A 105,513-nucleotide genomic window follows, 5' to 3' on the forward strand; every position below is an offset into this window, starting at 1 on the left:
ATTCTCTTTAGCCATCTCATGGAATTTATTATGGAGATTTGTTTGAACATCTGAATAGTTGTCTTAACTCCTTTATGCCATCTGGAGGCTTATCTTCTTCCCAGGCCATAGGAAGGTAGGCCATAGCTGCTTGTTTCTAGGTGTGGATCATAATTTTTTGTTGGTGTCTCGGCATCTGGCTTACTAGAGTATTTATTCTGGGTACAGTTTTCCTTTTTAGTGTAGGCCTTCCTGCTGTTTCTCTCTTGCTGATTGTGTAGTAGGAGCCAATATTTTAGTTGGTCCTTGTAAGCTGTGGGCTCAAGATGCCCTCATAGCACCAGGGAGCAATGAAGCTTCTTCCATCTTTCTCCTTTGCCAGGGGTAGGGACAGAGTCACAGCTGTGTGAAAAAATTCAAGTTGTGCAGGCCTAGACTGTAGTTGCCCAGAGAGACTAATGAAGCTTCATAACCCTTTCTCTCCTGTCTAGGGTCGGGATGTAGCTGCAGGTGTGAGCAGCAATCTGCAGTGCGGGTCCAAGATGACTGCAGTTGACCCGGTAGACTTCCGATTTTCAGTCTGTGCCAGCCAAAGTTACCTGCAGTTACCTGGATAGGCTGATGCAGGGCCTGCCAGCCTCCACCCTGCCAGAGGCAGAGATGAAGAATAGGCTAGGGCTGCAGGCTGATCTGGGTGAAAGAAACCAGTTCCTGCCATCATTTGATTTTTGGTTAGCCTGGCTTCCCCTCAGGTTGGGGGTAGAACCAAAATGGTGGCCACCGGCCTCTTTCCTTCTTGGGCTGATTCACACCCCAACTGTTCCTGGGGTTATATCTTAGCCAGCTGAGTCTACCAATCAGTAGCCAAAATTGGCAGCCAACCGTCTCCTCCTCCCCTGTTTTTGGGAAATGGAGCTTCCAATTCCAGCCACAGAATAGCTCCTGAGGCAGCTCGTGCTGCCAGGGTAGGAAGATAACCAGCCTGCACAACTTGGCTGGCAATTTCCCAGAGAGGCTAGTGCAGGTCCCTGCAGGTTCCTCCCTGCTGGAAGTTGCAAAGGGGCTTAGGCTAGAGCTGCAATCTGACCTGGATGGGAAGAAGCCAGTCCCACCAGCACTGTGATTTTCAGTTGCCTCCGCTTCCCCTCTTGCCAGGCATGGAATTAAGATGGCAGCTACCAGCCTCTTTCTGACTTGGACAGGCTCAAATTTTAGCTGTTCTCAGGATTATACTTTAGCCCGCTGCATTTACTCATCAGTAGCTGAAATTGGTGCCCAGACATCTCTTCCTCCCCCGTTTTTGGGAAGTGGAGCTTTCAATTCCTGCCATGGAATAGCTCCCGAGGTGGCTTGTGCCTCCAGTGGAGGCTGGACACTTGCCTCCAGGGTGTGGAGTGCTCGTCTTAAGAGTCTTCTCGGCAGATGAGCAGTCCCCTCCTTCCATTCCTTCAAGGATGTGGCAGGATGCTCTTCTGGCCTCCTAGAGCTTCCAAACAAGTGCTTCAGCCAGCTCCAGATAGCTCTGGGTGTGAACTAACTGCCCTGTAGTGGGAGTTGTCTCTAGGAGCTCCTTACTCCACTGCCATCTTGCTGGTTCTCCCTTCCTCCCCTGTTTTTTTGTGGGAAATGGAGCTTCCAATTCCAGCCATGGAATTGTTCCCGAGGCAGCTTGTGTGCCATGGGCACTGACCTCCACAGTGTGGGGGGCTTTACTCACAAATCCTCTGTGCAGATGGTCAGTCTTCTCCTTCCACACTCTCAAGGATGTTGCAGGATACTGCTCTGGTCTCCTGGGTCCTCCAAACAGATGTTTTAGGTAGCTCTGGGTGATCACCAACTGCCCTATATCACGAGCTGACTCCAGGAGCTCCTTACTCTGCCACTATCTTGGCTTCTCCCCTGGCCTATTGATTTTTATAAGGATATGAAGACCAGTCCATGGGGAAAGAATGGTTTCTTTCAACAAATGGTGCTGAGAAAACTGGATATCCACAAGTAATAGAAAAAGTTGGACTCCTACCTCACATCATGTAAAAGAATTAACAAGTGAACCAAAACTTAAATAGAACAGCTAAATCTATAAAACTATAAAACCCTTAGAAGAAAACATAAGAGAATGTCTTCAAGACCTTGGGTCTGGCAATAATTTCTTGGATATGACATCAAAAGTACAGCCAACAACAAAAAATACATACATAAATTGACATCATCAGAATGGAAAACTTTTGTGCATTAAAGGACACTATTCAAGCAAATGAAAAGGCCATCTTCACAATGGGAGAAAAAATATATAAATCTATATATCTGATAACAGTCTAGTATTCAGAATATATAAAGGAATCTTACAACTCAACACCAAAAACACAATCAACTTAACTGAAAAATAGGCAAAGGATGTCAATAGACATTTTTCCAAGGAAGATACACAAATGTTTAAAAACCACATGAAAAGATGCTCAACAGCATTAGCCATTAGTGAAATGCAAATGAAAGCCACATGAGATACCACTTCACACACACTAGGATGGCTAGAATTTTAACAACAGAAAATAATCCTGGGTGGGGATATGAAAATTAGAACCCTTATACAATGCTGGTGGGAATATAAAATGATGCAGCCATTGTGGAAAACATTTTGCAGTTCCTCAATAATTTGAATATAGTATTACTATGTGACCCAGCAAGTCCACTCCTAGGTATATACCCCGAAAGAACTGAAAACAGGTGCACAAAAAGACACCTATACATGAAAGTTCATCGCAGCATTATTTACAATAGCCAAAAGGTGAAAACAATCCAAATGCCCACCAACTGATATATGAATGAACAAAATGTGGTAAATCCATACAGTGGAATATTATTCAGCCATAAAAGGGAATGCAGTACTGATACATGCTACAACAAGGATGAACCTTTGAAAACCTTATGCTAAGCAAAAGAACCCAGAAACAACAGGCTATATATTGTATGGTTTTGTTTTTATGAAATATTCAGAATAGGCAAATCCATAGAGAGAAAGCAGGTTAGTGGTTTTCAGGAGCTGTGGGGCAGGGGAACTGAGCAGTGCTGCTTAATGAGTATGGGGTTTCCTTTCAGGCCAATGAAAATGGCATGGGAATAAACAGTGGTGATGGTTGCACAGCACTGTGAATGCTCTAAATGCCCAATTTGTACTTTTAATTGGTTAAAATGGTTAATTTTATGATATGTGAATGTTACCACAATAATGAAAAGACTAGCTGATGGCTAGAACATGGGATGAGAGGGAAAGAGAGAAATCAAGACTCCCTCCCATTTACCTTTGGGGGTTATTGACTGACGGGCCTTAAGAATTCACTGTGCTCATCCTCAACCACATCCTTTCTCTTGTTGTCACATCCCTGCCTCAGGACCTTTGCACCTGTTCTTCCTCCAAGTTCTAGCCTGGTTGTCTCATCTTGCACCACTCATGACTCTGTTTTGCTCTCACCTCTTCAAATATTCTTCCATAAGCCTATCATGTGGATGATTCCATATGTGGAGACTTGGGTGGGTCTAACGTTACCTCCATAGAGAACCCACCCCATAGTTACTCGCTATCATGCCACCCAGCTCAGGGAGTCCAGAGCATTCATCACAATCAGATATTTGACTGTTTGGATCACTTGTTTATTGCTTGTCTCCCCTGGCTAAAACGTAAGCTCTGTGAGCAAAATAACCTCATACAGGTCCACACCACATCCCCCATGCCAGGCAAATCGTGGGCACTCAATAGAGATTTGGTGAGTAAATGAATGAGTAAATGAATGTATGAAATACACCTGGAAGATGACAGAACAAACTCCAGCTTTGTTTATATGAAGATCAAGAAGAACAAAGTACAGCTTAGCAGCCACTATCTCTCTATGTGAGGAGACAAGATTTTAATTTTTTGCCTCAAGTATACATGTGAAAATTCATTACGGTGAGGTCAAGTCATCCATCTCCCTGCTTCCAATCAGGACGGTCCAACAAAGGGAACTACTAGTCTTCCTCTTAGAACTCCTGGGGCCTTCCACCTTCATCCCTGAGCCCCAGGGATGAACCTCGGGACCCACAAGTCCTGTGAGCACGAGTCAGCTATTACCAGGTCTCATGAGCCTGTGAAGTCGCACGCACAGCGCTCACCCACTTGCTGTTCTTCCCTTCACCTGCTCATACAGCATCTCCATCCCGCCCTGTGAAAACCTCTCTGCCCCAGTACCTGGAAGTCCCTGACAAGGTGCGCACAACGCTACCTGTGGGCTACAGTCACCGAGCCTGCCCTGTGGACATTTCTCCTGCTTGGTCCCCCTGGGGATCGCAGTGATATCCGAGTCCACAGGTCACTAGCAGAAGCCCCACCACACCACTACCAATGGATTTCGTACTGGCTGGCATGAGGTCTCTGGATGCTCCCCAAATTTCCACTCCTGTGTTGTATTCAGAGGTGGCTCAGCTCCAGCTGCTGAGCCTGGATTTAGGAAACGTATTCAGGAGGACCTTGTTCCTCTTTGACAGGTACTAAATTGCCTAGTATCCCTTGCAGCTAAAAGTGACCGTGTAACTCAGTCTGTTAAGGTGAGGGTGAATAAGACTTACAAGGAAATCTATTAGGAGGCATTTGGGAGTGCCTTGGCCTTCCAGATTCAAGAAACAGATGCAGCTGACAGAACACACCCTTCTTCCTGCAATGATATTTAATGTAATGCCTGGATTTATGGCAGCCATCTTGAGGCTATGAGGCATAAAGCCATAAATCAAGGCGATGCCAGGAAAAGAGGAAAAGCCTGGGTCTCTGACAGCCTCTGTTAGCCAATGAATCAGTGCCTGGGAGAGTCTTGTGGCCCAAAATACTTTCAGGGGCCCATGAAAATATTTTAGTTTCCTTAAGAAAATCATAAGAAAAAACAAACTTTTAGTTAGAAGAAAATGTCTTAAGATGTAATATTAAAGTAGATTATTATATATTCATCTATGCCAAAACAGCCACAAATATAATTTGTCACATTATTTATGCAAGAAGTATTCACTGAAGGCACTAGGGCCATATTCTTGTTAGATGGTGACAACAAACCCTTATTTTTTAGATAGGTTTCTGCTATTTGCAGCCAATACATTCCTACCTGATGCAGTAAGAAGAGCTTCCTCCCCAGCTCTGGGACATTCTGTTAGCAGGGGCCAGCAGCAAGTCTGTTTGGGACAGAGAGGCATTAAGATTTCATCAACTTGGGAAACGGACTTTGGCCCAGTGGTTAGGGCGTCCGTCTACCATATGGGAGGTCCGCGGTTCAAGCCCCGGGCCTCCTTGACCCGTGTGGAGCTGGCCATGCGCAGTGCTGATGCGCGCAAGGAGTGCCGTGCCACGCAAGGGTGTCCCCCGCGTGGGGGAGCCCCACGCGCAAGGAGTACGCCCGTGAGGAAAGCCGCCCAGCGTGAAAAGAAAGAGCAGCCTGCCCAGGAATGGCGCCGCCCACACTTCCCGTGCCGCTGACGACAACAGAAGCGGACAAAGAAACAAGACGCAGCAAATAGACACCAAGAACAGACAACCAGGGGAGGGGGGGGAATTAAATAAATAAATAAATCTTTAAAAAAAAAAAAAAAAAAAAGATTTCATCAACTTGTGGCTATCACAGCTTTATAACCCACTGGGACACAAACCCAATCCAAAGAACCTGCCAGGGAGCAGCCTCTAACCATGTCCTCTTTTCCACCCCTTTCAGACCCTCACACCCAACCTCCTCCATCCTCCCAAGGCATGTCCATGGAAGCAACTGGATCATGGTGTGTAGTGTGGGGATGAGGAGTCTTTATATTAGCAGTGCCTGAGCCACAGAGCAGCCAATAAAGTGCTTTAGTGAAGGACCATTCTCTCTAAACCTTAATCTGCTAAAAATTTTAACCTGGTCTCAACCTTGGGTGTTATATCTTAAGGGGATAACTGAGGTGTTCTCCAAGAACAAAAATGTTCATGTTAGCAAAAACTCCAAACGAACGAAATATCCAGCAATAGAAGACAGTATAAATTAGAGAGCATCCATACTTATGAAATCCTTTCGTAGATATGAAAAAAATGACCTAGATTTCTATTCACATAGAGAGATGTTCGTTTTTTAAGTGAGTAAACACTGGTGAAAAATTTTTCTTTATTTATGTGGATGGAAACAGATGAGAATGTTACATTGAACAAATGTATCACAAAGATGTTTTCATCTGCAAGGAAAGACAAATCTCTTACTCAACTGACTTTTCAATGAACAAGTATATTTCCCCCAATCACAAGAAATCCAGCGGTGGGGAAGCTCTTGCCTCTGGCTCCCCTTCTCTGTGGTACGCTAGGCTCTATCCTCCTTCCTGCGTTGGCCATGGCCTCAGGCTGTCCTCCCTCCTGGTGAGATACTGGTGCACATCCCGATGTCCCAACCCCCAGAAGAAGAAAAGATGCTGTCTTCACTACCAGCTTCTGTCTCTAGGAGTGAGCAAACCTTTCCCAGAAGGCCCCACAGACTTTTGCTCCAGTCTCATTGGCCAGAACTGGGTCACATGCTCAAGCCTAAACCAATCCTGGCAAGGGAAAAGCACTGCCATGATTGGCTTAGATCAATCAGGGTCCACCTCTAGGGATGGGGAAGGGGCGCCTTCCCCAAGGCATATGGCCAAGGCAAGGAGAAGGGATACCTGGACAACTTAAGGCTTTTATTAGAAAGAGAGGGCTGGGATTGGGAGTTGGGATGCAATGCACTGCATCTGCCACACAGGGCACACCACACAATGCTGACAGGGCATCTCAATATAGCAAGAGTTTTAAGAGTACCTCAGGGTGAATCCAGCCTCTCTTACTTGCTAGCTATATGTCCTTGGCTTAGCTTTTAACTTCTCTGGGTCCTCTAAGAGGCAGATAAGAGGAGAAACCGACCTCGTGAAGTTGTTAGGTGGATGAAATGAGACAATATGTGGGGAGTTCTTAATACAATATCACACACATTGTTAAACACACAGTAAATTTTTGCCAGGAGCATCGTCATTATTATACTAATGAGTTGTGAGGTTATGAGTTGTGCCAGTTATCAACGCAATGCCTCTCAGCTCCAAATCCAGTCTTCAACACTTGCTCCTTGATAATAGCCTAAACTTGTTTTATTGTGGTAAAGTATCTATAACATGAAATTTGCCACTTTAAACATTTATGTGTACAATTCAGTGGCATCAATTCACAATGTTGTGCAACCATCACCATATCCATTTCCAAATCATCTTCATCACTGAAATAAAAACTCCAAACTCATTAAGCAATAACTCTGCACCAGTTTCCCTCTTCTCCCTGGAAACTTCTAATCCATTTTTTGCCTCCTATGACTTTGCCCTATATATATATATACATACATACATACACACATTCATAGAATCATACAGTTTTCTATAGTGGTCTTTTTAAAACATTTCTTTTAGGCTGCTGGTGATTTTCAGCTTTCCCGGTAGAGGGCGCTGAAGAGACACCGCAGGAGGAAACTGCTTCTCTTACTGGTTCCAGCTGCTGCACAGTTTGACAACCTGAGGGTGAGATGATGGTATTCTCAGACCTCAGGGAAGGATTTGGAGCCCAGGAAAGTTTTACTGCTCTGGTTCCAGGAAAGGTTCCAACACTTTCCTCGCTGCTAGGTGATGGTGTTCCCAGTAAGCTGTGGCCCGACTGCCACTGGAGGGAGCCGGGCTCCCAAGAGGAGGAAGCCCCGGTCCCATCCAAGCCCTGTCCCCATCTTCCCGCTACTATTGACTCAACTCCTTCATCTTGGGGAAATGCTCCAGGGTTTCAGGGAAGGAACACTGCAGGTCAACTTCTTAGTCTTGGTGCTTGGCAGGCAAAGGAAAAACACGGGTTTCAAGAAATGTTTCTCTAAAGTGAAGTCTCGATACTCTATATTCAAAGTAACCCAGTCAACTCAGGGTACACTCAAGGTAGAGAACCACCGGATCCACTGCTTGGGCCCTGGGGTCAGAATTCTGCTTGCTGTATGGACTTGGGCAAAGAGCTTCCTTTCTCTGGGCTTGGCTTTCCTCATCTATGATACAGGAATCACAGGGTAGTGATGGAGTGGAGGGAGGGGTCCATAAGGTCCTGCAAGGAAAGCCTTTAGCGTAGTGCTTGGCACACAGTAGGTCCTCAATATGTGGCTGTTGTTATTTTGCTGCCAAGGAACCATTTCCCAATCTCTGGGCTCCTGGGAGAGTTATCACACACCCACTGGAGATAGTGGGGTGGAGGGATTGTGGTTGAGGGTCCCCTCCTCTAGCGAATGCACAGGTGTATGTCCCAAGCCAGACCGATGAGATGCTCCCTCCCTGGAACTGGAATCTTAAACAGAAGGAGCTAGGTGCGAATTTTTTTTTTTATCAGAGTGGTGGCGTCCTTACCACATTGGCTTTGCTGGGTGACTCTTCATACTGGATTCCCTTCCTGACTTCTGGAACTGCCTTGGTTTCATTCCATTTCCCAGTTTTTCCACCTGCCACGGATTCTGGAAATGCTCATTCTCCTTTCAGTGTTTTCCCTTTTGTCTAACTTCATCAAAGTCAGCTTCTGTGGCTTGTAGCCGGAGACCCCTGACACTGACAAGGGGAAGCAGGGGACCCTGGATCCACCACTACAGGAAGGGGGCATGCTCTGAGCTGTCCCCCAGGCCTTCTGAAGGGTGGACTGAAGACTGGGGAGCTCTGGAAGGCACGATTCAAATCCCTACAGTGGCCGTCAAGGCCCTATGGCTCTTTGGCTCACCTCCTCTCTGTCCACCTCCCCCACATAACCATTGCTCACGCCACTCTGGTTCCCCCACTAGCCTGCTTGCCATTTGTCACACTCGTGAGCACACGCCCACCTCAGGGCCTTTGCACTTGCTGTTTCTGTGGCCTGGGCTGCTCTTCCCCCAGAGATCCCCATGGCTCACTCCTTTTCCTCTTTGCTTAAATGCCACCTCCTCAATGGGGCCTCCTTCCACCATCCTATTTCAAAAGACAAACCCACCCTTCCAGGCCCTCCATGTTTCCCTTGCCTGGTGTTTTCCCCAGAATCCCAACATACCGTATCATTTGGCCATTCATTTTGTTGTCTACCTCTTAAAGTCCATGGAGGCAGGGCTTTTTGTCTGTCTTGCTCATCTCGCTATCTCCAGCAGTGCCTGGCACCTAGTTGGGCTCAATAAGATCTGTTGACCTGAGCTGCATTCTGGGCAGGACTTGGGGGTGAGGGATAGGCCTATTAATCGAACAAGTCTGGGTTCCATATAGTCCCAAGCCTGCCCTGGCTGACTGGTGGCCCTTGTTGAGGGGGTCCTACTTCCCCCAAGTAATGACCTACATGTAGGGGAGAGAGTCTCTTAACACCCGGCCTCTCTCGGCTGGACAGGCAGGATATCTTGGAAGATTCTCACTAACAATAATAATGAAGAGTAAAAGCTGCAGCAGCTACCGTTTAGGATTGCAGCTTTTTTTTTTTTTTCGCCCTGAATCTGTGTTAAGCGCTTTGCATTCAACATTTCATTTAAGTTGCGGACCATCCGCCTGAGGGAAACATACCTATTTCAAAGAGGAGAAAACCGAAGCAGGGAGAGGGTGGGTAGGACCCCCACCTTCGACTACCGCTTCCTTGGGTTCAACAAACGACGCAAGCCCTGCGCGGGGCGGAGGGTCGGCGACCCCGCGGGGGGCTCGGGCGCGGGGGCGGGCGCGGGGGCGGGCTCGGGCGCGGGGGCGGGCTCGGGCGCGGGCGCGGGGGCGGCGGGCGGGGAGGCTCCCGGGGCCGCGCCGCCGCGCGGGGGAGGGGGGGCGGCCCCGCGGGCCTGACGTCGGCGCCCTGGGCCGTCCTCGCGCTCGCCCCGCCCCCGCGGCCGCAGCCCCAGCGCCAGCCCCGAGCCGCCGCCGCCGCCGGGACCGGGACGCTGCGCGCGCCGCCATGGCCTCGGGCCCCGCGGGTAAGGGGCGCGCGGCGCGCGGCGCGGGGCGGGGGAGGGCAGCCCGGGCCGACCCCCCCGGCTGACCCGCCGCGCTCCCGTCTCGCCCCACAGAGCTGGAGACCCGGCAGAGGCTGCTGCGCACCGTCAAGAAGGAGGTGGGTGCCTGCGCGGGCGCGGAGGGCGAGCCCCCGGGGGGAGCGGACGGCCGAGGCCACGCGGGGGAAGGAGGCCCCCGGGAGGGGTGGCCCCCGGCGAAGGGGGGGGGGGCGGCCGCCCCGGCGCGGGGCTCACCTGGGGCGGCGTGCTCACCTGCCGCCGGGCTGCGGGCGGGGGAGTGCGGGGTGAGGGCCTCGGGGCGGGGGCCCCTCTGCGTGTTTGGATGCCGAGAGCGGGTGCAGCGTGAGGGGCCTCTAGGCGTGGGGAAAGCTGGGGGTGTCTGGGTGGGACCCCTCCACGAGGCGGGTGGTCTCAGTGGGGCGGGGGTCTTCAAAATGACAAGCCCCTGGGGGCTGCCACTGAATGGGGCGGGGTGTACAGAGGCGGGGGCTGGATGAGGCGCCTTCAGGAAAAGCGAGAGGTTTGCTTTGGAAAAATAAATCCTTCCTCCCCCAACCCTCAAATTCTCAGTCCCTGAAGCCATGTCGGAAGCCAGGGGACTCCCCCCCCCCGAGTGTCCCCAGGCGTCGCGCTGCTCCCTTGTGGGCATGTGCCCGCTCTCCCCTGACAGGGAGGGTCCACTCCGGGCAGGCCCATGGGAATCAGACCCGATTCACCTGCCCCTCTGCGCTCCACTCTACCTGGGGAAGAATCTGTAGTGGTGGGGGCCTGGGAAACGTTTAGGTGCCTGGAGGTGTGTGTGTGTTTGTATGCACATGCACACACCTGTGTGGATGGGGACACGTGGCTGTGAATGTGTGTACCTGAGAGCCTCTGTCTGCCTGTCGGGGCTAAGGATTTTGCTGTGACTGTGTGTGTGAATGTCTGTGTGTGCGTGTCTGTGTGTGTGCCTCTATGTAGATCTGTGTATTTGTGAGTTTGAGTCTGTGTGTGTTTATCTATGTGATGTATGAGTCTGGCTGTGAAGGAGTGAGGCTGGGACCAGTAGCACATGAGTGTGTGTGTGTTTACGTGTGTGTCGCCCTCCTGGGTCATCTCACCCCCTCAGGCTGAGACCCTGTAGCTGCCTCAGCAGCAGCGTCTCTGGACCTTGTATGTCCTCAGACTGAGGACTTGGAGAGTCGCATGGTCCCTGTGCCTGACTGTCACACATGTGTGTATGTGCGTGTATGTGTGTGCATGTGTGCACTGGGAGTGTGTGCGTGTGTGTGTGCACACGTTGGGGTGTTGGTACGACGGGGCAGCGCTGAGCACTAAGGAGCCCCTGCCTTACGCAGTGGCAGTCAACCGCTCTCATTCCTCACCACTTCCAAAGGTAGCTGTGGGGCGGGAACCTGTTGCTGTTCCTGTGTCTCTGTGGGTGAGGAATCCCATTATGTTCAAAGAATCAGCCCTCTGAATAAGGAGACCTGCAGGACACATTGGATCCCTCAGAAAGGCCCAGAAGTTCTCACCCCAGACCCTTGTAGACACCCCAGTGGGGATCTAAAGGAAGTTCTGTCCAGAACGTCTTCCCACCAAAACCTACCCACCCACAACGTTCTGATGACTGTTTTGGGGAGTGTGGGGGGTGGTGTAGATTCCCCAAAGCCTTCAGGTTAAGAACCTGCTGTCTCTCTGTTCTCCTCCATCCAGACCTGGATGTACTATGTGCTCCCTACATCTTTTCACCCAGGGTGCCTTTGTTTTGAAGGAAATGATTGGCTCATTTGGGGAGGCACCTGCAGGGAGAAGGCAGCTCCACCAGGCATCCGAGCAAGGCGGTGCTTCTCCTTTTGCCCTCACCCTGGCCAGAGTCCTGGTCCCAGCCCTGGCCCCAACACCCTCAGTGCCCTGACCAAGTCCCTTCTCCTCTCTAGGACTCGGTTTCCCACCTGTAGACAGAAGCGTAGGTTCCCATGTCCTTTAGTTAGACTGATTTGAGTTACTGAGCAGGCTGCGGAGGACACGATGCTTCTGGGCCAGGGGCTGACCTTGTCCTCTCCCTTGGGCAGCCAGGCTTGGGGTGTGGACAGAGCTTTCTGCCTGGCTTAGGGCTGAGGCCGGTTCCTGGCTAGAGGGACCTGTTGGCTTCCCGCTTGGTGCCCAAGAAGGCAGGGACAGAACCTTGCAAGGTTGGTCAAGAGGCCGTGAGCCCCAGTTTAACCCCAGACCACCAATCAGAAGCAGGACTCAGTTACAAGTTGGGGCTGTTTCTGAATTCTGCATTTCTGGGAGGCAAATCATTTTAGTCATCAGAGCTTCCATTTACTGGGAGGTGTTATGTGCCATGCCCTGTGCCCCACAGGGTACTGTGAGGTGGGGGGTTACAGGCATGGGCACTGAGACCGGAGAGGGGAAGCATCTTGCCCAGAGCACAGCCAGGAAGGGGCATAGCTGGGACTTACCCATCCCCCAGGTCTGCCTGACACCACAGCCGAGCTCTTACCACCTGCACCCCAGCCCCCCCAGCGCAAAATGCCCAGTGGGGTATCCACGTCTGTTCAGTGCCTTGTTAATGCTCGCCGCAACCTCAGATGTGTGCATGGTATAATTCCCACTGAACAGATGAGAAACCTGCAGTCCGAGTGAAGGGGTGCTTCAGTGCTTCAGGCCAGCAGAGGGGAACAGGTCTCTGCCTGAGGCCCCGCCCGGCATGGGTGCCCCTGAGAGTGCGGCGACTAGCCCCACTCAGCTCCCAGAAGCTGGCCTCCCCTCTCCTACCCGTCCTTTGCCCACCTCTTTTGGGGGGGCATCTCCCACGGTGTCAGAGCGCTGGTTTCTGGTGAATGGTGAAGGGCAGCTCTTGGCATAAACCTGTGGGAGACGGGTCTTCCTCCCCCCTGCCCTCGGGGTGCAGTGAAGGAGCTGCTTCCCTGTCTGGCCCAGAGGCACCTCCCTCCCTCCTTTCTGGAAGGGGAGCCTCAACCATCAGCAGACAATCAGCATCTCCAGAGTAGCCAGGCAGCTCTGCAAGCTTCAGTCCAAATCACTGCAGCCACAGAGGGGGACAGCAGAGGCTGTGGAGCTGGAGCCCGTGTCCAGGGCTGACGCGGGGAGCGAGTGTGACCCAACACCATGGAGGCAGGGTCGGAAAGGGACTTGGGGCTCAGGCAGAGCTGGGTTCAAATCACGATGCATTTATTTGCTGAGGGTCATCTGGGGGCGTGACCCTGGGATGGGCCGTGTGGATACAGCGATGAACAGGGCAGGCCCTGGTCCTGTCCTCCTGGGGTCAGCATTCCAGTGGGGAAGACAGACCCAAATGGCTGCTCCAAGGTGGAAAAGTGTAATTACAGACTGCGCAGAGAGGGCTGAGGGGCAGGCTGTGGGCTGCGGAAGGCTTCCCCGAGGAAGTGATGTTTAAGATGTCTGAAGGATGAAAAGACCTTTTAGGTGAAAATATGGGGTGGGGGGAGAGGGAGGGAAAACTATTCCTGGCAGAGGGAACTGAATATGCAAGGGCTTTGTGGCTAGAGGGAGCACCCTCAATTTGAGGGTTTGAAGGACAATGGAAGGGAATGGGGTGGAGAGAGAACGGAGGGCCAGTGTACCTGATGCAGAAGAGGTGGAGCATGTGATCTTATCCTGGAAGCAGGGGGAAGGGAGCTGGGAGGACATATGGAAAGAAGTAGGTGGAACTCGTTAATTGCATGATCTCAGACTTGTGTCTTTACCTTTACAAGGGTCTGGGTTTCAGTGTATTCATAATGGGGATGAAAATTATTCGCCTGGCAAGATAATACATGTGATCACACCCATCCCATTAGCATGAGCTTCTCTAGAGCCTGTTTCGTACCTTATTTTTTCTGTCTCCCCTGGGCCACCAAGGGAACGCTGGAGACAGGGTGTCCTCAGCATGATTTCCTCCAATTAAATCAAGCCAGCTGCATGCTGGCTTCATCCTTGCTCTTTTGGCCCTCCCCTCCCTTTTTGTCCTGCCCCCCCTTAATTTTGTTTTGGTTCTGCCAGCCAGCAGGGACTGGCTTCCCGTTGCCATGACGACTGCCATTAAAGCACCCGGCCACGTGATGCGAGTTGATAACGGAAGCAAAGTGACTAACTGCCTTGTTTTCCTGCCTCAGGGCTGAGCCTGGGAGGCCTCTTAATTGGGAGCAGGCAGGGGCTTGTGGGCTGAAAAGGAGAGACCCCCTGGGAAAGGACAGGGAGAGGAGGTGGAGCCGGGAGAGGAAGCTGCAGAGGAAGCTGCAGTTCGCTCTTTGAACTGTAGCTGGTGAAAAGGTGTAATTGTGATGCAGTGGTCTCAGCTGCTAAGCTGGGTGATTGGGGGTGGGAGTGGGGGGCGCAGAGCCTCCCAGCCTCTGGGATGGGGAAGGGAGATGACTAATGTTTGAAGCGATGGGGGAAGGTGAGGGGATGCTTTTGTCCACCCCCCTCCCCGCAGGTAGGGTTGTCAGATCACATACAGGTTGTCCAGTTAACTTGTATTTCAGGTACACAACAAATCGTTTTTTAGTATAAGTATGTATTGCTAAATCTGGCCAACTTACCTACAGGGGACATTTGGCAATAACTGGAGATGGTTTTGGTTGTCACAGCTTGAGAGGGTGGAGGGGTTGCTCCTGGCCTCCAGTCGGTGGAGGTTGGGAATTGCTGCACAGGAGGGTCCCCACAGCAGAGAATTCTCAGGCCCCGAACGTCGGCGCTGGTAGAGCAATCCCCGCTCTAATCTGTACTGAAGACCCTGCCCCACCCTGCCCCTTCAGTCTTCTAGGCAAGGCTGTTGGCAACCCTGTGTTCTTGATCCATTTATCCTCCCTTCTCTCTTTTTCCCCCCTTTATTAGAGAAATTGTGGGTTTGCAGAACAATTATGCATAAAATACAGGATTTCCATATCCCACCCTGTTAGTAATGCCAGGCTGTGGAACATTTGTTACGACTGAGGAAAGCACAGTTTTATAATTTGTGCTACTAACCATAGGCCGTGGTTTAACTTGGGGTTCACTGTGTGGTGTAGTTCCAAGGCTTCCCTTCTCTTGAATTATTTTGCATGGGTCTCTGGGGTTAAAATGGACATTGTTGGGCGGTGGAAGGAAGCCCGGGCTCCTTTGCCATGTTGTTTAAGACAGCCTTCCCCTCCATTTCTTGTCTGCAAAATGGGCTTGGGCAGAAGGAAGAGATTGGTCTGTGTAATAATAATAGTCATTCCTACCGTTTATGGCAGGTTTACTCCATGCGGGACACTGTTCCCATACATGACCTCCTTCATCTGCCCTAAGAGGTAGAATTATCATCACCTTCACTTGGTAGATGAGGCACAGAGAAGTTCAGCAATTTACTTTAAGGCCACACAGCAGTAAGTGGAGATGCCAAGATTCAGACCCCACTCTGCCAGCACCTGAAGAGCGTGCTTGTGACCCTGGTTAGCAGAGGGCGGTGGTGTGGAGCTCTGAGCTTTAGCCGAATCCCTGGAGACACAGCGAGGGGTCTGGTACGTGGTGGGAAGAAGCTGAGGCAGGACAGAGCCATTCATCCCAGCTTGTGCAGGGCTGCGCAGGCCAGGCAGCAGCGTTGGACATGTTCCACCAGATAGCATGGAGCTATAGAAGATCTTTGAGCTGGGTGGGGGGGTCTTGCCTGAACTGTTCTGCAGGAAGGACCCTTCTCTGCCATCTCTTAGAAAGAGGCTAACTTCTCTCTTCCCTCCTTTCCTCCCTTCCTCTCTCCTTCCTTCCCTACTTCCTCCAACTAGTATTTATTGGGCATCTACTGTGTGCCAGGTTCTGTTCTAGGAGTACAGGTTGAAAAGTGAGCAAAGCAACATCCCTGCTCACATGCTTTCACGGAGTAAACGGTCCGGTGAGGGGACAGATACTTAAACAGTAACTTTATGTTAGAGGGGACAAGTGCTACGAGGGATGTAAATCTAGAAAGAAGCTACAGAGGTTTGAGAAGGAATATCTCACCAGAGAGGTGGTCTAGAGGTGCCTCTCTGATGAGGGGACTTTGAGTCCTTGAAGGAAGGGAGGAAGGCATCTGGGGGAAGGGTGTTGCCGGCAGAGGGAACAGCATATCCAAAAGCCTTGAGTCAGGAACCAGAAATAGCACAGAGGCCAGTCAAGCTGGAGCAGAGTGAACAGGGAGAGAGGAGGAGATGAGGTCAGAGAAAGAGCAGGAGGCCTATCAGGCAGGTGCTTGTGGCCCCGGGAGCATTTGTCTTGTACTCCAAGTAAGATGGGAGCCGTGGGAGATTTTGAGCAGGGAAGGAGTGTGAACTCATCTCTGTTGCAATAGGACTGCTCAGGCTGCAGGTGGGTAGTAAATTGTAGGGGGCAAGAAGGGAGAAGTAAGGACATAGGTCATCAAGCGGGAGAGGAAACTTCTCTTACTCATTGCAGGCTTTTGCTTCTTGGGCTGGAAATCACAACCCCCTGTGCTGAGGAGGGGTTCCGACTATGCTTGCCGACTGAGTGAGTGTAGGAATGCCACGCGGGCTATTTCCGGCTCTGTGACGCCCGCAGGATAGACTTAAATCGGTTTGCATGTGTCGTGTTTGTGGGCTCCAGATGGCAGAAATCCTCATGAATAACGCAGCCACATCCGCACGGTGTGTTTCAGTGCTTCTTGCAGGTCTCTGGCAACATGGCTTCTGGGAGCTTTATTTTATTATTTTATATTTTAAGAAGTTATAGTTTTATAGAAAAATCATGCATGTAATTCAGAGCTTCCATATACCCATCCTCATATCCGGAGTTTTCCCTATTATGAACAGTTTGCTCTAGTGTGGTACCATATTGTTCGAATTGACAAACCATTTTTAGTATAATTTTACTATTAATTCATGGTCCATAGTTTACATTAGGGTTTACTGTTCGTGATATGCAGTCTTTTGACCTTTAAATTTTTTTTTCTGGTTCCATATATACAATCTAAAATTTCCCCTTTTAACTATATTCAAATATATGATTCAGTCGTGTGCTACATCACCGCCATCCGTTGGCCGAAATGTTTCTACCGCCCCAAACAGAAACTGTACCAATGAAGCATTAACTCCACCCCACCCTGGCCCTGGCCACCTGTGTTCCATGATTTACTTACTCTAATTATTTCATGACAGTAAGACATTTGTCCTTTTGTATCTGGGTTGTTTCACTCAATAATGTCTTCAAGTTTCATCCATGTTGCAGTAAGTCTCAAAACCTCATTCCCTCTTACAGCTGAATATGGTTACCCCTTCCACATCACGGGGTTGAGCGGTGCTCCGCTATCTTGAACATCCATGTAAAATTTTTTGGTCTCCCCTTCATACCAGAGGAAAACTCTGAATTTTGTCTTTTTTTAGCTTTTGTAGCTTTCTCAGTGACACTCATGGCATTGGCAATAGTGAACTCCTTCCACCCTTTCCCTGCGTTGCCATCGTCAGGGTTTCCTTCGGTGGTCTCTACGAGCCTCTGCATTGAGTAGTGTGCGTAGTGTGCAGTATAAGTGTCCATATCACCCCTGACCAAGAGGCCGAGTGAGAGACATTGTGTTGGGTGGCATGTAGACGACTTCAGCTCCTTCAACGTGGAATTCAGTGGGGTTCCGGGTGGCTGGGCCTTGTCCAGAAGCAATTAAGACCTTGAAGCTGGGGTTCTTCACCAGAAGTCCACGGACCCCCAAAGAGTTCGTGGAAAGATTTCAGGGGGTCCAGGAGCTGAAATTGAAAACATCAACTTATTATCTTTATTTTTTCTGGCCTCCAGTGCTGAGTGTCATAAAACTGTCTGCCACTACATTCTGAGAAGAGGTCCATGGTTTTCACCTGATTGGCAAAAGGGTTCGTGGAACAAAAAATGGTTAAGAACCTCTACCTTAATGTATCCTTGCTGGCAAGGTATTTTCTAACCTCTAGCACGAAAGACTGATGGAGCCAGTCAAGGAAAATTGCTTTGGTTGCCATGCTTTCTTACTGAACATCTAGAAAATAGGAAGGAGAAGGCTGGTACTTGTCCTTTCCTTTTGAAACTTGAGGGTTAGCAGCTTTCTCTCTCTATATATATATCAGGACTGCTTTTTTAAAAAATAATTAACTTTTTTATTTTTAAAGAACCTTAGATTACATAAATGTTACCTAAAAAATGTAAGGGATTCCCATATGCCCACTCCCTCCCCCCCCACATCTCCCCACTTTAACAACATCCTTGTTGTAGTACATTTACTGTAGTGCAGTACATTTGTTAAAGTTAATAAACCTATATTGAAGCATTGCTGCTAACCATGGACTACAGTTTACATTATAGTTTACACTTTGTCCCACACAATTTTGTAAATTATGACAAAATATACAATGGCCTGTAGCCATCACTGCAGTGTCATGCAGGACAAATCCAATGTCCTAAAAATGCCCCCATATTACACATATTCTTCCTTCTCCCATCCCTCAGAATTTCTGGTGGCCATTACCTTTACATTAATGATAAGAGTTCTTCCATTGCTAGAATAATAATAAGTCTACTTTAGTCCAGTGTTCATTCCCCAGTCATGAGGATTTTTGGATGGAGATGCCCACTGTACTTCTAATTGAGAAGGGTCTTAGATTCCAAGGGGCAGGTGGATGGAGTTATCTTGCTTGCAGTTGCAGACACTCTCTGTTTTTTGGGATGGGCGATTGTTCATCTTCATCTCCTTGTTAGTTGTCCTGGGTGAGTTCTGTGAACTGGAGAGTAGGTATTGCAACTCTGTTGAAATTCAGGACTCAACTGGCATATGGTTGGACCAAAGATCTAAGTTTCTGGGACATATATTTATCTAGTATTGTGCTAATGATGGGTTCAGATAAATGGGACAGAAGAGCCATGTGTAGAGAACCTATAAAAGAGTCCAACTCTGTTACACTGGGGAGTATAAATTCCAAGGTAAGGCCCACTGACAGGGTGCCAGATTCCTCAGCTGTCTGCCCTTATAGTTTCATATGAACCTTTTCTTGTGATTTGAAACTTAGCCTAGTATTATATACTGCCTAAGAGTTACCACCTGAAAGCCTCCTTTTTGCTCAAATGTGACCTCTCTCTAAGCCAAACTCAAAATATAAACACACTTCCTCCCCCAACCACCCACCCCAGCATGGGACATGACTCATAGGGATGAGCCTCCCTGGCACCAGGGGATTATTACCAAGCACCAGTTAGCAGTGTATCTGGAAAAGGACCTTGGCCAAAAGGGGAAAATAGTAAATACAAATGAGTTTTTATGTCTAAGAGATTTCACTGTTAGTTGGGAGGTCATTACAGAGGTTATGGTTTTGCAAGTCTCTGCAGGATCTCAACTGCCACAGTGAACAGAACGTCAAATAGCAGGGCTCCTGAGGGCTCTAGAGATATCCTTAGTTCCTTAACTGTCTTTGATTGGCAGACACTGCCTCTCCTTTTACTTTTACATTGTATAGCTAAACTTTTTTTTTCATTTTAATTTCAGACCAGCCTTTGCTGGCCTAAAAATTCATAGGGGGTAGATCCTTCACCTTTATTTTGATGTGGGCTATGGGTGGGAGGCTCTTTGTTTCTTCAGAGATTTAACCTAAGCTCTCTGACTTGTGGGTGAGACGCTAAGAGGCTGCAGTCCTGCCCTTGGTAACAATGGCAAGGACTCCAGTCCCAGGAAACAGTTTAAGAATGCAAGGTCTATAAATTTTAAGTATTTAGGGGAAATGCAAACAAAATATGCTAAAAAGCTTATCTAGAATGTTTGAAGTCCATGCTAAAAGCTTACCTAAGATGTGAAAGATATATGCTAATTGAAGCCTATTGAGAACTGAAACAAAAGGACCATTTGGCCTTTCCTCTCTGTATAAAAAAGGATTCAAACTCTTGTTCGGGGCTCGGGATTGAAACAGAAAGCTCCTGAGTCCAGCCTGCCGTCAATAAACCATTTTTCCTTCTCAAAATCATTCCTGAGTCCTGGCCTCTCTATATACAAATAATTGAACCTCTCTCAAATTCTACAACATTTTTGGCGACCACGAAGGGACACCAAACAAAGGCCAGGGACAGTAGCATTTTGCTGCCCCTTCCAAATCCCCGAGGAAGCCGGGAGGACTCAGGTGAACCCCAAATCTGGGCGCCCCTGGATTAAATTTAATCCAGAAAAGATGTGGGCTCCACCAGAATCTTCCCGACAAAAATCGAGGGCAATGGAAGGTGTGAAGAGAAAGATTCTGGGAACGAAAAAGAACTCTGAACATGGAAGAAGGTAAGACTCCCCGGGTGAGCACAGTCTGGAAGGCCCTAGCTTTAATTGCTAGGAAGGGGAGGCTGATCACCTCCCGAGAGAACCCTAGTAGCCCCAGAAAACTGGGGGGAAGCCGTTCTCTCTAGGCCTGGGAAAAGGAGAAAAACCGGGGGAAAGCCCTGGTGTCTTGGGTTTGTCTAACTGCATGTTAGAATCTGGTACTGGTCTCACATCCACTGAAGGAGTGGAGTCTTGATTTTAATAGGAAGGGCCGTTTATAGGTTCGAGTCCTAATGTCCTGGAGAAAAACCGGGAAAAAGCCCTGGTGTTTTGGGTTTGTCTAACTGCATGTTAGAATCTGGTACTAGTCTTATATCCACTAAAGGAGTAGAGGCTTGATTTTAATAAAAAGGGCCGTTTATAGGTTCAAGTCCTAACGTCCTGGAAATTGGTCTAGATTAAAAAAAAACAAAAACAAAAAACTTGGTACAGGAAAACGGCTCGGCTTTTCTGGTGGAGCTTGGTCTGGGTATAAAGTTTAAACAGTGGAAAAAGTCTAGCTGAAATATTTTATTATGGTGCTAAATTGTGAATGAATTCGCTTCATACCAAATGTTAAGTGTTCTAAGGTTTGTGATGGCTGTGGGGGCAGCCATGCTGAAAAAATATATATATATAAACTTGTGGGTCAGATTAGTGACCTTTGTGCTTCCGTCTGTGTCAGCTCAATGCTAGTGTTGGAGTTGTGTCCTTATGTAAAGTAGAGTGCAGTAGAGCTAGAACCCTCCCTTGCCATTGGCAAGGGGGTGAAATGATTATGGGGCAAAACTGAGGAGCCTGGATGTTTGCGGAGTCTGGATGTTTGCGCGTGCTCTGCTGTCTTATCTCTGGTCTGCCCCTTTGCCGGGGCTTGGAGGCCATCTGTGTCTGCGCCACGCACCCAAGTTTGTTGGGGCTGCCCCAGTCAGGGTGGCTGGGTCCCTGGTAGTGTTGGCGAATTTGAGTAGGTTCTGTCTGCCCATTTTGGCTGAAAGCTGGGAAGGGGGGAGCGGCTTGCCCCTTTCCAGTGAGTTCACACGTTCTATTCAAAGCCGCATTCCTGTTTGATTGTTGTGCACCCGACTGCCTGGAAGGGGGGAAGTGAAGGGGGTGAAAAGCAGAATCAGAATAAATGCAGTAAAGTTCCCTCCCTAGGGTGTCAGAGCCAAAATATGTTTGCATTCTGCCCAGGTTCTTAGAAGGTATTGTAGTAACTTTAAGTAAGAGAATGTGTTCTGTGAAGGTAAAATTTGTCTTAAAGGTATAAATAATTATAGAAGTTCGGGGCTCGGGATTGAAACAGAAAGCTCCCGAGTCCGGCCGGCCATCAATAAACCATTTTTCCTTCTCAAAATCTTTCCTGAGTCCTGGCCTCTCTATACGCAAATAATTGAACCTCTCTCAAATTCTACAACAGTTTAAGAATGTGTTGTTTAATCTCCACTTGTTTGTGAATTCTCCAGTTCTCCTTCTGTTGTTGATTTCTGATTTCATTCCAGTATGATCAGAGAATATACATTGTATGGTTTAAATATTTTTTGAAATTTCAAGTCTTGTTTGTGACCTGAAATATGGTCTAGCCTCAAGAATGATCCACGTACAGTAGAGAAAATTGTGTATTCTGCTGCCATTGGAGAAGTGTTGTATATATGTCTGTTAGGTCTTGTTGGTTTGTAGTATCATTGAAATCTCTGTCCTTATTGATCTTCTGTTTAGATGTTCTATCCATTATTGGAAGTGATATATTGACGTCTCTGCTACTAATGTAGAACCGTCTATTTCTCCCTTCAAATCTGCCGTTATTTTTTTCATATATTTGGGAGCTTTGCCATTATGTGCATATATAATTATAATTATTATGTCTTCTTGTTGAATTTATCAGTATGTAGGGGCCTTTCTTCTTAATAGTTTTTGACTTAACATCTAGTTTATTTTAGGTTAGTATAGATACCCCAGCTCTCTTCTGGTTACTATTTGCACGGTGTATTTTTTTTTCCCCTTCCTTTCTTTCACTTTCAACCTACTTGTATCTCTGAATTTAAGGTGAGGCTCTTGTAAGTAGCATATAATTTGATCATGCTCTTTTTTTTTTTTTCTTTTTAACCATTCTGCCAATCTCTGCCTTTTTACTGGAGAGGTCAGTGCAAATGGTTGCATTTAAGTAACTCCTAAAAATGCATGACTTTCTTCTGCCATTTTTCTATTTTGTCTTTGTATGTCTTACATCTTTTGTCCCTCAAATCTTCTGTTAATGTCTATTTTCATATTTATTTGAATTTTTTGTTTTAGAACATTTTGACTGCCTTCTTGTTTCTTTCAGGATATATTTTTTCATGTATTTTCTTTGTGGTTACCATGAGGTTTAAGTATAACATCTTAAATATATAATAATCATGTTTAATTTAATACTAACTTTACTTCAACATCATGTTCATACACTGTTACACTGTTTCTATACCCCTCTGTCCCCCCCACCTATTTGTTGAACTTGTTACAAATTATATCTTTATACATTATATGTCCAGAATGATAGATTTATCATCACTTTTTATGCATTTTATGCATTGCATTTTAGATTTATCATCACTTTAAGGCATTGCATTAAGAAGTAAAAAGTAAAGTTACATAGTAAACATATATTACAGTCATACTAGCATTTATAATTACCTGACTGGTTATTTTTAGATTGGCATCGACGTACAGGCACCCCAATATGTGCATGGAGGTTACTCTGCTCCCTCTCAAACAGGGTTAAGGACCCACAGTGACAGCGTTGGGCTGGCAGCCTCTGGGAACTTCCAGGAGTTTTTAATTGTGATTGGCATCCGTGGCAGCTCTGGGCGCCGTGCCCTGCTGTGATGAGGGTGGCAGAGGGACTTTGGCTCTCTTGCTTAGTTGTGTCTCCCATGCAGTGAGGCTGCGTCTCCCCCTCACACAACCTCATGGAGTCCTTAGGGAGCTGGTGGGAGCATTTGCCGCTGGTTGGCAGGTAGTAAAATGTGTTTCGGTCAATTGCTGTCTGCAGATCCTAAGGGGACTCAGTTCTGCCCCTCACAATTCACGTGGCCCCTGGCAAGTTCCTTCTGTTCTTATGTGCCTTCTTTCTCAGTGGACAAGGTAGGGTGGCTGCAGGAGTTTAAGAATCAGAACTCGTGTGACTTGGCCTGCATTACTTTCTAAGAACCGAATCTTCCGTGTTTGTACTACTGTGAGTTTCCTAAGTCTGTGTTTAGAGTTATTGAAACTGAGTAGCTGATTGATAAATCCTTTTGGGAGCCTTCACTCCCTTCAAGGAAAGTAAGAGCTGAACTAAAGTTATTTTAATGGGATGAAGATTTTTTTTTAATCTGAGCATTTTATATGGATGACCTCATTTGGTTATCCCAATGCCCCATGAAGTAGATAAAAGACTCTCCTTTTTAAATGAGGAAATTAAGGCCCAAGGATGGCAAGTAACTGGCCTAAGATGATGGCCCTGGAGAGTGGTCCAGCCCAGGGCTTCAGCTCCAGGACCTTGCTCTGCATTGCTCTGGAGTCAAAACCAACACCCCACATGTGGCCACAAGCTGTGCTGAGAGCATGAAATGGTGGAAAGGGCCAGGCTTTGGGCCCTGGCAGCCCTGGGTCCATCTGTGGTCCTCCTGGTTAGTGTCTGCCTGAACCTCTCTAGCTGCAGGTTCCTGGAGTATCAGACAGTGCGGGCACCGCCTGCTGGGCAGGATTGCCCTTATGATATCACTGTCAGGCATTTGAGAGTCTTCATCGAGGCCCCAGGCGCCATGCTTGGCTCATCCGGTTGGGAGTGAGCCAGACTCCATTGCAGAGGGAGATTTTGCTGCCCGTTCTGGTTACATGTGAACTTGCAGATGCTCTTGGCATGGAATCCTGTGCTCCCTGGGCATGTCCTGAGCGGGAGGCGTGCCTCTCCTCCCGGCAGGCAGTGCTGAGCGATGAGAAGGGGATTTCTCAGGACCTAGAGGGATGAGCCTTCAAGGGGAGTTGGGCATGAGAGCTGAACCACTGACTGCGCTACCATCCTGGGGATTGCAGCGGGTCTTCTCTCTGGGTCTGGGAGCCCAGTGGCCTCTTTGAGATAATCCCTGCACCTGAGGAGGGTCAGAGACCCCTATGGGCCTCGTGGCCTGCCACTTACCTGCCCTGTGCCCCTGGGCAAGGTAGGAAGTGTATTTGTCTCCCTTTTGGTAGTACGAGAAGATGAGAGATGAATAGAATTTTGTGCTTTTTTCCTTGCGTAATTTTGCAGAAGCCCAAATTGTGGCAACAAGTCCTTCTGCAGTAAGACCCCATTTAAAAAATAATGAGGTGTTGAGACTCTGTTCAAGAGTCTTGGTGATGTACTTGGAGCACATCCAAGGGAATGGATTTCCCTTTAATTATTAATATTTATTAAATTGTACTTGGTTCATAAATTAGAATCATAGCCACTACCCTTTATCAATCACTTCTCCAACTGCTCTGCTTTATCTCATTTAATTCACAAAGCAATCCTGTGGAGTAGGTGCAAACATCTACCCTCTTTACTGATAAGAAGTTGAAGCTCAGAGAGGTTAAGAAACTGGACCAAGATCACACAGCTGAGAAGCAGTGGAGCAGGTACTTTTGCCAGCTCTATCCGTTTCAAGTTGGATAGATCTGAGTAAAACTAGCTTAAGCTGGGGGTGACAGTGCCGGTGTTTGGAGCTCAGGCCCTGACAGTGGATGTGTCTACTTCTGTACGCTGTGTCTGGTTATGATCCCATTTGAGCAAGTGCTGCCTGAGGACCTACTGTGTTGCCAGTGTCTGCTGGGTCAGTGATTCCTACTGTGAGGCATGCAAACCCTTGAAACTGTTGAAACACTGAGTGTTTGCTCTATGCAGAGAGGAGTCTCAGCTTTCGTCAGCAGCTCTAAGGGGTCCATAGCCCAGAAGGTCCAGAATTACCTGCAAGATCCCAGGAATGAACTGTGCCTCCCAATTTCTAAACGAGTGAGTTTCCTGATAATTATAACAGTAGAGCAACAACAGCAACTCTTAATAATAACTGTGATTAGCATTTTCTGAGCACCTACTATGTTCTGGACTTGCACTGTCCAATAGGTAGCTACTAGGAAGATGTGTGTATTTGCATTAAATTAAATTAAAACTCCAGTTACTCGATTTTCCTAGCCACACTTCAAGGTCTCAATAGCACATACAGTTAGCGATACCATATTGAACACCATAGGTATAGTATAGAAAGTTCTGTTGTGTTCTAGACATTGTGCTAAGTGCCTTACATACATTAACACATTTTTTTTTTTAAGATTTATTTTTTATTTATCCCCCCCCCAGTTGTCTGCTCTTTGCGTCCATTTGCTGTGCACTCCTCTGTGACCCCTTCCATCCTTATCAGCAGCTCTGGGAATCTGTGTCTCCCCTTGTTGCGTCATCTTGTTGTGTCAGCTCTCCGTGTGTGCCGCACCATTCTTGGGCAGGCTGCACTTTCTTTCCTGCTGGGCGTCTCTCCTTACAGGGCACAGTCCTTGTGCGTGGGGCCCCCCTGTGAGGGGGACACCCCTGCATGGTACGGCACTCCTTGCGTGCATCAGCACTGTGTGTGGGTCAGCTCCACACCGATCACGGAGGCCCGGGGTTTGAACCGTGGACCTCCCATGTGGTAGACGGACGCCCTAACCACTGGGCACTGGGCCAAGCCTGCTTCCCACATTTAATCTTAAAAAGAAACAACCAACCCCCCCCCCCCCCAAAAAAAAGAAAAGAAAACCCTCAGGGAGTAGATCTATTTATTATCCCCAGTTTACAGATGAGCAAATTGAGGCACAGAGAAGTGAAGCAGCTTGTGTCAAGGTCACAGAAAGGGATCCAGGCTTCAAACCAAGCCCTTCGACACAGCATTCCACTGCTTTCCTTCGAAAAGTGGGGACGCGGTGGCTAAGCCCATTCTCTGGGTCACCCTGTGTGTTTTGAGCATCCGGCTGGGAACCCCCCCTGGGCCCGCTCTGGAGCCTGCGTCTTTCTCCTCCACGAGGCCCGGGGTCCGCAGAGGTGGCGGGCGTTGCGGGGGAGCCCAGCCCCACGCAGCAGCAGGCACAGCACGCGGGAGAGAGCTGACGGTCTCCAGGGCATGGCCGGGCAGGGAAACACGCAGGCCCTCGTCTGCGATGGAGCAGGAGGGCGGCTGGTTGTGGGGCGGGGGCTCCCAGCGCCGCCTGCTCTGTTGGTCACTGTCCCTGAGGGTGTTGCTGAGATGCCCCCAGTGGATGATGTTTCCGAATCAGGAAGCCTCTTTATCGGGGTGTCCGAGGCCTGTGCAGGGCAGCCACGGGACACCTGCTTGTAGGAGTCGCAGCCCCGGGACACCCCTCCTGCTGGCCCAGCCGGGTGGACGGGTCTTCACCCTGTTCAGAAACAATGCCTGGCGCCTGTTTGCAGCCGGCCAGTAAACGAGTGACCGGGGCCAGGCGGCCTCGGGCCACCAGCTGGCGAGGGAGGCCTTTGCTTCTCCTGCGAGCCTGAGCACGCTCACTCGGGTAGAGCAGGTGGAGGGAAGTGGCCCTGGAGGGAGGATCCGACTCACGTCCTGACGCTCCACCTGCTGCCTTTATCGAGGCCCCCCCTCGCTCCTCCCTCCCTCCCCGCAGGACTGTAGAAGGACACGCTCCCGTGGCTTCCTGCGTTACCCATGTGTGAGGATGGATGGGAGGGCTCGAGGGGCGGGGCAAGTCTGTCCTGGAACTGCGTGTGAGAGAGATGCCAGGAGAGGGAGGCTTAATCTGTGGACCAGGATTTGCTGAGCTCCTACTGTGTGCCCAGCTCTGTGCGGGATGCTGGGGAGGCAGCGATGAGCCCAGCAGGTGAGGTCCCAGCCCTCCTGGAGCTGACCTGTCTCGAGGGAGGAGACGAGCAGTGGACAAACAAGCAGATGAATAAAGGGGAAGAATCTGAGGATGATAAGAAAGCAGCGCTGGGAAAGAGAAAGGCTGGGGTGGGCCGGGGTCGGGGCCGGGGGGCTTCCCTGAGGTGACATTTGAACTGAGAGCAGAGTGACAGGGAGAGGTTATGCAGAGGTCTGGGGTGGCAGAGGGAATGCAGGAGCAACGCCGCTAAGGTAGGAAGGAGACTGGAGAGCCTGAGAAAGCTGAGGGAGGGGAGCGCCGGGAGGAGAGGAGGCTGCAGGGGGCAGGTACGGCAGGCCTCGTGTGCTGGCACGAGGGTGTCGATGCTACTCTAAGAGCTGCAGAAGTGTGACGTGTGTCTGTGTGTGTGTGTGTTTGTGGGGGTGTGCACACGTGCACATTAGAGAGAAACACAGAGACAGCAAGATGTTTTGCGCGCAAAGAGCCTAACACAGAAAGGAAAGATCCAGACAGTGGGACACCAGCCAGCAGAGGTGGGGGCAGGTGAGATGACTTGGCAAGAGAACTCAGGGACTCTAGAGAACCTTTTGCAAGGACAGGGAGCCTGTTTTTACACAGGTGTTCTCTGCAGAGGTCCCTGGCCCTGCCCTGTGCATGGGGCCCCCAGTGGGTGCCCAGAGCCCATCTCTGGTGCAGCAGCCTTTGGGTACTCCCGAGGCACGTATTGGGTGTCTTGCCTGGTGAATGTCATGACGAGGTGGCCTGGGAGGGGGTGTCACGTAGCCTGAGGTTGCCCGTCTCCTGTGGCCCTGAGAGTCCCACTTTGGGGGTGGCAGGAAAGGCTTTTGAGCTGAGACCCCAGACCCCTTCTTTATGTGGATCCCACAGCCCATTGCAGGTCAGGGTAGGGGGGTCCGTTCAGGAGGAGGTCTCGGCGTGTTGCTGAGAGGTCCCCATCCGCCAGCATCCTCCGTGAGTGGCAGAGCGAGGAGAGGACATTTCTTTATTACCATGAGCCAGGAACCTCCGTGGGTGGAGAGGGAGGCAGGAGGTGCCTGAGGGGTGGACCATGGAGATGCTGGCCGGGTAGAGGCGGGGCTGCAGGGGCTGCTGGAACCTCCGTGGGCGGAGAGGGAGGCAGGAGGTGCCTGAGGGGTGGACCTTGGATATGCTGGCCGGGTGGAGGAGGGGCTGCAGGGGTTGCTGGAACCTCCGTGGGCAGAGAGGGAGGCAGGAGGTGCCTGAGGGGTGGACCTTGGAGATGCTGGCCGGGTGGAGGCGGGGCTGCAGGGGGCTGCTGGAACCTCCGTGGGCGGGCTTGGGTGGAGAGAGAGGCAGGAGGTGCCTGAGGGGTGGACCATAGAGATGCTGGCCGGGTGGAGGCGGAGCTGCAGGAGCTGCTGGAACCCGGCCCTGGGGGAGCAGAGTCGCTGGGACTGAAGCTCTGGGACTGAGGCTCGGCCTGGGGAGCATCGGCCACAGGCTGCCCGGCTGCTGGGGCCCCACCTGGGGCCACCGAAGCCCCCAAAGGAGACCCGGATTTGAAGCCCGGCTGCCTCCCAGGCCAGGGTATCTTGCCCCTCCCAGTCAGCTGCCTCCTTAGGAAAATGGGAATAATGAGAGGACACCTAGATAGCGTGGTTGTTGTGAATCTCTGGGCTCAGGTGTGTGGAGCGTCTGGCACGTGGGAAACACCCTTAGGCTTCTGTTGAATGAAGGAAGGAAGTAGGGAACACTGCACATGGTCCTCAGTTTGGACCCTTTCCCTGCCATTTGCAAATGTGCTCTCAGATAAGGCCACTGTGACTCAGTTTCCTCATCTGTAAAATGGGGAGGGTGAGTGCACCCATCTCACCAAATTATTGTGAGGATCAGATGAGATAATGTCTCTAAGCATGATGCCAGACACATAGTGAAACCTCCTAAATAAATGCTGCTTGTGATGACTTAAAGCCAGTGTATAGAGCATTTACCATGTGGCAGCTATTGGGTAAAAAAGGCTTTAAATGTGTTATCTTATGCCTGTGCAGCAGCTGCTACTATAGCATCCCCATTTTCCTGGTGGGAAAGCTGAGGCTCAGGGGAGGGATAGGATTTGCTCAAGATCGTGCGGTTAGTGCGTGGAAGAGCTGGGGTTTGAATTCTGAAGCTGCTTGCAGAGCCCAGTGCTTCTAACCTTTGCAGTGGGCTTTGCGGGGGGAGCTGGGAGGAGGGGGAGCCTCATCCACTGATGGGGGGCTCCGGAGGGGCTGAGGAGAGGGGCGTCTGGATTGGCCCTGGAGGACTGGGGGGTGTTTTCAGAGCTGGAGACGTTGGTGCAGAGGGGTAGGGACGTGCGGTGGAGAGGATGTTACAAGCAAAGGCTGGGCTGTGGGGGCCACACAGGTCACACCCGAGGCCTTGCCCGTGTGACCGGGCTCAGGTGCGGTCAGGGGCTCCAGCAGGCAGAGCTGGGCTGCTGTGAAAACAGCCACAGTTCTCAGCAGCATCTCCCCCTTACCCCACTCCCCGGGGTTTGTTTGCGTCTGTCTGTGCTTTGGAACTTCCCAAAATATCCCTGTCCTTCCCCACAGCCCTGTTTCAGTCCCTCCCGACTCTCACCCCCTGCACACCTCGCCCATAACAACTTAAAAAAATAAAACGCTGCCAGCTATTTCCAGATAGTGCTTTTCCCTGCCACGTTGTCTGGACATCTGTTCGTTCTTTTACGCTCCAAGGCAGCTCTGTGGGGGCAGTTGCAGGGGGTGCTTTTTTCCCCTCTGCTTTAGATTTTCCCTCTGCTTTAGCCAAGGCCCAGAACTTTCGTTTCTATTTGTACTTCAGCTCTGGAACGTCACCTCCTCTGGGAAGCCCTCCCTGACCTCACCCTTCCCTGTCAGGTCAGGTCTGGTCTTGGCCATCTGTTCTTCTAGAACCATGTTCTTTGAGCCGGTTTCACTTTGTAATCATTCACTTGTGCACTTTAGTTCCTCTCCTTGCAGCTTGCTGAGCTGTCACTTGCGTAAGGACGGGGACTGTGCGTGTTTGCTCCCTGGTGCCTGACGCCCAGGAGATGCTCCAGAAATACTGAGGGAATGCAAAGCCGGGGTTCATGTGCCCAGTGCGGGGATGGTGGCGTTGGAGACCGTGGGAGCTGCGTACTTCCCCGGCTCAGGAGATGGAGAGCCCGGGAGGGCTCCCTGGAGGAGGCGGCGCCTTGACAGAAGCCTGACCCCGAGCAGCAGTTCGCCAGCCGGAGCATGCAGGCGGGCAGCTGGCGGGAGGCCCCGTGTGTGCAGCGGCACGGAGGTGAGAGCGCGGAGGGACCCCGGTCCAAGGTCAGGCTGCAGATCCTGGCCCCTGTGAGGCAGGCGCAGCCTGTCCTTCGCTCGCCCTCCTCACCCCAGTGGGAGTCGAGGGGCTCTGAGTCACCCACTCTCCCCGCAGGCTGAGGGTTATTTTCCAGCAGCTGCCCAGGCCCCGCAGGCGTCCTAATTTAACCATCCTCTCCCTGCGCCTGGAGGACAGAGTCAGGGCGCCTGGGCCCGCGTCACTCCTAAGCGGGGTGCTGGCTCGGCGTCTCACCCCTCCTGCCCTACCCCTCTCCCTGCCGGGTGTCAGCCACCCGAGACCCGGGTGAAAGAGGCCGCCGAGTCAGGCGGAGGCAGCAGGCCTACTGTGTACCCCAGGATCTTTCCGGGAGCTTTAAACCGGGGCTGGCAGTCTGCAGCCTGGGGGCAGATCCCCCGGCTTTTGTGTGGCTGAGGATGCTCCTTTATATTTTTACAGGGCTAATAAATAATATTTTTAAAAAATGAATGAAGGAAAACCCTGTGACCTGCAGGTAGGGTTGTCAGATTTTGCCAGTAAAAACCTGGGACACCCAGTTGATTTGATTCCAGAGAAACAACAAATAACGTTTTTAATCTAAGTATGGCCCCTGCAGTATTTGGGACATCCTTATACTGAAAAGAGTATTCACTGTTTATCTGAAGTTCAGATCCTGGGTTTTATGTGTCACCCCTCATTCTCAAGCCTGAAACATTGGCTCTTGACCCTTTTAGAGAAAGATTGCCAGCCGTGGCCTGAAACACTAATCAAAGGGGGCCAGGCATGAGGGGGCTCGGGACACAGCCTGGGGTGGGTCTTGCTCGGTGTCAGCTGCTGGTATTAGCAATATTAATGTGATTACCAAATGTATATTGAGCACCTACTGTGTGCCCAGGCTCCCGGTCTGCTTGGGGAACAGAGACACTAAACGGACAAACTCACAGATGTGGCAACTCCCAAAAGACAGTGCAAAGCAGGGTAAGGATAAAGAGGGGCACGCAGGAGGTTCTGCCTTAGGCGGGAGGTCGGGGGAGCCCCTCTGAGGAGTGAACGACGTGGGGCAGGCAGGGCTGCCTGGGGGCCACCGCTCACCCAGCACTCACGGGGGGCCCAGCCCTGGTCTGAGGACACGTGTGCTTCACTCGTGGACGCCTCCCACAGCAGCCCTGGGAGATGGGCATCGTCCCCATTTCACAGTCGGGGAGACTGAGACCCGAGGTTACCCAGCGAAGGGCAGAAGTGGAATTTGAACCTGGCCTTGGCCTGGTAGAGCCCAAGCACATGTTCTTATTCACCTCAAGAAAGTGCTCTCATTGGGCACTGACTGTGTGCCACATCCTGTTTGGGGCCCTGTCTGCATTCTCTCTGATCTGCCCTGCTCATCGGGGGGTGTTACTGCCATCTGGGGCTTAGAGAGATGGGCACAGCCAGTTTGAGTGGGGAGGCGGGAGGAGCAGGGAGTTGATTGGAAGCCTGGTGAGCTTTAAGGTGGGCAGCGGGAGTACCTGGGTGCAAGGAGGGGGGAAGGGGCAGGCCTGAGAGCCCCGGGAGCCCCACTTCCGGCTGTGCAGAGCGACCCGGATTTCCCTGCGGAGCGCCCTGAGCCAGTGCCCGCCTGCCTACCTGCCCTCTCTCCCTGAGGCTAATCCTCCTTTTATGCTGTTTAAATATTTGCAGGGGGAAGGAGGGGTGGCGGGTCGCCCGTTCCGGACTGGTTGCAGGGTGGGGCTCTAAGTGGGTGGGGGCAGGGCAGAGACAGCCCCAGAGGCCTGCTGGGCCCCAGGCTCCAGGGCTGTGGGCTCGGGTGGGTGGAGCAGAGCTGGAGCCGAGGGCCTCCTTAGCAAGTAGTCCATCCGCCTACTGGACATTTCATGAGCACCTGCTGTGTGCCAGGCAGCGAACTGGACTGTCAGTGTCATCACATTTGTAGAAACCCTCCTGGGTGCTGGGTACTGGCTCCAAATCTCATTCAGGCCTCACATCAGCCCCTGCTGAGGCAGGGCTGCTGCCCTCATCAGCCTCAGTTTACAGATGGTGAAACGTGTCCAAGCTCGGAGCAAGGGGCCAGGCGTTCGATGCCAGGCCAGCGACTCCTTAGCCTCTCTCAGCTGCCTCCTGACCTCTTTCCCAGCTAGTAAACTGGTTCCAAAAGGAGTGAGCTCCCCATCATTGGGGGTGTGCAAGCAGCTGTGGGAGAACCACTTACAGTGGATGCTGGCGGGGGAGAAAAGCTTCCTAACCACTTTGACTGTGATGTCCCCCCTCCCCTGAATGGCCCCTCAGGGTGTGTTTGGCCCAATCAGGTCCAGGCAACTCCAGTCTCTTGACACCCCCTCCTCCCCCGCCCAGCACTTCCTTTGGCCCCCAGGAGGAGGAGACGGAGGAGTCACTTCTCACCAGGTTCTCAGCACCTTTACTTGCCGATGGCCTGGCCCAGTGCTGAGTGGAGCTGGAGGCAGGCCGCTGGGGCAGGCCGCCAGGAGACTGGGCTTCCAGTCCTGGCTGTGTGACCACGGGAAGATTGTGCACACTCTCTGAGCCTTGACTGATTCACCTATAAAATGGGGAGGACAATGTTCTTGTGAGGATTAAATCAGGTCATCCTTACAAAGCACCTGGACATGGTAGGTGCTCCAGCAACAGGCCCTCTTACTCTCGGCTGGGTAATAAGAAAACCAGTTGACAGCTGGGACCCAGCAGAGGTGGGGAGGGGTCCTCCCTTGCCTGAGTCCCCCACCCTAGGCAGAGAATCACACCCTCGCTGCTGCCTGCCCACCTTCCATCACCCATTGTTAGGAGGTTTGGAGTCACAGCTGCAGGCTGGTCTGGGCAGCAGCTTCCCAGGTGTGTGACCCGGGGAGGGGCCCTTAACCTTCCTAAATTTTAGGATGCACATGTCTTGTCTGATCCCCTCCTCCTCCACTTTCCCCTTCTTTTTCTTCCCTCCAAAATTTTCTACGGCAATAGTTCTCAAATTTGAGCGTGCGTCAGCATCCCCTAAGGGGCTTGTTAAAGGCCCCAGAGTTTCTGATCCAGTACCTCTGGGGTGGGGCCTGAGAATCTGCATTTCCAGCCGTTCCCAGGTGGGGCCGAGGCTGCTGTGCCAGGCGCCAGGCTTTGAGCAGCCTGCTCTACTGCACAGCGCTCTCCCCGTGCCTCTCTGAGCTCATCCTACCCTGCGGCCCATTGGATAAAAGCTGCCCAAGCCAGAGCTGCTGCCTCCACCCGTCCCTCGTCCCTCCCTGCACACCTTGCACTCTGTGGCTGCTCCAGCAGTACCTGGGACTGATCCAGGGCTTGGGGGATCGGGGTGACGGGAGCAGCTTCCCGCCTCACTGTCCAGCTTGGAGCCCCCGTGTTGGCCCCTGTCCTTGTTGACTGCTGCCTGGACACGTGCACAGCACAGCGAGCAGCCCTTGCTGGGAGGCCGACGCTGAGCCAGAGCTCAGCGTTGCAGGAGGTTTACCAGGGCCTGCTCCTGAGAGCAGCACCCATGGGAGCCAGTTGGAACAGGTGGAGTGGGCGAAGGGAGAGATTGGGCCGTGATGCAGCCTCGGGAGCCAGGGCCAAGCCCGGAAGCCCTGTGGAGAGCTGAGATGGCCCTTCAGAACTGTCCTGACTTGGGGTAAGTGGCCTTGACACCCCACATGCCTCAGCCATTGGATGTGAGCCTCCCTGGGACGGGGTGAGCTTGGGCGAGTGCTCTTGGCAGCTGAGTAAGTCCCCTGCCCTCCAAGGGGCTGACAGCCGAGAGCCTTCCAGGGGCTGTCCCAGCAGGGGCAGCCTCCAGTGCTGGTGGAGTTTGGGCTGCAGGTTGCAGCATCTACCACATGACCAGAACCTGGGCAAGCTGCCAGACACGGGTCAGAGGCCTTCTCATGCCCCCCGCTGCCCTCTGTCCCATCCCTAGGCTTCATGGCCCTACTTGTACCCTAAACCTTGCCTCCATCCTCAGCCCCAAACCCAAAGCTCTACTGCTGCCCGTCCAGCACACAGACCCCCAGCAGGGCCACCTGCCCACGGTTTTGCTAAGAGTCGACCTCTGAATCTTACTTTTTCTCGGCTAGGCCGTCCTGCAGCCCAGGGGCCCATCCCCGTTTACACTAGATGAGGAGTAAACAGACCGATGCTGTTCTCCTCAGATAAAGCGGCAGTGCTGCCTCGCTCGCCTCGCCCAGGACGTCGGCGCGGGTGCCGTGAGCAGCAGCTCCTGGAGCACGCACCCTCCGCTGTCCTGAGATGGCCCATGGGCCTGGAGCTCGAGGGGTTCAGCACTTCTGACCCCGATGTCAGGCTGGGTGCAGGGGGACGAGGCTCCCCTTGGAGTAAGCCTTAGAGGGGCGACCTTGGAGTTGTCAATGCTCTTGAGCACCTGGTACCCAGCGTCTGAGCTTTGCAGGTTTCTTGTCTGGAAAGTGGATGATGATTGCTTCCTGGGAGGGAGATTATGAGGATTACATGCAGATTGTTAACATAGTGCCTGCATATAGGAAGCAAGAGTGTTGTTGTTGTTACTGTTCTTTTTATTCATAATTTCAGAGAAAACCACTGGTTGAGACTTGATGCGTAGCAGTCAGGAGCATGGGTTAGATTCTGCTTCTGCCCCCTGCCAGCTGTGTGACCCTGGGCATGTTACTTAATCTCTCTGTTCCTCAGTCTGATCCCCTGAGAAGTAGGTATAAATAGAACCTACCCTCACAGGGCATTTGAGGGGGTATAAGAGTAAGACAGGCACAACTGAGAGTGAATTCATTCATTCACTGAGCCTGTCTGAGTGGTGGTGATGGTAAGGAGGAAGAAGAGGTGGGGGTGGTGACAGTTTGCAGGCTCAGATGTCCCCAGGGCAGAGGATGGAAGGACAAAGGAAAGGAGTGGGAGGAGGGTAAGGTATCCGAGAGAGTGGGAATCGACTGGACCTTGAGACCAGAAGGGTAAACTGAGACCCCAAGGGCGGGGCAGCCTGAGTGCACCTCCTAACTGGTAGCAGAGTCAGAACCTGAGGCCCTGTGCCCTGTGGGGGTTGCCACGTGTCCTGAGGAAGCTCACAGGACGGGTGTGGCCTGATGGCCCTGTGCCCACAGCAGGGGAGGACGCGGGCAGGTGGTTCTGGAGGGCGACAGGCAGATGGTCGCCTCCAAGGAACAGGAGGGTGTTGGCGGGAGGGCCGCGGCCTGCGTAAGAGAGAGGTTGGCTGCCGGAAGAAGCCAGGGCCTGCTCTGCATGTGGGGTGGTCAGCCAAGTTAGCCCCGACCCCGAGAGCTGGACTCAGCTGTCCCCCAGCAGCCAAGCCAAACCGTGACCCCCAGGATGGGGAGGAGCAGCTGCTCCTCTGCTGGAGCTACAGAGTGGATCACCTGGTGGAGCTGAACAGCTTTGCTCAGAGGTCAGCAAACCACAGGCCAAATCTGGCCCTCTACTTGTTGTTGTAAATAAAGTTTTATTGGAACACAGCCATTCCCATTCACTTACAGCTTATGTATGGATGATTTCGCATTATAGCGGCAGTTGCCACACAGACCACTTGCAAAGCCAAAACTTTTTCTCTCAAGCCCTTTACAGAAAATGTTTGCTGACCCCTGCTCTTTTGAAGGGGTCTTTCTGAAGTCCAGGAAGCCAGGCCTGTCTCTGGAACTTGCTGATTTTGCTATCTTGGAAGATGATCCTCCTTCCTCAGTCTCAGTTTCCTCTTCTGTAAGTGGGGAGAGTATAATGCTGAATTGGCTGTAAAGATCCCCCAGGACAAGGCAGGCAGGAGAGAGTTTTGCAAATCGCAACACAATTACTACATGCACCTGTCAGTTGTTGTTTTCCAGGGTCAACCTACTTAAACCCCCTTCTCATCCTCAGGTCGAGCCACACAGCACCCCCACAGGCTGCCCTTGGTGGCGGGCTTTCCCTTTACAAGCTTAATCGTACTATTCTTTTATTCTTCATTTTATTGTGTATATTTTTAAGTATCTTCACAAAGTTCTGCCACCATCCCACCATACATTACCAAAACCTTTTCCTCACTCAGAAGAGAAACCCCCCCATTAAACAGTAACTCCCTGTTCCCCCCCTCTCCTCCCGCTGGCCCCTGGTAACCTGTAATCATCTTTCTGTGTCTGTGAATTTGCGTATTACAGGTATTTCATCAAAGTGAAATCATGGCGGTAGTTATCCCTTTGTTTCTGGCTTATATCACTCAACACGATATCTTCCAGGTTTATCCAGGTTGCAGCGTGTCTCAGAACTTCATTCCTGTATGTGGCTGAATAACATTCCATTGCGTGGAGAGTCCACATGTTGTCTACCCGTTACTTGCTGATGGGCACCTGGCTTGTTTCCATCTTTTGGCCCTTGTGAACAGTGCTTCAGTGAACACTGGTGCACAAGTATCTATTAGACTCCCTGCTTTCATTTTTGGGGGGTCTACACTGAGAGTAGATGTGCTACCTCTTTTTAACCTGATTTTTCCTGCCTAAACGTTGTTGATGGGCATGGAAGTGGGACCCATGCCCAGGTGTGATTTGACCCAGGGTGCAGAGGTCTCTTCATCTTCAATATTAAAACTGCTCCTTTTTGCTGAACGCATAGGACATATCGAGCACTATGCTAAGTGCGTTCCCTCTGTTGAACCATTTAAACCTCCCTGTAGGAGATGTTCATTCAACAGATACTGACTGAGTGCCTACTATGTGCCAGGTACTACCTTCTAGGTCTTGAGACTAGAGCAGCAAGTGAGATAGAATTCCTGCCCTCAAGGAGCACACAGACCCATTAACAGGAAAGGCAGCGAATAAAGAAATTAAGGAAGGATAAAATCTGGAGTGAGGCCTTGAGGAGGAGCACCATGGAGAGAAACAGGGCAGGGAAGGGGCATACTGAGCAGTGGGTGGGCTAGAGGGGTGAGCGCTTTTCAACAGGGTGATCAGGGGAGTCTTGCACTGAGGAGAGGACATCTGAGCAAAGAGCTAGGCCAGGTGGTTTTCTGGGGGAAGGACGTTCCAGGTAAAGGGACTAGCAGTGCAAAGGCCCTGAGGTAGGAGTGTGCCCCCCACACTGGGTCCATCACAAGCAGGTGGGTGTGGCTGGAGTGAGTGAAGGGAAGCGGTGGGGGTAGGACATTGGGGAGGTTGGGGCGGGCAGGTGAGCTATGTGGGCCAAGGTGAGGACTTGGGCTATTATTCCAAGTGACATGGGAGCCCCGGAGGGCTCTGAGCGGAGGACCGATGTGGTCTGAACTTTAGCAGGATCCTACTTGGTTAGGACAAGGTGTAGGGGCTCGGGTGGATGCAGGGAGAACAGAGCTGCAGCATTGGTCCAGGGGACAGAGGCTAGTGGGTTTGGGCTGGGGAATGGGTAGCAGAGGGGGCTTGAGCAGTGCTCAGATTCCAAGTGTGTTTTGAAGGCAGAGTCACCCGATTTTGCTGGCTCCTTAGAAGTCGGTTCTCTTATCATCCCCAAGTGGGGAAGGGTTTGCCCCATGTCCTGTAACTTTAAGGGGCCAAGGCAGGATTTGAACCCAGGCCCGGACCCCCCCCAGAGTCTTGGGCCTTAACTGACCCCTGTGTTCTCCGAAAGCACTCGAGAGCGAGCTGCCGGGACCAGCCTCGCCCCGGCCCCCCACGGTCCGCTCCTGGTCAGCCTGAACTCACCCCGTCCCTCTGTTTCCCAGGACGTCCAGGCCTGGGTGCTTGGCCACCCCCTTCTGCAGTCTCAGAGACTGGGGTACGTGTCAGCATCACTGCGCCCGACTCGGAGCAAAGGGACAGGGGAGACAGGTAGCTGGAAACGGAGAGGGCTGGGCAAATGCCCTGAGGTCATGTGGGCTGACCTGCATGGTGTAGAAGGCGCTCAGCCCCTGGAGTCAGACCAGCCTGGGTCCAAGCCTTGACGCTGCTCCTCCTGCTGTGTGACCCTGGGTGGGTGACACTACCTCTCTGGGCCTCTGTTTCCTCCCTTGATAGACAGGGCTAATTGGACTACTTATACCTCTGCTCTATGACCCACAACTATGGTGACAAGAAAGCAGTTTTGCTGCTGAAACATCCTCCCAAAGGCTGAGGTGGCTCATGATTCTTTAAGCCATTCATTCCTCAGGTAACCTTCCTGAGTGCCTACTACGTGCTGGCACCATAGCTGTGAGCCAGAGGGAACACAGAGTGCTTGCCTGGCAGGGGAGACAGGTGCTGACCAAATCAGTATGAGCCTGATAGGTGTGTTAAAAAAAAAAGCTGCTATGGAAACCTGGGGGGGCAGTGGGTGGTTAATCAGGTGACATTTCAGCCATAAACAGATAATGGAAAGAGGCCAGGTGAGGGTTTAGGCAGAGGTGCTAACTTGCATGCAGCTAACACTTATTGTGGGCACACTGCGTGCCAGGCTCTGTGCCCAGCACATGAAGTGCGTTACCTGGTTCAGTCCTGCTGTAGCTCTTTGAGGTGGGTACTCTTCCTACAACCGCTTGAGCCTCAGTTTCCCACATCTAGGAAATGGGGTCAGTTCCACTGCCCTCACCAGATAGCTTTAAGTCTTAGAGATGCTGCCGGCAGAGCGCGGCTTGGAGCTCGCTGGGCGGTCGAGAGCTGTTCCCGGGCAGGGGGCAGCCTTGGCCCCGTGTGGCAGGGCAGCTCGCCAGCTCGGGGGCAGGCCCTGCCGTGTTTCCACTGTGGCCAGGGATGCTCTCACTTCTGTCTTCCTGTCCTGGAGGCCGGAAGGAAGAGGGAGAGGGGCACTGGGCTTCTGGGACCCTCTTCAAACAGGACAGGCCGCAGGGCAGGGAGCAGGGCCGGGTGGGGGCGACCCCGGGCCCCAGCTCCCTTCACCCGCAGGTTGGAGCCCCCCGATGTGGGGCTGGAACGGCCTTTCGGGGGGTCTCTGCTGACCTCCTTATCTAAGTCGGGGATCCTCAAACCCGGAGAGGGAAGGGGCTCTGTGGAAATCCCGTAGTAATTCCAGGAAGAGCAGAGCCAGGAGCCAGGGCGGTCCAGGCGTGTCCAGGCCACCCAGGGGTCAGCTCACGGGGCAGAGACTTGCCGTCCTGCCAGGGCCGTGTCCTCTGTGCTCAGGAAATATCTGTTGAACGAGTGAGTGAGATGGGAAGAATCCCCACGCCCAGGCTAGAATTCTGCCTCCAATTTGGGCCAGTCGCCCTCCCTGGGAGAGTTGTTCCACCTTGCTGAGCCTCAGTTTCCCAGAATGAGATCACAAACCCTCCCGGTCAGTGCCTGAGCAGGGATTTGAGCCCTCGTCTACAGGACTCCAGGGCTGACCCACACTGCATCCTCCTGCTTCGACATACCCATTTAACTCACCCCTTCATGTAGAAAACACTTTACTGAGCACCTGCTACGTACCTGGCACCATTCTAGGCTCTGCAGATTCAGCCAGGAGCTGGACCCGTGCGGTCCCTGCTCTCGGGGAACTTATATTCTAGAAGAGGGAGGCCGATATTAACCAGATAACCAAAGAGAACAGGGATAGTGGTCAGTGCGCGGGGGGTGCAGGATGGAATGGAGGGGGGGAAGGAGGTGGTGCCATACTTGAGTGCAGCCAGCCATGTCCGTAATCTGAAAAATAGTTAAAATGTAAAGCTTGTTGGTACCACAGACCTCAGACCAGCAGAAGACACGTCAGAGGGGAGGGGAAGGAAATCAGTCATGGAAACCTCACAACCAACCTGAGAAGGCCTTGGGGAGCCGCCTGGGGAGGGGTTTGGGCGCCTCCTCTCCAGCTGCCTCTGTTCCAGGTGAAGCAGATCATGGAGGAGGCCGTCACGCGCAAGTTCGTCCACGAAGACAGCAGCCACATCATCTCCTTCTGCGGTGAGTCGTGGCCCGTGGCCTTGTTACGTGGGCCGTCTCAGGGACGTGACCGCGTTGTTCTTGCATGTTTTTTTCCTTTGAAACGCCATAGTTATTTTCGGATTCCATCTGGAGAATCTGGAAATAAAAGTCCTGAGAAATGAAACATGACTTCTGCAGCCTGGTGAAGAGGTAACCGCAGCTGACGCTGGAGGTTTTCCTCCCTGCCCCGTGAGCTCAGTTGTTACTGACCAACACTACACGCGGCCAGTGGCTTTGCATCCGAGGAGTGGGGTCAGTGTTCTTTACTCTCTCTGAGTAAGATTGTTAGGGTAAAGGGAAAGGATGCACGGGGGCTAAGTTTTAAAAATAGGGAGTACCAGGCCATCAGCACATCCTGAAGGATCGAGTCCAGCTGGCTCAGCAGGGAAGGCAGGCCCGGGGCTCAGAGCGTGCCTCCAACCTTGTCTCCTTGAACCACTGATGCTCACGAGATCCCAGAAATAACCTCATGGCAGGTTCTTATAGTACTTCCACGGTGGCTAGAGACGTGTGTTTAGTGTGTCCCTAAAGTCAGGACTGAGCTGATGATCGACGTGTGCACGTACATGGGACTGTTTCTTTCTCCCCGAAAGGCTTTTCCTTGAGTATTTGAGGTGCCTCATTTAGGGCTTGTTCCCCTCCCGCCATCTCCACCCCATGGGGAGGCCTGAGAGAGGAGAGGGGGCAGCCCCTCAGCTTCCGGGCCCGTGGCAGGGCACCACGGGGCAGGCCCGGCATGTGCACACACGCCATGAGCTTGGAGGCCACCGAGGGCCCGCCACCCCCTTTGCAGACAGACAGACCTGGCGCCACGTCCCATCTCTGCCACCTTCTTCTTGGGGGACCCTGAGCAAATCTTTGTTTTTTTCAACATGGGGATGTTTCATTAAATCATATACACATATATGTATGTGTACATATTGCTTATATGTATGTGTGCATGTGTGCTTAGTTCATTTTTATTTGCAATTGAAATAATACGCATGTCTATTTCAGAACTTGCCAATGATACCTACCAGTTAAAGGCTCAGAGAAACAGCAAGTGATGAAAGCGATCATCATTCTCGAACTCTGATCAAAGTTTCTGGGTGGGAGAAATTTGTTGACACTAAATGAGGCCCAGAGAATCTCCTTGAGATTTCTTTTATTCACTGTTCTGGAGAAGCCATTGTCTGAATGAATGGAACAATATCTACAAAACCTGAATAGATAATTAACTTATTTCAATATAAACAGATAGAAAGTACTGTATGGAAGTGAAAATTAAGGTACTTACGAGAGCCTCACCCAGATAATTTAAATCCATGGGCAGATCAGGCAATATGTGGGCATTCCCTGAAAGGCAAGTAATTGCCAACAAAACAAAACCAAAAAATGACAAAGAAAAGCAGTTACCCCCAAACCTCTCACCTGCTGTCAGAAAAGTGTCACATTTCTCCTTAAGTTAAGACAGCCTTGGTCAAGATTTTAACCCTCGGAGAACCAGTTTGTGCTTCTGTGAAATGACTGAGACTTGACAGTGCATGAGTTTTGTTGCACTGATTAGGTAAGATAAACCTTAACACTGACACCCAGAAGATGTCTGGTACAGAAGATCTTTTATTATGTACTCACATTTGCAATAAACATTGATTATGCACCTATTGCATACCATCGTGAGCTCCCAGTCTACTGTGTAAGACAGAAGTAAGAAGATACTCAGTAGAAGGCCAAAAATACCAGGAGTTAGATAGGGCCAGTCAGAATGGCCTGCATGGGCCGCTTTCCTAGAAGGGAACACTGAGGTCCAGAAAGGGAAACAGTTAGCCTGTGGCCACACAGCAAGTTAGTGGTAGAGCTGGGACTACACCCCAGGTCTTTTGCTCTGAAGAGGGCTGAACAGGGCCTCCAGGAGAAACACAGAAATGGGAAGATTATGACATGATGTTCTCTTCAGAGGTCCTTCAGGTAAATGCAGGTGCTATGAGCACAGCTTGGGCTCAGATCTGGGTTCATATCCTGGCTCCATTGCTCATTTGCTGTGTGTCCCTGGGCAAGCCAGGTCACCTCTCTGAGCCTCAAGTTTCCACATATGATACATGTGAATGGTTTTCTTTTTCTCTGTGGCGAAGGTTGTATGAGATCAATAAATGTACACTGTTGCCGTGATTATAATATTGATGATGATGATGATGGTGATGATTCTTTAACTCAGACAAAGCCCTACATCATGTGGTTCCAGTTTCCCTGCCCTTGGACAGAAAGAAGAGCTAATGCTCATAAAGCACTTACTGTGTGCCAGGCTCTGTGCTAAGTGTCTTCCGTGCATTTCTTGAGAAGCCGGGGTTCAGAGGGGAAGCAATTGCCGACAGACACACAGCTGGCTGGTGGCCAGGAGAGGATGTGAACAAGTGATGTTCTGACCTCGGGCAGCCAGTGTGGGTTACCCGCTGAGCGTCCCTGTCCCCTTTGGAGGGTGCGGCAGGGGGCGAGGCTGCACGCTTTCCCCCGTGCTGCTGCCCTCATGATTTTCGTGATTCCGGGGCCCCGGCTCTCCAAGGCACCTCTGTCTGCCTGAAGCTCCGAGCCGGGCTGGTGCTGGAGAGTGTGGCCAGGGCAGGGCCTGCTGACCGCTGTGTCCCCGCAGCGGCTGTGGAGGCGTGCGTCCTGCACGGGCTGCGGCGGCGGGCGGCCGGCTTCCTGCGCAGCAACAAGATCGCAGCTCTCTTCATGAAGGTGGGCAAGAGCTTCCCACCCGCCGAGGAGCTGAGCCGCAAGGTCCAGGACCTGGAGCAGCTGATCGAGAGCGCGTGAGTGCCGGGCCCAGGGCACAGGCTGGGGCACAATCCCACGGGCGATCCACACCCCTCCCCAGGCTCAGGTCTTCCTCTTCTGAAGCTGCTCTGGGCTGTCCCTCAAGCCTGCCTGACTGTGCCCGCACCTCAGGGCCTTTGCACAGGCTCCTTCCTTCATCCAGCTCAGCCTTCCCCTGATCTTTCATAGCCGACTCCTTGTCCTTCAGGCCTCCCCCTGGATTGGTAGATGACAGCCCCTGCCTGTGCTTCATACCACCATGTCCTTCCTATCTCTATCACCATCTGGAATTATCCATTCATTCATCTACTGGATCGTCATCTGTCTCCCCTACTTGACTCTAAACTCTGTGAGAGCAGGGACTGCGTCTTGTTATGCCCCGTTATGTCCCCACGGTCTGGGACAGTGCTTAGCAGCTGGTAAATACCCAAGAAGCAGTGGTTGAATAAGTGCTCACTGTGTACCAGTCCCTGTTCTAAATGCAATGTGACCAAAATTGCATAGAACCAGTTTGGTCTCTGTCCACATGAACCAGATGTTAAGGTCTCCGGTTAACCTCATGCTGAATGCAACCGTCGAAAGGGAGAGGTAGCTTCACTTGCTCACCTTGATGGCTGGTGGTGTGTGCATGGGCTGAGCGTGTATACATAGGAGAATGTTCTGTCAGATCCACCCCCTTGGAGTCTCAACAGCACAGCAGAACCCGCATCCTGGAGCCTGTTCCAGGATGTCACATAGATTTTACCTCCTGTTGATGGTAGCAGCCTCCCAGAGGACTGTGTTGCAAAGGATTCTGAGGCTGTGATTCAGCTTCATGGGAAGGAATGCGTGGATTGATTGGCCATGTCTGTTATGGGCAAGGGAAGAGAGAGAAAGACCTGTGTGCCATGTGTTTGTGCCTCTGCCCTGGGTGATCACCTTGTTTCCCTGAAAGAAAAACAGCTGCTTTCTTCTTTGCCCTTCAGGCCCTGTGTGCCCAGGGCTACTGGCCTCGTGCATGGTGGGCATAGCTCCGGGCTTGACTCTGCCAGCTCACTTTTGGAATCTGACTTCCCAGTCACCTGGTCCTCGGGGCACCTGCTGACCCATATGCTAAATTCCCAGGTGTTTCCTGATAATGTCTGAAAAGTCAGGGCTTGCATGGGACTCCCATGATATCAGAGGAATTAGAGACTCCCATGCCAGGTGGTAAGGGAGAGCCAACCATTCGTGCATGCGATCACTCCTTCATCAACACGCTTTCTGAGCTCCTACTCAGGCACCATGCTAGGACCTGGAGATGCAGGCAAGGCCCCTGCTTGCCACATGGTAGACACTCAATAAATATTTTATTTTAAAAATATAAGGGAGCTGCTGAGTCCAGGCCCTCAAGGTCACCGTGTAAAGGGGAGGACAAGAATAGTAAGTGGGAAGGTAAGGGGCTCGGGGGGCCCCGAGGACGGACCCCTCCCTCAATTAGGGCTGGTCTGAGAGGGCTTCCTGCAGGAGGAGATGTCCACTCTGAGACCTAAAGAGTGAGAAAGGACTGGCCCGGGAGCGGGGCAGGGAGAGAAGCCAGGAGGAAGCAGAGGGAGGAAGTCAGCCTCAGGGCTGTTGCTGTCTCCATCTGGCTGGGAAGGGGTGGTGGTCAGGGGAGCAGGTGGAGGGGTGAATAGGGCAAGGTCATGGGGTGCCTGGCTGGTCACGTTAAAGAGCTAGGACTGTATCCCAAGGGCACCGGCGAGCCACTGAAGCATCTATAATTGTGACTCGTCTTGGCCAGCACTCCTTGTCAGCAGAGATAGAAAAGGAGAGGGAGAAGGGAGGGGAGGAAGAGAATGAGATCTGAGAATCCGGCTTGCCGAGCAGTGTCTAGGTGGGTAATCCCATCTCTGTGCACACTAGGGGTTCTTTTTCCATCACCCTCCCCTTTGCTAGGAGCAATGTGGGCCCTCGTTGTTGTTTTATTTGCCATTCCTTTATTTCTTAGAGAGATTGAACGTTTCTCCATTTTGAATTGCTCCCGTGGATTTCCTCTTTGGTGAATTGTCCGTTCTCATCCTTTGCTGGTTTCGAAGGCGGAATCAGATCCAGGGCCTCCAGGACAACGTGCGGAAGCTGCCGAAGCTGCCCAACCTGTCCCCGCTTGCCATCAAGCACCTGTGGATCCGCACAGCTTTGTTTGAGAAAGTCCTGGATAAAATTGTGCATTACCTTGTGGAAAACAGCAGGTGAGGCGAAGACCCGCTACCTCGGTGTGCTCTGCCTCCCCCTGCTGGCCGTCGTGGGAGGTACACCCTCTTGCCCAAAGCTCCTTTCTGGTTCCCCCAACCCCTCTAATATGTGCTCAATTTCAAAGTGATTAAATAAAGTCCCCCGGATGTTTAACCGTAGACTAGCCTAACTTAGCACCTTGAGAAGAGTCAGGTGTTTAAAAGCAATGCAGGGTCTTTGGACTTAGGGTGACGTATAGGAATCTTGGGTTTTGTCCACTTTCTGTGAATTAAGAATCAGCTAGTGTAGCTGCCTCTCTTACCTCTTTAGAAAATGGGATGTGGATCTCTGCCATTGCAGGGAAGAGGGGAGAATGGAAGTTGGCAGGTATGTATTTTGGAAATGCATAGTGAAGCTTTTCGTACTTTTCTCCCTAGCTCAGATTATCCTGATGTACAGGTTTTGTAGCAGGAATTCTCTTAGAAATTCATTCATTCGTCTAACAAATATTTAATAAGAACCTACTATGTGCCAGGCAATAATCTAAATGTTGGGGATACAATGGTTTGACCTGTCATGTTAAAGAGCTTGGACTTTATCCCAAGGGGAGTGGGTAGCTCTGATAGTCCTATAATCTGAAATTCCTGAGGACTGACACTTTTTCTCAGCCCCTGAGAAAGAGGCAGTGGGAGGCAAGAAAGAAGGAGGCGGGGAGAGACGTGAGATAGAGTGGTGTGTGTGTGGGGAGAGAGAGAGCGCGCTGAGAATCTCCCCATCTTTTAGTGTATGAAAGTGTCTGTTTAACCACATCTTCACACACACTGGGTATTATTAATATCTTTTCCCTTTTTACCCATTTGCTAGGAAATATGTTTGAATGTGCAGAGCAAAGTTTTTCTCCTGGAACTCACATTCTAGTGGGCAAACAGGCAAATAGCAAAGTCCATAATATATGATAAGTGTTCCAAAGGAGGCATAGGGTTTAATTTCCTCTGGGTGACCAGGGAAAGTGTCCTGGAAGAACTGAGCATTTCAAGCTTCCATTTTAGGGTTGTAGATTTTATTCAGTGAAGGTGAAGGGGATGAGGGAAGAGCGTTCCAGATGGAGGGAACAGCAGGTGAAAGGCCTGGAGCAAGAGGGCATGTTTGAGGAGCTGAGAGAAATCCTGGCTGCAGTGAGCCTCTTCATCTTGTAGTAAATTCCAACACGTCTCTGCCCTCTTTCCTCTTATGGGGCCTCTGCTCTTTAATTATTGCCTTTGGCAGGTGACCCTGTTTTTTCCTGCTTAACTAAGTTGTTCAGAAAGGAATTATTCCTTTATTTGAGCAGTGATGCTATATTTTTTTAAACTTTTTACTTTGAATTTCCAAATCACATAGAAGTTGCAAAAATAGTGCAGAGAGTTCTCATGTACCACTAACTTCCCCAGTGATAACATCTGACACAACCATTGTACAGTTATCAAAACAGGATATTGACATTGGTACGGTACTGTTAACTACAGACTTGTTGATTTGGATCCCACCAGTTTTTATATGTGTTCTCTTGTTTTTGGTAGGTAGTTCTGGGGAATTTTAATGCATGTACAGTTTTATGTAACCTATTCCACAATCAGGATGCAGAACTGTTCCAAAGAAACTCATTACCCTAAAGAAACTCCCTTGGGCTCCCCTTCCCCCAACCCCACCCCTTCTTCTGCACAGCAGCATTCCCAAGGCTTGTTATCACGTAAGTCTGCTGATTTGGGAATGGAAACTGCAAGACTGAATGGAAAGCATCTCAAAGTATTACCTTCGGAGTTGACACTGAGATGTATAGATTTGATACTGAGCATATACAAGGCATGTCACTTGTGGCTCATCTGGTATTCTGGTCGATAGAGGATTTCACTGGGGTGAAGGTGCAATGCTAGGACCTTCCTGTAGTGTGAGTCCTCCTGCTCTCAGGCCCCTGCTGTGGCTATTCCTGTACGTCATTGTTTAATCCTCCCAGCAGCCCTGAGGTCCGTCTTCCCAATCTGCAGCTGAGGACGCTGAAGCTCAGAGATCACTCACTGAGGGAGGAAGTGGTGAGCTGGGCCCCCACCCAGGCCTTTCTGGCTCCAGGCCTGAGCCTTTCTCCATTTGCTGTATGATGGGAATAGTTGACCCAGTTGGGTATAGCCCAAGCACCCACCTGCTGTGTGGCCTCCAGCAAGTCACTTACCCTCTCTGAGCCTGAGGTCCCTTGGAACGTGGAAACAAGATCCTTTCCAGCTCTGAAATTCTTTTAGTTTCTAGACTGTGCGAGTTTTCAAGGAATTAGAATCCAGTACACAACTGGGACAAAAATAAAACAATACAGAAACAGTGCGTACATTGGGTTGTCAGCATCAAACGTTGTTTTGAACAGCCGGGGGTGGGGGTTATTTTGAGCATATTGAGCCAGCGTCATCCACATTTGATATGGAGGCAGAAAGGGCTGGTAATGCAGGCTTTCAGTCTACAGTGCAGCTAATCAGCTTTTTATTGCCTCAGTAATATTAAGAATGCAGATGTCGTCTGTGCCTCTAAGTGAATTCCCATTTGAAATGGAAAATGCAGTAGAAGCAGATAGAATCAGCCAGGCCCAGCAGCCTCCTGGTTATTATTCCTGGTATTCTCATGAGAGCTGTGTTTTGACTACATATTAAGCAGTTACACACAGGCTCCACGCTAAGTGCCCCATATCTACTGTCTGTCTCTCTCTTTTTAAAAAGTCCTTTCAGGGAAGCGGATGTAGCTCAACTGGTAGAGCATCTGCCTGCCATATGGAGGGCCCAGGGTTCGATACCCAGGGCCTCCTGACCTATGTGGTAAGCTGGCCCATGCTGCTGCATGCAAGGAGTGCTGTGCCACGCAAGGGTGCCCCAGCATAGGGGAGCCCCATGCACAAGGAGTGCGCCCCACAAGGAGAGCCACCTGCGTGAAAAAAAACGCAGCCCGCGCAGGAGTGGCACCACACACACGGAGAGCTGACACAGCAAGATGATGCAACAAGAAAGAGAGGCAGTGTCCCAGTGCCGCCTGACAATGCAAGCAGATGCAGAACACACAGCGAATGGACAGAGAGAGCAGACAAAGGCGGGGAGGGGGAGGAAGAGAAATAAATCTTTGAAAAAAAAAAAAAGCCCTTTCAACAGCTCTATGAGACATATCATCACTCCCCATTTTACAGGTGGGGCAGTTGGGGCTCAGGCCAAGAGGGGCGCTGGACCCACTCCTGTCTGCTCTGAACCACTAACCAGAGTCCTGTGCGCTCTGCTGGCCGCCATCTAAACCCGCATGTCCTTTCCTCTCCTCCTAGTAAATACTATGAGAAGGAAGCTCTCCTGATGGACCCCGTGGACGGCCCCATTCTCGCATCTTTGTTGGGTAAGTGGTCCGCTGCTCTGAGTTCCATCGGGAGCCTGCTCGCAGCTCGCGGGGGCACCTCCTAAGGGCCGCTCTCATCTCGCTCCTGCTTCGTCCATCAAAACTTACCATTCACTGCCCCCCTCTGCCTCTCAGCACCTTGGTCTGATCTGTCCTAAGCAGGGATCTGGGGCATCCCAGCTGGCTGGAGGGAGGCGAGAAGGGAAATGGGTGGCTCGGGTGGTGGCAGATGGGAGGGTGGGACCCCGATCCCCCTGTGCCCCGCAGTGGGGCCCTGTGCCCTGGAGTACACCAAGATGAAGACTGCAGACCACTTCTGGACTGACCCGTCAGCGGACGAGCTTGTCCAGAGGCACCGCATCCACAGCTCGCACCTGCGGCAGGACTCACCCACCAAACGTCCGGCCCTCTGTGTGAGTGGGGTGGCTGGTGGGGCCTTGGGAAGGGGTGGGGACCCCACAGGTCACTCCTGGCCTTGTCCTCCTACCTCCCCCCACCCCACCAGATCCAGAAGAGACACTCAAGTGGCAGCATGGACGACCGGCCATCCCTCTCTGCCCGTGACTATGTGGAATCCCTGCACCAGAACTCCCGTACCACCCTGCTCTACGGCAAGAACAACGTTCTGGTTCAGCCGGTGAGAGTCCATCTCGGGCCCAGACGGGGTCTTCTCTCGGGGATCTGGCTCTGTGTTGCTCATCCATCCATCTGTCCAACCATCATCCATCCATCCACCTACTCACCCATCCATTCATCATCCTTCTTCTAATATCTCCATCCATTCATTCATCCTTATGCCAGTATCTCCAGCCAGGCAGCCAGGCAGCCATCATCCAATCTCTGTATCTGCTCATCATACATGCACTTCCATCCATCCATCCATCTACCCACATTTCTGTCCATCCATTCTTCCATCTACTCATCCATCCATCCCCCATTGGCCCACCTATCCATCCCTCCATCTGTCCATCTTCCCTTCCATCCATTTGTCCATTTATTTGCCAGTCCATCTCTCTACCCACCTGTCCAACCAGCCATCTATCCATCCATTCACTCTTGCTCTCACTCATAGGGCAAACGTTTACACTGCACCTGCTATGTGTTAGATACTTGGAGTGTCAAGAAAATCATATCATGACTAACATTTATTGAGCTTTTCCTATTTGACAGACACTGTGCCAAATGCTTTTCCCTTTATTAACTCATTTAAACCTCCCAACAGCCCTTTGGGGCAGGGTCTATCATTATAGATGATATATAGTGAGACCCTAAGAGGTGACATAAGGGGCAGAGTTAGGTTTGAATTCAGGCAGGTGGCACCAGCACCTGTGCTGTTTAATCACCTTCTATGACCCCTGCCAGGCCCCAGGGAAGGGGAGGGATGGAGACACATGCAGCCCCCACCTCATACCCAGACTCCTTTGGTCTCAGGGCTGGTGTGGTATTTGGGCTCAGCTGGAAGGAAGCAAAGGGAGAGCCGCTGGCCACTTCAGAGCTGTTGGCCACTCCAGCACTTGGTCACCATGAGATCATTCAACAGGTCATTTCTCCCCTCCGAGCCTTAGGATCACCATCAAAATGGGGACACAGCCCTATTTCCTCCCATGTAAGATGTCGTGAATTTAGGATGCACTGTTGTTGTTTTCTTAACATAACCATCAAGAAATTAAAACTGCTGCTTACATTCTATACATTGTTATCTCGCCCCTTGGAGTTTTATTTTACACTTTTTGAAAGAGCCCCTTACGACTTATTGCTCCATTGTTATAAGTACACACAAGGGAGATAATAACTGAAATGCATTGGTTCAGCTATTCCTAAAACTTCTTCACGTTTCAGAGTCCAGTTCTTCTCTGTCACCTTTTGACGTCAGGCCACCGGCGTCCTTATTTTTCTCCCCACTTTGGCTTTCTTTTCCATCAAGAGAGGGGGTCAGCCTGCCGTGGCCCCCGGGCCAAATCTGACCCACTGCCTGTGTTTGTGAATCGTGCTGTTGGAGCACAGCCACATCTGGTAGCTTATCTACCGCCTGTGGCTGCTTTCTTGCTGCAATGGCAGAGCTGAGCAGTTGCAGTTGAGACCGTGTGGCCTGCAAACTCAAAAATATTCCCTATGTAGTCCTTTACTGAAAAAAGTTTGGCAACCCCTATCAGGAGTCCAGGAGATGCAGCACGCCTTGCAAGAGTCTACTCTCATCTCCGGGACCTTTTTGAGACCCAGAAAGTACTTGATTGTTGCTTTGCAAGAAAACATGAGATTATAGGCATCCTTGCAGTGACAAATAATGTATCTGCTTCACCAGTATCACGTCTCTGTCCCACCCCTTCATTACCCAACCTTTCCCCGTTCACAGTAGCTTTTCGATGCAAAGCTGAATCACAGTCCAATCTTTTGAAGACATTTTCAATAGTACTTAAACTCTGCATGGGAGGGAACAGCAGCCACGCACAGAACTGAATTAAAAGTGACGTCAGTATGAGCAGCTCTGAGTTTGCATAAGACCAGGCAATGGCATCTTTGTCACAGATGTGAAATGCCAGTGATTGTAAGACGGTTTCCATTTCAGAGACACTAAAATAGGAAAGAACGGGTAGTTTAGAGTCAGTTAGATACCGCAGTGGGGCCTCCTCATGGATTGTAAACCTGGGTGTGGTTTAACCAAGATGTATGTGAAGGCACACACTAGGTGCTCAATAAATGCTAGTCAGCTGTCTGCTCTTGCTGTTGAGATTTGGGGCTGTCCCAGTTTGCACCTCCTCTTTGTGTGAGGTTTGCAGGGTTGATGACACCCCACAACCACCACCTCCCATTGGGATAAAATAAAGGAGACCCCAGGCAAGTTCTCCGAAGGCAAGGGTTTGGGTGGCTAGGTGGGAGTATGGTGGGGATATTTGAGGAACGGATTCTAAGTAGTGTTTTTGGGGTTGGGACATAGAGCTCAGCTGCCATCTCTTTCTCCCCTAAGACTGGCAAAAATGACGCCAGATGAATGCTTTCTCTTTTGGAAAGGGTGATGTTGAGAAGGGAGAGCGCCCTTCCTGGTTCTCGAAAAACCTCCCACCCTCAGCCCTCGGCAGGCCCTTGACCTCTGGAGGGGAGGGTGAGCGTGAAGTGTTTGGGGAAATAGCTTTGTTCGGCTTGGCCACCTGGAAGGAGGTTTGGGGCTCTCCCAAGCTGAAAATGGCCATGACCTTGAAGGGAATAGCGCAGGCTCTAAGTCTGGCTGCACACCCATGGACCTGGTAGCCCGGGACCCACGTCCACTGTGACTTCGGCACTGCGGTCAGTCCTGAGTCCCCTCCTCTCTCCACAGAGGGATGACATGGAGGCTGTGCCAGGGTACCTGTCCCTGCACCAGACGGCTGACATCATGACCTTGAAGTGGACGCCCAACCAGCTGATGAACGGGTCCGTTGGAGACCTGGACTATGAGAAGAGGTAGGGTGTGTGTCCCATTTGTGCATCCCCTGGGTCCCCCCACTGCCCTTGGCCCAGGAGCAGCTCCCTTCTGGGCAGGGCAGGCCTTTGCCCTGCTCCTGTCCCTGCCCCACCACCTTGGCTGGTTGTCAAGGCCACTGGGCAAGGCCTTCCTGCAGCTGTGTCACGTGGATACCTCAAGACCTCAGGAGGATCCCGAACCCGGCTGGATGAATCTTAGGGTGTGGAAGTTAGGCAGTGCCCTGGTCAGCACTCCTCAGAAAGAGAAATACCCCCCAGTTTCCTGATGTCTTTTCCCATAACCCAGTGGAAAAGGGAGGCAGGAGACACAAGTCAACCTGCAGTATGCCCACGGTCCATGCCTTGGAACGTGTACTTTTCTCATTTTTGTTTCTTAATAAACTATTTTCTCCCTTGCCTACCACCCCCCAAAAAAAATAAGTAAGGGTGGCAGGAGAGGTAAGTGGGCCACTGGTCCCAGGCTGCATCATCTCCTGTGATGCCCCATGATCAGAAGGCACAGGTCCCTGTAGATCAGGGGATGGGGGGTTCCATGTCCCAGAGTACAAGCGGCCGTGTTCTCCTAACGTAGCTAAGGAAGGGCCTTAGGGGCAGTCAGGAAGGCCACTGCCGAAGGGCGCCACCCCAGTTACTGCACCGAGGGTCTCGGCAGCTGGCAGGAGAAGCAGCAGTTTCTGTTGCTCTGAGTCCATCTCTCATTCTTTTTTTCTTCTGTGCATTTTTGTTTTTCAAAAAAAATTTATTACAAAGAATTTTCAATGTAAAAATAGGACCCGAGGACTCGTCGCCCAGCCCTAACAGCTGTCAGTGCTGCTCCCTTCTCCCCTCTCATGTTGTCTGGAAGCAGGATACAGACATCCTGTATTTTATCTGTAAATATTTTAAATTTGTATCTCTAAAAAGTAAGCACTTTTTTTCCCCAAGAAACATAAGGAGGACACCATCATGTACCGTTTTCACATGAAGCCTCCGTAGGATGGCCAAGGCCTCGGCGTGATGAATTTTTTCTTTAAGCAAATCAGTTTTATTGATACATATTAATAAAGCATATGATTCGGGTGTGATGAGTTTTGATCCCTAGGCTGGCCACTTCCGTTTGGAGGTTGCCGTCCGTCCTCCTAGAGGGTCAGCGGCAGGTCCACTTGGTCCTGGGCTGGACCAGGTAGTTCAGCTCCAGTCCCTCATGGGACCTTCTATGCCAGAGTCCCTCTTTTGGTATGAGGAAATGCTCTTGGTCTGGAGTGTTATCTCAGTCGATTCATCTCAGGGTTTGGTGTCAGTCCTTCCCTGACCTCCAGCTGGGGTTAGATTGCCCAGACCCCAAATCCCCCTCGGGGCACTTAAGAAACCGTCATCATGTGACAGCTCTGCACCTGCTTGTACACCAACAGGCTTGCTCACCAGACCTTGGTTCCACGCAGGCAGGGATCCTGTCTTGCTCATATCTTACCCTCACCACCTGCTACAGGCCACAGCACATAGTAGGTGCTCAGTGAATCTTTGTGGAACGAAGCAGGGAAGTTGGGGGACCTGGTTTCATTCCTTCACTCAGCACATATTTACTGAGCATCTCCTATGTGCCAGGTAGTCTTCTAGATGATAGGGATTTAGCAGTTGAATTAAAGGACAAGGAATCCCTTCTCAGAGCTGACATTACCGTGGGGGAGACAATGAATGAGCAAGTAACAGATACACCTATAAAATGGAATAAGGTCCTAGTTCTAGCCTCACCTTGCTGGGTGACCAGAGGAGAGCATTCCTCCTCTCTGGGCCTCAGTTTCCCCTTCTATCATGGACAAATTGCCCCAGAACTGAAGGAGTTCCAGGAGTCTCCAGGAGATCCTCAAACATTGAAGTATCTTGCATCAAACATGAAAGCTTTAAACAGACCAAGGAGCCTGCTTATTGCTTGAGCATAAGCCCAGGATTGCAGGGTGGGGTGGGCTTTTGATGCACTGTTTTGGGAAAGGCACTGGACCAAACGATTTCCAAGCCTCAAATCCCACTCCTCACCCCTCACCACCAACTCAGAGCATCAGGGACTCCTTGTTCCTGCACCATCTCCTCCTCTGTGAATCAACACATAGAAGATGCTTCGACATTTTGGCCCAGCTGCTTCTGAATTCGAAGGTCACTGCTGATGGGGCTGGGGGCTTCCCTGGTCCTGGGCTCTGAACCCCCTTCTATTCTTGCCTGGAAGTTGGAGCTCAGCGGGAGAGAAACAGCCAAGGGATCGCAAAGGTGGGGGTTAGAGTGTGGGGTCCCCCAGGACTCCACCCTCCCTGTGGGGACCGAGAGCAGTGCAGGTGAGGGCAGGGCGGTCCTTGTCTGTGGAGGTGCAGGAGCGCTGTGCTCCAGCCACCCCTCCCACTTGCACAGTGGAGCCCAACTGCCCAGATGGGTTTTCTAAGGATGAGGGAGGAAATATCACCAAGGAGAAGAACGTGAGCTCTGAAGCCAGGCTAGACTTGGTTCAAATCTCGGCCCTGCCCTGCGGAGCATCTGGAAACCTCATCCACTGCTGGTGGTAGAGTCACTTTGCAAATAGTCTGGCAGAGTCTTAATCACATAACCTTTTTTTTTTTTCTTTTTTTTTAAATTTCTGTCCCCTTCTCCCCCCCCCCCCCCGACCGCCCTAGTTGCCCCACCCCAGTTGTCTAGCTCTGTGTCCATTTGCTGCATGTTCTTCTTTGTCTGCTTCTGTTGTCGTCAGCAGCATGGGAACCTGTGTTTCTTTTTGTTACATCATCTTGTGTCAGCTCTCCGTGTGTGCGGTGCCATTCCTGGGCAGGCTGCACTTTCTTTCGCGCTGGGCTGCTCTCCTTATGGGGCGCACTCCTTGTGCGTGGGGCTCCCCTACGCGGGGGATACCCCTGCGTGGCAGGGCACTCCTTGTGTGCATCAACACTGGGTATGGGTTAAGGAGGCCCGGGGTTTAACTGCAGACCTCTCATGTGGTAGGTGGACTCCCTCACCACTAGGCCAGGTCCGCTTCCCTTATCACATAACCTTAATCTTATGACCCAAATTCCTCTCCTAGGAATCTTTCCAGGAGAAATGAAAACATGTCTACACAAATGCTTGTTCTTGGCAGCATTATTCATAAAAACCCAAAACTGAAACAGCCCAAATGTCCATCAACTGATGACTGGATAATCAAAATGTGATATACTTGTGTATGTATATATATAAAATGGAATAATATACTCAGTCATAAAAAGGAATGAAGTTCTATTTCATTCTACCTCATGGATGAACCTTGAAAATATTATGCTAAGTGGAAGAAGCCTGCCTCAAAAAACCACATATTGTGTGATTCTATTTAAATGAAATATCCAGAATAGGCAAATCTGTAGCATCAGAAGCAGGTTAGCGGTTGCCTGGGTTCGGGTGGGAAAGGGGGATTGACCACACACAGGCACGAGGGATCTTTTGGTAGTGATAGAGACGTTCTAGAAGTGGCGATGGTTACACAAGCCTATGACTTTACTAAATTAACTTTACTGGTTAAATTGCACACTCACAATGGGTAAAGTTCATGGTAAGTAGGTAGGTAATGTATACCTCAATTAAGCTGTCAGAGCATGTAAAGTCAGATCTAAAGCAAAATCAAGGTCAATGGATGATCTCGAACCAGCGACTTCACCCCGGTTTCTTCATCTTTTAAGTAGGGCTCTGATAATGGAATCTCCAGATAAAAGCGCTGGGAGGGTTGAAGGGGAAAATGCACGCAGAGCCCTCGGCAGGGAGCCAGCACGTGGCGAGGGCTCCGTCGTGGGGCTGTTGGTGTTCTAAAGGACCCCAGCCTCAGGGCTCGTCCTGCTGGTGCCTGGGGGGCTGGGGCGCTGCTTGCGCGTGTGGGCTCCCCAGCGCCCGGTGTTCACCGTTCATCCTGCACGTCCCTTGGACACTGCGTGCAGTCAGCAAGCACAGCCCCTTCCTCAGGTGTCCAGCACCCCTTGGGGAGACAGGAGTGAGGAAGTCATGACAGTCCAGTGCATGAAGGGGATCTGGAGCTGCAGATGCTCCGGATGTGAGGGGCTGGAGGAGGCTGTGGAGTGTGGGTGGAGGGTCAGTCTCAGCCACAAGGACTGGGGTGGGGGGGATCCCCTAGGAAAACTGGGGTGCTGGGACCAGAAGAGGAGGTGGTGGGGTCTGGGCAGGCAGGGTCACAGGTGTCGGGGCAGGTAGGTCCTGGTGGGACTGGGTTTGGCCTTCTGGCCTCCTGGGCCCTTCCCCGTGATGAGGTGGGCAGGCACAGGGGTGCACAGGGCTGTGTTCTGTACGCCTAACCGCACCCCCTTTCTAGTGTCTACTGGGACTATGCCATGACCATCCGCCTGGAGGAGATTGTCTACCTGCACTGCCACCAGCAAGGTAGGGCCCGCTGGGGGAGCTGGGCCTGCGCTGCTCCTCCCAGACACCCAGGCCGTCCCCCACCCCCAGCCTGTTCATTATATTAAACTCGTGAGGCACTGCGTGGGCATCCTGTATTGCTGTGTGACCTTAGGCAAGTGACTTCACCTCTCTGAGCCTCAGATTCCCTACCCTACCCATGGGGTCTTTGTGAGGATCAAATGGCGTATGTTAAGGGCTCAGCATCAAACTCATGGTGGCAGTTGCTGACTCTCACTGAGCATTTCCAGTGTGCCCTGCACAGTTCTAAGAATTCACATACCTATTATATAATTGTCACAACAATCCAGGGACAGTGACTCAGTCTTTGCCAATTTAGAGGCGAGGAGGAAGCGGTTTGCCTCCAAGTCACAAAACCTGAAAGTGTCAGAGCCTGGACTTCACCCTGTTCTCCTGATTCCAGAGCCATGGCTTTGAAGATTCAGGACCAGTATAACCAGAGTCCTCCTTTGAAGTCCAGAGAAGGTGCATTCAACACAAGCAGAGGGCCATCCTGCTTTTGAAAGCAGGGGGCCTGTGCCCTACCCAGACATGAAGCTCAGTGGCCAAGATCACAGACTTTTTAATCAAATATACCTGGGGTTCACATCCCAGCCTTGCCACTTACCAGCTCTGTGATCTTGGGCAAATTACTTAACCTCTCTGAATTTCCTCATTTGTAAAATAGACATTAGTAAATATGTATCAAAGGGTTGTTGTAGTAAACTAAGACAATGCCTTTCCTAGGCTGTGCTTATGTACAGTAAGTGTTGGGTACTTGCTTGCAACTCTTGCCATGAGACAGGCTTCATGCAGAAACAGGCTCAGGTAAATTTGAGGATGACCATGTCACAGGGGGTCTGCGAAGGGCATCAGGTGCTTGGGGCATCCTTCTCCTTTGTTGGGTGCTTTCAGGAAGGCAGCCAAACGCCTCCTGACCTCGTCCTATAGTTCCCCAGGTGGGGATGGGTTGTGGGTGGGATGGGAGGGACACGGGAGGTGGAAACTGCTCCTGGCCCCTGCCCGGGCCGTTCCCAAGCAGCCCTCCTGAGTCTGGTTTGGCGTGGCTGGGGATCTGAATGCCGGGGGCCCCCTGCCATGCCTCCTGGTGACTTCCCGCCGGGTCTTCTCTGGCCGGGTCGCGGTGGCAGTGGACAGCGGCGGGACAGTGGTGTTGGTCAGCCAGGATGGGATCCAGAGGCCGCCGTTCCGCTTCCCCAAGGGCGGGCACCTGCTGCAGTTCCTCTCATGCCTGGAGAACGGGCTGCTTCCCCACGGCCAGCTGGACCCGCCGCTCTGGTCCCAGCGGGGGAAGGTGAGTGACGGCAGGAGGCCCAGGGGGCTGGTGGGGGGGGTCGACGTCCTGGGGAGCAGGCCCCTATGCAGCTTTGTGGGCTCGCACACGTACCCCCGAACCTAGGCCGGGCAGCCCGGGGGTCAGGCGTGTCCCAGGGACCGTGCATTGAGTTGTGTTCTTTCAGGGCAAGGTGTTTCCCAAACTGCGCAAGCGAAGCCCCCAGGGCTCCGCCGAGTCCACGTCTTCGGATAAGGAAGACGACGAGGCCACGGATTATGTGTTCAGGATCATCTACCCTGGCATGCAGTCCGAATTCGGTAAGCGCCCCCGTCTCCCGGCGCAGGGAGCACCTGACAGCCCATCCTGACAGCGACTCCAGGACTTTGGAACCAGGAGACAAGAGGTCTGGGTTCTGGGGCCCAAGCAGGGCACCCGGATCAGGAAGTAAGTGGCCTGGTGGCCTCGGTCTCCCCACCCTCAGGAGAGCAAAGAACCCCTCTCTGCTTAGCTAATGAAGGCCCTGCTGGGTGGGAGGTGGCTGGGGACGGGGACCGTGGCGTGGGTTCTGGCATCCTGCTTCTGAACCCTGGTGGAATTTGGGAAATCTGTACCTCGGTTTCCCTCATCTGTAAAATGGGGGTGTTCATGAGGTTGTGAGGAGTAAATGAGATAAGGCCTATAAATCACTTAGCACCTGGAGAACTCTCAATCGATAGCTGCTCCTATTATCATTACCATTATTATGTTATTGTTTCAAAACAGCATTATAAGGATTCAGTGGAACAACGTAAAGCCCATAGACCAGAGCGAAGCCGCACACACAGCGTGGTGGTAATTAGCACCAACAGTTTGCAGGGTGTCTACCATGAAATGGATGCCTAATAAATGGAAACTATGCCCACTAAAATCATCCGTTTCATGGGGCTGGCATGAGGATGAAGTGAATTACGGTTTGAAAAAGTGCTTAGAAAGGGGCTTGGCGTTTATTAAGTACCATATGGATGTCTGTTAAATCAGTATTGAGTTGTAGGTTCTTTCTATTAAACTCGTTTTATTTAACCATCAGCCCTGGTTGTCCCGTTGGACAGATTATGGCCCTGGGCCTCCCTTTGCTCAGGTGACCACACTCTGGGCAGTGAGAGGCTCTTTTGAAAGCACGCATCCTCCCAGACCAGCTTGGACTGATTGTGCCGGGTCATTTAAAGGTGCTTTTTGCCCAGGCCCCCATCCATCGCTGAGTCGGAGCTGGGGTCTGGGGCAGACTCAGTGTTCAGGTCCCACGTTGCTTACACGGGCAGTGTTTCCACCATGAGGACACGTTAATCACAGAGCCTCACGTTCCTGCATCACCTAACTATCTTGAGGTCCTCATCATCACATCCGTTTCTTTTTTTTTTCTTTCTTTCTTTTTTTTATTTTTATTTTTTTTTTACAATACGTAGCTCACAGAAAATGTCACATTAAAAAATACAAGCGGTTCCCATATACCCCACACCCCACACCCCACTCCTCCCACGTGAACAGCTTCTTTCATTAGTGTGGTACATTCACTGCATTTGATGAATACACTCTGGAGCACTGCTACACCACATGGATTATAGTTTACATTGTAGTTCACACTCTCCCCCAGTCCAGTCAGTGGGTTATGGCAGGATATATAATGTCCAGCTTCTGTCCCTGCAATATCAACTCCAAAATGCCCCCACATCACCTCTCTTCTTCCCTCTCCCTGCCCTCAGCAACTACCATGGCCACTGTCTCTACATCAATGCTACAGTTTCTTCCATTACTAATCGCAATAGTTCTATAGTAGCATACCAGTAAGTCCACTCTCATCCCTATTTTATTCCTCCATCCTGTGGACTCTGGGATGGTGATGTCCACTCCATTTCTACGCAGGGTCTTGCAGCCCTCCCAGCTGCACCAGGATGCCATGGCTCACACAGCCCTGGCCCAATGCCAAGGCCTTTCTGGGCCTCACAGCTAAACGGGCTCAGCTGGTGAATGGGACATCCCCCAGGATGCTGAGCCAGCTTCTGTTCAGTTTCCACGGGACCTGAGCTTCCTCTCTGCCTGTGGAGACTGGCATTAATTAAGACACCTCTGCAGAGAGCTGATTAATGAGGCAGGGCCAGGTCCCATGTGGCTGTCGTCCCAGGAGACTCTCTCCACAGGCTCTTACCCCACAAATAGTTTGTACCTTTCTGCTGGGAGCCCGGCTGGGTGCCGGGCGTCGTCTTTATTTGGGGAATATCCGTGTTATCTTACTGTAGCTCGCTGCGGGCCGGTGGAGCAGATGCTAGCAGCACCTACCCTTGCCCCTCAGTTGATCACATTCTGTGCATGCATTCGGCTGCCAGCTCTCAGCCCTGCGTCTCTGCTGGAGAGGCTTCTCTGGCCACCAGAGCCCCCTCTGTCCATGGAGGGGACAGATTGGAAGCAGGGCATTCGTGCTCAGCCATGACTGATGGGAGTCAGCGTGTAAACACCCCAGCTCCCTCACCCCTCAGGAGGGAAAGTTCTGACATCTGTGTCCTCCACCGTCTCCCAGAGGCCCCTAGGGAAATGACCCCTATTTGTCCCACCGTGGTAACTTGCTCGGTGACGAACTCCCTTCTCTGTCGCACTTTCCCGAGACCCCATTACCACGTCCCCAATAAACTACTTGCACTGGAGTCCTTGTCTCAGGACCTCCTCTTGAGGCTTATTTACAGGAGGATTTCTCAACTCTGGCGCTAGCGACACTTTCGACAGAATCATTCTTTGCGGTGGGGGCTGTCCTTTGCACTGCAGGATGTTAAGCCGCATCCCGGGCTCTACCAGAGGTCAGTAGCTCCCCCTACTGTAGTCACGACAACCCAGAACGCCTCCTAACATTGCCACCTGTCCCCCAGCTGAGAACCTCTGGGTTGGAAGAAAAAGCACAGCCACGGTGAGCTCAGATCCTGGTTTGGCCACTGCAATACGGGCAAGTGGCTGTGCCTTTCAGGACCTCGTTTCCTTGTCTGGAGAATGGGAGTAACAGTGCTCCCCCCGCCAGGATCCTCTTCTGAGGGTTCAATGTAACGATGTGTGGGAACATCTGGTGTGGAGCCCGATGCTCAGCAGAGGTCCAGCGAGACGTGGCGTAGGTATCGGGTTCTGAGCACCTGCTGGGCGCCAGGCCATGTCTTCCTGCTCTCCAGGTCTCCGTTCATTAAGTCCTCACCTCAGCCCTCCCAGGCAAGGACCATTGTCCTCACCAGCCCCACTTTGCAGAGGAGGAAACTGAGCTGCAGAAAGGCTATGTAACTGGTCCAGGGTCACACAGCTCATTCTTGGCAGGGCTGGGATTTGAACCCAGGCAGTCTGACTCTAGAGCTTGTGCCTCTGATCACCACTCCATGCCGATTACTTCGACTGAGAAGGTGGGGCATTGTGATTTCACCCTCTCCATCCTCCAGGTCAGATTCAGCCCATGTGGAAATGGTGACCTTGTACTTGATTGATTTTTCTCAGGGGCCTGAGCCACACCGGGCTTCATCAGGGAGAGGCGTGCAGTCCTTTCTGAAGTAGCCTAAATCAGAAGTCGGCAAACCGCGAGCAGTGGGCCAAATGCGGCCCACTGCCTGGCTTTATGAATAAAGTTTTATTGGACCATAGGCGAGCTTGTTCACTTATATATTGTCTGTGGCTGCTTTTGTGCTACAACAGCAGAGCTGAGTAGTCACGACAGAGAACATATGGTCTGCAAAGCCCAAAATAGTTACTTTCTGGCCCTTTGCATGAAAAAGTTTGCCAAAGTCTGTCTTAAGTAATAAGAAACAAGAGCTTCACCCGGTGGGAGGAAAGATGTGACCCCAGATGGTTCTAAACTCTCAGCATTTTGTAACACCCACCGTCTCCACCTGCTTCTTTGCCTGCTACTTGTGCACACGAGGAAGCAAAGACCAACTCTCAACCAGTCAAGTTCACAGTCAGATAATAGCATTTTCAACTCCCTCTGTTTCTGAGCCTGTCTAGGCTTACACTGTCCAGAAAATTAGCCTCAAGCCGCACATGACTGCTGAGCACTTGAGACCTAGCTAGTCCAAACTGAGCTGCACTGTCTGTGTCAAATACACATTGGATTTTGAAGACGGTACCAAAAAAATGTAAAATATTTTGTTCATTTTGTATTATATAAGATAATATTTTGGACACATTGGGTCAAACACATTATATTGTTCCAATTGATTTCACTTGTTTCCCTTCACTTTTTTTTAACAGGACTACTAGAAAATTTTAAGTCACGTGCCTGACTTGCATTGCGTCTCTGGTGGACAGGGGTGACCTGGTGCAGGTTCTTAACCTCGGCACTATTGACATTCTAGACTGGGTGCTTCTTTGTGGGGAGCTGTCCTGGCCATTGTCGCCTGATGACCAGCGTCCCTGGCCTCTGCCCACTAGATGCCATTAGCATCTCGCTGACTCCTCAGTCGCGACAACCAGTGGTGTCTCCCGACAGTGTCAGCCTTCCCCTGGGAGTGTAAATGTACCTGTTTAAGACCCCCTGGGCTACAGAGAGGGTGGTGGGGTGGGTCAGCAGCAGCCAACAGCATGAGGGTTCTGAGTGGGATTTCAGGAGCCTGGGCCCCTGAGTTGGAATCCCAGACCACTTATTAGCTGGATGGCCTTCAGCATGTTGCTGAAATCCCTGTGCCTCAGTTTCCTACTCTGTAAAAGGAGATAACATAGGTGCTCAGTAAGTGAGAACTGGTGTTTCTGGTCAAATAGACTAGTGGGGCTCTGGGGAATTAAGTTGTGTCATTATTCTGAGCCTCAATTTTCTCTTCTGCAAAACGGGAAAAGAAATGCATCCCTCACGGGGTCAAAAAGGATGATAAGGCAATGTCCTCCCTAGCACAGCATCAGCTCAGAGTAGAGCCGTTTATAAGAGCCTGCAGCTTTCTTCCTGATCAAACGCCATACTTGGGAGTCAAACGGAGCAGGCCCAGGAAGGGTTGTCTGGGCCATCTTGGGGTCCCACCATGTCAGACCTTCCACTTTACCAGCTCTTTTTGTTTTGTGCCTCAAGTGGTTTCCGACCCTTCGGGCAGCCCTGCCCCCAGCTCCGTGGGACCAGCCTGGATGGTGGTTTCTGCGGGCCGGTCCGTGCTGGTGGTGGCCAGGGGTAGTCAGTGGGCACGAGCCAGATGGGACACCGCCCCCCCCACAACAGGCCAGAAGCAGCAGCCCCCTAGTAATGCCCGGGCTACCGTCGTGGGTTGGGCGCCAGCCACCTCTGCCATGTTGTCATTTGCGTCTTGGTTCCAAGGAAGAGGGATGCAAGAGATAAACTGATGCCCAAATGCTGCCCGGCCCCCACCCTGCAGGAGGCAGGTTGGAGTGTGATGTCGGTTCAGTAGCAAAGGGATCCACCGGTGATGTCTGCATGGGTGTGAGCGGCTGGGGTAGAGGTGTGTTTGCTGTCCCTGGGCTAATAAGCTTATCAGTGCTTCCCTGAGATTTGCTACCAAATAGGGTGTTTTTCAAGAACACTTTACTTGCTGGTCTTTCTTGGCCAGCTCTTTGTGAGTCTACTTGGGGAGGAGTGTTGTAACAAGCCACTTTGGGTAGCTCCAAGAACCCCACTCTGTGAGCTGCTTCCTGCTCTGTCAGGGAATAGGGGCGAGCCGGGTCAGCTCCTGCGCTCTGCTGACAAGTGGGCCAAGGTCCACAGCACCCCTTCCCTTGGTGCCTGAGAGGAGAGGCATATTATGGCCCATTGTCCTTGCAGGGGCATGGCAATAATTTCCTAAAGCAGAGGTGGGTGAACCATATGGCCCATGGTTCAGGTGAGCTAGGAATGGTTTTTACACTTTTAAATGATTGAAAAAAAAAATTGAAGAAGAATATTATGTCATGACGTGGAAATTATACAGAATTCATATTTCTGCATCCATAAAAAATTTATTAGAACACAGCCATGCTCGTTTTCTTACGATTTGTCTATGGCTACTTTCATGCTACAACAGCAGAGTTGAGTAGTGTGATTGAGACTGAATAGCCTGCAAAACCTAAAATATTTGTTATTTGTCCCTTTACAGAAAAAATTTGTCAACCCATGTCCTAGAGAAAAATTTTTTGCAGTGGTCTGAAAATGCCAAGTGGCCAGGAAGTTAGCTATAGAAATTGTAATGCACATGCCCCTGGCATGTTTGTTCTGTGGCTTTGCAGACGCTACGGCTTGCTTGAAGCTGGAAAAAATGAAACGAATGAATGAATGAATGAACTGAAACTATGAATGCTGTTTCCCAAGAACTTAGGAGGTCACTTGTGCCCTGGTGGTTCTTAAACATGCTGCTATATCAAAATTGTTTTTAAAATACAGATTCGAGGGCCCTGTCTCCAGGAGGTTTTAGTTAAGTAGGGTGGAGAATGGATGCATGGCTTTTTACCAAGCCCCCCACATGATTTTGTGGGGTTGCCGATCTGTTGGGGATGCCCTGGTGGAGCAGCTGTCAGGCTCAGGGCTATGGACAGTGCAGGTGCCCCTCTCCGTCCTCAGCAGGGACTCCACTGTGTCCTGCTCCACAGCCTCCCTTCCATTTCACCACCAGGAGCTCCCCCTGAGGTCTTTCTCTGGGGACTTGAAGCCCCAGCAGTGTCCTGTTAGAGCAACTAAATGACAACATGGCGAGGCAAGGCTCCTGCTCTGGGATTGGGCCTGTCTCCTTGGCTCTGGTCTCTTGCTCTCTCTTTCCTGCCTTGCTCTTCAGCTGTCACTGGCTCTGCCCATCTCCTGAGGTCCCCAGATCTTGGTGGTGGTTTTCATTGGATCAGGTGGGCTCTAGGTCCTAGGTCAGGTAATGATTTGGGTCACTTTCCACTGTCGCACCCAGGGACTTTGCCTATCCCTGTCCTGTGCTGGCCTGGAGGAAGCTGCTTGCCTTGGGGTGAGGTTTCTGGGACCCACACAGCCTTCACCAGAGCTCATTTTCTGCCCTTTCTACTCACCACAGTCCCCCAGGACCTGATGGATGTCTCCGTGAGCAACCTGCCATCCCTATGGCAACCCAGCCCCCGGAAATCCTCCTGCTCATCCTGTTCACAGAGCGGCTCAGCTGATGGTGGCTCAACCAATGGCTGCAATCATGAGAGGTATGAGGGGCTTGAGCTGGGGGTTAGAAGGAACCAAAGGATTTAGTAGTTTTGTGGATGCCTGCTTTTTACCCTTCACTGAATTCAGAGGAGTGATCATAGGACATGAAATCTTCCAGATTGAGGTTAAATCCTAGCCTTGTAAAATCTGAGCTGTTGTATCTTCCTTACATGTATCAGTCAGTATAAACAAGGGTATGTTGCAGTAACAAACACTCCTAAAAATCTCAGTGGCTTAGTACAATAAAGTTTGATTTTTTTTTAAGATTCATTTATTTATTTATTTCTCTCCCCTTTCCCTCCCCCCACCGTCCCGGTTGTCTGTTCTCTGTGTCTATTTGCTGCATCTTGTTTCTTTGTCCGCTTTTGTTGTTGTCAGCAGCACGGGAATCTGTGCCTCTTTTTGTTGTGTCAGCTCTCCATGTGTGTGGCACCGTTCCTGGGCAGGCTGCACTTTCTTTCGCGCTGGGTGGCTCTCCTTATGGGGCGCACTCCTTGCGCGTGGGGCTCCCCTATGCTGGGGACACCCCTGCATGGCACGGCACTCCTTGCGTGCATCAGCACTGCGCGTGGGCCAGCTCCACACGGGTCAAGGAGGCCCAGGGTTTGAACCGCGGGCCTCCCATGTGGTAGGCGGATGCCCTAACCACTGGGCCAAGTCCGTTTCCCTAAAGTTTGATTTATCATGCATGCTGTGTGTCTGTCCTATATCAGCTGGGGCTCTGCTCTCTCAACACTCAAGGGTCTCACTCATGGAGCAGTCACCATCTTGAATGGTGCCAGTCATGTGACAGAGGAAACGGTATCTCTGGAGGGGCTTGAACCAATAATTAAGTGCTCTAGTCGAAAAGACAAATGTCATTTCCATTCACAGTTCATTGACCCCACCCACAAGGAATGAGGAAGTACAGTACTTCCATGTGTCTGGAAGACAGAAACCAGAAATATTACTTAATGACAACCACGTATGCTTTAGTTAGCTTTTCCACAAAACGGGGATACTAATGCCTTGTAAGGACTAAAATAATAGTTTAAAGTGGCCAGTACATGGTACCTGCCACGTGATAACACTCAATAAATGAAATATTATTTTATTGTACAAAGTTAGATCTCCAGCCCATCTCCCTCCTTCCCCTGGAGCTTTTAGTCTCTTTGGAACTAGTGAGCCAGTTCATGAATCAGAACTTATTTCCCCTGGCCCAGCCTGAGAGAATGGATTCCTTCCTTCCTTCCTTCCTGGGTCTCTGTCCCAGTGGGTGGCCCAATCTTCAACCATAGAAGTTTTTTTTTAAGTAAATTTTACTTCAACTTCAAAACATAAAATAACAGACAAAAGGTAGCTTAACAAATTGTGGAAGCATTACTTTAAGATATTTTGTCCAGGCATATTTATCTTATTTAATCCTAAAAACAAACTCTATTGTTTCTCCAGTGTTTAGAAAGATAAATAAATGAGCACAGATTGGTGGAATGACATAACCAAGGTCTCCTTGTTAATGAAGAAAATGAAGGAAAAAATGATCAGCTATTCATATATCATAAAACTAAGTCCCGTATTCTAGTTTTGTGTTTTGTTTTTTTTTACCTTTTTTGCCTTCGCTACTAAAATATTACAATATTTTTATTAAGTATAGTCTATAAATTACATTAGTTGTATTTTTCTCATGTATCACCATATTCTTAACACCTTGTAATAGAGGAACATTCTTGTAGTTATATTATTAACAATCCTCATTTACCACCAAAATCACTTTGTTTTACAATCTCCAGCTTTCTTTCAATTAATATTAACCTCCCTAGACTACCCCTTTAATCCATAATCACAAGTATTAATCAGCAGTTAGATATTTTCATTATATTGTTCTACCATCAACTCTATCCATTTCCACATATTTACAATCAACCTTATTAAGCATTCTACATACATTCAGCATCAGCTCCCAATTCTCACCCCAAATTCTGTCTCCTTTCCCACGATCTCGCTGCGTTTTTTCTGAGTGTCCGCTGGGATGACCTGGGAGTAAATATGTGGCTCTTACTTCATTTGTCCTGTTTAAGGATGCACAGCACTCCCTTCACTAGTCTTTGTTTACTCCAACAACACTGGGCATTAACTCCTCTCTCCTCTTTCAACCAGAGAGTCCCCCAAAGATCCCCATGCAAGGAGACGCTCAGCAGCATCACCTACTTTGCAAGCAGCCAGATTCTGAATCCCAGTCTGGCTCAGTTTGGCTCAGCTGGGTCACTAGAGAAGTCAGAACACTTTGTGCAAGTGGCAACAACCCAATTCAAACTGGTTTAAGTATAAAAGGACATTTGTTGACCTAACTGAGACGTCCAGAGCCATGGTGGCTTCAGGTATGGCTGGACGCAGAGGCTCAAAAAAATGTATCTCCGTCTTTCTGGCTCTTGGTTCTGCTTGCTTCTAGGATGGCTTTTTCAGGCACGTTCTTCCCATGTAGTGGCAAAGGTGGCCCCCAGCATCCATTGCTTATGTCCCCCTGGCTTAGAAACTCAAGAAAAAAAAAAAAGTGCATATATATATATACGTGTGTGTGTGAGTATATGTATATATATATGTATATATGTGTAATGTATCTTTCCTAATAGTTCCATCCCAGGGCTGATACTCATTGGCCAACATTGGGTCACATGACCACCTCTGAGCCAATCACTTTTACCCCAACCTGGGTCATACACTGACTGGATAGGGTCAGCTCAATGCAAACCATAGGGACAGAGACTTGGGAGGGGGTGATTCCCCAAAGAATACTTGAGGAGCTGATAGTAGAAGAGGCACTGATAAATTATGCCTACACATTCAACAGTCCCCTTCACTGCCCCTGACTGGCTGGCTTTAATTTGCCCTCTAGAGGTAATGAGTTGAGCTCTTGTCCCAGGAAACTTGGGCTCTGCGGGGATCTGTTCTAACCTCTCTCTTCCTCTACCTCCAGAGCTCCGCTGAAGCTTCTCTGTGACAACATGAAGTACCAGATCCTTTCCAGAGCCTTCTATGGATGTATGTATCGGCCTTCTTTGCAATGTGGGTCTCAGGGAAGAATTATTGAGTGCCTCCTCACTAGCTAATAGAGCAAATCGGTCAGCGTGACTGGGAAGGAGCCCTGGAGTTTGTTGGCATGGGTGTCTGGGAAGAATTTACTGGCTGCCTACCAAGAGCCAGCAAGGAGCCTGGCTCTGGACTCAGAACCTCTTCTCTTTTACTTCCTAGATGTCTGGTTTCAGTGAAGTGACATTAACCTCTCTGAGTTTTAATGTCCTTGTCTATAGATTGGGGATAAATTTTAGCCCTGAGTTCCAAGAGAGGGCAGTGAACAGTGAGTCTGGGACAAGGGATTGGGTTTAAGCACCACTGCATCCCAGCACGCACCCCAAAGGGATCATTATCAGGCCTGGATGAGAAGCATATATAAAGCAACCCCACCCAACATTGCATGTCATAGGTGCTCAATCATTGTCAGTTCCTTCTCCTTTGGGCAGAAGTAGAAGAATAATTTGGCCTGACCCCTCCCCAGGAACTGAACTAAATTTACAGGTACTCTGGTTATCCCCCATTTAACTGATGAGGAAACTTGGCACAGAGAGGTCAAGTGACTTGCCCAAGGTCACACAGTTATTAAGTAGCAGAGCCAGGGTTCTGCAGAGGCTCTGTTTTTTCCACTTAGCAGGTCTTATTTCACCAGCCTCACAACCTAGATGAGGGAATCCCAGGAAGTCCTGATAAGACCTATAGGTCATCTCCCCAAGAGCCTGGAGAAGCAGAGAGAGGTGTGAGCTCCCAGGACCAAGATCTTGCCTGTTCTGTCCACCAGCACCCCATAGCCTAATGCAGGGCCTGGCCTGGAGCAGGTGTTTGGCAAGCATCGATTGAATCCAAATGGACAGTCTCCCCGGGAGAAGAAGTGAGGGTCAGGATGGGTCTGCAGTGATGTCATTGCATGATGTCATCCAGTCCTGAGGCTGTGCACGGCGTGGCTCAGAGTCCAGGTTCTGGAGCTGGGTGGCCTAGGTTCAAATCCACCCCCACACTTCCTAGTTATGTGACTTGGACAAGTGACATAGCTGGTCGGCAGCTCAGTTTCCCCGTCTTGTAGATGGAGATAATAGTGGTAACTGCTTTGTAGGGCTGAGGTGTTAATTAAATGAGTTAAGTTATATACGTTCTGGGAATAGCTCCCTGGCACTTAGTATGTCCTATATAAGTGTCAGCTATGATGATGATGATGATGATGATGATTCTCCCATTTGTTGGTAGGGGTAGAAGGCTCCAGAAGGTCCAGGGTCCTGCTCGGAGTTTGGGATGAGATGGTGGGGGTTGCCTGAAGGAAGGAGCATGGTCAGAGCAAACAGAACCCAGGCTGGCATTTGTCACCTGCTTCCTGTGTCACACACCCTCCAGGTGCCCGGGGTGAGCAGGCAAAGGATGGATGGCGGCTGGCACACCCTCTTTAAGGGTGCAAGTCCCTCTTGAAAGGCAAATTGGGTGTCCTCAGCATCTCCCCTGGTCACTGGCTTGCGGGGGCCTCCTCTTTCCAGCTGCAGTTTGAATGAGGGTTGTCCACCTCTCGTATTCTTTCTCTCGCTTTGGGCTAGAGGCCCTCTCTTAGAGTCAGAGGCTGGTTTGAGTCTGGCTCCCCTCCTGCCTGCTCCCTCTGCCTCCAGCCTATGCATTAAATACTTAGGCTCTCAGCAGAGGAGGATGGACGTGCCCTGAGAGCCTGTAAAAGGTACTGTGACTTTTCCATGGTCAAGCCTGTAAGTGACCTCACCTCTCTGGCCTCAGCTTCCTCATCTGGAAAAGGGGAGTGTCCACTGGGGTGCAATGGTTCAGGAAGATCATGAGCAAGACAACACTTGGGACACTTTGGACACACCAGGAGGTGAGCAGAGAGGTGTCAGACGATGGCTGCTGACCTCCCCTCCCTTCCCCGGCAGGGCTTGCCTACTGCCGACACCTGTCCACCGTGAGGACCCACCTGTCAGCTCTGGTCAACCACATGATTGTGTCTCCAGACTCACCCTGCGATGCTGGCCTCGGGCTGACGGCCGGGATCTGGGAGCAGTACCTTCAGGACAGCACAGTAAGGCCGCGCTGGGAGACCTGCTTGGTCTGCAGTGGGACAGGGGCTGCTCCTGGGGACCCAAGGTGGCCTCCTTGGGTTCTGCGTATACCACTTGAAGACCCCCACCTGTTCTGGAGAATTCCACAACCAGAGCCCACTTCTGCTCCTTGGGGTAGGGATGTGCTTGCCTGGAGGGAGTAAAGGAAGTATCAGTTAGTAAACATTTATTAAGGATCAGCTGTATACTCAGTCCTGCCCAAGGTGCTGAGACGTGGACTTAGCCAGAAGGAATTTACAGCCCAGTTGAAGCTCCGTGAGAATGTTGAGAGCAGCTAACCAGGGTGGAGGCCGTGGGACCAAGCCCACCCCACCACTCTTCTACCATATTTCCCCATCTGTCTTGGAACATTAGGTTCCATCATTAGGTGTTTCCCTGGAGATAGGCATTCCTTGAATGCTTTCTAAACTTTTCTTATTAAAATGCAAATATCCCTGGAAAGTGAATGTTTATGTTTGAAAAAAAAGGTTTTGGTCAAATAGTTTGGGAAACTAAAGGTGGAAGTGCTTTCTGGACTCTGCACAACTTCTCAGAACCTTGGCTGTGCCAATGTGCTCGCCACCCTCAAGGAATTGGGGGAGCATAGAACATGGGAGATATTCCTTCAAATTCATTTGGCCACAGAAACCTCTGTTGGAGGACCACTTCCCACGGCTGGAGGAGACGGAACCCACTTTGGTTTATCTGCTGCCAAGAGCGGTTATTAGGAGGCGGTGCCTGTCTCCTCCACGCTGGGTGAATCTAGAGGCCATTCTGCCGTGTGCTGTTCCACGGGGGCCCCGGGGAGGGCTGGGCTGCCTCCCACTCACTGATGGGAAGGTGCTATTCTGTGTATTATCCTGGAGACCCAATGGCAATACAATTTGGTTCCCAAACTTGGACAAGCAGAAGGATGGTTTTTCTTTTTGCCAAAAATGTTTTTTTCCAAATTCCATGAGTAAGGCCTACTTAGTGTAACCATTCAGAGAATGTAGAAGTATATGACATAAAAGTATTTTAAAATGATCATCTCTGCTTTCCCCCTCTAGTTCTAATCCCCTGAATTAATGACTACTATGCATTTCCTATGCTTATCCATCCATAGTGATGTATATATGGGATTATTTTTTAATGAGATCATGTTAAATCTATATTTTAAGTGGCTTAACTTGCTTTTTTTCACTTGAGATGAAGGACTTTCAGGTTGCTAGGTGAAGCATTGAATGCCAGAACCTTACCACCTCATGTGTGGATGGTCCATAATTGATTCAGATCTTCCCCTATTGATGGACATCTAGGTTCTTCCTTTTTAAGAAACATTATGACAGTGCCACAGCCACCATCTTTAGAAGCACATACTTCCTGTACTAGTGCTTTTCTTTCTTAACTGGATTCCTAGAAGTAAAATTGAGTGTCGTGCTTTTAAAATGTCACCAGATATGCCAGCTTACTTTCTCAAAAGGTCGAAGCATTCAGAAACCCCTGCAGTTGATGAGAGTGCACATTTCCGGAGGAATTTACAAGATTTATAGATTTCTAGGCTCTAATCCAGCTTTAATGATTTAGTGTTTGTGGGAGTATCTGAATTTTGAGAAAGCGTTTCCAGTGATTCTAGTGTTCTCTGCAATTAGGGAGGCACTCTAAGGACAAATTGATTGAAAGAGCTAATTGGTCAAAATGACTGTTTTTCATGCTGTGCTTTTGCGACCCTTTCACAACCTTTTTGGCCATGTCTCACCCTTCTTAGGTGCAGTGTTCTATTAGGGTAAACTGAGCCACAGTAACAAAACGATCCCTATATATTTTCCAGTTCTTGATACCTTGGGAGTTTATCTTGCTCATTTAACTTTCTTGGGTGGGCATTCCTTGTGGGTGGGTATCTCTCCTCTCCACAGCGATTCAGACTCCTTCAGTGTTGTGGTCCCACTGTCCTCCAGGGCCTTATGTCATCTACCCCCAGCCAGAAGAGGGAGAGAGAGAGCTGCTTAAAAGCCCCCACCTGGAAGTGGCCCGCATCACTCCTCTCACGTCCCATTGGCCAGAACTCGGTCACATGGTCACATGAAACTGCACGGAATGCTGGGAAATGGAGTCTTGTGGGCTCAGGGAGAAGAGGAAGTGTATTTTTGATGAAAAGTTCATATTGTCTGCCACAAATAATTCCCTGGTTTTTAAACAGCTTTGACAAGTCTGTCTACATAATTCAAATCAAAATTCCTAACAGGGGCAAAAGAATGGCTGATTTTTCCAGTGTGGTTGGTCATACCTAAGACAACCGCATACCTAAGACAAGATTTGAAATATGAGCTTAATATTGGAATGTGAGGTAAGGAGGTGAGAAAACATGGGGCCCCAAGCCCCTCCCACATTCATCAGCACTGCTTCCCATAAAGTCATTTACACAGTTAGGTCTTGCTGCTCCCTGAACTTGACTGATTGCCACTGCAAAACCTTTGCCTGAAAATGGATTTTTAAAAAAGACTCTGTGATACAGTGGAAAGTTGGTAAAGTCATCCTAGTGTGTGCAGAAGTTATTCGTGCAGCTGGAAATGTTCATGGAGGGCCAATTTGCTTTAGAACAACTTCCTTAGAGCAGTATCAAGATGAATATCTTCAAAATAATATTGCCAAATAAGCATAGTATGCCAAATTGACAGAAAATTTGTTAGAAATTTTACTTCATTGTATGAAAGCCATTTATTTTACAAAAATAAGGACATGTTCTGCATCCTTTTACAAAATTTTTACTGCAGTACACGTATAAAACATAAAATTTGCCATTTTAGCTAGTTTTAATATTGTGCAATGTAGTTGTACAATTAATAGCATGTACAGTGCTGTGCTAAAATCCCCACCATCCATTATCAAAATATTTTCATTACCCCAAACACAAACTCTGTACCCATTAAGTAACAACTCTTCATTTTCCCCTCTCCCTGGCCCCTGGTAACCTCTGAACCACTTTCTATCTCTATACATTTGCATAACCTAGATATTTCCTATAAGTGGAATCATACACTCTTTGCCTTTTACTGCCTGGTGTATTTCACTTAGCATATTTTCCAGATTCATCCAGACCTTCGTTCCTTTCTCTGGCTGTGTAGTATTCCATTTCCTGTATATACCAGTTACACCAAATTTTGTCCATCTGTTGATGGATACTTGGTTGTTTCCACCTTTTGGCTATTGTGGATAATGCTGCTATAAACATTAGTGTAGAGCTATCTATTTGAGTCCCAGTTTTCAATTCTTTTGGCAAATACTTAGAAGTGGAATTGCCAGGTCATCTGGTAATTCTACATTTAACTTTCTAAGGACCCACCGCTGTGTTCTGCATCCTGTTCTTCTCACTTAACAAAACGCATTGCACGTCTTTCTGTGTTGGTCCTTATAGATTCTTTTTAACCTCTGTGATATACCATTTAGGGCTGCATCGTTGCCCCTTTGGTGGGCAGGAGGGCAGTTGGCGTGATTTGCTCTTAGGCATGATGCTGCAGTGGGTAGCTGGGTACCTATGTCTTTGCTCACTTATGCCAGGATTCTGAAGACCAGGTCCAGCCCCCTGGCCTTGTGCTGACCAAACCCTTTACTCTCACCACAGAGTTACGAGGAGCAGGAGCTGCTGCGCCTTGTCTACTATGGTGGCATCCAGCCGGAGATCCGCAAGGCCGTGTGGCCCTTCCTCCTGGGCCACTACCAGTTCGGGATGACGGAGGCAGACAGGAAGGAGGTTGGTTCACCTGATGGGCAGAGGGGTCTTTAGCTACCAAAGGCTCCAGACACTGTGTGTGGGGCTGGGGCACTTTGTTCCCGTGATGGACGAAGGTGGGACTGGGAAATGTGGGGACAAGTCAACTTGAGGACCGTACTGACCAATAGAAATACAACACAGCTGCACATGTATGTAGTATTAAAAAAAAAAAAACTTTATTTCAACTTGAAAAAATAAAATAACAGGCAGAAAGGCAGCGTAACAAATTACGGAAGCATTGCTTTAAAAAATCCTTTCCAGGCATATTTGACTTATTTAATTCTGAAAACAAACTCAGTTGTTTCTCTGGTGCTCCGAAAGATGGGTAACTGAGCACAGATTGGTTAAATGACATGCCGTGGTCTCCTTGTTAATGAAGGGAATTTTTTTAAATGCTTGGTCATATTCACATTTCATGAAACTAAACAGAGATAGTATTTTTTTTTTTAAATTTATTTAATTCCCCTCCCCTCCCCCGGTTGTCTATTTTCTGTGTCTTTTTGCTGCGTCTTGTTTCTTTGTCCGCTTCTGTTGTCGTCAGCGGCACCGGAAGTGTGGGTGGCGCCATTCCTCGGCAGGCTGCTCCCTCCTTCGCGCTGGGCGGCTCTCCTTATGGGTGCACTCCGTGCGCGTGGAGCTCCCCCACGCGGGGGACACCCCTGTGTGGCAGGGCACTCCTTGCGCGCATCAGCACTGCGCATGGGCCAGCTCCACACGGGTCAAGGAGGCCCGGGGCTTGAACCGCGGGCCTCCCATGTGGTAGACGGACGCCCTAACCACTGGGCCAAAGTCCGTTTCCCAGAGATAGTATTTTTAGTTAAACTTTTTACTTTGACATAATTGTAGATTCACAAGCAGTTGTAAGAAATAATGCAGGCAGACCTCAGGTATCCATTATCCAGTTCCTCCAACGGTGTCATCATACAAAACTGTAGTGTAATATTACAACCAGGATATGGTTTACATGGATACAATATCCACGGATACCAATCTCATTCACGTTTCCCCAGTGTCACGTGTACGTGAGTGTGTGTGTGCTTTCAGTTCTCTGCAGTTTTATCACTAGTGTAGGTTCTAGACTCTGTCGCCACAGTCAAGATATGGAACGTTTCCTTCACCAAAGGCCTCCTCATGTGGCCCTTTTATCACCACGTCCCCTCCCTCCCACTCCTTACCCCATCCTAATCCCCGGCAACCACTAACCTGTTCACTATTTATATAATTTTGTCATTTCAAGAATATTATGTAAATGAAATCATATAGCACATAACCTTTTCAGATTTGCTTTTTTTCCCACTCTGTGTAATTCTCTGGGGATTTGTCCGCGTTGCTGCATGTATCAAGTTTATTCCTTTTGATGGCTGAGTAAACTTCCATGGTATCCATGTACGATGTTCCAGTTAGTTGAACCATTCTCCAGTTTTCCAGTTTATTGGCTATTCTGAATGAAGTTGCTATAAGCAATTGCATATGGATTTTTGTGTAAGCATAAGTTTTCATTTCTCAAGAGTGCATTTCCTGCATTGTATGCTTGTTGAGGGTTTAATTTTATAAGCACTGCCAAACTTTTGTGGGGCCGTACCACCTTACATTCCCACCTGTACTATGTGAGTGATTCAGTTTCTCCACCTTCTCACCAGGACTTGGTGTTGTCACTGTTTTTTATTTTTTTAGTTGACCATTCTGATAGGTATGTAAATATTTCCTTGTGGTTTTAATTCACATTTCCCTAATGGCTAATGATGTTGAATGTCTTTTCATGTGCTTATTTGCCATCTTTATATCTTCTTTGGTCAAGTATCAGTTCATGTCTTTTGTCCATTATTTTAACTGGATTGGTGGTTTTTTTACTGTTAAATTTGAGAGTTCTTTATATATTCTAAATACTAGTCCTTTATCATGTATGTATTTTGAAAATATTTTATCCCATTCTGAAGCTTGTCTTTTCATCTTCTCAACAGGATATTTTGCAAAAGGTTATAATTTTGATGAGGTTCAATTTATTGATTTTTTCTTTTTTGGATCAGGTCTGTCATCCATTTTAGGGTCATTTTTGTATATGGTGTGTGGTTTAGGTTGAGATTCTTTTTTATTTTAGGAGGTACCAAGGATTGAACCCAGGACCTCATACAGACGAGGCAAGCACTCAACCACTGAATTATACCTGTTCCACTTGAGATTTATTTTTGCCTGTGGTTGTCTAGTTGCTTCAGCACCATTTGTTGGAAAGACCATCTTTCCTTCCTTGATGTGTATCGTTGCTCTGTATGTCTATCCTTCTGCCAATGCCACACTGTCTTGATTACTGTCACATGTATATAATTTTATTTATTTATTTTTTAAGATTTTTAAAAAAAATTTATTTCTCTCCCTCCCCCCGCCCCGCCCCGGTTGTCTGTTCCCTGTGTCCATTTGCTGCATGTTCTTCTTTCGTCTACTTCTGTTGTTATCAGTGGCACAGGAATCTGTGTTTCTTTTTGTTGCTTCATCTTGCTGCATCAGTTCTCCATGTATGCAGCACCATTTCTGGGCAGGCTGAACTTTCTTTCACGCTGGGCAGCTCTCTTTATAGGGCACGCTTCTCGTGCGTGGGGCTCCCCTACATGGGGGACACCCCTGCGTGGCACAGCACTCCTTGCACGCATCAGCACTGCGCATGGGCCAGCTCCACATGGGTCAGGGAGGCCCGGGTTTGAACCGTGGACCTCCCATGTGGTAGACGGACGCTCTATCCATTGGGTCAAGTCTGCTTCCCATGTATATAACTTTAAATGTTCCAGTAGTCACATTTCAAAAAGGAAAAGGAAACAAGATGCAGTAGTATTTTTAAACTTTTTATTTTGAAATATTTACAGATGGACTTGAAGTTGCAAAAGTAGTACATAGCGGTCCTGTGCACCCATCACTCGGCTTTGCCCAGGTGTGACATCTTTTTAACTATCGTGCATTGTCAATACCAGGAAACTGACCTCGGCACGATACCACTAACTAGACTGCAGACCTCACTTGGAGCGCACCAGTTTTTGCATGCACTCATTTCTTGTCTCTGTGTGTGTATAGTACCATGACATTTCATCAAGGTGAAATTGATTTAGTAATATATTTTATTTAACCCAATATATCACAAATATTTTAACATATAATAAATATATAAAGTATTAACAAGATATTTTACATTCTTTTGTTCATACTAAGTTTTCCAAATCTGGTGGTATTTTAAATTCCATTTCTGTGTATCACCTGCACTATTATTTATTTAACATTGGCCTTTAAACTGACTCACTTAAAAATTTATATATTTTTTAAAAAATATTTTATATCCCTGTCATAAATGGAAAACCCATTAGACTTGCCATAAATAGAAGGAAATACTAAAAAATAAGAGTAAAACAAAACGGTGCCCTTCACTTCTGCCTAAACCCTGTGGCCTGCCTATGCCCCAACCAAAGCCTTCTCTCTTTGTGAAAAGGGCGATCAGATTGTCTTAAGGTGTTAAAGACACAAGAGCACCAGACTGGTCCTAATCTCTGGCATCATCAGAAAAGCTGAAAGAGAACTGAAAAGGGAAGTTTCTCACACTGTAGTTCAGTGGTATGAGACGTGGTGCCTGCGCACTGTCTGAAACCATCTCGGTACCAGCCAGGAGGCCGTCGCACTTGACCTCGTGGCTGGTGCGTTCTTGGGCAGATAATGAATGAGCCTCGCCAATGCTGGGTGCTGTGCTCAGTGCTGGGGACCTAGGGCTGCATTGGATGCAGTTCTCTTGGGTTTCCTGGGGTTCTGGTGGTCAGTGATATGGTGGCAGCAAACACAGTGGTGTAAGGGCACAGAGGAGGCATCTCAGCCGGTCAGGAAGGGAGGCTCTGATCAGAGAAGCTCCCGTGGGAGCTGGCTGTGTCTGAATTCTTTGAGGGAGCTGTTTACCAGGTAGAGGGTGAGGAAGGGCCTCCAGGAAGAGGGGGCAACAAGAGCAAAAGGCTGCAGGGAGACCAGCATGATGTGGGGGGGGGGGGGCGGGAAGGACGTGAGGAAATTTCGACGTGGTTTGTAGCGGCTGGAACAGAAAGGGTGAGGCAAGGGAGGGAAGCAGTGAGAGTTGAGGCTGGAGAGAATGAAGAACTGGGGCTGCTGAGTGGGGTGCTTCAGAGGGGCCAGGCTGGACGAGCAGAGGCCTGGGGAGGCTGCCGGGTCGTCCCACAGCGGGTGGTAGGAGCCTGGACTCGGGCAGCAGTGGAGATGGGGAGTGAGGGCTTGGAGGAGACTTCGGGAGGCTGGAGGCCAGGCCAGGGGCAGGGGGGACCCTGAGCCTCTCGTGAAAAGCTGATCAAGGCCCCTGCTTCCCCTGCCCACCCTGGCCTGGGGCAGGCTCCCACTGTCTCGCTTCCCCCTCCTGCCCCTCCACTCCCTTAAATCTGCTGACCTGCCTCCATTTGTGTCCAGAGATCTAGGAGACTCAGGCCCTCAACTACCTGGGCTGTGAAACCCAAGGAGCGAATGCGCCCCATCCCTCTGCTGAAATCCCACATGGAAAAGACTCCAAATGTGAGGCTGTTGCTTAAGTCAAGGAACTGGGCTGGGTTTTACATCTTTGTCTCCTCAGTACCTCGCCAGTGTAGGGCACATGGGAGACCCTCAGTACATACACTGGTTGGGAGGATGGGTGGAGAAGGTTCAGCATCTTGCTCATCTTGTGTCATGCCAGACAGCTTGGTGCCTGGCACATAGTAGGTGCTTACTAAATTAAATGAGTGAGTAAATGAATGAATGAAGAAAAGGAAGGTAGCAAAGGAGAGGAATAATCTGTTCATTTCAGTATCCCCAGAGCCTAGTGCACTGCCTGCCGTATAGTAGGTGATCAATGAAGCGCTGAATGAATGAACGCATGAAAGAAGGAAAGTAGGAAGGAAAGGGGAGAGGAAAGAAAGAAGTACCTTGCTCCTTGTATGTATTACGGGCCTAGCTGGTGCCTGGCACATGGTAGATGCTCACTTGGTACGTGTTGGACCTTAACTGCATGTGTTGCATGGGAATTGCCAGGGTTCAGGGCACTGGGTCACAGCCACCGTCTTCTGGACTGGGCTGAGCCTGGTCACCCCAGGGATCCTTGTATCTGCTCTGGCAGGTGGATGAGCAGATTCACGCCTGCTACGCGCAAACCATGGCAGAGTGGCTGGGTTGTGAGGCAATCGTACGGCAGAGGGAGCGGGAGTCCCACGCAGCCGCCCTGGCCAAATGCTCATCGGGGGCCAGTCTGGACAGCCACCTGCACCGGATGATGCACCGGGACTCCACCATCAGCAACGAGGTGACGGGGGGCTCACCTTGGGGAGCAAGGGTTGTGGGCAGTGAAGGCTGGAGTCTACCCCATCAGGCTGTTGTAGGAGTGGTGAACGCTGGGTGGCTAGGGCTATGGGACGGGGTCCCCTAGCTTTGGACAGAAGTGACTTTGAAATCAGACAGACTTGGGATCCACCTCCAGCTCCACCATTTCCTAGCTCTGGGGCCTTGGGCAAGCCTTTACTTCTGGGCTTCAGTTTCCTATTTATAAAATGGGAATAATCATGTGTATGGAGGTGATTTGTGTACAGATAAAATGAGAAAGTGTGTATAAAGCACCTAGCACAGTGCCTGACTTTTGTTTATTCAGCAAATGTTTACTGAGTGCCTACTATGTGCTCTGTGCCAGGAATGCTTCAATGACTAAGGCAAATATATCCACCCTCACAGAGCCTCCAGTTTAGCAACTAAAGGAGGAGTTCAGAAAAAGGTTAATACTCTTCACTAATGATGTATCGGTCACCAAATGTTACAACATTACTGCATAACAAGCAACCCTGAAACTTAGTGGCTTCCAACAGTAACATTCGTTTTTGCTCATGAGTTTCTTGTTTGGCTTAGCTGGGTTGGGCTCTTGGGTCTGCTTCCAGCAGCAAATCACCTAACTGGTTTGTTTTCTTGGTTGAGCTCTCTCACGTGTCTGGGGTGGCTGGGTCAGCTCTGCTCCAGGTGTCTCGTTGTCCCGCAGGCTAACCTGGGCATGTTCTCACAGTAAAAGCAGATTTGTCAAGCCTCTGCCTGTGTCAAGTTTGCTAATAGCCCATTGGCCAAAGCAAGTCGTGTGTCCAAGCCCGGTGTCTTCGGGCAGGGACCACCAAGTTACAGGGCAAAAGCGTGTGCATACGCAGGGGCTGAAGAATTGGGCCACTAAGGCAGCCAGTTACTGTTATTTGAGCTGAAATACTGGCCGTAAGTCTCTAGAACACAGCAGTTGAAGGTTGTGTACTGTAGTTGCAGGGGTAGGAGGTGGGGTCCCAGTGGCCCCCACACTTTCATTTTACACATAAATGAAGCCCGGGGAGGGGACTTGTCCAAGTCAAGGACAACGATATCAGCAGACTTCCTGACTCACCGCCCAGATGTCCCTTCTGAACTCAGGGCAGGGACCGTGAGCCAGGATGCAGCCTCGCCCACTCACTTCCTGCTCATTTTTCTCCCAGTCCTCCCAGAGCTGCAGTTCGGGCCGCCAGAACCTCCGCCTACAGAGCGACTCCAGCAGCAGCACACAGGTGACTCTCCCAGGAGCCCCGCCCCTCCCCGCCCACCGCCAGCCCCACCCCCTGCCTCCAGCCCTGGGTAAGGCACTGGTCGGCCACCATCTGCAGGTGACGTTTTGGTGTATTTCTTTCAGGGTTTATACTGGCTTTAAAAATAGGGTCATTTAGTTACACCAAATGTGGATCTAGTCTTCCTGTAAAACATTAAACCACTGCAGAAAAAGCTAAAGTCTGCCTTGTCTACCACTGATCCCCACCTACCCTACCTGGAAATGATGCTGAGTTTGCTGTGTATCCTTCCGGACCCTTCTGTATGCCTTCACACACAGAGAAATACGTAGATAACATGTGGACAGTATATAGCAGAATTTCTACATAAATGCCATTGTCTGTATTGTTCAACTTTCCATTTTTAGTCAATGGAAAGAATGGAAATGTTAACTCAGTTTCACTCAAGGTTTAAAAAAATGCCCAGAAAATTGTGGATAATATATCACCCATTGTGTGACATATGAATATACATATTTACATACACACACACACGTATTTTTATAAACAACAGGAGGATAAACCAGAAGCTACTTAAAATGTTGTCTATGGGAGAAGAGGCAGAGGAAGAAACTACATTTCCTTGAATGTATCTTGTTATCTAGTTTTGACCTTGATTATGTACATTTTTCACATAACTTAAAGCAGTTAAATAAAAAAAGAAACAAAAAACTGAAACAGGGAAACGGACTTTGGCCCAGTGGTTAGGGCGTCCGTCTACCACATGGGAGGTCCGCGGTTCAAGCCCCGGGCCTCCTTGACCCGTGTGGAGCTGGCCCATGCGCAGTGCTGATGCGCGCAAGGAGTGCCGTGCCACGCAAGGGTGTCCCCCGCGTGGGGGAGCCCCACGCGCAAGGAGTGCACCCATAAGGAGAGCCGCCCAGTGTGAAAGAAAGTGCAGCCTGCCCAGGAATGGCGCCACACACACTTCCCGCTGACGACAACAGAAGCGGACAAAGAAACAAGACGCAGCAAAATAGACACCGAAAACAACCAACCAGGGGAGGGGGGGGGAAATTAAATAAATAAATAAAGCGTTAAAAAAAAAAAAAGAAACAAAAAACGGAAACACATGAAACTAACAGTAAATCAGGTTTGTGACATAACAACACAGAGAAAAAATATTTCAAGTGATGTTGAAATGTGGTCTTTTATTGTGATTCTTGGTGGGATATGACCTAAGGACATAAAGGACCATAAATAAATCTTTAAAATATATCCTGAAGATTTTTCCATAGTATTTCATAAGAAACCTACTTTTGAAAGTGGCTCCATAATAATCCACATCATGAATATAATATGTGTATTTTATCCAGTTCTTTACATTAACATATTTTTTCCTTGAAAAATTTTCACTGCACATGTTAAGGGCCTGTGTGATGAAGAGTTTTTCTTCTCTCATTCCAATTTGCTAGTACCCACTCCTCAGAGTCAAGCATGATATTGGTTGTCATTTCTGTCTGGAGTATTCTATTGCATATACAAGCATATAGGTCACTCCTTTTCACAAATAGAAGTGTGTGCATCACCCTGTTCTGCCTTAGCCTTTTTGCTGACTATATCGGGCTCCACTACATGCCTGTTCCATATTTAAACCAATTCCCTATTGATGGATATTTAGGTCGCTGCAATAAGCAGCGCTGCAGGGGACATCCTAGCCCACCTGTGCTCGTGTGCCTTCTCTCCAGGTGTTTGAGTCCGTGGATGAGATAGAGCAAGTGGAGGCAGAAGGCAGGTTGGAGGAGAAACAGCCCAAGATTCCCAACGGGAGCCTGGTGAATGGAACTTGTTCCCCGGACTCTGGCCACCCTTCTTCGCACAACTTCTCCTCGGGCCTCTCGGAGCACTCGGAGCCCAGCCTGAGCACGGAAGACAGCGTCCTGGATGCCCAGCGGAACGTCCCGCCAGCGCTGCGACCCGGGGACGGCAGCGTGGACGACGGGCAGAGCAGCGAGGCCACCACTTCCCGGGACGAGGCCCCCCGGGAAGAGCTGGCCGTGCAGGACAGCCTGGAGAGTGACCTCCTTGCCAACGAGAGCATGGACGAGTTCATGTCCATCACCGGCAGCCTGGACGTGACCCTGCCCGAGAAGGAGAGTGCCGCACTGGAGGGCTGGGGGACCAGTGAGGCGGAGAAGCGGAGCCAGGTGGACAGCGAGGACAACCTCTCAGAGGAGCCCGAGATGGAAAGTCTCTTCCCCGCCCTGGCTTCTCTTGCCGTGACCACTTCCGCCAACAGTGAGACGTCGCCTGTGTCTTCCAGCGGCGTCACCTACTCCGTAAGTCACCAAGATTCTTCTCCACTCAGTTTTCACCTGCAGCTCTGGGAGGGTGGGGATGTGCCAACGACCTCAGGGATCCAGAGCAAGCCAGAGGTGAGACCTCTGATTCATTGAATCTCCCCATCATGGAGAATTCACTGCAGAAACCCATTTAGGAGAGCAGATTCTATAGTAAAAGAACACAGGCTTTGCAGTCAGGCAGTCCTGGGTTCAAGTCCCAGCATAGGTGGATTAGTTTATATTTAGATTATATTTCTGAACCTCAGTTTTCCCATCTATCTAGTACTTACCTTCCTGAGTTATTCTCGGAATTCAGTGAGACGTCTTAGGTGCCTGGCACATAGGGAGTAAAATCAATCAGTAGAATCTTTGATAGTCAATGTCATTTAAATATTTGAGTTTCCTTTCTTACCGTAAAATCCAAGACAAAGGTACATCAATTAAAAGGAAGGTTTTTCTGAGCCTGGCACTGTGGATGCATTCTCTTTTAAGGAACTTGTTATTTCCTTCAAAGGCACGGACGCCCGTAGTTGAAAGAGTCAAACACTTTGACAAGGTGGCCTCCAAAACCCAGTTGTCTGCCACGCTTGCCCCCACGCCCCCAGAGGCAATCGTATCTTCTCCTGCCTGAATTCTCGGGTGTTTAGCCCCATGTCTCTAAATAACTCTCTAGTGCTGCTACTTCTTGATCTTCATTTTCTCGTTTAGTTTTGGACATTGACTGCTGACTCCCATTATGGTGGTGAATTTGGCCCTTCTCCTCCCCCACCCCCAAGCCCTCACTGCACAAGTGAAACCTTCCCATCCCCACCCTTCCAATATAATAATAATTTTAGTTAAATGACTGGTGAGTTTTTTTTTTGTTGTGATGGTGTAATATATGAGCCAGGGAGTAAGTTGTGTTCACTTTTTCTTCCCTACACAAAATTTTGTTTTTCCTAGACTTGTGTTTTCATTTTCTTTTTTTTTTTTTAGTGTATATATTTATCACTTATTCACACATCCCCAAGTCTTTGCCAGTTTTCTAAATCTCTCAAACATTCAGGCACATCAGGTTTTCTACCCATGTTGTGTTTCTAAAGAACGTTCTCTAAATGCCTCTGACCTTCTCCAGTCCATTGTGCCTAATTCGTAACTGTCATCCTGGGTTCTCCCCATCATCTTGGGGCTCCTTCTGCATCTCTCCTATTTCCTGTATCCCATGTCTTGCTCTTTCTTGGTTTATTCTCTTGTTTAGTTGGAACACATGCCTCAGTAACTTTCGCTTTTTAAACTTTTCATTCTTTCTTACATCTCAGGTCAGTAAGTGTTCAGTATGCTTTCTAAAGTGTTATTTGGTTTCTCTTCACTTCTGCTGTAATGTGATCAGCTTGTCATTTGAGAGTCTCTTGAATTCTTATTTTTAGTATCCTTTTATTTCTTTTAAAATATTCAGCATGCTGGTTTTATATTCTGCTCCAGATCATTCTAATAACCAAAGCCTTTGTGGGTCTGCTTCAGCTGTCTGATGGTTATGCTGTCTGTCACTCTGGGTGCTTTCTCTCTCGAGTAGTTCATGATTTTGGAACAAAAGCCCATCTTCTTGGAACTTTGTCTGCTGGATACTTTGAGGCCTTGCTGAAAGGTCGATTCTTCCAGAGAGGATTTGCTTTTGCTTCTCCCTAGTAACTAGCACTTTAAACTGAATTCTCTGATCTTTTAGGCTACCCAGGCAGTGGGAATTTGGGTCATAAACCTGCATGAGTCCAGGGAGATGGCTTTTCTACCTAATTTGGCATGTGTTCAAGACCAGCTGTTGTCCTTGAGACCCTGGGATGTTAGTGGGTTTTTTCCTAGTTTTCTCTTTCAGAGTTTGCAGCTCTTTGGGGTCCCTGCTTTATTCAGGAAGGTCTCTTGTTAGACCCCTCAACTTAAGGAGGACACAAAACCATTAAATCAAACTTAAAAATTCCCAGTTTGACAGCTGCCATCAAGGCGAAATCTGGCTTTGGTATTTGCTCGCCTCTCTGGGCTAGTTTTTGGCCTCTAAATGTTCCTTATTTTCTTGCTGGATCATTGAACCATTTCATCAGGGTGACCAATCAAGGCGTCAAGCCTGACATATTGCCAAAATTGGACATTCTCCTTGTCCACTCTCCAGCAGAGAGGAGTGCCCTCGCAGCTTCATTTATAACTCTCTGAGTCTGTTTCTTCATGTATAAAATGGGGATAATAATTGTACTTACCTCATATGGTCATCTTATTTTATAAAGGAAAAAATAAGAATAATTTTAGCCATAGCAAGTAAAAGAGGCTTTCCCAGAAAAAATAAAATTATATCCAACCAAGCCAGGTTTAGGTCATTCTTTTAGGGGCAGCAAGAGAGGGTTAGAAGGAGAGGGAGGGAAGAGGATCTCTGGAAGACAGCCTCCTTGGGAAGTTGGGGTGCAATCCTTCTCTTCTTGCCCTCCTCCGGGCTACAGCCAGAGCTGCTGGACCTGTACACGGTGAACCTGCACCGCATCGAGAAGGACGTGCAGAGGTGTGACCGCAACTACTGGTACTTCACGCCCGCGAACCTGGAGAAGCTGCGCAACGTCATGTGCAGGTGGCTGGCGTGGGGGCAGGGAGGGGGACAGGGGTGGCAGAGAAGGGGCTGTCGGAGGCTCACCTGGAATCTTATTCCAGCCCACGCTGACAATAAAATAACAGGAGCGGTGATGGTAATGATAGAACACATTTATTAAGCACTTACTGTATAGCTGTCCTGAGCCCTTTACTATCATCCCCTCACTTAATCCACACAACAACCTTACGAGGCCAGTAGTATTATTATCCCCTTTTATAGGTGAGGAAATGGCGGCTCAGAGAGGTAGAGCCCCTCCGCAGGGGCAGTGGCTGAGTGGGAAGTCAAACCCACAACTGCCAGATTCAAGAAACTGCCTTTTTTTTCCTTCTTGAAACCAAGATCTGGAGCTGCTTTTTACTTTTCATTAAAAACTATTCTTGAGAGCAGGTGGAGCCCAGTGGTTGAGCATCTGCCTCCCATGTCCGAGGTCCTGGTTGTAATCCCTGGTCCTGCCGTGAACACAAAAACAAAAACAAAAAACCATTCTTGGCATTTCTCAAAAGGTGAAAGTAACCCTTGCTTGTGAAAAACATAATCAAGGAAGTCAGAAGCTCATACGGTATGAAGAGAAATTTTTCCTTCCATCTCTGCCCTACAGTTCCCCTCACCCAAAGAAAGAACTACTATTAATAATTTTATTAATAAAAAAAGGCATATATGTGAGGTATCATATTGAATAGACTGTGTATAATATATTTATTATATGATGTAATAGTATGAATGCACACATATATTTAAAATTTTTAAACTGTTTTTCTGTAGCTTTCTTTTTTTTACTCAGTAATACATCCTGGACTTCTTTCCATGCCAAGACACATCACTCTAATTCATGGGTCAGCAAACTATGGCCCACGGGTCAAGTCTAGCTCACTGGCTATTTTTGTAAATAAAGTTTTATTAGAACACAGCCGTGTCCATTTGTTTGCATATTGGCTATGATTGCTTTTGCAGAGCTGAGTAATTGTGACAGAGAACATATGGCCTGCAAAGCCAAAAATAATTATTATTTGTACCTTTATGTCCGAGTTTGCCAACCCCTGCTCTAATTCTTTTTAATAAGCACAAGCTCTTAACCATTCTGCCTCATAGTCTCCCAAGTAATCACACTGCCACCCAAAATCTAGTCTGGGAGATACAAATATAATTAGCTATAATAAAGTATAAGTGCTATTGGAATGAAAAAGTACTGGCTGAGAAGGAAGAGTGGACTGACCTTTGCCCGGTTATGGCATAGATAGGAATCATGGAAGACTCCACAGAGGTGGTGACCTTTGCGATAGACTGACAAAATTTAGAAAAGCTAAAGAAACCATTTAGCATCAGGGTTAAGAGCATATACTCTGGAGTAAGACCTCCTGGGTTTAAAACCTGCAGCTACCTGCTGTGACTTAAGTATGTCGTTTATCTCCCTGTGCCTCAGTTTCCTCTACTGTGAAATAATATTAGTTGTAACTCTTTCCTATAATTGTTTTGAAAATTAAATGGTGCAATAAATGTATAGTGGGCCAAGTACACAGTACATGCTCAGTAAATATTAGCTAAGGAACCCATGGGAATTCCAGGCAAAGGGGTCTACCAGACAACGGCACAGAAGTGTAAAGGTGTGGTTTATTGGGCTGGAGAGGGGGAAGGTGCAGGGTCGTGATGGCTCTGAAGACTGAATGGCCTGTGCCCCAGTAGAGGAGTGTGGAAGTCATCCTGTAAACAAGGGGAGCCTGAGACGGTGTTTGAGCAGGCAGGTGGACCCCCTGAGCTGGACTTCAGGAAGGTCCTCCTGGTGGCTGCATGGGGAGTATTTGAAAACCGTGAGACTGGTGAAAGGCAGAAGGCCGAGGGAGTGGTCAGGTGAGGGGTGAGGGAAGGGAGGAATGGGTTGGAGAGGCAGGCCGTGGGGCATCACCGGACCCTTGTGTCTCTCATAGCTATGTCTGGCAGCACATTGAGATCGGGTACGTTCAAGGCATGTGTGACCTTCTGGCCCCGCTGTTGGTCATCCTGGATGACGGTGAGTGTGTCCTCCCTGGCTTAGGGGGGAAACATTGGCAAATCGTCTGTCTGATAAGGGACTTGTATCCAAAATATGTAAAGTACTCTTACAACTCAACAATAAAAAGATAAATAAACCAATTTAAAAATGGGCAAAGGATTTGAATAGACGCTTCTCAATAGAAGATTAACAAAGGACCAGTAAGCACATGAAATGATGCCCAGTATCATGAGACATTAGCAAAATGCAAATCCTTGTGGCAGTGAGATTGCCGAAAGTAAAAAGACAGACAACAGGTGTTGGAGAAAGTAGAAGCCTCATACATTGCTGGAGAGATTGTAAAATAGTATAGCTACTTAGTAAAACCATTTGGCAGTTGCTCAAAATGTTAAACACAGAAATACCATATCACCCACCAATTCCACTCCTAGGTGTATACCCAAGAGAAATAAAAACATATATCCACACAATACTTGTCCATGAATGTTGAAAAAAGCATTATTCATGATAGCCCAAACTGAAAACAACCCAAATGTCCATCAACTGATAAATGGATAAACAAAAATGAGATAGATTCCTATAAAGGAATATTATTAGGCAATAAGAAAGGAATGAAGTTCTAAAAACTGCTACAACATGATTAAACCTTATAAACCTGCAAAAAGTGGAAGAAGCCTGTCAGAAAAGACTATGTAAAGTATGATTCTACTTATACGAAATGTCTAGAACTGGCAAATCTGTGGAGACAGAAATGGGCTAATGGTTTCCAAGGCCTACAAGGGCTAAAAGGGAGAAGGGGCAGTGACTGTTATTGGACATGCAGTTTTTTTCTATTTTCTTTTTTTGCAGATATATATAAAATTTTTTAAATTATAAAAGTTATGCATAAAAAGATCATGCATAAAATACAAAGTTCCCATATATACCCCTTATTATTAACACCTTGCTTTATCATGATACCTTTGTTTCAACTGATGAGAGAATATTATTATAATTGTGCTATTAACTATAGCCCATAGTTTACCCAAGGATCACTGTTTGTTTTGTATAGTCATATTTGTGTAGTCATATTACTTTTTATTCTAGTAACATATATACAACCTAAAATTTCCCCCTTGTAACCACATTCAAATATATAACTCAGTGGTTTTAATTACATTCACAGTGTTGTGCTATCATCACCACCCTCTATTACCAAAATTTTTCTATCACCCCCAAGAGAAATTCTGTAACAATTCAGCACTAATTCTCCACTCTCTACCCCAACCCCTGTATTCTAGTTTCTGACTATGAATTTGCTTATTCTGATTATTTCATCTCAGTCAGATCACACAATATTTGTCCTTTTGGCTGTCTTATTTCACTCAACATGATGTCTTCAAAGTTCATCCATGTTGTCAAAAGATGGAAGCAACCCAAGTGTACATCAACAGATGAATAAACTATTAATAACAAATTTTGGTATGAACTTACAGTGGCATGTTATTCAGCCATAAAAACGAATGAAATTCTGTAGTTTTTTGGGGGGATGATAAAAATGTTCTAAGTTAGATAATGCTGACGTTCACATAACTCTGTGATATAATTTTTGTATAACAAAGCCATTGAATTGTATATTTTCAAAGGTTGAATTTTATGATATGTGAATTGCATCTCAATAAAGCCGTTTTGTTTTTTTTTTTTAAACTGAATGTGATCCAATTCTGCCTTGGGAGAGCTTCCAAACTAGCATAGCTTTCCCCAAAGTTAGTAGATGATAAGTGATACAAAGGTACCATTTTCAAATAAATTTTGGAAAAGAAAAATTTTTGAAACACTGGGTTAAGCAATATGAAAAAGGTGTCTTTATTGCAGGACTTCTCAAAGCCTTTATAATATATGCATCTCATAATATATGCATTAAGTCTTAAGCAGCAGATATTCTAAGCAGTATTTCCTAAAGTTATTTGACCCTTTCTTTGTGTGCTACCTGAAAACACCCTCCCAACTTTGCCAGTTCCTGCTCAACTGCAGAATTCCCAGACTTGAGAATTTTATGAACCTGTTAGAATTAAAAAAAAAAAAAAAAGTGTGGAACTGAAAAAAAACAACACTGCCAACTTACTTTAGCAAGCAGTGATCTTTAAAAAAAGAACATCGACTATTACCATTGTTTCCTAAAAGAAATGTTTCAGCAGTGCTAAGGTGGGAAGTACCTAATTAAGGTTGGAAAGCATCCCTTGAAATAGAACACACTTGGCACTCCATCGTCCGTATTTTCCTCATTGGGCTGTGGACTTTGTCAGCCAGCGCTGGGCCTTACACCCCCTCTTTGGTTGCTGCACCCCCTTGGGCAGCGGCACCGCTGACCGTCTCTCCCGTGGTCTTCCCCCAGAGGCCCTCGCCTTCAGCTGCTTCACGGAGCTCATGAAGCGGATGAACCAGAACTTCCCCCACGGAGGCGCCATGGACACGCACTTTGCCAACATGAGGTCCCTGATCCAGGTACGTCCCAGCGTCTAGTCCTGCTTGGGACTCTTCCGGGAAATGGTCAGTAAAACTTAGACTGGCTTAAGATTGTGCGATTCGGAGCCAACCTGGGTTTGCACCTCTTGCTGCAGCTTACTGGCTGTCAACCCCAGGCATAGGCCTGCATCTCTCCAAGCCTCCGCTTCGTCATCTGGAAAATGGGGTAACAATAGCACATTCCTTGTGGGGTTATTGTGGATGAAATAAATGAGTGCATTGGCTGTGCTTAGCACACTGCCTGCCGGTGGTATTCAGAGGGCAGTCCAGGAACCAGTGGCCTCAGCCTCCACGGCACCTAGAAACTTGTTAGAAATGCAAATTACTGGACCCTGTCCCCACCGAAGCAGAATCTCTGGGAGCTAAGCCCAGGAATCTGTGTCTTTTGGAGTTCTCTGGGTGATTCGGATGCACGTTCAAGTTTGCAGAGCGCTGTAATAAATGCTGGCTCTTTAGCATCCATGGTGTTTGGCATTTCTGCTCCCCAGAAAGATGAGGGCACTTGCCCTGCTATGTGCAAGGATGGAAATACATTATCGCATGAAAATGGTGGGGTTGTTTTCAGTCTCCAGAGTGACATCACAGGTGCTTGTACCTAACTTGACAAACAGTGACAGTGAGATGGAACCTCTTTTCTTTCTTTTCTTTTTGCTCATTTGTGTTGCTTCTATGAAATGCTAGTTCATATGTTTTGCCCATTTTATATATACATTTTTTTCATAATTAGGACCATACTGTATATATTTTCCCTCCTTCTTTTTGTACATACTATTCTGAACCTGCTCTTTATTTCATGTAACAGTATATCCAGTAGCTGTAGATATTCTTCCACTATCCATTTTCTTAAATAACAGCTCTATTAAGATATAATTTGTATATCATAAAATTCACCCTTTTAAAATTTATTTTTATTGTGGTTTTATATATATATGTACACCATAAAAACTGCCATTTAATCATTTTTAAGTGTACGATGCTCTGGCTGTAATTACATTTACAGTATTTGACTACTATCACCATCATCCATTACTAAAAGTTTTTCATGGCCCCAAATGGAAACTCTTTGCCTGTTAAACAATATCTCCCCCATTCTCCCTCCCCCAGTGCCTGGAATTTTCTAATCTACTTTCTGTCTCTATGAATTTGCTTATTCTAGATATTTCTTGTAAGTGGAATCATTACAAGATTTCTTCTTTCGTGTCTGACTTATTTCACTTAGGCTAAGGTTTTCGGGGTTCATCCATGTTGTAGCATGGGTCAGCACTTCATTGTATTTTATAGCCCAGTAATACTCCGTTGTTAGTACAAAGCACATTTTCTTTAGCCATTCATCTGTTTATGGAAACTTGAGTTGGTCCTTCATTTTGGCTACTGTGAATAATGCTGCTAGGAAATTCTGTATGTATTTTGTTTGAATATCTGCTTTCTATTCTTTCTACTTAGGAGTGGAATTTTGCTAAGGCATACGATAATTCTTTTTTTTTTTTTTTTTTTAAAGATTTATTTTTATTTTTATTTAATTCCCCTCCCCTCCCCCGGTTGTCTGTTTTCTGTGTCTTTTTGCTGCGTCTTGTTTCTTTGTCCGCTTCTGTTGTCGTCAGCGGCACAGGAAGTGTGGGCGGCACCATTCCTCGGCAGGCTGCTCCCTCCTTCGCGCTGGGCGGCTCTCCTTATGGGTGCACTCCTTGCGCGTGGGGCTCCCCTACGTGGGGGACACCCCTGTGTGGCACTGCACTCCTTGCGCGCATCAGCACTGCGCATGGGCCAGCTCCACCCGGGTCAAGGAGGCCCGGGGCTTGAACCGCGGACCTCCCATATGGTAGACGGACGCCCTAACCACTGGGCCAAAGTCCGTTTCCCAAGGCATACGATAATTCTATGTTTAGCTTTTTAAGGAAGCCCCAGACTGTTTTCCACAGAGGCTGAAGGTGTTTTACATTCCCACCAACAATGCAGGGAACTTCCAGTTTGCCCACATCCTCATCAACACTTGTTATTTTCATGTTTTTAAATAATGTTCATAGCACTCTTAGTGTGTATGTGAAGGAGAGTCTCCTGGTTGGATTTGCGTTTCCACAGTGGCTAAGGGTGGTGAGCATCTCGTCATGTGCTTCTTAGCCATTTGCTCATCTCCTTAGGAGAAGTGTCTCTTCACGTCCTTTTCCATGTTTTAACTCCACCTGGCCGCTGAGGGTTGTATGGTACGCTGGTGAGGGGATAGGACATCATTTACTTGGCTCGACACTCTGGCCCGGCCTTTTCCCACTTTTCCTTCCTCCGACAGATCCTGGACTCAGAGCTGTTTGAGCTGATGCATCAGAATGGAGACTACACTCACTTCTACTTCTGCTACCGCTGGTTCCTGCTGGATTTCAAGCGAGGTACAGACTTCAAAGTAGGGCCTTATTTCCAGATTCTTTGTGGCAGAGCCTCTTGGGAATAGATATGCTCGAGGTGAGGCCGAGGGCGTGTTGGAGCAGAGGAACGCCGTCCAGGGAGGCCCCACTATCAATTCACTTACCTTCTCTTGCACTGACACTATGTAGTATATGTTGCTATGACCCTCGTTTTATGAATGAGAAAGCCGAGGCTCAGAAGACTGAAATTCAGAGCTAGGACAGAGCTCTGCTCTGTCCCCCTCCAGATGCCACCTCCCTTCTACTTTATCTTGCATTTTGCCAAAGATCAAGGACTCCAAACTTTGGAGCAGAAGTTATGTAGTACACATGACTCCAAAATTATGTAGAATGCAGCTCATCATCATCTAGCATGTATGGAGGTGTTTGCCAAGTGCCAGGCACTGCGCTGAGCCATTTCTGTGTATTATCTTTTTGATCATCATTCCCTCACTTAGAGGTGAGGAAAGAGATGCTTGTGGAGGGGAAGCAACTAGTCCAAGATCACCTTGCTAGTAAGTGATGGAGCCGGGTGGTTAAGGGCCCTTAACCACTGCCCTATTCTGTCTCTTTGTGCAGGAGAAAGTATCTCCCCCATGGGTGCTAATGGGAATGGAGGGGGCAAGGGGGGCAGGAGCTTGGTTAAAGTGCAGGGCGAGCCCAGGTCAGTGTAAACCAAGCCTGCTCATGCTCAGAACGTCAGAGCTGGGCGGAACTTACAAACCACCTTGCATAGCCCATTTCACAGATGGGGAAAACGGAGGTTTCTGATGGTCACATGGCAGAGTCCAGGTCTTCTGCCTTCCAACCCGAGGTCTGTCCACTGCACAGACACTCAGGCAGGGATCACAGCCGGCCTGGGATTTTCCTGGAGGACAGCAGCGCTGTGAGCTCTGTCGCTGACCCCTCCCCATGTGTGTGTGCTGGTGTCTCGGCAGAACTTATCTACGATGACGTCTTCTCAGTCTGGGAGACCATCTGGGCAGCGAAACACGTCTCGTCCGCCCACTATGTCCTGTTCATCGCGCTGGCTCTGGTGGAAGCCTATCGTGACATCATCTTGGAAAACAACATGGACTTCACAGACATTATCAAGTTCTTTAACGGTACACGCACCATCGGGGGTTTGTCCCAGGGTTGTGGGCTTCCAGAGGAGCCCTTGGTGGGGTTCAGGAAGGGATGGAGATTGGCTGAGAGTGGCGCATGGTGAAGGGAACTGAGGGGCTCTTTGTGAATGGATGAGTTGAAATTCCTTATAATGCTGCCCGTGTGTTTTCCTCTGGGACCTGGCAGAGAGCGCATGGGTGTTGGAGTCAGGCTTGGAGCAAACCCTGGCTCTGGCTCTGACGAGCTGTACCCGTGATCACATCACTGCTTCTCTCTAAACATCTGCTTCCTCACCTGGGAAATGGGGTAACTGCTTGAGAGGTACAAGGTAGATGAGAAAAGCAGGTGCAGGAAGGCAGTGGAAGTGACATGAAAAAGGCCTGGCCTTTGAAATCAGACCAATGTGGATTCTAACTTCAGCTGTGCCACTTGGTAGCTGTGTGCCCTTGGGCAAGTGACTTCACATCTCTGTGCCTCATCTTTCTCGAGGACAAAATGGTGCTAATCACACCTGCCTCACAGGAAAATCATAGATATTAAATGAAACAACCTGGATAAATCTCCCCCCCACATGAGGGGCCCAATAAAAGAAGGAAAAGGCTTTAATTTTGGATTCGTTTTAGTTCTGCAGAGAAGTTGCAAAAACAGTACAGAGAATTCCCAAATACCCTTCATCCAGCTTTCCCTAATGTTGACATCGCACACGATGCTGGCACATTTGTCAAAACTAGGAAATTAACGTTGGTGCCTCACGATTAACAAAATGACAGACTTGATGCGGATGTCGCCTCTTTTTTTCATTAATGTCCTCTTTCGGTTCCAGGATCTAATCCAGGAAACCACGTTGTATTTAGTGGGATCATTTCTAAAGAATTATATCCTCCCAGTCTTTTCCATACTCATGTATATGTTTATGCTGTTTCCATCACAGTATCCAGCGCCATCTGTTTTTCTTTTTCCACTTCTTTCAAAAGCTGTCTCATGTATGACTGTTTTTTTAAAGCTGCAGAATTTAGCATGAGTGAGTGTTCCAGACTTACTGAACACTTCTTTATTGTACGTAACTAGGTTTCTAGTTCATGAGTGTAGTCGAGTCCAAAGCAATTCATCCCTTAGTGCAGAGGTTCCCAAACTTTCTCAGTTCACATCACACCTAGTGTCTCTCTCTTTTAACCCCAGGTTAAAAGTTCTGTTTATTAGTTAGGTCAAGCCACTTAGTAAGCATTTTAAAACTTTATTTTATTTTTATAATTTATTTCTCCCCACCCCCTCATTGTTTACACTTGCTGTGTCTGTTCGTCTTCCTTGTTTCTTTAGGAGATACCAGGAACCAAACCCGGGTCCTCCAGTATGGGAGGGAGGTGCCTCATCGCTTGAGCCACTTTCGTTCCCTGGTTTGTCGTGTCTCTCTGTGCGTTTTTCTTCTTGTTGCATTATCGCGTTACATCAGCTTGCCATGCCTGCCTGGCACATCAGATTGCTGTCTTGCTCGTCTTCTTTAGGAGGCACCGGGAACCTCTGCTCCCTTTTTTGTTTTTCTGCTCCCTTCTCATTATATTTTTCTTCTTGTGTCTCTCTTGTTGCGTCATTTTTTAAAAATTTCTCTCCCCCCCCCACTTGTCTGCTCTCTGTGTCCATTCACTGTATGTATGTATGTTCTTCTGTGTCTGCTTGTATTCTTGTCAGCGGCACCAGGAATCTGTGTCTCTTTTCGTTGCGTCATCTTGCTGCATCAGCTCTCTGTGTGTGCAGCGCCACTCCTGGGCAGGCTGCACTTTTTTCTTGTGGAGCGGCTCTCCTTATGGCGCACACTCCTTGTGCATGGGGCACCCCTATGCTGGGGACTCCCTTGTGTGGCACAGCGCTCCTTGTGCGCATCAGCACTGCTCTTGGGCCTGCTCCACATGGGTCAGGGGGCCCTGGGTTTGAACCCTGGACCTCCCATGTGGTAGGCAGACGCTCTATCAGTTGAGCCAAATCTGCTTCCCTGTTGTGTCATCTTATTCCATCAGCTTGCTATGCCTGCCTGTCGCGCCAGCTCACTGTCTTCTTTATGACGCACCAGGAACCAAACCAGGGACCTCCCGTGTGGTAGGCGGGAGCCCAATCGCTTGAGCCACATCCACTTCCTTAATAAGCATCTATGCTCTAACAATTTAGTAGCCATTTGAAAAGCTAATACACATAAATCTAAAGAAAATTGTATTTTTATTTCATTCTTAACTATTTACAGTTTAATCACTAATGGGAAAGGTGCGTGTGTTAGTCTCTGCAGAACTACTCCAGCCTTGGAATCAGATACGTCCACTCTAATTGTCTTTTCCACTTTTCCACAATGATTTTTGCATGGTGCTTACCTTTTTTTTTTTTTTTTTTTTAAGATTTATTTTATTTATTCTCCCTCCCTTTGCCTGCTCTCTGTGTCAACTCGCTGCGTGTTCTTCTGTGTCCGCTTGTGCCCTTGGTGGCACTGGGAAACTGCATCTCTTTTTTTTTGTTGTGTCATCTCACTGCGTCAGCTCTCCATGTATGTGGTGCCACTCCTGGGCGGGCGGGCTTTTTTCACACGTGGTGGCTCTCCTTATGGGGCACACTCCTTGTGCGTGGGGTACCCCCATGCAGGGGCGCCCCTGCGTGGCATGGGCACTCCTTGCACATGGCAGCACTTCACGTGGGCCAGCTCACCACTGGGTCAGGAGGCCCTGGGTTTGAACCCTGGACCTCCTGTATGGTAGGTGGTGGATGCTCTTATCAGTTGAGCCACATCCACTTCCCGGTGCTTGCTTTTAATCAGAGCTGCTGCTAGAAACCTAGCTTTGCAGAGAGAGAATGTCATTGATAGGAACTTAGTTCAATTTAAAGTTGAAACTGTGAACTCACTCAAGCTGGCAGCTTACATGGTGTTTAACAGATGTGGAGTATCACCGTGTTTCCCTCAAAAATTATAACAGCTCCACAGGGCTCCTGTGAGTGCCCGTAGCACCCTGGGTGGCTCAGCCCCCAGTGGAGAACCGTGGTCTCAGTGCCTTTTCTTCCACTGAATGGGTTCTCTATGGAAAATGTCTATATGTAGGATTATTTGGATTGAAAGGTCTGATTGTTTTGTGTGGCTCTTGATATAAATGATCATTTTTTATTTCTTCCTTTTCCCTCCCTCTTTCTCTCCTCCTCCTTTCTCTCCATCTGTTCCCTCCATCCTTTCGTATCTTTTAGAATCTACTGTATGCCAGGTATTGCTTTCTTAAAAGGTCATTCTGTTTGGATGAATTGCATGCTTTATTAATATGTAGCAATAAAAATTGATTTGTTAAAAAAATTTTAAATATATATTTTTAAAAAGTCATTCTGTTTGTAGGAGAGGGGTGGGAGGAGCTAGCACTTTTTAAGCACACACCAGGTGCCAGCATCATCTTTTATTTTTTACCATCTTTTTTTAAAGATACGTAGATCACACAAAATGTTACATTAAAAAATGTAAGAGGTTCCCATGTACCCCACACCCACCCCACCCCACTCCTCCCACATCGACAACTTCTTTTCATCAGTGTGGCACATTCATTCCATTTGGCGAATACATTTTGGAGCACTGCTATACCTCATAGATTACAGTTTACATTGTAGTTTATACTCTCTCCCAGTCCATTCAGTGGGTTATGGCAGGATATGTAATGTCCAGCGTCTGTCCCTGCAATATCATTCAGGACAATGCCAAGTCCTGAAAATACCCCCATACCACACCTCTTCTTCCCTCTCCCTGCCCTCAGCAACTCCCGTGGCCACGGTTTCCACATCAATGCTACAATTTCTCCCATTGCTAGAGTCATAGTAGTTCTATAGTAGATACCAGCAAGTCCACTCTAATCCATATTTTATTCCTCCATCCTGTGGACCCTGGGATGGTGATGTCCACTCCATTTGAGCTCACTGACCCTCAAGGTCGGTGGCGTCAGGTCTGGACGCGCAGGCATGCCCCCAGCTCCGTGACGGACCTGCTCCGGCGAGGCTGGAGCTGTCCACTCCCGAGGCCAGACCCAGGAAGCGGCTCACCAGGTCCTGCCTTCTTCTTTCAGAAATGGCCGAGCGACACAACACCAAGCAAGTCCTCAAGCTGGCCCGGGACCTGGTGTACAAGGTGCAGACGCTGATTGAGAACAAGTGAGGGCGCCCTCCGCGGGGCCTCGGGACCGGCCGCCCTGCTGCCTGCTGCTTACCTGCCGGGGCCTCCCCGGGAGCCAGGCCCCGTGTCTGCTCACGGGCATGACCCCTGCACAGAGAACCTACCCGCCGCGGGCCGCTGGGCAGGCGGGGGCAAGGGCTTGCCCCTTCGGTTCAGCCTTACGTTTCCTTGTTTGACCAAAGATTGCCCAAGTCTGGGATTCCAGGGGGTGGGGCTTGTCGGTGGAAGTGTCATCTTCCCTTGTGGTGAGCAGAATTGTCTCCCCCGCTTCGCTCCCTCATCCCTCCACACCGTCTTGTCGGATGAGCCTTAGGGAGGGTGTTTGTGGAAAACTGGTGTCGGAGAGGTCCAAGGAGCCGCTCCTCTACTCAGAGGGGGCCTTTGGAATGTTCCGGAACACGGCTGGAAGGGGGACTTAGAGCAGGGTTTCCCAGCCTCCGCACCACTGACATGCCGGGCTGGATAATTCTCTGGGGTCAGGGGCTGTCCTGTGTGTTGCAGGACGTGGGGCCGCCTCCCTGGCTCCCGCCCACCAGATGCCAGCAGCCAGCCCCCCAACTCGCTCCAGAGTTGTGATGACCAAAATATCTCCAGACATGTCCCCCAGGGGGGACAATGGTCTCACCCCCGTTGAGAACCTTTGGCTTCTAGGAGGGGCTGCAGGTGTCCCTCCCCACTTCCTCTTTCTTTATACCTAAGCCCCCATGGCCTGAGGCCTCCCCCCGCTTAGTAGAGGCAGGCACCGGCTCCTTCCCACCTTCCTCTCGGGGTCTGGGATTCTTCTGTTGTGTTCGCTCGTTTTGTTTTGTTTTTCTCTTCTGCCTGACACCAGGAGGTAGTTCTTTTCTTCCTTTTCAAGAAAGGCGTCTGTCTGCAAAGCGACAAGTGTCTGTAGGTATGAGATGGTCCCAGACAACTCTGGGTTCTGCCTGGAAAACCCCCTCGCCCAGGGCAGGGCAGGGTCCACGCCTCCTCCCCTATTCTGGAAGGAAGACCGTATCTTGCATCCCACACGTTGGGTTTCGTGTCCCAGAGCTTACAAGGCGTCTGCTGGTGGAAGCCATGTCGTCAGGAAGACTAACTTTTTTCTAAGTGCCCTTGTTCACTCAGACAGAGAAGGGAAAAGAAGTCAGGGAGGCCAGGGTGGGGGGCGGCGTGTGTTTTCCTTTGAAAACATCGGTGGATGAAGCTGGTTGGGGCCGGGGCCGGTCGTGGCCAGGACTGGGACCGGTTCCCCCGGGCCTGCCTTCCAAGGGACGCCAGTCTACAGACAGACCTTAAATTAGCTAGTTCCGCCTGCCTGCCTGGCCCTCCACTCAAGCTGTCTGAGAATGCACCCGGAATCGGGGAAACAGTGAGCAGTCTTGAGAGTGGGAGACGCTTCCCCAAAACTTAGGATTTGGGAGCAGGGAGGAGATAGAGCACAGAGGAGATTTTGCAGAGGGGCCTCGTCGTCCTGAGCCAACCAGGATGGGGAGAGAGTCCTGCTTTTTGAGGAGGTTCCCTTCCGCGGCCACAGCACCTTCACTGGGATCTGAACCCCCAGCCTCTGCCCGCGAGGGGCCTGCTGGGCAGACTGGAAGAGCCTAGCCTGCCTTGGCTTCACCGAGAGCGCTCTAGGGGGGACGTGAAGCCTCAGGAGCCTTTGCTCATCCAGGTTCCGGCCTTATCCCTCCCGCTAAAGCAGGAACGTGAGAGAGAAGCGTGCTGGCTGGTGCATTCCTTCACCCTGGCCTCCCAGCTTCCCAAGAGCACACAAAAAAATGTGCAAAATAGCCCTCCAGATGAAAGTGTATTTTGCCATGTTCACTACAGAGGATGCTATTTTAGCAAGACCCAAGTCCTTCTTATTTATTTATTTTTGACAGACTAGTCAAAAAGTACAGCACAAGAAATCTTCTCAGCCTTCTTTCTCGGTGTTCCAGAGTGCATCTGTGGTTGTAATTTGGAATAACTTGTATTTATTCGGTTTACTCTGCTTCTTCAGGGCTCCGTACATTGTGTGTGTCTTTGTATATTTTTGAATTTTAATGCGTAGGAGTCGTTCTGTCTACAGAGTGCCCTCCTTTTTCAGTGTTTGCCAAACATATCTTGTAAATGTTTATGAAGAGTTGTGTCTATATATAGAGAAAATATATATAAACAGATATATGTGAATCTGGGTTTTTTTGTTTGCCTGGAGATTTTTATTTCTTTTGTCTTGAAAGAAAGAAATGTTCACATCTAAAGATTGTGTCCTCCCCCCGGCCCCAGTGGCTCATACTCAATGGAGTCAGATTGTCATGACAGTTGTTTTGGCTTTTCTCCAGAAAGTTCAAGATAGGTGAATCACTTCTTAACACCACCTGTATCAGATAGCTGTTGCCAAAATTATGCTGCATAACAAACCCAAATCTCAGTGGCTTAAAACGGTCATTTATTTAGCTATGATTCTTGGGGTTGCCAGTTGGGGCTGGGTTCAGCTGGGAGGCTCTTCTGGTCTCAGCCAGACTTCCTCATGTGTCTGTAAAAGCATCTCTGCTGCTGGTGGTTGGCTGGCTGTTGGCTAGGGCAGTGGGGGCAGCTGGGTCTTGTGTGTCCCATTCTCCAGCAGGCTAACTCGGGTGTGTTTACATGGCCATGATAGCAGCTTCCAAGGAAGCAAGCAGACGTGTGCAAAGCCTGTTGAGGCATAGGCATAGAAGTGGCATGAGGTCATTTCTGCCTCATTCTGCAGGTTAAAGCAAGTTACCTGGCTGAGCCCACATTCAAGTGGTGGGGAAACAGACTCCACCTCCTGATGGAAGACTGTGGAAATGACATTGAAAGAGGGCATGGCTACCAGCAGGGAAGTAATTGAGTCCATTTTTGCAGTCTCCCACCACCCCCTGCCTCAGCCCAGTGCGTGAGAGGGGTTCCAGACAGGAGGCCGTTTGAGATGGGAACACATCTCTAAGTTAACACCTCTCTGTGGCCTCGTTGCTGAGCTGCTCACTCTCACCTCTGAAGTTCCCATAACCCAACCAACTTACGTCCCCCCATTCATGGCTCCTACTCACGGTTGCCATTGAGAACATCAGGCACTGGATGCCTCGATTTAATCTAATAAGCATCCATCAGAACTTCAGGATTTATACAGAAAAAGTTAGAGCTCCAAATAAGCCAGCAATGCAGAGGAGTTGGCAGGTAATGGGGGCTGCTTGAGCGTACCCACTCACCGTTTCCTTGAATGATTCCCGACAGAGCATGCGACACAGCAGGAGGCACGTGGGCATTCGTCCTTTTGCTGAAATAGGAGCTCTCTTAGTGGGATGGCCTGTTTACCTGGGGGAAGATTCTGAGAGCAAAGACTAATTAATCTTGACATTCTCACTGTCCTTGATGGGGGAAGGCACCAGTCTCATGTCCCCAACTTCAGCTCTATCTGTGGGTCTTCTGGAGGGCCCTGTTATTGCTTGCCGCTGTATGGCACCCTGGGACCTGGGGAAGGCCGGGGTACCTGCTCTGTCTGCAAATGCCTGGTTATACGCACTCTTGATTTCTGGTCATTGATGACATCTTTTATGAGAAAAAAATCCTGAGAAATTATTCTCGCTTTTGTGAAGACTTTCCTAAACCCATGCATTTAAACTTTGCGTAGGTGTACAAAGATGAGTCTTGGAGCACTCGGCCCATTTTCATGACTCAAGCCAAGGGTGAGAAATGGTCTTTGTTTCCATGTATCACATGGAAGCACACATATATTAATAGTTGTCACTGACACCTCCTCCTCCTGCCCTTTTCTAACTCTTCCTTCTTCTCTTCCTCTTTTCTTCCACCTCTTTCTCTTCTCCTTCTGACTCTTGTAACAAAGAGCATTCAGACAGGACCTGTGCCCACATTTCTTACTTGCTGTTCTTATTCGGACTAAAGTGTGAAGGTCATCTGGGTGCTCCAACCTCCCTCTTCTAAACCATGTCCCATTTCCTTTTTTACCTAGAAGTTTCTCTTTAGCTCTGGAAGATGCCATGAGGCAACTGAGAAACACTTCTTGTGCAAAGAGTTTGGGAAGTCCTCACCTTCTTCCCTTGGAATGGCTGGCAGCCATTGGATGCCATCTTATTTAATCTCCCTTCTCTTCTCTCCTCTCCCAGGCCTGAGGTCCTGGGAGCTGAGGGTAGAGGCAGGAGAGGTGTAGGCAGGGATGGAAGATAGGAGCGGTTTCAATTTATTTTTTTCATTCAGTCCATCAACAGATGAGTTTTCTCTCCAAGCTTTAGGATAGCATCTCTTAGAGGCAAATCATTGGCAATCCACCTTTATGATTTTTGGTTATTTCTGCATACCACCTGTACTGTTACTTCTTTAATAACTTTTTCTTTAAATCAATTCACTTTTTAAATTTTTAAATTTATGGAAGCCAATATCATTTGTAAGATAATTGTAAAGATAAATCTGAACATTTTAGCCAAATGCTATTTCCTGCCAAAGGCTTTAAGCCTAGGGCCCTTCTTTCTTCGTTAAGAAGAGATGGAGCTAGAGTTTGAGAGGCATTAAAAGCATGCTAGTACCAGATGAGCCTTTTCTTCTTGGAAGGCTTGAAGGAGAATCAGAAGGGGAATGACTTCCCCAGTGCACCAACTAAAGTCTTACTGTGTTTCTCTGGATGTCTGCAGAGCACCTGTTCAGGATCCCAGATCTGCCACTTACTGGCTGTGTGGCCTTGGGCAAGTGGCTTTCCATCCCTGAGCCTCAGTTTTCACTTTTGTGAAATGGGGATAACAGTGCCTCCCTTGGTTCTGGTCTCTGTCCTGGGCCCCCTCTTTTACTGGTACCCTCTGCCCCTCAGGGTCACTGGGGGTGACTTCCTAGTTGGGAGCCCAGATTCCTCCAGTGCCTTGCTGGTCCTTTGCTGATGCTTTGCTCAGATTCGCTGGTGAGCCTTTGGGACCTTGGAGACCACGGCTTTGGACAGAGTGCCCACCGGGGGAGCACGCGGGGAAGGGTGAATCCCAAGCCTCTTGGGCCATGTGACGCAGGGAAACTGGAGTGAGGGGCGGGGCCGGCAGTGCTTGGGGGGAGCGGCACCCCTGCTGTCTCTGGTCTGCGTCTGGTTCTGCCCAGGTGGGAACGGGCTCCCAGGTCTCTATCTTTGTGGCTTTTTTAACTGAGAAAGCGTGAACCCAGAACAGGTAGAGACTCCAGAGGAGCACAGTCTGATCCTTTTTGAAGGCACTTTTCACCAATCATTTAATTCTTACACAGTTCTTTGAAGTGATGATTATTATAATAGTATCTAGCATGTCCTGAGGACTGACTGTGTGCCAGACCCATAGTGTTGGGGGCTTTATCTACATAGAGTATCTCAAGTTAATTCTCATATCAGCCTTATGTAGGTGTTATTCCAACTCCCATTTTACAGAAGAGAAAACCGAGGCCCAGAGAGGTGAAGTGGCTGGCCTGCGGCCACACGGCAAGGAAACAGCCGAGGTGGAATAGAAACCTGGGTATGTAGTGATTTCAGACAACTCTAGAACGGGCTCTTTTTTGCTCCTTCTGGTGGGGGAGAGGCATAGTTCAGATTCATTTGCTTGTTTCTGGCACAAGGATGATTTGCTCAGTATCACTGGAGAAGAAAACAGTCTTCCCTTGGACCTCGGTTGTGCGGGGCCGTCCAATGATGGGCAGGAGGCTGGCCAGGACTGCGTTGAGGATGGCGGTCACGTAGCCCCAGCCCAGCCGGCACTGCCCACTGTGGTACACGGAGGCGTCCCCGCAGGCTGCCCTGGCAAATGGGGAGGCCAGGCCGACCGGGAAGACCAGGAGCCCCACAACAGTGGCAGCGGCTAGAAAGAGCAGGGAGATATCCCAGTGTGTCAGCCAGGGGGCTCTGGACCAGCCTCTCGTTCCAGGACTCACTCGTCCACTTACCCGTCCATTTTATCTACTCATCTATCTTTAGATCCGCCCACTCACTCATCCTTCCTTTCCCCCGCATCCATCTACTCATCTGTCTCTCCAACCATATTCCAATCCACCGTTCTTTCCATCCCTCCTGCCACCTATCCATTCACTCATCCATCCACTGAGCCCCCTGCCCACACCCACCCATCCCCCACCCTTCATCCATCAAGCCACATTCCAATCCACCCATTTTTAAACCATCTTCCTAGCCTTCCACCAATTCACTCATCCTTCCACCTGTCAATCAACCAATACATCCTTCAAGCCACCCATCAATTTATCTATCTACTGGCCCAAGAACCCAGCCATGCATTCACTCATCCAAATTGTGAGAGGTGCTGTGATGGACCCTGATGGTCCAGAGAGGAACAGGAGCTCCCCTCACCTTCAGAGCACTTCCAGGGCAGGAGAGTGAGATCTCTCCAGCCTCACTGCTGCTCAGCCACACTGCTCTGCTCCAGTTTCCTGCACATGACTTGCTTTTCTGTCTCCATGCCTTTGCCCCTGCTGTTCCCACCACCTGAAATGCCCTTTTATACTTGGAAAACTCCTACTTATCCTTCAAGACTCAGCTCAAATGATACCTCCTCCAGGAAGCCTTCCTCAGTACCCTGCTCTCAGTGTATCAGGCACTCCTGGAGTTTCTCCTAGAGTCCTGTACTTATCTCCATCGGGTCAAATATGCCATTGACTTGTAACTGAATGACACCTTCCCCACCACTGGGCCCTGAGCAAGCCTAGGATTGTATCTTCATCCACTGATCCAAGAAAATTATCTGTTATGTGGCAGGCACTGTGCTAGGCCCTGACGACCAGGACAGACATGACTTTGCCCTGATGGAGCTGACATTCTAGTGGAGAGAGAGGGGCAGTAATAAGTAAGCAGGTAGCCATTTCAGGTAAGTGAGGAAAAGACATGAAAAAATAATGTAAAATAAGGTGCAAGGCGGAAAATCTAAGGAGAGGATGCTCCCTTAGCTCCAGGTCGTGGAAAGACTCATTGTGGCAGTGATGTTTGAGCAGGGGCCTGAGTGAAGGTCCGGAGAGACATGGGAAGATCTAGGGGAAGCAAATTCCAGGCAAAGGGTACAAATTTGGGGAATATGAGCAACAGAAAGCCAGCCAGTATGGCCAGAGCACAGCGAGGCTGGCAGGGAGGGGTAAGAGGTCGATGACAGAACAGGGTTGGGATCAGATGAACCCTCGCAGGCCGCTGCAAGGAGTTTGGATTTTACTGTGTGATGGGAAACCTTTGGAAGTGGGTAAGCCCGGCTGAGCCATGCTCTGATTTCAGTTTTAACAGCATTGATTTGGCCACTGGGTGGCGAAAAGACTCTAGGGCAAAGGTGGCAGCAGGGAAACTTTTTGCGAGGTGCTAGCTGCTGTAACTCAGCTGAGAGGTGGTGGAGAGCGAATTGGACAAGGGCTGCGATGCAGGCTAGGCTAGCCCTTATGGAGCCTTTGTGTGAATCAGAGAAAGGCACCCCTTTTGCACAGATGCAGCCCTGCAGGTTCTCGGCTTAACAAGTGGAACATGGGCCAGATTTCAGCAGGTCCTCATCTCGCAGCTGGGGACCCGTTTGCAGTGCACTGCCTGCCCAACTGTGCTTGGTGGCCCCAGTGAGGATGACAAAAGATGGATGGGTGAGAGAGTACCAAAGGGGGACAGATGGTCTGGACTTGGTTGGCTAAGGGCAGAAGAGGGTGGCATTAAAGATGCTACCGTCCCTCTCCCCAATTTCTGGCTTGCTCAAGGCCCAGACTAGTCTACCATCCTAGGCTTCATCTGTGAGATCCAACCCACAAGGCCAAGCTCCACCCGCTGACTCATTCATTCATTCATTCATTCCATAAATATGTCCAGAGTGCATACTATGTGCTGATGGATTTACCTGCTGCTGCCTGCAGCCCTGGTGCTGGGCCACTGCCCCTCCTTGGGCAAAGCCTTTTGGGGGACAAGGCCCAGGAGAGGAGGAGAATTGCGTTGAAGGCCAGTAGGAGCCAGCCTCCAAGGAGCATCGCAGCTGAGACCTGCCAGAGAGAGAGAGAGAGGGGAGGGTGCTGGCTAGGGTGAGGGCAGGCAGACGCTCCCCAGCTCATCCATCCGCTGCTGGACCCTCACAACCACCACACGAGGTCTGTGCTATTATCTCCATTTTACATATAAACAAACTGAGGTC

General features: G+C 49.4%; 2 protein-coding genes across 6 annotated transcripts in view; one reads left to right on the plus strand and one right to left on the minus strand.

The window, feature by feature from the left end:
* The first annotated feature begins 9,839 nt into the window (after positions 1-9,839).
* On the plus strand, positions 9,840-99,573 carry SGSM1 (small G protein signaling modulator 1). 5 transcript variants are annotated; one of them, XM_058281556.2, is made up of 26 exons: positions 9,840-9,944; positions 10,038-10,081; positions 40,130-40,205; positions 42,853-43,015; positions 45,077-45,229; positions 48,538-48,605; positions 48,873-49,018; positions 49,111-49,242; positions 51,919-52,043; positions 56,374-56,441; positions 57,611-57,774; positions 57,941-58,073; positions 62,813-62,977; positions 64,740-64,878; positions 67,833-67,897; positions 69,832-69,977; positions 73,598-73,726; positions 78,870-79,052; positions 80,245-80,313; positions 82,038-82,628; positions 85,094-85,218; positions 87,162-87,244; positions 89,601-89,710; positions 92,016-92,112; positions 93,066-93,233; positions 97,305-99,573. In XM_058281556.2, exons 1-26 carry the CDS (start codon positions 9,926-9,928, stop codon positions 97,391-97,393), a joined length of 3,450 nt encoding a protein of 1,149 aa, XP_058137539.1. In that variant the 5' UTR covers positions 9,840-9,925; the 3' UTR covers positions 97,394-99,573. The 5 variants fall into 5 exon arrangements, with proteins under 5 accessions (XP_058137539.1, XP_058137540.1, XP_071065938.1 ...); XM_071209838.1 differs by lacking the exon at positions 62,813-62,977 and adding an exon at positions 40,365-40,478 and having other exon boundaries at positions 9,894-9,944; positions 41,223-43,015; XM_058281558.2 differs by having other exon boundaries at positions 9,897-9,944; positions 40,365-43,015.
* A 3,301-nt stretch (positions 99,574-102,874) lies between these two features.
* Positions 102,875-105,513, minus strand: part of LHFPL7 (LHFPL tetraspan subfamily member 7) — a 9,214-nt gene continuing 6,575 nt past the window's right edge. Inside the window, exons 3-4 of the mRNA XM_004479075.5 lie at positions 105,226-105,364; positions 102,875-103,215 (exon numbers count right to left, since the gene is read on the minus strand). Of these exons, the coding sequence (XP_004479132.1) occupies positions 102,953-103,215; positions 105,226-105,364 (402 nt within the window). The 3' untranslated portion in view covers positions 102,875-102,952. The remainder of the gene's footprint in view (positions 103,216-105,225; positions 105,365-105,513) is intronic.

The sequence above is a fragment of the Dasypus novemcinctus genome, chromosome 19, assembly GCF_030445035.2.
Source record: "Dasypus novemcinctus isolate mDasNov1 chromosome 19, mDasNov1.1.hap2, whole genome shotgun sequence".
Classification (NCBI taxonomy): Eukaryota; Metazoa; Chordata; class Mammalia; order Cingulata; family Dasypodidae; genus Dasypus; species Dasypus novemcinctus.

Excerpts from the sequence above, each read along its gene's own strand:
- SGSM1 (XM_058281556.2), top strand. Across the intron at positions 69,978-73,597 it reads AGTACCTTCAGGACAGCACA|AGTTACGAGGAGCAGGAGCT; the intron begins GTAAGGCCGCGC and ends CTCTCACCACAG. Across the intron at positions 73,727-78,869 it reads CGGAGGCAGACAGGAAGGAG|GTGGATGAGCAGATTCACGC; the intron begins GTTGGTTCACCT and ends CTGCTCTGGCAG.